Source organism: Cyclopterus lumpus, chromosome 25 (assembly GCF_009769545.1).
Source record: "Cyclopterus lumpus isolate fCycLum1 chromosome 25, fCycLum1.pri, whole genome shotgun sequence".
NCBI classification, from domain to species: domain Eukaryota; kingdom Metazoa; phylum Chordata; class Actinopteri; order Perciformes; family Cyclopteridae; genus Cyclopterus; species Cyclopterus lumpus.
This window is the reverse complement of record NC_046990.1, coordinates 10,833,069-10,977,247: the sequence shown is the minus strand read 5'-3', so window position 1 is coordinate 10,977,247 and position 144,179 is coordinate 10,833,069. Positions and strand designations below refer to the sequence as shown.

The 144,179-nt window shown below is 45.3% G+C and overlaps 3 protein-coding genes and 1 long non-coding RNA gene across 6 annotated transcripts; 2 read left to right on the top strand and 2 right to left on the bottom strand.

Moving 5' to 3' along the window:
- Nucleotides 1–20,520: 20,520 nt before the first annotated feature.
- On the top strand, nucleotides 20,521–24,823 carry LOC117728046. The gene is made up of 4 exons (XR_004609086.1): nucleotides 20,521–20,679; nucleotides 21,057–21,144; nucleotides 22,449–22,606; nucleotides 24,650–24,823. It is a non-coding gene; the product is annotated as an uncharacterized LOC117728046 (long non-coding RNA).
- On the bottom strand, nucleotides 24,370–28,284 carry efhb (EF-hand domain family, member B). The gene is made up of 13 exons (XM_034528730.1): nucleotides 28,176–28,284; nucleotides 28,051–28,107; nucleotides 27,801–27,944; nucleotides 27,265–27,424; nucleotides 27,001–27,111; nucleotides 26,779–26,908; nucleotides 26,628–26,708; nucleotides 26,483–26,550; nucleotides 26,229–26,383; nucleotides 25,774–25,981; nucleotides 25,348–25,545; nucleotides 24,913–25,094; nucleotides 24,370–24,772 (listed from the first exon to the last, which is right to left on the bottom strand). Exons 1-13 carry the CDS (start codon nucleotides 28,224–28,226, stop codon nucleotides 24,626–24,628), a joined length of 1,692 nt encoding a protein of 563 aa, XP_034384621.1. The 5' UTR covers nucleotides 28,227–28,284; the 3' UTR covers nucleotides 24,370–24,625.
- Nucleotides 28,285–28,671: 387 nt separating this feature from the next.
- On the top strand, nucleotides 28,672–35,230 carry LOC117728044 (ras-related protein Rab-5A). 3 transcript variants are annotated; one of them, XM_034528727.1, is made up of 6 exons: nucleotides 28,672–28,883; nucleotides 30,071–30,297; nucleotides 31,070–31,221; nucleotides 31,942–32,064; nucleotides 32,167–32,260; nucleotides 32,884–35,230. In XM_034528727.1, the coding sequence occupies exons 2-6, from the start codon at nucleotides 30,132–30,134 to the stop codon at nucleotides 32,997–32,999; spliced, it is 651 nt and encodes a 216-aa protein (XP_034384618.1). In that variant the 5' UTR covers nucleotides 28,672–28,883; nucleotides 30,071–30,131; the 3' UTR covers nucleotides 33,000–35,230. The 3 variants fall into 3 exon arrangements, with proteins under 3 accessions (XP_034384618.1, XP_034384619.1, XP_034384620.1); XM_034528728.1 differs by having other exon boundaries at nucleotides 28,672–28,887; XM_034528729.1 differs by lacking the exon at nucleotides 28,672–28,883 and adding an exon at nucleotides 28,887–28,975.
- A 9,607-nt stretch (nucleotides 35,231–44,837) lies between these two features.
- On the bottom strand, nucleotides 44,838–96,429 carry znf385d (zinc finger protein 385D). Its single transcript, XM_034528940.1, has 8 exons — nucleotides 96,374–96,429; nucleotides 89,687–89,829; nucleotides 70,844–70,951; nucleotides 63,053–63,221; nucleotides 52,161–52,475; nucleotides 51,222–51,403; nucleotides 48,698–48,799; nucleotides 44,838–45,699 (listed from the first exon to the last, which is right to left on the bottom strand). Exons 1-8 carry the CDS (start codon nucleotides 96,381–96,383, stop codon nucleotides 45,439–45,441), a joined length of 1,290 nt encoding a protein of 429 aa, XP_034384831.1. The 5' UTR covers nucleotides 96,384–96,429; the 3' UTR covers nucleotides 44,838–45,438.
- Between the last annotated feature and the right edge of the window lie 47,750 nt (nucleotides 96,430–144,179).

Genomic DNA, 144,179 nt, shown 5'->3' with positions numbered 1-144,179 from the left:
ATCTCCTGGAGAGTCTATTAGCTGTGCTTAATTAAACAAATGTGATTAGACTGATCCCAAGTCACACAACTGAATCCCCGGTAAGGAGTCAGCCGCGAGAGGGAAGTCGAGTCACGCATGGCTCGGGCTTTATTAATAGCGCCTATTACACACTAACGTACACCTCGGCGAGCCGCGGAGCTAACGCGTGAGTAATGTGTGCGGGCAGTTTCAGGTCCACTCCTGAAGTTTGTCAATCACAGTTAAGTGCCGACTGCCGGAGCCCAGAGGATCAAGATGAAGGCGATAACAAATAACAGATTGATTACTGGTGCGAGATGTGTGTGTGGGCGGGATTTAGCCGCGGCTGTCAGTTGTAACCAGGTGGAAAGCAACGGGGAAATTTCCACTAACTTGTAAAAGATGAATCACCGACAGAGATGAGAGAGAAACCAAAGTAACTAATATTTCAGGGGGATTTTGAACTCCTGAGTCATTTCAATTCACCGTCAAGTGTAAACCCTTCCTGTCAAAAAAATATACCTTGCTGCTCAGAAGGACTTAGTCGAGGGGAGAAGTTGCAGAAATGCGCAGAATCTCGGAAACTCGGTTAAAAGTTTGAACTTCCTGTGCCCTCTTGCGTCTCCTGAATTTGATTGTACGTCCAGGGCAGCGCCGCACGAAACCACGGCCCGTCAGTGTGAGGGAACCGAGGGGTCGTGATGAGCCACCGCAGGTAGTGTGACATTGGGTCCATGCCAAGTCAATCTAATGAGGCCTTCCATGGCTTCTTGAACGTTAGCATGCCCAGCTAACCAGCGTGCCGCATACAGTAGTAACCGAGCGCTACTTACTTTAAACCGAGGACACCTTTTGAGTCGCAGGCGGTAGGCTGTCGATAAGAAGTGGACGTTGTCATCGTGACGTCACCCGTTGGTTGGTGGACTGCAGCTTCGAAGCCTCGAGTCCGTCGCCGTGTTGTTGTTGTTGTTTTAGATGAACAGAAGTTACGGTATGTGGAACGCGGAGGAGTGACAGCGTGCTTTTGGAAATAAAAGACACGTTTCTTTTTTCTTTTAAATGGTAAATCTGCATCAGTTGTTATTCTAAACTCTACATGAAAGGAAACAGATCAATTAAAAGAGGCCTCAACGTTGTGATGGGACTACAGTCGGGGGTTAACAGGTCCAGGTTTGCAGGTTACCAACAGCTCACTGTGGAGAGTGCAAATGCTGTTTCAGAGGCTTTCGCACCCTGATGAAAATAAATCTGTCAAAAGGAAACACAGACATCTGGCAGCATTTCGGCAAAATATATTAATATCAGTCTTCTTGTCCCGGAGCCCGGAAAGGAGTCAGCATATGTGCACTTCCGGTTGCCTCATCTCAAAGTCGATGTTTTTGGTTAGATGCCTGAAACGACGTCTCGAGAGATTTTATTGTTTTGTTCTACGACATGAATTACGTCAGTAAAAATCTGACTTTTAAAGCTTTACTAGCCCGCCTCTAGTTGCAGGGTGGCGACGTGATGTCATTCATTCATGGCCTAACTTATGCTTAAAAAAAAATCATTAATTGATACAACCGTGTCACGGTATCCCACATAATTATACGGGGCAGGTGGGCATGACGTAACCATGGCAACATATGTAGACGCCAGGGAACACCTGGGTCGGAGTGAAAGGAATAGTGTGGGTTTTTGAGAGATAGTGTGTGTGTGTGTGTGTGTGTGTGTGTGTGTGTGTGTGTGTGGACTGAACGTTTAAGCTTCGTTGGAGACGTCAAAACACTGAAGCGTAGCATCAAGACTCTGATTCAATTCACTTTTTGTCCAAGAACGGTTTTAAGCAGCTAAATGTCATTTAAAGAAATACCAAGATTTTGATCAAATTGATGTTTTCTCATAACATATATTATTATATATAAACCTTGACTTTATAGAGCACCATTAACTCAATAGAAGAACATTTTAAAGGTTTACTTCAATGGAAAACGCCCACTCCCCCGTTAGCAAAAAGGAGACACGTGCACATTTTGACACAACGATAAATATACTGAGAGCAGAGCATGAATGTTTGGATTCAAATGCATAAAGAACACCACTGGGAAGCTGCAGAACAAGATAAAATAATGAACCCGCCCTTTTAAAAGAACACCGACTGCATCTCTTGATGAACAAATGCATTAAAAACTCTAGTTGTTTTCCTTTCCATGGATCTTTTAACAAGGCTATATCTGTACTGAACCATTTATCCAGGCCTGCAATGCCATTTTGTACTGGTGCACCCATCACATCACCATTAAGAATTGAAATGCCTTTAAGCCTCTTATGCACATTTCCCTTTTAGCCACCATGCCTTTTTTATACCTCTGCAACCAGAGGAATTTCTAATTCTGCATACATTCTTTAGCAAAGCCTGGCTAATTGTGTTCTTAATGTCTGTCGCTGTGCGAGTACAAGAAGCAGCAAGTAAGGTGAGTTTAATTCATTGTTCGACGACTGAGTTAAGGTGGCACCTGTGCATGAATTGGGAGTACAATTTAATGCACAACGAGATGTAGCATTCTGGACCAATTACCGGGTCAAAAACAACAACAATGCATGTCAATGCATCAGTGTCGGTTGCAACGGACCCGGAATCAATGACGGGCATTGAGTTTCAGGGTCAGTTCACCTGATTTAAAGAAACAATTTCTCTCTCAGATTCTAAGCCGTCACACCGATACAATGGAGGTGAATGGGATTTCATTTTGTGAGCGTGCACAGCATTGAAAAAAATGTAAATTAAAAACAAAATGTAACGGCATATATCTTTCCCGAAAGTGTGTCCTTTGTAGTCTGCAAAAGCCACATATCTCACTGAACAGTTTTCATTCAAACTACTGAAGAAAGAGTCCATTAACCTCCATTGCATTGATTGGTGGAGGCTGAAACCTCAAGACCTGCAAAATAAAAACCAAAGCTGTATGTTTGGGTACCACCAGAGTTGAAGGGATCCTCCAGCAATTTACTATTGCATTTCTATGAACATGGGGCATTTACAAGATTATAAAATCAATGCAGCAAAAGCGGTGACATCCAGTGATTTTTAGTCTGTAATTTTGGTTAAGCTACAGACACACTTGATCCCATATTTCCCATGATGCAACAGTGTAGAGGCTTTCAATAGACCCTTCCTTTCTGGTAAATGTCTACCTCTCAAACTCCGTGTCCCGTTTGTAACACAGGCTTTTTTTCTTAGACTTTAGAAAGCTCTTCTAGAGCCACAGAAGAGGGTGAGCGGTCGTACCACGTGATGTGTAAAATACTTCGTAGAAGCACCGTCGCACGAGTTCAACATTCGTTTCCATTCGAGGGCGTGAAAAAACATTCGTAATATTCGCATCTTCACATTCCCGTGGACGCGTGACCGTGCCTTAACCTCTTTCCAACGTTTTCCCGTGAGAGAATAAAAAATAAAAAATCTCCTTCAAGTCTTCCTTATTTTATTTTACCGCACACGGAAGCAACCGCTTCATTTTTAAAGTGTCACTGGATCATCCGTCAATCCGGAGACGTCTCCGCGGCGCTGCGACGCATCGCTTCATTCCTCATCGCTCACACTCGTGCAGTATTACTCAAACAGTGAAACCTCTAATCCAGCGCGTGCTCGAGTTGCCTTCGACAGCAGCTTAGCCGCCATCCAGCGCAACACAGCGGGTGAGGAGAAGTCCTCAGGGGTGAGATATCCTACCCCCCCCCTCTGTCACCTCCTCCCGATTGCCCCCGGTGACAGTGACAGAAGTCTGTAATTGCCACCTCGTCAGACGGCTTCATTAAGACGAGCATTGTCTTCGCAGCTGATCGGCGGCGGATGGGGAAGAGAGGAGCCGAGAGCCCGCAATGCAATTACTGCATGGCGGTGACAGGTGGGGCCTCCAATGCTCTGCGTCGGTGGGGCCCTGATCCATGTTGGGGAGCCGCTGTGGGCTCGCATCATTTTTCAACCCCCCCCCCCCCCTTCTGTCATTAGTTGGTAATGATTGGATTATTTTGCAGATGAATCGCAGTATATGTCTTGCTCACAAACATTTCCTGGCCGAATTAATCAAAACCATCAAACTGCAGAAGCAGTCAGAGCGAATTAAAAAAACACGTCTCGATTTTTAAATGACCGTAATCCTTCATCGTTGAGCCTTTAACCCTTTAAGTGGAGGGCGTCTTTAGAAACCTATTTGTTTTATGACAGCCTAAATGAAATAAATTTAAAGAAAATACAGATTATTGATCATATTTAAGGTTCACAACACTTATAATGAGCAGAGACATTGATACAGCAATTAAGACGCAAGCAAAAAATTTAATTTGTGTGCAGCATTTATACAAATTCTGTTTATTCTGCAGGCAAAATAATTTACATGGAATAATATAGCTGAGTGGCGTTTCGCTAGCCGAGGAGCTAGCGGCTAACCAGGTAGCACGATTTAAAAACCACCTCGGGCTGTTCGAGCTCTCACAGTAAAATGTGAGTTTGGTTTAAGAGTCTTCTTCTTTTTTTTATTATAATGTTACAATGAACACATTTCAATAGGAATTGATTGTTGAATATGAATTGTTGTCTTTTGTGTCCTCTTCATTGTCTGATGGAACCAAAGAATATTCACTTTGTCCTTCTTCATCCATGTGAAGTTAAACGCATTAGATGGGATGCACATTTTATATAAATTTAGCCGAAAAAGCTCATAGCAATGCCGATTAAAAACATATTCATATACTATAATGTTGTCAGTTCTTATCTTAGGAACCACATGAATGACCCGTAGTAAATAGGACAATGTTTGCTCAACATGAGCGATAAAAGGCTCCGCTGTCAGACATGGGAATGAACCTTCAATGGCGTCTATATTGCTAAATAAATTTCAGCCCTAAATGACTTTAGCTTAAAGACACACTCTTATTCCTGCCGTGAAATGTGTGAAAGCGGCCGCCTGCCTCAGTCCACCCCCAGCGGGACAAAAACCCCCACATTCTTTCATTCATCGAAAGAATTCCACGCGATTGAAATTGCCCTCGGTGGAAACGTATCATAGCCATCCACGGCTCTTGGATGGCTCCCGTTGGGCGGTTCGGCCCATGCCAAGCGTCTGGGTTGGCCGAGAGCCTCCAGGGAGGCCGGGGCTTATGTCTCCACGGGCCAGTAAGCCTAGGGGCCCCCGCAGCCCTGGGAAACGTGGCAAATCAGGGGAGCACCTTGGCAGTGGCGGCCCCCCTCCTCCCCTTAGCCTTAGGACTGCCATAGCTAAAAGAAGGCTAATGGCGGCCAACTGTGCAGCGAGAAGGGGTCTGGGGGTGTTGGGGGAGCGTGTCTGTAGGTTCATCTGGATTGGCGTCGATAAGGATGTGCGCTCTTCGTCCTCTGCCTATCACTGCCGTGCACAAGGGTGGGAGCTGAGTGTGACGCGTTTATGTGTGTGTGTGTGTGTGTGTGTGTGTGCAGCACAATGATGAGGGGGCTGGCAGGCCGTCTCCAGAATGCCAGCAGTGACTGATGCCACACCAGACATTCCTTTCAGAGGAAACGGCGGCGTGGTCAGCGCCATGCCAGCTTCCTCGGGCCCTCAGGACCCCCCCCCCCCCTCCCCCCCTCCCTTTAAGGGCGGCGATGGCACGAGCTTCCAACGGATGTGTGGAGCTGTGCAGACGGGGAAACTAACAAAGTGGGAAGATGTATGCTTGCTCTCAACTTTTCACATTTCTTTTCTTTTCTCTCTTTTAAAAAAAAAGAAAAAAGTGCTGCAGTTTTGTTTCTCATTTGACTTTTGATGAAGCAAATTATTTAACATGCAGACTACAGACGTCAGGCAATACTTGAAGGCTTGGAGGAAACCTCAATTATGAGATATTCATCAACTCCTGGCTAATTGTTTTTGAAAATATCTTCTCCCACTTGTGTCTGTGATCAGAGCCGACACTGATTTCACTCGGATCCATTCAGAAGTCCTATCGACACACCGATCCGAGACGTAGGCTGTATAATCACCTGGAGGGCGTCGTCCGTGTTTTTAGTGACCTGTCAATCACAAGGTAGCTCCGCCCTATGGTCTATTTGTCTCTAAATGACCATAATTTACTAAATGAGCATCATGCTGTTTTGAAGAAGACTTGAAACTAGAGATTGAGACCAAAAACTAATGTTTACTGAGGGAATAAATCAAGAGAAGTAGAGTCATTTATATAGACTTCTATACAACCAGAGGAGTCGCCCCCTGGTGGTCAGGAGAGAGAATGCAGCTTTAACACATGATTTGGACTTTGTGGGTGGTGAATACTCGTTTTCACCATCAATGAAAAATACAAATAAAAACAGTTTTTCCCATTTCATACATTTGCTGGAAAAGTCAAACACCTTAAAATCCACACAGCCGAAGATGATCTCCCGAGCCGCTGCGCTCCTCCTGTCAGCCGAGCCTCTCGTATCTCAAATTATTCCAGAGGTTAGGGGGGTATTCAATCGTCCACAGCCCCTCGTGCTCCACCAGGGCTTAAGTGATGACACAGAATGATTATAGCACAGTTAAATACCTGGTCTAATGAGCCAATTAGCCCTATTGACATCCATGGCTGTCTCAGAGGTGGAGCGGGTACCACGTACATGCTCCTTAATCAGAACCGATAACACCATTTAGCCTTCAAACGCTAATCCTGACTCCCGGTCTCTCTCTCTGGAATCCACTGTGATTTCTCTGTACTCGCGCTGAGAAACTTCACGCCTGATTCATTTTTACAATTCCACTCTTCCTGCACAGTCGTGTCTTCGCTGTGGTTTTACACCCATTATGACGGCAGAGTTTTGATATGATTCTTTATTTTTTTTCTAGGGGGGGGGGGGGGGGGGGGGGGGGGGGGGGGGGGGGGGGGGGGGGGGGGGGGGGTTGTTTGCGCGGGATGTTTCCCTCAATATCTTTTGAAACAATTTCTGAAGAAGATTCCCTTTTGCTCCACTTATATATATTTAATCCGCAATAAAACACCCTTTTTTGTTTCATTATTAGCCGTAAAAGCAGACAGTGCAAAGCCTTTATTCTCGGTTGATTTCCGTTCTATATAAAAACGAAACTGAAAAATTGGCTTCAGGTAAATTTGGGGCATTTCATTAAAACCTGAGCCACAACAAAGGGACTGAAAGACGACGTTTGATCCGCTTGTTGAGTCACAGTTAATATTATTCATTTAACTGTAAAACAAGTATGCATCCTCAGCCCTTCAGCAGCGTGAGAATATCTCAACGTGTGCTTATGAAACCGTTTTTTCTTCTTCTTTTTCTCGGTGTTGCCTTATTGCTCAAGTTTATCTGAAAAGAATCAGTTGGGACCAGAAGAAATAAAAATACAAAGAGTTTACCTGAAGAGATTTAAATGTCATATTCGAGGAAACGGGCTGTTTTTTTTTTTTACAGTGCGCAGGCAGGATGTAAACTTCCGTTTGATTTGATAGGGAATAAAGTGAACATCTTCTGTGTGGTTGAAGGGAAGCGAGAAAAGGAGAACAAGTGAGGTGAAAGTATGCTGCTCATCCTCACACACACACACACACACACACACACACACACACACACACACACCTGCTACTGTCCTATCACTCATGGGCCAGCAAGCACACACACATGTAATACACACATGCAAACACTTTGCATTCACCACGTGTGCACACAAGTGTGCACAAAGCTGACAGGTACACACACACACACTCACACACACACTGTTACGATTCCCACTTCCTATTAATGCAAAACACATCTAAATGAACAAAGTTCAGCTCACTTGCAAAACACACACACACACACACATAGTGAAACCACAACTGTAACTCCCTCATAATGAAACCTGTCACACACTACATGCACACACACACACACACACACACAACCTTTAAATCATCCCATATACTCCCACACTTTCTCACTGTATCGCTCTATCTCTATTCCTCTCTCTCTCTCTTTCACACACACACACACACTTGTTTTGTTGACTTGTGAGGACCTCCTCTGACGTGATACATTCTCTCGCCCCAAACTGTAACCGGAACTTTTACGTTTACTTTTTGAACATTTCTGCACTCACTTTCAGAAAATGTCTTTACTTTCCAAAAAAAATAAATCCTCACTTAAAAACAAAAACATCCTCCATTACCAAAATGGCATCATGTCTTCTCTCTTTTACAAAATGTCTTAACCTTAACTCAATATTCCCAAAAGATTGTCCTCAATAATCCAAGAATTGTCCTCAAAAACATCTTCACTTTCCAAACACGCCGTCACAAGAGTACCCTCGGTTTCCAGAAACCCTTCTCAAAGTCTTTAACACTGTAGCCGGTCCTCACAAGGATAGGAATACTATAACACACACACGCCCGTCGAGAGGTGTGACGTCCCCGTCGAGTCTCTCAGGTCTCCGCCGGTTCGTCAGTAAATCTGGTGTCCAGATGGTGAAGGAGGGCGACATCAGACTGCCGTCCCCGGGAATCTCTTATCCGCCGGCAGGAGTGTCTACCGGGCCCCGTCTGCCCGCCTCTCCAAGTGGCCACGGGGGACGGCCAATTAGCAGTTCCCATGGAGAGGCGGCGTGGCCCTTAATAAGAGACGGAGGGAGAAGGAGAATCAATTAAACCTGCGCTGACCCCCAGAAACAACATGGCGGGGTCCGCCTCCACCGGGGCCCCCGGAACGAGCCGCCAGCCGCCGTGCTGTCGTCTCATTGGCCCCCGGAACGAGCCGCCAGCCGCCGTCTCATTGGCCCCCGGAACGAGCCGCCAGCCGCCGTCTCATTGGCCCCCGGAACGAGCCGCCAGCCGCCGTGCTGTCGTCTCATTGGCCCCCAGGAACGAGCCGCCAGCCGCCGTGCTGTCGTCTCATTGGCCCCCGGAACTGGGTGGTCCTTTTCAAAATGTACTCACTTTTTTTTCATAAAAATGTAACTTTCAATAATATCTTAAAAGATTTTTTTATTTTGCCGTCACTTTCCAAAGATGTCCTCGCGTTTTAAAAATGTATCTTGCAAAAAAAATAAAAAAATCTCCTCCCTTTCCAATAATATCTCCAATATATATTTTTTTTAAATATCCTCACATTCCAACAATGTCCCTACTTTTTCCTAAAATGTCCTCGCTCCTGTTCTCATTTCCCCTTCATCTAAAGAAAAGAAAAGACTTTATTGCTTTCTACTTTAATTTCTGTGGAATCTGAAATATCACACTTTTCAGTTATCTGGTCCAGACGGAGCTAAAAGTAAAACGCTTTTCTTTGTCTAAAAACAACAACAAAAAAAGGTCCGACAGGAGGAAGTAGTACGCATGAGAGAAAGCGTGTAGATTTGCAGTGCATTGTGGGTAGCTTCCTCTCATTTGTGCCCTGGGAGCATGTCAACAAAGAGCCGGCGGAGGCGCCTCAGGAGGGAGGAGAGGATAATGAAAAGTTTGATTATCCGAGTTGCACTCTGTTTTCCGACAATAATTCAAACCAGAAATTAAATTCCGCAAACAGTTCTCTTAATTTGACTTTAATTAAACAATACTTTATAAATGGTACTTCCAATGACCAAATGTTCCCATGTAGCCAGGCGGTGGGTCCCCAGACATTTAGACTGACATGACGCTGGTTCCCATGGGGGGCCGGGTTGGAGTCTTGATTTGCAGGAATGACAGCTGATGACTTAAAAAAAAGTTAATTAACTTTTCAATTAGGGCCGAATCCGATAATGCAGGTTGTGTCTGCTGCCGAGCAACGAGACTGCCGTTCAGGGAGAAACCGACTTGACGGTTTGTAACGCGAGTGAGCTGCGTTGTTGTTTCCCGTTGTCAGATATTTATGAGGATTTTATTAAGTGCTGTTGCTGCATTGTTTTTTTTATTTTTGCACTATTCGTGCCTATTTATTTATTTGATTTGTTAATATTACTAAAAGTGCATCAAAGTAAATGAATCTCCATCATTATGAATCTTTTTTTTCACACAAAATTCAACACAAAAGTGTGTAAATCATTTAAAATATCGTACAAATGACCCAAAACTGACCAAAGACGTCTGTTCGTCGTCTCTCATTTTGTAATAACTTTTAACACATTATTTGAACTCAAACACTTTATTTTAACCTCCCTATTTAGCAGTTATAAGCACATTTATGAGAGCGAACATTCATTTTTTTCCCCCTGTAATCCGACTTTAACCTTTATTTCTCCATCAGGTATCCGGGTACCGCTCGCTCCACCTTACCTCAGAAACAACCCCTTTGTTCCTCCTCCCCGACGGTCACATCGAACGTCCTCGCCGTCCGTTCCTTGAATGCAATGTTTTCAATTAGCGCGCGAATTCCTACATTTTTGGGCTAATATTAAGGCGCGTGCCAGGCGCTAATTGAAGTGGCCGTGTGCACCGACGTGGGGACGACGTGCTAGCGCGGCGGCGCTCATTAGCCCCGACGGTGCCTTACACCTGGGGTTCGCTCAGAGCACGGGTCAGAGGGCACAGGAATTTGTGCGATAATTATTGACAAGCAGATGTTATAAAATCATTTATGGTAATGCAATCATAATAAATGGGCTTTGTGTCGCCGGGCAGATGAGCGGAGGAGGGGGAGAAAGTTTATGCGAGAATGGGAGAAAAGGAGGGGAAATTCACGCCATTGATTGCATTAAAGCTCACGATGGAGAAAAACAAATGTATGGAGTGAAGAGCACCTGCGTGCACGCCCATACACACACGTGCATATATTAAATGAAAAGAAGAACGCTGCTTTCATGTCGTCTTTGGTAAAAAGACTATTTAGATCTGTATTTATTGCGTTTAGGAATCTGGTGGGATGTTGTGTCGCAAAAACATTGAAAAAAAACATTTTTAAATCACATTTTTCTTACGTCTGCGGACCCAACTTTAAATGTGTGTTTCAGTATTTCGACGCACAGCTTTGGATCACGCCGCCGCCATTTAATTATAAAAATAACCTCTATCCCCTACGCAAAGGAGGCTCCTCACAAACAAAATATTAGGAAGTAAAAGGGCGAGGGTGGGGGGGGCTAGGTGTCTTTACATATATTGTCATTTGCTATAAGACACCCTATCTGTCTCTCGAAATGTGTCAGGAATTACCGGCAATTCCAAAAACATGCATTAGCCCCCACCTTGGGTGCGACGGTTCTTTTTACGGCGGGCAAATATCGCACGGAAACACGGCTGTGCGAGGCAGCTAACCTGGCAGCCGGCGGAGAATAACCCTGCGCGGGAAGAAAGCAACCATGTTATCATGCACACACATGTGGCCCGGGTAAAAGATTAAGCCGTATTCATCCCTGGCTGCTTTCGCTCTCTCCTGCCTCAGTCCATCACGAGATATGGCAGCGGTTCAGCCAGGAAGCCAGGAGAGGTGCCACGGATTTCACGGCGTTCCCAAATCAGGCCGTCTGGAGACTCGGGCGAGAGGTGCTCCGACGCTCCGCGACTCGCCTCGGCTTTCCCCGCAGATCATAAGCTCTGCGCTGATGCCGGGGGTTTGGAATTTTGTTGGATGGGAACGTGTCGGCGCTAACAAGAGGCCTCCCTTCCACCCACCCTAACACACACACACACACACACACACACACACACACGTAGCCTCAATACAATCCCCTGTTGTGTGCATGGAATTGGGAATCATCTGCTGATTCATGCTTTCTGAGCACTATTGTTCGGCAGCTTGTTAATATTTTCTGGGAGTTTTCTATTTTTTACAAAGGGGGGGGGGGGGGGAGTGGATTTACTTGAATGAAAAGACAGAAGTGTAAGAAAGAAAATGATCATTTAGCATGGAGAAGTGAGGGATCACTGCACGTCCCTGCTGACATGTACATTATCACTGAATGGGGCGGGGGGGGGGGGGGGGGGGGGCTCAGAGTGCGGCTGGCCTCCACTCGGGAGAGAGGCTTACACCCCGAGAGCTACTTAGGGGCCTCTCGGTGCTAAGCCGCTAATAATTCCTGCAGTTCCCTTAAAAAAAAAAAAAAAAAAAGGGGTAAACACAAAAGGGGAAACAAAGTGATGAATGTACAGGAGGGTGAGGTGAACACATCGGGAACTGGAGGCTTTTCACAGCCTTCATATTAATGACAACCAGGTTCAGAGGAAGGAATTAAAAACATTGTACCGTCGGTCAACCTGCTGATGATTGTGTCAGAAATTAATCTCAAAATAATCAGATCAATAAAAGACAAAGAAAAGCACTTGATAGGAATATTTTTAATTCTTTGTTGGAAAAAACGAGTGAAGTAATTATTCCGATTGGCAAAATAATTGCTGAGAAATTTTACAACTAGGTCAACGAACCAGAACGACAAGGTGTGTACGTTTTAGTTTTTTAATGCGTAGCAACGTGCACAAAATTAAAAAAGAAAGAACAAACCATCGGTCCAAATATCGTCAGGCGTGAACTTCGATGAAGAGTCCCGTCGTGCGGCCTCAACTTATATTATTATTTTTTTGAAACGGAAGCGAACGGGAAACAAAAGGCACTCAGCGATCGCCTTGAGGGAGCAGGTAATCACACCGGTGCATCCGGGCGGAAGCGACGCGCTTACCCATCGGAACATTCAAGGTGATGCCCGAGCCATTTGTGTTGCGCTTCCTACATCCTCGCTTCAGCACACACAGATGAGGTGGGGGGGGGGGGGGGGAATCCAAAGTGGTTTCCCTGTGTCAGTAATTTTTTATTTTCCAGTGTATTAGTCGTAATTTATGTTTATCATCGCTTGTACCCCGGCTGACTTCAACAAACCGTTTAACGCTCCGAGCATATGTGCATACGGCTGCTTTAATGGCTATTCTGCATGGAGGAGCACTTTAAAGACTCTAAATCATTTCTTTGGACAAACACTAATGAATTATGTCACCACAAGTGCAATTCAAAAGTGCAGGGGAACCAGTGGTAATTATTGGGAGGCTCGGAGACTTTAATTATGAGGAGTGGGCTCCTTTAAAGTGCGTAACGGGGCGACGACGTCATTAGATCCTCTGATGGGAAGAAAGGCGGCGGACGAGGCGACCGAGTTTCACTCCGAAGTGTGTGAAAAAAAAGGGGAATAAATCTAAATACACACAATATACGCTAGATTTCTTGATTCAAAATATTCAGAAATATCATTGAAATTTACTAAATGTCGTGCGACATTTTGTAAATTAACTCTTGAAATGGATTTTTGGATTTCTTTTCTCACCGAGGTCAAAAAACAAAACTAAACTACGAGAGTTGAGGGTACATTTTTATTCCTTCTCATGAATTAATCAAAAGTTTTGTTTGTTTCTTGCATGCGTCACGACCTCCTGTCACAGGGCAACCAATAGTTAAAGTATCCTCTTGTAGTCTTTTAATAAAACATTACCTCGTACCCTCTGTTGTACAAATAAACAATACACTTTTTGCATTTATCTCTAAAACGTGAGAAAAAAACATGTTAATATATTAATGAGAAGTGATTTTTTTTGTTTCATGTGGACACATTTATGATTTTAAGCGCCTTCTCTCGGATGTCTGGAAACAGCAACGTCTGAATCCTGCAACAATTTCATCCCCTCGTTTATTTTTGACTCATAATCCCAGACATTTTTTATAAAGTTTGTTTGTGGAGCCGGTTACAGCGCCGCGCGATCCGTATTTATGTCTTGAATACGGAGGCAGGACCCGTTATGAATGTCCTGAAATCTGATTTATTCCGGTAAAAATACCCTCATTCCAAATCATTAAAAAACAAGCTGTGTGTTTTTTTTTCTTTCTTCCACACAAAAAATAGCTGAAATATGGCGTGTGAGAAATGTGCAAGGTGGCCGTCTTACAGAAGGTGTAGAGGTGGGATAAATTTAATTACAGCTTCAAATATTCATTTGGCAAATATATCAAGGTTGGAAACACAGGCCCAGAAATGGCAAGCCAGCCTGGCAGGCGCTCACAATAACGGATGGCAAATGACAGTAATCCATGAAAGGAGACCAGACATTTATAGAATTTATAGAGAAGGACTCGCCATCCCAGATCTCTGATGTTTGTGGGATTTGCTCACTGGCATGTTATAAGAAGGGAAACGTATATATAATAATCCCAACCTGTTTTTCTTTACTTTAAATGCTAAATTCCCCCCCCCCCCCTTCCCAAAAAAAATGATTTAATTATTGAGCCACATGTGAGCAACAACTTACCTGATTTTATTTAAATTTCCTCCCCACGTTCACGGTGCTCTTGTGAGGCGTCGTGTAGCTTTAAGTGGGGAGGACTGCGAGTTAGCGGAATGAACACAGAATACATTTTCCGGTTAAAAAACTGAGATCTTCCCCGCGTCTCTTTCTCTCCGAGGCCTCGAGACGGTCACTCGACACCGCCGCACGGCAGGAAGCGCTCTGATCCGACGCGCTCGCTGCCTCGCTCGCCTCCAGCTGTGCGACGGGGTTGTAGCGGCGTGCACAGGTGAAGGTACACCAGGGCACTTCCTCTTCCTGCGACAGCGGGTGAAGGCGGCCTACTTTGCCTCCGTTATCGCGCTTTGCCCTGCATAGGGTTGATTTAATCAGCAGGCTGCGTGTGTGTGTGTGTGTGTGTGTGTGTGTGTGTGTGTGTGTGTGTGTGGGTGAGGGGGGCTGCCTCACCTTTCAGAGCTTGGAACTGGAGGAGAGCACGTGGGCGGTAAGTGGTTCTCCGAAGAACACACGGTCCCGGTGCCAAACAGGTCCCGGACGTGCCGCCTCCCACCGACAACCAGATCAGAGCAGATCCGATCTCACCCGCCTCGCCTCGCCTCCGCCTCCAGGGGGCTCCCTCTCCGACACGCCGCTCCGAGCAGGATTCAGTCTTGTCGGAGACCCGCTGGGCGTCAGCTGGTGCTCGGGGGGTGCTGGTTTGAACGAGGCGCCGTTGAGCAAACGGGAGCAAAAGGTCGAAAAAGGTGGAAACCGACGCTGACCTAGATTGCCAAAGCCACAAGCTGCCGTTCACTTGCCTGCATGCACAGTTGTACTTTCTTACTTCGGGGCACACAGCGAGTTTGTTTTGTTGATGGCGAGCGAGGTTTCAGGCCACGTCGTCCTCAAATGTGCTTCCTGGGCGACGCGTCACGCAGGAAGTGATGCGTTCGCGTTAAAAGCAACTTTAGTTTGAGACAAAACACACACGAAAAAACTGAAGAATTGGGTTTTCATGAGGCCGTCAGAACAACGACGTGCCCCCAAAGCAACTGGTGTTTACGTTCCAGTGCCCTCTAGTGGTCGCGGCAGCTATGACGGGAAACTCCATGTGGGGAGGAGTTTAACAACGTTAACAAAAAAGACGTCTGGGAGGTCATAGGTCATCCACAGTTTCCTAACCTCAGCCATTTGTTATTCTAATCCAAACCTCCACCATATTCATCGGCATCTACACATCGTTAAACTGATATTGTTCGACAGTCGGGGAACCCTCCTCACTTCAGAAACAGAAAAAATATTGGGTGATCTTCGCAAAAAAATTGACAATCACACAGACTTTAAAATTGCCGTCTTTGCTCGCCGAACATCTAGCGAGAACTGACACAACATATTTATATTTTTAAACGGGTCATCAAACGGCCTTCCACCCTCCTGCTGCTGCGAGCGAGTCCGTGTGGAGGTATGGGAGTCGCTGGCGGGGTAGAGGTGGTGGTGGTGGGGTGCTAATCGGGAAGGGAAGGAGGGATGGATTGATGTAGGAGGAGGAGGAGGAGGAGGAGGAGGAAGGGAGGGCTGATAAAGCCTGATCTGTGCCACGGGGCATTTGTGGCTGTTGGGGAGGGGAGGGGGGGGGGGGGGGGACGGGTGGGAGGAGGCATTGTCTGCTGTGTCCGCGCGTTTATAGGATTGAGCTCAAGTTTCCTTTGTGTTTCCATTTTGTTGAGGGATTATGTTCTTTGAGAGAGTTGTGCAAGCAGGCAGGCACACAGAGTGGAGGCGGAGAGAGAGAGAGAAGATGGGTGAGGGGGGGGGGGGGGGGGAGGATGTCTTTGTTCTGAGCGTTGATCATGAACAAGACAGATAGCAGAGGGTGTGTGTCTGCATGAGTATGTGTGTATCAGTGTGTGTGTGTGTGTGTGTGTGTGTGTGAGTCGGAGAGCAAAGCAAGATGTCAGGACATGTAACCAGCCATGTAACAATTTAAAATCAATTTGCCTCCCAAGAAGGAATTGCTCTGCGAGACATTTTTCTCTCTTTTTTTTCTCTTTCTTTCTTTCTTTCTTTCTTTCTTTCTTTCTTTCCCCCCCGCGAGCCGTTTACAGGACTTTCATCCTATCTAAATAGATATCAATTACATAATCGCTTCTCTTCTCTCTCTCCGCCCGGCCGCAGACTGGAAGGTTCGTCACGCCGAGCTGAAGCGTAATTGCCCCCCCCCCCACACACACACACACACACACACACACACACACACTGCCCCTGTGCATAATGTTGTGACATGTGCAGTGTCATTGATCAAACAGGGGCAGAGATGTAGTGAAGACGCCAAGTGCTGCGACTGGAGGCGAATGGGCCTGAGGTTGGAGGTTGGAGGCCTGAGGTTGGAGGTTGGAGGCCTGAGGTTGGAGGTTGGAGTCCTGCGGTTGGAGGCCTGAGGTTGGAGGCTGGAGTCCTGCGGTTGGAGGTTGGAGGTTGGAGGCCTGAGGTTGGAGGCTGGAGTCCTGCGGTTGGAGGTTGGAGGTTGGAGTCCTGCGGTTGGAGGCTGGAGTTTGGAGGCCTGAGGTTCGAGGTTGGAGTCCTGCGGTTGGAGGCCTGAGGTTGGAGGCTGGAGTTTGGTGGCCTGAGGGTGGAGGTTTGAGGCTGGCATCGTACTTCCTTGCGTAATCGAGCGGCGGCGGTCCAGAGTCGGTTCTCGCCTCCCCACGAACATTCGAAGAGAGAGAAAAGCTAAATAAAAGTAACTGGCAGTATTAACCGGTGGTAATCTGAGCGCTGAAAGTTTTCCAACTCCTCTCATTTAGAAAGAGAGAAATAAGAAAACACACCCTGGTGTCTTTACCTTGTTCCATCCCCGCTGGGGGGCCGGCGCCCATTGTGTTAAAGCGCCACATGGTGCATTTGCATAGGATAACCAACATATAGCGAATCATTTGCATGCCTGAAAGTGCACTTGAGTAACCGTAATTACACGTGACACCAATTACTCTGTTACTTTGTATTAAATTATAATGGAAAATTCCACTAGAGAATTGGAGCCTAATTGCATCTTAATTTGCATAATTTTGCATATTAATCACATCTCAGATGAATAATAAATTTCAGCAGATTTTTTAATTCATGCATGGGTTTCCAAAAACAAAGTTGAAAAATAATTTGTGAGTGTTAAAAAAAACAAAAAACAGGACCTATTACTTAGAGCATTTGTGCTAATTTCTCTCATTACCCCCCCCCCCCCCCCCCCACCCCCCCCCCCCCAAAGATATCTGTACTCTTGATCAACAAGCATCGCGCGTTTTGAAATGGAGAATTAGCAAAAAGCTTCAGCAGAAGAAAAGAAATGGAGGAACATACATTTTTGGAAATATCGATGCATCAATTTTACATAAAACTTTGTGGCTCTTTCCACGGCAGAGAAGCCAAAATGCATTCTGAGGATAATTCTAATCTCTCTTCTTTCTTTTATTTATTTATTTATTTCCTGGTCAACACCTGTGCCTGCTACTGTGTGTGACTCCCTGCCAGCAGACACAGAAATCCAATACCTGGAGCCCAAATTAAATTCAAATTTACATTTTTTTTTTTTTTTTTTTGTGGGGGGGATATTTTCCAGCAGTTAAGTTTATCAAGTTATTCTAATACGACTGATAATGAAGAAAGGAGGGACACGAAATCTGCTCTTTTGAGTTCATTGTCGCTTCACTGTGGAACGTTTTTAATAACATGTTCAGTTGGAATCAGAACAGAGAAGACGTAAAGTACACAAATCTGTTTCCTGTGATATTCGTATCAGGACGCGTCGCGTCACCGACACGTTTTTACTCAAAGAACCGTCTACTCGAGGCCTTCCGACACACTTTGTTGCATAATTAACGTCAATTATTGTGGACGTTTTCTCTTAATGTGGAAAGAAATTAAATAGAAACGGGGCGACACTCGATAATTTACTTAAACAGCGAGCAGTTCATTGATAGATTATCGCGGGTTATATAAGAAGGCAGTAAATTGATGTGCACCGCGGTAAATAAGGAGATATTTGACATCATTTTAGTTTCTCGAGACCCTCAGAATTAGTCTGCGGCCCCTTTCTAAAGGGTCCAAAGGTTTCCTCCGACATCTCCACACCAACAACCAAAAAGTTGCACCGTCATCAGCTGTATTTTCATTTCCACGCATTCCAAATGCTGTTTTCACATTTCTTGCTCAAGCTTTTCTTCTTTAACTTGTATCCAGAAAGCAGCAGCATGTCTTATTGATGGGGTTGCCTCATGATTATTGATGGGCCAGGCCTCGGGTTTAACCGCGTACGCTCCACCGGTGACCCGCCTCGGAGCCCTCTGGAGGATCGCTCCACACGACATCTCCACCGTGCTCCCGAGGAGCTCGGCCGTGGACAACAGTGCCTTTCGGTGGCGCGGCGGAGGAACGAGGCGGCGCTGGAGCGCGTCGACGTTCAGACGCCGGAAACCCGTCTCAGAAAGAGGAGAATCCAATGCAATTCATCCCATTGCAGCCCTCCTAAAGTCCTGTAAATGGCATTCATTCAATTACGTGTTCAGTTTTATTTGGAATCATTTCATCTTTAAATGATGGTCCAACTTATACTTCAAAATACTGAAGGCCTTCATTCAGTTTTTTTATTAAATCTATTTAATATATTATTATATATATCAACGCATAATAATAATAATAATAATAATAATAATAATAACAGAATCATCTCCACTGTCTATACGTGAATAACATTTCCAGAACCAGGACGTGACCTCTGTGCCCTTAAAGCTGCCGGGCGGTGATGATCCGGCACGCTGGCGATTTTATTTTGAAGTTTGATACCAGATTGAAAACCTAATTAACTAAAACCTGACAAAAATAAATAAATCAAACGCTCGTTTCTTTCTGGATTCCCGAAGACGAATGCAGACGCGTCTCCCATATTTTGACAGTTGACGATTTCATTTCACGAGACAGAGCCAGCGTTAATTATTCAAGGAGGAAAACAAACGTGTAAATGTGGTCCGACCACATTGAAGTGTGTTTCCTCTCCTCGTTGTCTTTTTCTTACTCCAACTTTTCCCCCCTTTCTCTTAATTGTGTTGTCTTCCCTCCTACCTTCACTCCTGTAATTAGTCCCCTTCCTCCTCCTCCTCCTCCTCCTCCTCACTCTATTCTGGTCTTGACTATTGTGCTATAAACAGCAGCCTGGACTCACGCTCTTCTTTATTATTTATCTTATTCCCCAACATTAATCTCCCTCCAGTGAGCACGTGGTTAATATTCTGATGCAGAAGGTTTCCGTGTCTGAGCGTAATTTCAAATAACCAAGTGAACGCGCTGCTAATTATTGATAAATACAATTAGTTTTTGGGAGAACTTCAGGTGGGCGGGGCCGCGCGCAGGTGCCTGCCCGCGTGCGTGAGAGGGGGATGAGAGAGAGAGAGAGAGAGAGAGAGAGAGAGAGCACGGAGGACACGGCGCTGACCTGTAATCACAGAGAACAGCGGGGACTTAATGATGTTTTGGTCTGATGATCAAATTTCACATTTTCGCTAAAAATCATTTTGGGGCACCTGCGCAGAAGAAAAATAAATAAAAATAACAAAAAGACTGGGCGGAAACTGTTGGCCCGGAAAAAAAAAAAAAGCGACTTGTTCTGTGTGTGCGTGCGCGTGCGCGTGCTGACATCACTGGGTTTTATTGTAGTGATAACACGTGCACGTACAGTCACACACAAAGTTTGTTTTCTAGCCGCCTCTATACTTTATTACACACACACACACACACACACACACACACACACACACACACACACACACGCACACACGACGCGAGGCGGATAAATGGATATTTGTCTCCCTCTACTGGGGAAAGTGTGTAAAGCAACGCTGCTGCCTTCAAGTGCTGCCTGTAAATGTTAAACCTACTCAGTCACAGAGAGAATATCAGCACACATGTTGTCCAACGAAACCTTTGTGTGGTTCAATTTTTAAATGTATGTAGCAGCAGAAATTATGGAAGAAAATGGGATTTAACTGCTAAAAAAAGCGCTATTGAAATGTAGTTATATTAAAATATATATATTCGTTGGTGAATTATATGTTGTGACAGCCCCCACATACTATACATAATCTGTTTGTACTTGATTACACATGTCACATGTACATTTGAACACATGTTAATTCAAGATATATAATAATAATATAGCATAATAAAAAACAATATAAAAAATATACATAATATTAATTTTTAAAAAGCCAAAGACAGAAACACCAGCCTACTACAACCCTGAGAAAGGCCCCTTTATGCGTTTGTTCCTGTATTTCCAACCGCCCCTGAAGGCAGCAGTCATGTGTGTTTACGTCGGGAGTCCCGATAAGGATTGTGGGTACAGCGTGGGGCGTAAAGGGGTTACCGGAGGGAACCGTGAGGGTGGAGGCTCCCGTCCCGGTTCGTGGGCGCAGACGTCTCCGTAGTTGGCATCCCGGACCCGGTCACGTGGTGGATCCGGTGCACAGTGAAAGGGAAGTGAAGCAGGTAACTACCGACAGAGGGGTCGCACATCCGGGTCACGTTCCTCCAGCTGTGGGTGACAAACCAAACGGGTTGAAAGAAACATATTATGAAACATATTATATATATATATAGTTTAATGAAAAGTAAATGTTTTTCCACCATTTATTTCACCTGCTAGTAATATTAAAACTTACATTTTTTTGTATTATTTTAGTATTAAAAATATTGTTTCATTCTTTTTTTTTTATAAATTAATCTTTAGAATGCAATAACTGACACAAATGTGGGTGCAAATTCATAGCCAGGACTCCTACCCATCCAAAGTAGTCAGTTAGTGGAGGTGATGATTCATCCTCGCCGTCGCCGTTGGTTATTGATGGCCTCTTTTGTCCCTGCAGACGATGGATTGCGTGGAGACGAGGCTCGGAGAGAAAGCAGCTCGCCGTCACAATGGACGCCATTGTGTTCACGTCTTTGATAAATATGGTGAGTTTGGGTGCGATCGGAAAAGGGGTTCCCGGAGACGCTGAGGAGACTTGGTTTTCCTTCTAGTGAGGTGACATTGGTCATAAAGTCATAAAAGAAGACATCATGGACTCGGTAACAGAGCTGAGGGTGGCTAGTTTAATGTTTTTCATATTTATTTAAAAGTGTAAAGCATCATTTTGGAGAATACACGTTCAGGCGGATGAGATTTCATCTCGTATTCAATACCTCGCTTGGGGCGAGAGTAACATTAACTGGAGGGCTGCCACTAATACAAAATACAGAAATATTTAGAATCGCAGATTGGAAACAAAAAGCAGAGCGAGAGACTCTCTTGTGATCCCATCTGTATTCACGTTAATACACTTTTACAAATATTAACAGACGCACTGTGTGAAGCTCAATTGGGGCAAATGAGAAGAAGAATAATCGGAGCAGCTTTCCCCATTATTTACATTTCAAAAAGTTGAATAAAAACTGAATATCCAGAAAAGTTCGTCTAGTCTTCCTCTCCGTGCACTCCGTCCCTGTCTGGCATGCATCTGGAAAATAAGCTCCCATCCTGTCGGAGGACCAGAGACGTCGTCTTCGTTCCATATTTCTAATAAACTCTCTGGAATGTGACGCCGTCGCCCCCCAAACATGCAACGTTTCCGTCTCAAAAGGGACCTTCTGAAGTCGCATTCGGCCACTGCGTCCCTTCAGCTGTTCTCTAAAAGAAACCAGGGCTGTGATTCCCCCGGCGTGGCATAATTCAACTCCCAGTGCATGTAACCGTCAAAGCCTCTTTCCAGTTCCCATCAGTAATCCGGTTAGTTGCCGGACCACACGGGCCGGCCGTGCTACCTAACGCCCACCTATCTAGTTAGCCAGATTCTCGTTCCTATTGTTTCCGCTCTCGGAAATCCCCCTTTTTCTGAGAGCGCCCCGTTTCACTTTAAATGTTATCCCGGAGGCTAAACGGTTTGGCAGGATGAGGAAGCTATTTCCAGAACGCGCCGCATTGTTTTCAAGGTGACACGAGAAGCAGAACTTTAGTTTGAGTGTTTCTTTTTTTTAACCAGACGGTTTGTTTTGCTCCGCTTCTGTTTCGGGGACTAATTGACTTACGATTGTCTCATTTGTACCTCGTTTTATTTTTATTTTTTATGTTGTTCCCACGACAACGTGCGGGGGCATGCCGTTCTCTCTTTGGTCAGAAATGCTCCCAGGAAGATTTGCCTCAAAACCTTCGTTGGGGTTCATGTTGTTTTCAAATGGTTCTGCTCCCGTTCAACACGTCGACCCCCTTCATTCCCCTCCAGGTTCCACCGAGAGCCGAAGAGCCTCGACGGAGGAGCGGCGTTCGGCTGGAATGAAGAAACGGGGCATCAGGATCACGTGAGACCTCCAGAGCTTTACAGATGAACCTATCCCACGACGTGAAGGTCGTCCTCAGACCCTCCGATGCTTTTTGTGAAAGGTAACGTAAAAGCTGACTCTGCGTTCGCAGGTGAAGGCCTTGTATTCCATAACTGTATTCTCGGCATGTGATGCATGAACGATGTATAAAAAGGGACCAAATATATTAGTGTAAATGCATATACGGTACTTGTAATAACAAGATAATCCATTCTCCATCGTCAGCAGGAGGAGGAGGGTATGTTCTGGTACATGTGTTTATGGCGATCCAAAAAAAAAATTAAATAAAAACACTTAATGGATCCACAGCACGCGTCTCATACCAAGTGGGGGGAAACAAAATAGTTTTATTCCGTCTCTGCGAGCCAAGAGCGACAAATTCTACCAGAAAGAAATTCCCCAGCCGCTGCGTCTGAGCCCGCGGTCACGGCCAGACACGTGTCACCTGTCAAAAAGCATCCCGCCTGACAGGCTCCTGAATGCTGCGTGTCATCCCATTCTGTAGAAAGCGTGCTGCAATATTATTAATGTTGACAACGTATCGGACAAACAGAGGATTCTGTCATTAGCGGCCTCTAATTCATGCATAATGAAATACGCGGAGGATTATTCTAATTTTCCTGCGCAGCAATATGTGGTTTGTGGAAGTTTGCGTGGGTTTTTTTTGTTCTTTTATTTTTTTTGGGGGGGTTCCAGTGCAGCATCTCGTAGAGTCTTAATGAGATTAAATGAGTGCGGTTAGCTTAGCACATGTCAATATGCTCGTGGATATGGGGAGAGCACATTAAACAATTTGCCACGCCTGTGCATCACCCAGTTTAATGGAAATTAACAAGGAGACAAAAAAAAACGAGTGGTGAATGTACAAAAAGCTAATGGTGTTTTTTTTTATTAGTTATTTCTCCATTTTGTAATCTTCAGACGCGTGCAACCCGTTCCATTAATCTGGTTAGCGAACAATTCCACGTGCGCCTCCTGTGTCTGTTTTCAATGTCTCGGCTCCAAGGAGACGTCAATTAATTTTTTGCCACCTCCGTCAGACTTCCCAATTTCACGGTCGATTAAATAGAATTATGAGATAAATGTGCTTGGAAATCAAACTCGGACCGAACATCGGACGGGGCAGCGGGGCCGAAGCTCCACCGGAGTCCAAAGACATCGATTACAGATTCAACACCGGCTTCGGTGGACCAACAGAAGACGACAGATGAGATGTTGCTGTGCATGAAATTATATTTTTCATTTTAATAGACATTGATGCTCTATAAACAGACATGGAATTGGAACTCTTTTGTTTGCCGACACGTTTCTCTGAATCTGTGGCGTTATTAATATTGAATATTTAGTTTATTGTGCGGGGGAGATTAAATAAAATCAAACACTCTTAAGAACTAGTTTTCATTTGGATTTTTCTCTCATCTTCAGCCTGTTTGGACATTTATTGTAAAACCAGGTACAGCAAATGGATGTTTATGATGATTAATCTGATGGCTAACATCAGATTAATTCATTTGAATCTGTTCCCCTTCTGCCTTTTATTGATTTATAACCACCATCATGATAAAGTAACAGTGTGAAATAAAAGTTGAATAGTACAACAAATGATGTGCAGAAGATGTTGTTCTTAGTTCGGTCACACAACAGCAGAAATAGACTCTACTGACGCACAAAGAAGATTTATATTAAACTTGTTTCTCGGGAGTTCTTTTATTAATGCGCCACTTCAAAAGAAAGCAAAATCTGTCTTTGCTTTCTTTGAAGCTGTAGTTCATATAAACAACGTAATGTTGCTCTAGATGTATACGCACGAGCGTCCCACAGGCAAAGGAAATGAAAAGGAGAGATTTGGGGTTTGCATAAACAAGAAGGATCTTTGAGGAGTTTAAAATACAGAGATGTTCACATTATGTTACAGCTCGACTACCGCGTTCTTCAGGTGAAGGTTTACTTGTCATTTTGACATTTTGAGTTGCAGAAATCCATTTTTCTTCCTCATATTTGTCATAAAAATGCGTCAAACTAAAACCTTTTGGAGCCACAAAGTTTTGGCCGATGTATAGTGGAGATATTGTTGATGTCATCATATTGCTTTTATTTCCTTCAGTGCATTACGGAAAACCTCGACACACACCTCGCCGGCCGGATGCTTCACGGACGCCAGATTCCAGGCTGCTTCGAACGTCTCTTCAGGAACATTGTCACACACATTACTGAAAATCTCTGCAATCTGTGAAGGGATAGATGACAACGTTAATAAAAGAAAAACTAAACTATTCAACTGTTTTACGTGACTTTCCAGCTCTCGAAAAAAGCCATTTCCATGATATTCAATAGTTTCTTTATGACTGTCCAACTCTGGATACGCACCTCCTCCTTGCTGCGAGGGCAGAAGAAGTGTTGCTCGTAAACACCCTGCAGGGCGTGAACTGACGGATGCAGAAGCTCTGCGGCCGTGGACGTATCCCCGTAGTTGTTGGTGTCGTCGACTCTCCTGATGCGCGGAGCTGAGAGGTCGGAGCGCACGGACGGGATCCCATAGGTGCGTCCGTCTACGTGAAGACAGACCACATGAGGCTTTTTAGAAGATGGGAGTGAATAGAATATGTATACGCTGAATTAGCGCCTCTAAAACTATATATATATATATATATATATATATATATATATATATATATATAAGTAGAAATGTCCAGAAGCAGAACTGAGCATGAGGTGCTCCAGAAGACATTCATGCAGGTTAGTTTATATGATGAAGACTTTTAGAGGAAGACAGCATCTAGCTATTCTCTATTTCTGACTTACTGGTTGTGGGCGGATCACTGACGGACCCGATGAGGGCGGAGGAGGTCATGAAGTGGTCTGGGTTTACTCTGGGTCGCCTCAGGGTCCTGGGGGTCTTCAGCGAGCTCCCTGGCTTTATGGGGTCCAGGTCCTCGGGCCTAATTAAGGCCGACTGAGGCTTCCCCTCTGTGTTGTCCGGAGCCGTGCTGGGTGCAACCTCTGCAGGAGACCGCATCAAAAGACAAATGTTCCAGAAAACGGGCCTCCGAGTGGAACCTCTGCATCACCCTCATGCAAAATGATAACCTCAACTGCAACGCTTCAACCACCATGACTTCAAAACTCATGTCTTTTATTGCCACAATCAGATGAGTGTTTTGTGTAGTTTGAAATACTATAACAATAAACCACCCGCATGTGTAATTCGGTACGTGAGGGAAAACTGACCGCTCGTCAGGATGCATTGCTCTCGACTGTTGACGGGCATCTTGTCCTTCCAGTTGAGGAAGTTGGCAAACTCCAGGAAGTTGATGAGTCCGTCCTCGTCCGTGTCGCAGTCGTCCATCAGGGCGTCCAGAGCCGGCCCGCTCACGTCCAGATGGAACTGGCGACACACGGCCTGCACGTCCTCTTTGTCGATCCTGCCCTTGCCCTCCTCGTGGTTGACAGAAGCAGATGCACTCGTGAAAACATATCCTTGAGCCTCGAGAACGATAGCAGCACGGTTACAAATCTCAAATCTCCCTCAGAGGGCGTTGCAATCTGCACGCGTACGACGCCCTCGGTCCCGGGGCCTCACGCCTCATCTCAAACCCCCTGTGGGTCAACAAGTGTCCGTGCATTCCTTCAGGTTACTTGTGACGAGTTGAGCAGCCAGCAGAGTGTTGGTCAACAACGTGTACCTTGTCATAGTTCCTGAACGCCTGCAGCAAGGAGGGGAAGAGGTGGAAGTTGAGCTTCTTCAGGCGGTGTCGCACTGCGTTGACCAGGCTGCGCCGGCGGTCTCGACCTCTCGCGTACTGGCCGGGCTCCGTGGAGTGGATTAAATCTCCAACACCTGTACAGGTAGGCGGACAAACTCAAATCTTATGATGAGCAACAACAACAACAACAAAAAAGCTCAAGTTATTATTATTTTTTAAAACATAAACTCTACCAAATTCATCCGGCGGCATGAGTTTTCCAAAAGTGTGATCTGGTGAAAGATTCAAGGAGTTTCCTCTCCTAGGCAGATGGGTGTTAGTGAGAAGGTGAAGTTAAACAAAGCAAAGCATCGTCGGAGTCAACATAAAAAAACCTACACTTTGGTCATTTGGCCAATTTGGGCCTCCATCTTTTCCTTGGTCCCAGATCTCTTCCAGACAGGGTTTGGATTGTGGAACCTACGGCACGGGGAATGGAGGGATGAACACACCGGGCTGTGGACATTGAAACCATAGATCCAGTCCTTACTTCTGCGTCTCCCCGAGCCACTGGAGGCTTCTGCCAACGGAACGGCCGTCGCTGAAATGAGGGGTGGCGATCCCGAAGCTGCCGTCTTTACTGAAGTGAGTCCCGGCGTACTTCCTATCGATCCTCTCACCTGGAGAAGAGCACGGGGAGTTTAAAGCTGCAGAAGTCATTTAGTGAAACTGAAAAGGCATTATGGGTAATATCTCGTTTCCATCGGCCGACCAACAAAGTAGGCGTTGTGGCTGCGGAGGTAAGCCTCGTGTCCCTCCTGAGCTTCCCTCTCCACCTCGTCGACGGTCTTTGAAGGGTTAACAAGCTCACGCACATCCAACCCTGAACAAAAGAGAACCTTCTCACTCTTAACTATTCATATTTATAGACCTAGAACATAACATTTCTGAAAATCTGAACGTCTTTTTTTGAATAAAAGTGTTTTTATTTAGTTTAAACTGTGTGAGCCACGCCCCGGCTGCACGGATCACATACCTTTAACTGTCTTCACACCATATGTTGCTTCATTGTTCGTGGGAAGTCCGACATGCTGATCATGTGACCTCCCCACCGCCTTTTGGCTGGAGGCTTCCCTGAGCTCTTGCAACTTCTCCTGGAACAAGGTCTTTTGGGGAGGATTCAGCAAACTTCTGACCTGTTGGAATCGTGTAAAAATCCATAAGTTATATCCATATTATGGGTTTGTTTGTATTGAACTGTGCAAACTGGGTAAAGTCAACTCGTGCCAGAACGAATACTGAACACATTACGGTGAAGCTGCCACAAATCTTCTTTTCTTAAATTGACACCTACAAATACAAGAGCATTTTAAAATGCCAACATGCATAGAGGTTTATGTCCTAAATATGGATACGGTATAAGTTTTGAGAGCCATAAACCTCATCACCTAGCAGAGTAATACATGATCCATTATCATCGACCTAAAACATACCAACCCAACAGGTTGGGGTTGTAAAAACCCACTTTTCTTTTGCCTCAATGAGACGCGTGTGCTCCCGCGTGGTACTCACAGTGACCCCGGGTTCGGTGCAGATGCCGTGAACAAGGGTGCCGGCAACATTTGGATCATTCGCCTTCCCTTGGTGCACTCTGATGGCTCCTGGCTGCGGCTGGATGCTGTTGCGGAATCTCCTGACCCCCGGCGGGGTGAGGGCCTGCAGAGGAAATGATCATGCATGCGCCTTCAAAGCTGCCTGACACTTTAAATGATACATCACTTAAATTGTCACACACACACACACACACAGATAAATGACTTACCCGTGCATCTTGGAAGCAGCATTTGGCCCGGTCTCCTGCAGGTACACGTTTCCCTGCCTGGTGTGAAGAACGTGTTAGTGCTCCGTGTAAAATGTTCATTTAAAGCAGAGCAGAATGAAGCTCACCGGCGGTGTGTCTGGACAGCTGTCCGTGTGTTTGAGTTGGTGGGAAGTCATATTCAACTTTAACCCTCTACGTTGGTTTTAACTGACTCGTCCTCTCGACCGCTTCAACAGACGGTGCGCCTGTTGTTTTTTCTCGTTGCCTAGCAACGTGTGACCGTTCAAACTCTAAACGTTGACTTATTTTTATGAATAACCTTTTTTTAAATATTTTTTTTTTTAAAGTTAATTCTAAAAATGAGAAGTTATTGATGTAAATGTAAATTGATAGTTAATCATATATGTGTTTAATATTAAGTAAATATTTTTTTTTCTCTCTTTTTTTTTATTACCCAAGAGTAATTCCTCTTTCCGGCCTATTATCTCACCGAAAGTCTTAATAGCATTTTAAATTTTTCTTTTCTTTTCTATTTTTAATGGAAAGGCGCATGACGTTACCAGTACGTGGAGAATAAACCCTGCCCTGTGATTGGTCCAGGGGGGAAATGACGTAGGGGGGGGGAGGAGGGATTGTCAATTGTAGCCATTCGATCTGTCATCATCCTTCGTACGATGCGAAAAGGGAAGTTGAGATAAGTGGGAGAGGGACATCGCGCAGCCTTATGAAATCTAACGTCACGGTAGCCGGCTGGGTCATCGACACTCCGAACGGACACTGAAGTGCCACAAAGACCCGGAAGACACCATTCACAGCAACTCCCTCTCTCTCTGGTAGGTGAGTAACTACTAGCAGCGTTAGCTTGTTGGCTAACGGCTCCTCCCGATGCGGCTAAACAGCGTTAGCTCTCCGAGGGCCAAGCTAGGTAACGTCGTACCGCTGGTGAATCCGGGACCGGTCGTTATGTTTACATTGCCCACGTTATTACCCACGTTTGGTGTCGGCAACATATCTGTAAACACAGATTAATGAGGAGGAGGAGGAATTTACAAAAATGAACGTCATACAGCTATTGTTAGCTAGCTGTCACTAGCTTGTACACACCCCAAAAAAACAAAAAAACTGCATCATCTGTGTGTTGGCATTCTCAAAACGTTACGTGGAGGTAGACGGCGGTGTGCGCGCGCGTCAACACCCCGATAAGCCCAGTGTGTGTTGTTATAGGTCACATTAGAGATCGGTTTGAACTTAACCAGGTGGCTAACGCTAGCGGTCGTTAGCTTAACAGTCAACAACAACATGACAGGTTATTAGTGGTTGACTCGGTGTCGTAATGCGACATGAAGTTGACAGTAATTATTTTTGGACTGATGCTGTGTTTTCTTAACCGGTGGCGATGCCAAATGTCTAAGTTAGAGAGCGATGCTGTTGTTATTCACCTTTAAATCTATAGACTGGTATGTGCATATATAAAGACATCTATAATTTCTCCATACCGTACTAATCCCCCTTTCTGAACGTGAAGCTACATGCAGGATTTGCCAGAGGTTGTTGTTGTTGTTACAGTTACACCAGTTGGGCAACTTCGACATTTCTAGATGTAGTGAAATCAGTACAGGTGAGACACTTTTGGGCAACTTTTGGAACCACAAAACGCTGGGTGATACCGTCAGGTGGAAAAAGAAAAAGTGACTCAGACTTAGATAGTTATTTTCCCATACCTGTTTGCTTGTTATGGCAAGTAACCAACTATTGTGTGGAGGGGGGAGGAGAGAGAAGTGTGGCTGGTAATGTGAAACTCTTGTTGACTTTGTATGTGTGTGTAGTTGCCTACAGTAAAACTCCCTTCATGGTCATTAGATCATCCGTGTGTTTGGACTGCTTGTTTTAAAATAAATATTGTTCGAACAACAGCGTAAAACTATGAGATTACAATTTCTGAATATTCCCTGACCTGATTTAAAAAAAAAAAAAAAAGGATTTGACACTGACACTTTGCTTTACTTTCTCTCCCACTCAGATATTTTCTACCGTTTCTCACAGTAAGTCAGCCTCCAGAAGAAGAGACCGGGCAGTGTGACATGGCAAGTAGAGGCGGAGCTACACGACCCAATGGGCCAAACGCAGGCAACAAGATCTGCCAGTTCAAACTTGTGCTTTTAGGAGAGTCGGCTGTGGGGAAGTCAAGTCTTGTACTTCGTTTCGTCAAAGGGCAGTTTCACGAATTCCAAGAGAGCACAATCGGAGGTACATGTCTTTGTTTTTCCCCTCTGTGAACGGGCCTGCAAAGTGTAATGCGGGGACTTGCATTCTTTTATTTACCTTCTTGTCACAGTGAATGAGCTTTTGAATATGTAGATCATCTTCTTAAGGGTAGGGTACGAACGGATAGCTGTCACAAGAGTCCTATTTCCCAGTCAGTAAATAGTTTACGAAACAAAATCAACATATGTGGTGTCAGAATCTAGGAAATAAGAGCAGTGCAAATTGGTAGAAAAGTTGCTTAACATCCCCAAAAAGAGCGTGGTGGAAAACAGTATAGAATACGTACGAGAAGAAGGGGAGTAACGGCCAATAGGAACGGAGAACTGCAGGAGTTATTAGGTAAATTCCTGGGCGTCCTTATCTAGTTGATGGTTTGTCCAGTGGATTACGTGATATTGAAGCAGTCAGTTATCATCTACTTACCCTTTCACCTTATTGGCCTTACATGCTGCTTACTGGACATCGTTATAAGTGGTTCTGGGTAGTTTTCAGTGGAAATGTGTGTAAGTGACTGATTGACAGTGTAACTCCCAGTTTACATTCAATCTAGCCAGAGTAAATAATAATAATAATAAATAAAAGAAAAGGTGTTTGAGTGGATCCCACCCATACAGATTATCAGTATAAAACATGTTTGACACCACCAGCGCCCCGGTTTTCCCAAGTGTGTGTGTGTGTGTGTGGCGCTGCTCTTAAATGATCACTTTGTGGAGCTCAGTAAACACATCGGTTCCTCCTCTTTGTGCACCTGCAGCTGCCTTCCTGACTCAGACGGTATGTTTGGACGACACAACGGTCAAGTTTGAGATCTGGGACACAGCTGGTCAGGAGCGCTACCACAGTCTGGCTCCCATGTACTACAGAGGCGCCCAGGCAGCCATCGTGGTGTACGATATCACAAATGAGGTGAGTTTGCGTTCCACGCGGTCGCAGTTCTCGGCGCTGCTCTCACTAACCGGCGCTGGAACAAAGTTGTTGTGACTGACGACGAGAGATGGAAGTCTTCATCTTGAAATGTTCATGGGCAGCGATCAAGCAAAAATATGAAATTCAAATACATTTGTTTTGGTATCTTGGAGTCATCACTCAACAACACTGTTTATTAAACAATGTGGAATTAATACGTAAGTCACCATTTGTATAATTACACTAAATGCTGATGGATTTTTGATTACAAAGAGAATATTTTGGACTTGGAATCGTTAACCTCAACGTAGTTAGTATATATATAAAAAATGTCAAGTGCACTGGAAAACAGCTGCCACTAAAAAAAAAAAGGCAGCAGGCGATTTTAGTTTTGTTCTATTTGAAATGTGTACTTGAAAGATGAAAGTGTTGCATGCAGACAAAGCGTTTTAGTTTTTTTTACTTCCTCGTTTGCGCTGCATAACTTCCTAATGGCAGCCTCACTGTGCCTCCCACACTGTACAAAACGCTGCTCCTACTGCAGTGCGTGTGTTTCATCTAAAGCATCATCTAATTGTTCCCCCTGTTGTGTTTTGATGAAAAAGATTAGCAAAAGCCCAGCCAGACATCCTGGGAAGCCACCTTTCCATCACATGGGTCTTATTGTTATGTTCACTAACTCTCACCCCGCTCCGTCCTCTCCCTGTTTTTGCTTGCCAGGAGTCATTTGTACGTGCGAAGAACTGGGTTAAAGAGCTCCAGAGACAAGCCAGCCCCAACATTGTAATAGCTCTGGCTGGGAACAAGGCTGACCTCGCAAACAAGAGAGCGCTGGACTTCCAGGTTCGAGTGCTTGTCCATCAGTTGTGCAAACGGAACCAGAACTATCATAATGCATACATGTCCGATTGGCCTTGATCCTCTACTACACCTTCTCTTTCGTAGGATGCACAGTCATACGCAGACGATAACAGCTTGCTCTTCATGGAGACGTCAGCAAAGACCTCTATGAACGTAAACGAGATATTCATGGCCATTGGTGAGTGTCTCATATCTTTTCTCATATTAAATAAGACGTAGTCTTGGCCTGCAGCTCGTCTAGAGGTCACCGTGGCCTTTTGAAGGGCGCAGCCCCTAAACTGTGACTCGGCATCTGAGAGCTGGAGCGCCGCTTGAATTTAAAGGACATCTGTTTTTCTGAACAAAGTCCCATCAGCCCCAGGTGTGACTCCCATGCCCCGCCCACACAGGTGTTTTCACTTATTGACAAATGGCACTGTCATTGTTGCTGCCGCGTAATTATCATGTGGTTGAACACGCTCGAGTGTGCAGGTCACTTTTTTTTAAAAGGGTTCTTTATCCTAAATGGTTGTTTGTTAAATATTAATTTATTGTTTTCGGTGGAAACTCTTTATTTTGGAATAGTCCCTTGAGGGATAATTAAACCCAGTAATCGGGCGGTGTCCCAGAGAATGTCGTCGAGTTGTAACAGTTGCTGGTTTTGTTTTCTGGAAGATATTTAAATAACTTCTCATGTAAACCCAGACAATGAAAAGTATAAAGAAGCGACTCCACTGGAGCTCTGAGGACTTGGCGTGAAGCTCCTCTTAGGAATAGCTTTCCGGCGACGTCATCGCTGACCTCGTTGTCGTGTCATTGCAGCAAAGAAGCTTCCCAAGAACGAGCCTCAAGCGTCCGCAGCCAGCAGCGGGCGGAACCGGGGGGTGGACCTGACGGAGACGGCTCAGCCCACCGGCCGCTCCTGCTGCAGTAACTAACTCTTCCTGCTCATCTGTCCCCGTCTCACACACACACACACACACACACACACACCCCTCCCTCCCAAGTGAACATCTGGACATCGGGCTTCTTGACATCAGCCCTGACCGTCAACCTCACTCCCCATGGAATAGCTAAAAGACTCTGTATAGCTGCATTTCTAATACCTTTTTTTTTTTTTTTTTGGATGTTCTCTTTCTTTAAACAACAACAACTTTTTTTTTTCAAGAAGTGTATATCAGTATAATGGATGCATGTATCACTACAACGCCTAAATAAACACACATTTTAATCTCTTATTCAGTTGGAAGACTAGCCCACGTTTAGAAAGACGAGCGAGCGTGTGACCTGTGTGACGAGCAGGCTCCGCCCCCTCGGTCGCTTCACGGGGTCGACTGGGGTCAAAGGGCGTCGCCTGGGACGCTCTTTGTGTTGTTTAAGTTATGAGGAAAACCAAACTGTTCCCCTCTTGAGATGCAGGAAAGGACCGATGAATCCCTCCTTCCCTCCCATTTGTTACACAGGAAGACGTCTTCATCCGAGGCGCCGAATGCGGAAAATAGATTTTTGGTACCGTCTAAAAAAAAAACGACAACAAAAAAACAGTCTGAAGGACCGTTGAGCGTCCTGCAAAGACGTTAAACGCTCGTCTTTGTTAATCCGCTCCGTTTCGGTCTCAATCAAACGTTCAGACACACAAACAGAATATTGGACTCCCAACCGCCCGTTGTCGGTGTAAAAAACACAATCTATATACTCAAATGTTGTTATAGGGTGCAATGTTGTCTTCTTCCTCCTTTAGCACAGCTTGCTGAGCCTCTGCGCTCGCAAGGAAATTGTCTAGAGATTCCGAACAATTGTACAGTTCAATATATATATATTTTTTTCTTTTTCTTTATCACAAACTGGTCAAATGTTAAACAGTGGTGGTCTCTCTTAGGTGTATGTAGTGTTATTAACAACATCCCTCTCTGGTGTCTTGTTACTTTTCTCATTAAATGGTCCATGGTCACGTTTGAAAGGGACTTTTATTGCATTGCACAGTGTTGATCATGTTTTAATTAATGACCTTCGATTTTATATGACGGACTGTTTTGGACTTGCTAACATACAGCGATGAGTGGGAGGCTTAATTAACCTGACTGGTGGTCTATCTTACGGCTTAATGAATTTTAATGATGTAAAACAGCATTACTAGTGATGGGCTGATCAGTTTTGAGTGTCTCAATACAAACTTAATAAATTCAATAAAGAGGTCTCCTGTACGCCTTTTTGCTCTGAATGTGGAGGGAAGTTAAGATTCTGCTTTTATTCAACCCAATGTCATGTTACTTGACAACGTAGATGTAAAAAAATGTAATTACCAAACTGCCGGCACAAAAGCTGCAATGATTAATAGATTGAAATACAGTTAATCACTATTTAATTTGAACTAGGAGTCTACAGCTGCATGCTTTCCTCTAAATGCTAACATGCGTTTTAGCATCTCTAACGTGCTACACCAGCTTATGAGCACAGATGTTTAATGGGAATGTCATATATGCGCTTTGAAGATATTTTGTAATAAACAAATGACAATTTTGACCTCGTGAGGGTGCGTGAATGAAAAGGTTAGGAGCGTGAGCGCGTCGTAAATGTCGTTGCCGCTCATCCTCTAGTCGAGAGAAGCGACGTTTCACGTGATTGTACATTTTAGAAAAACACTGGATCCTAAAATTCCCACAATGCAACAGATTTTAGGTGCGAGTAACCGATCTTAAAGTGCAGGTCGAGGCGGACTCTTCATGTGTTTCCACCATCTGCCTCCTTCCTACATCGCTAAGCCCCTCCCCCTTTTGGCACCGCCAGGGGATATTCTTTTTTTTTAATATGTATTTCAAATGTCAAACCTGTGAGCACCATGAAGAGTCATTTAGGAAATAATACTTCTTTAACTTTGCAGGTGACCCGTGGCTTATAAAAACAATTTAATACATCTATAATATTGTCACAAAGATAACAAATACATGTGATTTAATGACTTTTACAGGCATTTCCCCACATTTTGTTAGAAGTTACGTGGTTCACTGCTTTCCCACAATGTGCCCTTTTTTTAAATTATGTTGAGAAAACACATTTTCTCTTACAATCTGTCCCCGTGGGAGATTATGACTCCTGATCTTTCCCACCGTCCACGAGGGGCTCATTGTCCATTGTTATGTTCACGCCAATAAAGCATTTTTAATTCAAATTGAATGTGGTTCATCATATAGAAGGCGTAGCCTGTTTTATCGTATTTTTAAACTTCCTCACTGTTGGCAATAATAAAAACTGCTGTGCTGTATTTCCTGTTCACAGTATGATACTGTTTATTGGGTTTTACAGTGATGCAAAGTGCTTCAACATTCACAGGAGGGGTTTTTCACCAATACAAATAAAGCTTATTATTTAAAAAAAAAAAAGTCTTTCAACAGTTTCCCTGGCAATAAAAAAAAAAAAAAAAAAACTACATGTTGGATTTGTGCAGGAAGAGAAGAGAATAAAGTGGGAACAGGATGTTATTTTTGGTCCAAAAAAAGAAGTGTGAACGATTTCGACGCATCAGGTTTGTCAGAATTGACGGCGGTTGTTTCGGTTCCAAATCCGTCCGTCACGCTCGCTGACAGTCAACGTGGAAAATACGGCATTTTGGCAAAAATGTGACAGGCGCCTGAAAATAACACTCACTTTGTGTATGAACGTTTCCTTCAGCAGTTTATTAGAAGGTGACGACTCGGCGAATGTCTCGTTGGATTTGAGTGCTTTTCGGCATTCGGCCCCGTGAAGGGAAATAAATCCAGAGTGAAACGGCAAGAAGACGCGTTCCATCAAATGAATCCTCAGGGCGGATCTCTGTTGAACTGGATCGGCTCCAGTTCACGTCAAAGGCGTTAGCGTGTTGTAGTTATGTAGCTCGTGTAGAAGCACAAGTATTAAACTGGGACACCAGTTCAAAGTTCCTCATTGTGACTTTAAAGGAAGACATTTTGAAAAGCGCAGGTGTTCATAATACTGAGCCGCTTCGCTTTCAGGGTCCTGGTCTTGTGCAGCCCGGCTCACATCGTCATGGTTTACTGGGACGCTTGAATCAAACAGACCTCGTTAAAGTTATGGACTAGGACGAGTTGTGGTGTGAAAAACACACACACACACACACACACACGGACGGACGATACATACAATATATGACACAAGATAGCAGTTATGTTGATACAATTCTTTTTTTTTTTTTATAGATACTTTATTGATGATAATGCACAATATTAAATAATAATAGTTATCACAGACAGACAGACAGACACACAGACACAGAGAGACAGACAGACAGACACACAGACAGACAGACAGACACACAGACACACAGACAGACAGACAGACACACACACAGACAGACACCTGGGTCCATCAATTGAGACAGAGGATCTTGACGTCGGCCTCCCTAGACAGTTACATTTAGTACCATGAGGCCTTGAATCAGGCCTGACTCCTCCTCCTTAAGTAAAAGAAAACACATTGAAACTCAGGATTTAATAATGCCAATGCATTTCCCTCTGGTTGCCAGCAGGGGGCAGCAGTGCACCGTGCTAACACAATGTTCCCATCAGTCCAACCAATCTGGGGGGGAAAAAATAAAATGTTTGCAAAAAACAGCCCAGAAAACAACATCCATCATACAACAAAAAATTGATGCATTTGCACTTAAAATGTTGACGTGCTGGATTGATAACCACTTTTCACAGCACACGAGTTTCACTGTCAGCTACATCAAAATGTCAAAAATCTTGAGACGAGCGAGGTGCGAGAGGGATGATGCAGCATTATAAGTAGTCCAATTGAAGAAGATAAAAATATATTTGGTGATAAAGAAATCAAAGAACACCTCTGATGAAGCAACACTCATATGCACCGACAGGAAGAAGGAGAATGTGGAGTGAGTGAGTCCACTTGGTGCCTCGTCAGACATTTACATCAGCGGTGTTGTGTTTTCGGTTCTCTGCCCTCATCACATATCATTGTGTTCCAACTACAGGCTGTATAACAATATAAAATGCCTGAATCAGTAATACACTCATTTTAAAAAGGTCGAAAAACAACCTTTCCACTCAACAGAAATGATATCAGAAGTGCAGGTTGGCTGCCTGCATTTCACAAGGTGTAGTGCTCCTGAAAGTCATGTCCCCCCCCCTCTCCCCCCTCCTCAAAGTCAAGCTCCCACCTGTCCTGGCTGTCACGCGGTAAACCTGGGACGTCGCCGCGGCGACAGCCTCATTATAGTGATAACTTGTCCCGCTGTCCTGCCTCTGTTTTTTGTCCTCGTGATGTTATTGATGTGCAGTTTTCTGCCTCCAGAGTTTTTTTCAGATGCATTTTTTTTCGGTCCACGTCCGACCTGCAGGCCGATGACGGGGCGGTTGCCACGGCGACGCACCGCTGCATCCACCGGCTCATGAGCACCTGTGTGGTTTATATTGGCGTGATGCCGATCTCATGCAGCCAGCACCTCGATAGTAAATAAATATATATATGCGTTATATATATGCGCATATATGAGAATAACATCTTCAAAGCAAGGCTTTGATATTATATATTGTCCTTTTGATATTTGATTCCTTGATATTATTTATTTTATTATCCTAATCTCTGTACTTTGCACATATTCTTGATATGATACACTGTGAACTTCTGCATTCCTTCGGTCAATATTGCTTTGCACATCTCCATCACTGCAGCTCTTTTCATTTTAAATATACAGATATATGTTAACTTATATATATATATATATATATATATATATATATATATATATATATATGTATTTATTTATTTATTGTCATTTTTTTTTCTATTTGTAATTCTTGACTTTTACAATACTTGCATTTTGTTTTTATTTTCTCTTTCTGTGTTGTTTATTGTCACGCGCCAACATATCAAGGCACATTTGGAAGGCTTTTTCCACATTGTGCAGTTTTGTTTTTGAGTTTTATGTATTTGTGTGATTTTTATATGAAATGTTTATTTTGCCATCTTGGCCTGGACCCCCTTGGAAAAGAGGTTTTAAATCTCAATAGGACAGCTAACATTTGGTGTTTAACAACCAAGCGCTGAATTGTATATTATTATTTAATATCCAATGACAGATGCATGTAATGGCCTCTTTGCCTGCAGGTGGTGCCAGTGTTGTAGCTGCAGCAGGTGTAAATGCACTTGCCTGTAGGGGGCGACATCAGCGCCTCCACAGTTCTGAGAAAACAAGCCAGAACGACTTCAACTCATCCCATTTTATTCATCCAATGAGATTCTTTAGCATTCTCATTATATTTCAGCAATATGAAGATGATAAACTGTTTTTGAAGGGGAAACACTCAACATTTGTATTTAATTTGTAATTTTGTGAAATACTTAACCGTTCGGCGTAACTTGAAATGAAACCCGAATACAAAGGTTTTCTGAATCTGGGGAGGATTTCACAGGGCGAACATGTGATGAGTTCTTTAATTCGACTTCCTTTCCTTCTTTTCCTCGTATCTTATTATCACTGTAGGAATCCAGGCTGTAATAAGGACCGCCGTTCACACCCCGACGTGTGAATGAGGGGGAGAGCTGGCAATTATTCCAGCAGCAGTGAGTTGTGTATTTGTGAGGAACTATTTTTAGCCGTGGACCGATTTCACATTTGGCCTCTCGTGAACGTTCCTGGCAGCCCGGACGGCGCGCCTTGGATTTGACTCCAAAATAAACCGCAGTCACGGTAATGAACAAACATGTCACCCGGTGTGTGACGGCGTGGCTCGCTAATGGGTTCTAATAGCTTGTGTGCGTTCTCTCCGGCTTTTGGGATGCACAGACGATGCTCGTCCGTCCTTATTGTTTACATCTGCCTTTTTCCCTTTCACATCGGATTAGTCGACGGTAAGAAAGTAGAGAATATCACCTGACGTCACCGACATGTAACGTCCCTTCATTTAGCTACCTCACACGAGGTCGACGCCGTCATCCTCAGCGCCGCGTATCTAAATGAACATCGGCGCCAGAGGAAGTCAAAGCGTGATCTCTTGAGAGCTTCAGTGACTGAAATAAGCTCAATAAGTCTGTAGAGGAGATAGCATCCCTCTATAAGCTGAGCGTTCACTCTGAAGGGCTCCAGGAAGCTCCCATCAGGAGATTGTGATCTTCCAAGCCGCCGCCAGCTTGCTTCGCACCAGCGAACCTCCAAACTCTTTGCACAGACGCGGTGACTTTTTATATATCGGGATGCTTATTTGCTTCCTCAAAAATGAAAGTACGCGCACGCCATCGTGCATTGTTGTCGTGGAAGCCCCCGCCTTCCACCCGGTCCCCTGTCCTTGACATTTAAGGCGCCTCTCGGTCGCTGTTCAGGGTCAAGAGGTCCCGTCTCACTTGACTGGTGTCCGTCTGAGCCAATAATGAATGGTTCCATAATTGATGGGGGGGGGGGGATTACGGAGAGGTGAGGTCACCAAACAGCCGCCGTACACCGACACCATGGAGGTGTCTCACTCCTAATCCTTTTAGTTTCTGGTGCCTTCAGTCCCCTGTGCCTACACATATTTGTTTTGACAGCTAAACGTTTTTTTTTTCCCGTAAGACTGCAACTAACGATTGTCTAAGTTTCTTGGTGATATCTATACATGATAATCTATGTCCCCTTTTTTTCCCAGGTCCTTCAGCAGCATTTCCTTACACCAAACTTGTATTCCTGTCTCCATCCTGAACGTCTCTACAGAGGGGTTTGTTTGTATATCATTCATAGCCTGATTTGTATAATATTATTGTGGTGGCTGGGGTGTGGTTAGGCTCAGCTGCAGGGGGGGGGAGCGGCCTAATTAGCCTCAGCTGCAGTGGATCAGGGTTAATGGGCCTCGTCCCTATATCAGGTGTGTTGGAGGTGGAGCTCGAGACCGGCAGAGCAGAGATCCAAATAAAGTATCTGGCCAAACATTACACAAAGTGTGCGCATTCCTTGGTGCTGGGGGAACCCGGGGATTGTGACACCCGGGGAACCCGGGGATTGTGACAGGACTTGTTACAATTATATTTAGCCAAACTTTTTTTTAAGGCTGTTCAGAGTATTTTAAATTCTATTTAAAATTCCCTCTGTAAAGAAACTCCGACTCTAAAGTATCAACAAAATGAAAGAATAAAATCATGAAACTGGCGCTAGGCAGACTTTGTACCCTTTAGACAGAGTCAGGCTACTGTTTCCCCCCGCTTCCAGTCTTTGTGCTAAGCTAAGCTAACGTTTAATAATCATAATAACAATGTACACTTTGATGAGAGTTGTATATGTATCTGTATATCGCTGCCAGAAAGCCAAACAGTGTAATCCTTTAACCGTCTTGTTTTGGGACTTTACTCAAACGATTACTTTCCACTTGCAAAAGGAAAAACTGACTTTGGTGAATATAGTGGACGACAAGCGACATCAAAATCTTAAAAAGATGAACAGTTAAATAGCGAGAGTGATTTTGTTTTGAGTGAGCTGCTTAGGGGGAGTCACAATAACAGGAGAAGGCAATGTTGTCTATATTCATGAGCGCTGCGATAAAACAGCTGTCAGCCAAGTCCTTGAAATGTTTTGGATCGCTCTCATTGTTCATGGACCCCCCCCCCCCCACACACACCGTTCTTAACAGAGTCCAGAGTTCTCAAGAGCCAGATGCAAGTCTGACTGGGAGACACCTCACGAGTGGCGGGTTGCTGAACTCAATCGCATTGAGGTATGAATCAGTTTGTATGTCAGATTATGGAAAAACAAAAAAAAAAGGTTTTATACAAGAATACCGAAGCGTCGATTCACTTTGGATTGAAGGCCACTAACTCCACTTTCCTTACTTGAGTATTATTCATATTTATGTCATTGAACAAATTAAACCTGGAAGGAAATACAATTAAAAATGGCTTTATTTTGTCATTATTTCACCCTAATATTGGATATTTCATCATAAACACTCCCACAGCTCCATTCCAGGCAGTATGCACTTTATTGTTCCGCTGACAATAAAAACAGCTCCTCCAAATGAACCGACAGAATACGTGAAAGGCCCTCCAGAACTGGTTTCCTGTGACCAGAGTACATCCATGTAACAAGAGAACGTGCAAAAGTTGTTTTTTGCTATTTTTTTTTTTTTACTTCCTGTGCTTTCAAATTGAGCCTTTCAGGTTGTATTTGTGACATAACGTTGAATCACCAACCATTACATCTTAGGGTGAACACTTGGTTTAGTGTTGGGGTCAGGTTAAGGTAATAAAAGTCAATGTAATGTAAAGTCATGAAAATGTATGTGTGTGTGTGTGAGGGGGGGGTCACTTAAAAAAGTAGCCAACCTTTTCAGTGCCTTCCCTTCTCGTTAAATCTTCATCTTTTGTTACTGGAGCCTAAAAGCCCTCTGTAAACACACACAAACACACACACACACACACACACACACACACACACACACACAGGACTTTTAATGCAGGTGTTCTGTCAGGGACCATGTTTCAGGGAGACCGTTGGCTTCCAGAGGCTTTTTGTAAAAACGTCAAAGCCTTTGACGGACTGGAATGTTGATGGAGGCTTTTATCACGACGTCGAACCGACAGTTGGAGCGACCTGCACGGCCCCGCCGGGAGTCCCGAGGGCGCCGTCATCGCAGCTCGTGTCGAGTATCCGTTACAACATCTCGCCGGAGCGCCTGCGGCCTTCGGGGGGGGGGGGGGGGGGGGGGGGGTTCTCTCCTCGGGCGTCTGCGAAAAGGAAAGAATGAAAGACGACTTCTCTCTGGTTCCAGTATCGGAAGCACGAGGCGATGCATCTGCAGAATGAATCCACAGCAAGTCGTTAACTTCTGTTCGTCATTTCCAACGATCCACTCGCTTTCTGCCGAGTTTTCATGTGTGTTTCTAAAACAGATGTCGACCCGCTGGTTGTTGTTACCGTGGGCTCCAATAAGAGTCATTAATAACTTCGTCAGACTTTGTGTTGTGCACAAAGTCAAACAATGCTTGTTGTAATTCTGGGCAGGAAACAAGTTGACATGCTGCTTTCATCCCATTGTCCTTTTGTTTTCTCCGTACGCTGCATTCGGAAATGTCACATGTGTCGAAGGTCTTTTTGGATCACGGTAAATGTTACATAGTTAAGACCCAGGATCCCTGACCCGATGGAAAAATCCCCCTTTCATATTCCACGATCATAACAAGCTTCATCAGGCCTGATGATAATGATGCACAGATTTTACCCACTAAATATATTCTCTTTTTTTTCTCCTGTTTACTTACCAGCTCCTCCAAAATGATAATAAACTCCACTTTCTGCCATTGGTGCCTCTGAAAACTGATAATCAGTTCATTTCAGGCCGCCGTTCAGACCGTGTTGCATTCTGGGAGAGTTGTGTGTCGTTTTCAGACGTCGTGGACGCTGCAGCATCGAGGAACAGTTAACGTTCTTTTTAAGTTTAATCGAAGAAATGCGACGCGTTTAAGAGTCTTTATTCCCCTTTTAAGTCTTCCTCCCTGCAGCTGCGTCGACGTCATCTGCGCTCGTTCCCCCGTTTCTTGGCTTTTTAAAATTCATTTATTTATCTTGTGCCGTCGTTGTTTTGGCTCTGGCACAAGAACACAAGTCCACGTTCTTAATCCCACAAACATAAATCCACGATAGAACGGGAAAGCAGCCATCAATGAGAACAACAACCCACCTATAATTTGTGGGTTTTCAGCAACCTCGAGTGGCGTTTACATTCTTACATTTGTTGTTTGTTTTTTTTACTGATTTTAGCAACAGACGTTCTTTGTGGAGTCAGCGAATTTGTATTTTTACTGTTTTTAGAAGAAAAATAAATGATTCCGCATTTCTCCAACGCCAGGAACGCCAGGAAATAGAAATGACAAAATTATGATTTTTCCGTGTTAAATTATAGTTACATTTGTTCCTTTTTAATTTGTTTATTTGTAACCCCAGTCGCTAACACGCACGCTTCTGATTCTTCTTTTATTTGTTCAGCCTTCAAAGAATCTTTATCTTTATTGTCACTTAATCAGTTTTGAGTCATTTATAATGTATTACTTTTACATTGCTTGGCATGAATTATTATTATTAAAACACAACTGTTGCACCGTAGCCTGATTATCATGAATGTGTTAAATAGTATTTTTCTTTTTCTTTTGTTTCGTGATGCACTCACTATTTTCTATAGATTTTATTTTTTTATGCGTGTGTTTTCCATCATTATTGTATGCATTGTCTGGTCTACATTCCACCGCTCGGCCTGGACCTCCAGCTGTTCCCAGCACCGGTCCTCTATGGAGAGCGGCTCCGCGTCCCCCTTACAGATGTTTGCGATCATTGCTCCAGATTAACTGGATGCGAGATGAGGGCCAGAGACGCTGTATTGGTTTTGGAGAGCGAGCAGGAGAAAGAGGCGACCCCCCCCCCCCCCCCACCCCTCCACCCCCATCTGGCTGCACGGCCATCTTTCATGCCTCGTGGGGAGTTCGGGGGGGTACATGCGCTACAAGCGAAAGGATGGATGAACGAGCTTAAGGGTTCATGGAAAAGTGAACACCGAGTTTAATACGTGCCACATGAGTGATGGCGTTGTGGGGAACTGGGGTCCCTCCAGAAGACGTCCGTTAGCGCGCTCAGAGCCTTGTGGGCTTTAAGATGTAAGACATCAAGGATGTATTTATGCTTATATATGGGATGTTTGTCACGTGAATATCTTTTATTAAATCCCCTGCATGTAATTACCACGTTATACTGCATATTAGTCACATTCGTTTTTGATAGAAACAGTTTAACGGCTGCAAAATTATTATTATTTTTTTCCATTGTTGTTCCATCGATCAGCTTTTAATGCGCTATTTACACCGATGGTATCAATCTGTGTCACCAAAATATGGATATGACTTATTATGCTGTGCCACAGAACTATTAAAAACCCAAATGAGTCACCGTGTTGCAGTGGTTGATCCTTCACCCCCACAAACACATTGTGGTTCATTGTGAGTCAATCCCGCTGTCCAGATGTGTAATAATTCATGGCTGAAAATAGTCCCTCAACAATTTACACCTGTTTGAGTCTCGTTGACTAAAAAATATTATTTAGAATCTTCTTTTTTAAGCGCCTTTATATAATAAAAAGTACACCGTACTATTGCAATATTACCATGAATCCTTACGCATTGAGAGATGTACTAACACATTGATTCATTTGGTATGTTTTAAAGTAGTAAAGTGAAGCACTACAGTTGCTGGAGAACAATGTGCTGCGTTGTTATTCCAATAGGTCATCTGTCATTCAGTAACATGAAGGATATGAAGCTGTAAATAATTTAAAATTGTAGATTAGTTTGCGTACGACAAGCGCACGTTGTGACACGGAGAAGGAGAGCGCACGTATTCCGTCCTCTGAATGTGAAACACAGTGTTGTGGGAAGTGTTGCTATAAAAAACATCTCTTCAGTTCACAGCAAAAGATGGATATTTTGTGTTTTTTAAGTGCATTTTGGGATTTCCATGTCCATTTATATATGTATATATATATAATTTGAGCTGAAGTACTAAACATCACCAGCATTAACAAATTAGGACTTTTTATTTGAAATTGTTCACCTTTTACACACTTGACAGTTAATATACACAAGCCTTTGTGGTCCCTCTGGCCCGGGACATGGTCAGTGACGATGTGTGCTGGGTATCAACTAGAATGGCCTATGGTGGATGGGAAGCACACACACACACACACGCACACACACACACACACACACACACACTCAAGCACACATGCAGAAGCACACGCTTGCACACACACACAGATTTGCGAGGACGGATACAAAAAAAAAAAAATCACGTCACGACAACGTACTCTAATCTAACACAGCTAATGTCGACATCAACAGAGGAGGCGGGGCTTAAAGTGCATACGTGAACAGGGGAGGGCCTTGCTCGCTTTTAAGATCAGAACAGCCTTTTTAAATAACGAGCCACAGTAATCCTCCAAAAGCAATGATCTTAGTGCCACGCTGTATCTTTGCAAAACGCACATCTCTACTGTAGTTGAGCTCAAACTGTGAAATAAGGACACTGCATAGTTCACGGGGGTTAGTCTTCGATATTATTGCGGTACGATGTAGGTCCAGGTCCAGGTCCAGGTCCAGGTCCAGGTCCGGGGCTGCAGGATGGCACAGAAAGCATGTGTGTTGTAGTTTTCGCTGGGACCGGAGAAATAAATCCACCAAGAGAAGCTGCAGTTGCTTTAAATGTGGGATAATCCACGTGAGGAGAGGTGAGAAGGTGTTTCGCGCCCGATGCATAGAAGGAGTGCAGATGCTGACGCAACTCCTGGGCCCGGTCTTGGTGAAGCACCCGGTTTGGTCCCATGGCGGGGGGGACGTGGGTGGGTGGGGTCAAACAGGTCAATAAGGGGAAAATAGGAGTTGTGGGTGGGAGGTCCTGACAGGCCCGGGGGCTGGGCGGAGCAGTGCGGCAGGGAGGGACTGTGTCTGGAAGAGGCCGGGGGCGGGGCCGTGGTTGGCGATGTGGGCGTGGTTGGCGATGTGGTTGGTGCGGTGCCCGAATGCGTTGCCGAGGGCGGCGGCCACAGCCGCCAGGTGAGCGGGTAGGATCTGCGAGGTGAGAGGCGGACACAGGCGCTCCTTACCCAGGGACACGTTGACCTGGGGGGGGAGACACAAAGCAGTCAGTACACACTGCACCTCCAGGGAGGAGAAACACAACATAATGCGAGAAATTTACATACATACAAAAAGAAATGTGATTCCTTTTTTTCCATTTAAACAAAAGAACAATATTAAATGTCTTGTAAACATAAGCTGTCGCAGATAAAAAGCTAAATAATAACCGGGTAAGAAAAAAAAGATTGCAAATCTGACAGGAGATTCGATTCTAACCAATAATTTGTCAGTTAGTCAATTATATAGACAGAAAGTCACTTCCTGCTTCCTTAAATGTCAATTGAATATAAAAACATGCAATCTGAAGACGTCACATAAAGGTGGCGTCCCTCAACAACAAGGTGGCGTCCCCCAACAACAAGGTGGCGTCCCTCAACAACAAGGTGGCGTCCCTCAACAACACGGTGGCGTCCCCCAACAACAAGGTGGCGTCCCTCAACAACACGGTGGCGTCCCCCAACAACAAGGTGGCGTCCCTCAACAACAAGGTGGCGTCCCTCAACAACACGGTGGCGTCCCTCAACAACAAGGTGGCGTCCCTCAACAACACGGTGGCGTCCCTCAACAACACGGTGGCGTCCCTCAACAACACGGTGGCGTCCCTCAACAACACGGTGGCGTCCCTCAACAACAAGGTGGCGTCCCTCAACAACAAGGTGGCGTCCCCCTCAACAACACGGTGGCGTCCCCCCCAACAACACGGTGGCGTCCCTCAACAACACGGTGGCGTCCCTCAACAACACGGTGGCGTCCCTCAACAACAAGGTGGCGTCCCTCAACAACACGGTGGCGTCCCTCAACAACACGGTGGCGTCCCTCAACAACAAGGTGGCGTCCCTCAACAACAAGGTGGCGTCCCTCAACAACAAGGTGGCGTCCCTCAACAACACGGTGGCGTCCCCCTCAACAACACGGTGGCGTCCCTCAACAACACGGTGGCGTCCCTCAACAACACGGTGGCGTCCCTCAACAACACGGTGGCGTCCCTCAACAACACGGTGGCGTCCCTCAACAACAAGGTGGCGTCCCTCAACAACACGGTGGCGTCCCTCAACAACACGGTGGCGTCCCTCAACAACAAGGTGGCGTCCCTCAACAACAAGGTGGCGTCCCTCAACAACACGGTGGCGTCCCTCAACAACAAGGTGGCGTCCCTCAACAACAAGGTGGCGTCCCTCAACAACACGGTGGCGTCCCTCAACAACAAGGTGGCGTCCCTCAACAACACGGTGGCGTCCCCCTCAACAACACGGTGGCGTCCCCCCCAACAACAAGGTGGCGTCCCTCAACAACACGGTGGCGTCCCCCAACAACAAGGTGGCGTCCCTCAACAACACGGTGGCTTCCCTCAACAACACGGTGGCGTCCCCCAACAACAAGGTGGCGTCCCTCAACAACACGGTGGCGTCCCTCAACAACACGGTGGCGTCCCCCTCAACAACACGGTGGCGTCCCCCCCAACAACAAGGTGGCGTCCCTCAACAACACGGTGGCTTCCCTCAACAACACGGTGGCGTCCCTCAACAACACGGTGGCGTCCCTCAACAACAAGGTGGCGTCCCTCAACAACACGGTGGCGTCCCTCAACAACAAGGTGGCGTCCCTCAACAACACGGTGGCGTCCCTCAACAACACGGTGGCGTCCCTCAACAACACGGTGGCGTCCCTCAACAACACGGTGGCGTCCCTCAACAACAAGGTGGCGTCCCTCAACAACACGGTGGCGTCCCTCAACAACACGGTGGCGTCCCTCAACAACAAGGTAGCGTCCCTCAACAACAAGGTAGCGTCCCTCAACAACACGGTGGCGTCCCTCAACAACACGGTGGCGTCCCTCAACAACAAGGTGGCGTCCCTCAACAACACGGTGGCGTCCCCCTCAACAACACGGTGGCGTCCCCCTCAACAACACGGTGGCGTCCCTCAACAACAAGGTGGCGTCCCTCAACAACAAGGTAGCGTCCCTCAACAACAAGGTGGATTTAGAGTATGGAGGTATGTGTTTTTTTTATCGAGGGAGAACAAGAAAGAGCGACGGCCCCAACCTCCAAAAAAACAACCTAATAGGGTGAAAAGGTCGCCGAAGTTATCCGGCTTAATCTTCTGTATCAGTAATGGAAAATCTACGGTCTCAGAGCACCGGGACGGCGGCGGTTGTCATGGGTTATCAATCACTGACTCAGGCATCGTGACCCTGCGGGAGGCATTCTTTACTCAGAGAAGCTCCTCTCCGTTAACTCAGTCAATGATGGGTTTCATAAAAAGTCATTTCCCCCACACTGGCAACCCGCGCTTCGTCTCGGCAAACAGTGGCCGTGATTAATGCCGTCTTTCCGAGAGCTTCTGTAAGATGGAAAAGGGAGACGCTCCGTTATCTTCGGCTCCTTCATGCATCCTGCAGCATCTGCGTCATGTAGCACCCGTCTGGAGTGCCATGATGCCAGGTGGGGGGGTGAGGGGTGGGGGGGGAGCAGCGAGGACCAGAAAGTTAAATCAATCAGCGTCAGGAAAGTTATTTTCAGTCCACTTGTCGTATTCTGCGGTTCTGTAAACGGGTCTGACGCTATGGCAGAAAACCACACGCTGAGCCACTCTAAATAAGTCAAAACTGACATTTACAATTCCTCATAAATGGTGTTCGACTCCGGGCTGCGTTCCACCCTCCAGGAGCCTTGTTTTTGTCAATAAAGTATCAAATTAAATCCCGCTGTTCCCTGCCAGTGATCTTTAATAAAAAGCCAGGTAACATGTGATCCGCTTATATGAAAGTTGGCATTCCATTGAATTCGGTGCCGTCGGGCGGATTGAAGACACTTTGAAAGCCGTTTGTTTTTGGTGATTAAAAAAAGAACGAAAAGAAATAAATAAGCTGCTACATTTCAGAGTGATGCTTATTATTCTAATAACAGCTTCTCGCCGCTGTGACGGCTGTGATGGTTGTGATCGACACCCGAGATGTCGGAGACGTGCGGTGACTCACCGGCTGCTTGGTCGGGCCCTTCTGCGGTTTGCTGTAGGGGCTGTATTTAGGTTTGGCCGGTTTACCTGCTGCTCGGTCTTTATGGCGCCGGCTGCTGATATGCTGAAAAGGAGACAGGAAATACGTGTTTGTACAATATGGTCTCAGCATGTCATTCTACTGTGTTTTTTATAAGTATTCACGTTTTAACGAAAACATGTATAAACGGAGTAGATAGGATTAATCGTTTTTGTGATCGCCGACATAACACAGGTCAAAGGTCACAGCGGATAACCAGGAACGTGGGGGAAGGAGAAAGGCTTCCGATTGCTCAAATAAATAAATAAATAAAATACCCACAGCTCTCCGGTTTGTAATCACTGACGAGGAAGAAGAAAACCACTTGAACCGTGCACCTCTTCACAAATGGATGAATCGGCAAAAACGGCCTCGGAGAAACACAACAGTTGTTGTAATCATCAAAACATTTATTTTATATAACATTTCCTTTTTATTGCCCTCGATGGACTGGCGGCCTGTCCAGGGTGTCCCCTGCCTTCGCCCTATGTCAGCTGGGATAGGCTCCAGCGCCCCCGCGACCCTAATGAGGATAAGCGGTATTGAAAATGGATGGATGGATGGATTTCCTTTTTATGATTTACAACCCACTCGGCGACCTGTACACAGTTTGTTAGACGGGTTGCGTGTAGCCACGGCAACAGAGTTGAATGCCACACATTCAGGACAACAGCAGTGATGCAGGTGGCCCGCCTAACGTTCACTAAGTTGCAATGAATTGATTAAAAATGTGTTTCTTTGGTTGTAACTTTATGTAAATAAGGTGCCAGAGACGGAATAGAAATGAGACTCAAGATGCAAATGACATCCACGTCAGTCTGAAATGTCATCACGTCATCATTTTATCTGGTTCGACCTTTGTTGGGAAATTGTCACCTAAATACATCCATAAAAAAGCATCAGAATAGACTAATAGAACTTGTCTATGTGTGTGTGTGTGTGTGTGTGTGTGTGTGTATATATAATTAAAAAGTGCCAGACGACCCTTGAATGTCCTCAAATCCTAGAAACTAGTGTCCTTGTGCCAAGTTAATTTAGCTAAAAGGGTAAAGAACATTTGTTTTGTGCCTCAAGGTCATTCGGATCGACCGTTCATCCTGTGGAAAGCGTCTTTCGATATTTCCTTTGTGCAAGTGGCCTGACATTGGGGCTCCAAAGGAAAGATCAGGGGAGGTCACCAAAGCCATAAGATCCATCTCCAGGGGATCATGAACACCCACCCGTCTGATTTATGGATCGCTTGTCAGACAAATCAGCTGGTTGACAGGAAACTTTGACCAGTTTCGAGGCCATTTGCTGACAGTACTTTTTTTTTTTTTAAATACTGCAACTTTCTCTGGATATTCCATCGAAAAAAGTGTGAAAATTGTCATTATCTTTTATGATAGAGGTGCCTGTTACCTCGGCCTCGGTGCTGGAAGCCATTTCAGGGTAGATGGCTTATCGTGCGTTGAGGTGGGAACCGGACCAACACTAAAATACACCTCCTCTCTCAAGAAGAGGAAGTGGCTGCAGACACTCGTGGTGAAGTACAATGCAGAAAGCATTTGCCAAATCATTCAATAGAAGACCGCAGACCAGTGGCCGCGAATAAACAAAGAAAATACAGGAATCTGGAATGAAATCGACCGAAATCCTGTGCAACCTCACGCCGATGAACCACTCGGTGTGGGAACACGACGACAACGAAAGGCCCATTTCTTGCAGTGGGTTTAACAGTCACACTTTTCTTCCTCTCGTTTTAACTGATATTTTCCGCGCCGGATCCTTTTCACAGAGTACTCACTAAAAGCCGCCGCATGAAGAATTCATACAAAGCCCGTGTCTTCTCCGGGAGAGATCTCAAGGTTAGCTCAGGCGAAACCCAGGGGGTTTCAAGTATAGTGGATGAAGCCCCCCCCCCCCACACCCCCCCTACAGAGACAGAATCATCAGCAGCTACCAGAGAAGAGGATGTGTGGATGGCCTAAAGCAGCAGCTAAGATGCACATTCCTGCCAAGCCCGAGGAAAACATCCCAGACTGTTAGCGCTCAGCTTCATTTCCTAAACATCATGTCAACTACAAACCCGTTGCTTTATTTGAGGATTTGAGGGATTAGCAGAAACTTGGTTAGCGTCACTTCTGCAGCAGGAACCTAATTTCCTGTCCCGGTTTGCCGGTTACCAAGAAACGCTTTGACCTGGGGGTTTAAATATACATTTATTATTTATGTGAAAACCACTTCACAGTCTGTACTTGCTTAAATACTAGAACTTCTATAGAAAGCGGTGTCAATCTTCTCATCTAATTTGATGGCGATATTGCAAATAAGCATTTCTTCAAAGGCAAAACACACACAACAAAAGATTTGTCATGTCGGATAATCCGGTAAGAACCGGTGCAATGCCGTGACCTTGTAATACAGTCTGTTTCCAAGTCTTTCTGTTGAAGGTCGTTTGGTCAAAGTCGTCCTCCGGCCCGCTCACCTGTTTCAGCTGAGTCTCTGAGTTGACGTGCACATCACACGTCTCGCAGAAGAAGGTTTTGTTCTGCAGGCCCGTTGTCGATTTGACGGTCGTAGCCAGTTTGCTTTTGACTCCCGACCGGGGGAACGACTTGATGGAGCCCACGCCGGTCCGGGCCTCGAGCATCGTCTTGTGCTTTGTACCTGCAGGTCCAAACAGGAAGCAGCCGGTACATTAACCTCAACCAGTAGATGCTGCCTCAAGGGAAAGGTGAGATCAGACGTGCACGGCTGTTGTGAAGGTCAGTGTGGAAGGGTCAACTTGTAAATGACACGACAACGTGGAGGACCCTGTTAAACTCATTCATGGTTCCCACACATCTCTTTGTTTTGGGGGGTTATCCCTGCAGGGCAGCGTTAACATTGATGTTTAGGTCAACCTTTAAGTGAATTGCTGTGCTTAAAAGTGGAGATGTCAGTGTGTTTGTGTCTGCCACGCCCCTGTCGATGGGTTCTTTGACTTCCTCTCACGCCCCGGGGGTTCGATTCCGGTCTCGGGACTTCTGTTATCGGCCGATTGGACGGGTGCTATCAGAGGTTATCAGCCTCATGGATGTGGTTGGACGGGGGCCTGCGAACACCCACTTGATTCAAAAGGCCGTTATCATCTATCGTCTCGGTTAATTCACCAATACGAATGTAGGAAGACAACGGCGACCTTGAGTGGTCGAGGTCATTTGGACGTGAGCGGAGGAGGAAGTCAGGACACGTAGTTTAAAGGGCAACGCACCCTGTGGCCGACGCTGCAGACGGATTGGTCAAACAGAAACAGGACTTTCACCCAGGAAACCGCTGTTTCTGTGAAACTAAAAGTCTGATTTTACCGTACTTTTGTACGCCGTGTCTGTACAAATACCTTATAATTATTACAAATGGTCCACGGATAACATTTGTCTCTTACCGCTGTTGTGAGCCTCCAGCTGCGATGCAGAGTTGACCGCCACTTTGCACAGCGAGCAGTACATGAGACGTCGAGCTTTCTCCTCCTCTGATTCCGCGTCCGCCTTCCCCTCCGGTTCGGCCTCGGGGTCCAGGTCCGGTTCTGAGGGCGAGTTGACAGACGAGTCCCCCCCAGCTGCCGAGGTAGTCTCCGGGGCGCTCTGGACGATCGGCGAGGCCACGGGGGCCGGCGTTGGCGTCGGGAGGGTCGTCAAGGAGGCCAAGGGGAGCCGGAGCACGGGGGATAGCGGTGGGGGCACCGCTCCAAGAACGCCATCTGCAGCGAGGAAATAGATCATTTATTTTAAATGATATGACTTCTTTCATCATGTAGGATGCAAAAATGTTTTATTCATGTAATGTTTAGCCAACAAGTGTTCTTTAAAAACTGAGATGTGGACTTAAAAAGCAAGATTAATTCCTAGTTGAATCCAAGTGCTGTAACAAGATAGGTTTTGTTAGGATTACGTGAGAATATAAGTATTCGGTTAATTTGCACAACATGTTGGTGTTGTTTTTTTTAGTTTTAGTTTAGGACGCTGCCAAAACCACATTCAAAGGAGTGTTTGCCGGACGCAGGGCTGGGAATTGCAAATCCCCCCAAAAAATTCTTTCAAATGAAGAAAACAACATCTTCCACCTGTGCAGCATTTAGGAAATATGCGACAAAATATATACGACCAAATATAGAAACGCTGCAAGACGATACAGAAGTTTAAAAAACACAAACGGTTCCAGGGAACAGAGTTTAATTGCTGGCAGTCTCAAACACCAGAGATTAGACGTGTCCACAACAAGCGACTCTCAGAGAAAAGTACCCATAACTAAATATTGTGGATTTTGAATTTGAGGTTTATTTATCTAAATGCATCTTTCTTTCACACTTGTTGGTCGTTTTCCAGGTTCTGGATCTCATACAAGGAGATTTTAAGCTCAAGTGGATATTTACGCTCACCATAAAGTGACATAATTTACATTGTGATAAATTAATATGGAAAAACATCCCACGACTGTTGGACTGGGTTACCCAGAAAGTGTAACAAAGTAACGAAAACTGGTCCTTTTTGTACCCACATCTAGAACCTACAAATGGCAAAGTATATTAATGACGAGTTACTCATGTCGATAATTGATCACGTGCCCATACCCGACAAACACAATCGATATTATTGAAAGCGCTCTGCAAGAGACGCTGACCTTTTTAATTCACGGTTATTCCGTGAACAACACAAAGAAACGTCTGATATGTTTAGACGGCAGTCGATCGATATCTGTGACTCATAAAACAACGCCACGCGTCAGTGTATGGAATACAGAGCACTTGCTACCCCATATATATATATATATATATGAAATTTAATTTTGCCCCAGGAGCACCACCTGATCGATGCCAATGCCTCTTGAATTCGGTCACAAAATGAACATCAGCCAGCCGGGAGAGCAAATCAATAGTGAATTATGTCACGCTATTTTTTATATATATATATATATATATATATATATATATATATATATATATATATATATATATATGGCTCTTATTTATCCCAGCGGAGGAGCTCCAGGTTGCATCGTCACGGGGGTTCACTTCAGGAAAAGGTTTAACATTTCTTTTTTTTTTAAAAAGCATCAGTTTTGGAGCAGCAGGTATGTTTCTGTACTTCTTCACACAAGAAGGAGCAGATCGAGCTTCATGGATTCAAGCCGTGGCATTGAAGGACTGCAGCTCATTGACACACTGGATGAAAGCGTCAATGTGAATGTCTGTCTTTGTTTTCTTCTTCTTCTTCTTCTTTTCATCCATTAACCTTTTGAAATGGGCACATTTATGTAATACTCTCCTCTCACGAATTCCCCGTCTTGGTTTAATGAACTCTCTCGTCATTCACACCTGATCGTCCTTCATTCCCTTCACCTGGTTGTCATCTCACCTGCAGCCCATCCCCTCGTCAGTCCCTCTCTCCTTAGGTCCCCTCACTTGTCCTCGGCCAGATCGTCTTGTGTTTTCATGCCGAGCGCTCAGCGTTACGTTTGTCTCTATTCCTGATCTCCCGGTTCTGACCCCGCCTGTACCGAGTAAAGACGTTCGTCTTCGTTACCCCGAAACAATTGGCGAGCAACAAAGAGATTGAATGACGTCGATGATGGCGTTCGAGAGGGTACTTCCCTGAAGCAGGACTGGGGTGTTGGCTCTATTGACACAGCAGGCCGGTCTGCTCCGAATCAGCAACGCAAATACAACAAACAGCCAAAAACAGGACCGGCCTATAAATCTACTTCTCATCGGGGCTTGAAGTGGAAAAAAAAAAACCCCAGTGCCAACGCATCAGTCATTCACGTCCCTGTCGGCGCTATCAGCCATCTTTAGTACACTCTGAATATCTTCAGTGATTCAAGGAGATATTGGGTTCGTGTCCCATATTATTACCATAAATAGCATCGGATAATAATTGTATTATTTACACGGAGCACGATCTTGCATTGAACATTTAATTATTCTGGAAATGTCGATTTGAGGAGATTCAGAAAAAAAAGTGTATTAATATAAAAAACATTTAAATGAATTAAATTAGTTCGCTAAATAAAGAAGTTATGACTGCACATCATTTGTTACAGAGGACGTGAAGATTGTGTTTAGAAATAAGTCAAATGAGCACCGATTCTCACAACCGCACGGAACATTTGTTCAACGTTTTGCAGACGCTCCTCCTGCTCCTCCCTCCTCCTCCTCCCTCATGCTCCTCCCTCCTGCTCCTCCCTCCTGCTCCACCCTCCTGCTCCTCCCTCCTCCTCCTCCCTCATGCTCCACCCTCCTGCTCCTCCCTCCTGCTCCTCCCTCCTGCTCCACCCTCCTGCTCCTCCCTCCTGCTCCTCCCTCCTCCTCCTCCTCCCTCATGCTCCTCCCTCCTCCCCCACCCTCCTGCTCCTCCCTCCTCCTCCTCCCTCCTGCTCCACCCTCCTGCTCCTCCCTCATGCTCCTCCCTCCTCCCCCACCCTCCTGCTCCTCCCTCCTCCCCCACCCTCCTGCTCCACCCTCATGCTCCTCCAGGGAGCTCACAAGGCGTCCTCAGGCCAGATGGGAGCTACAATCCCTCTAGCGGCCATCGAGAGGCCTCCTCCTAATGTCTGGAGTACCTCCAAAGAGGCCCAGGAGGTGTCCTCACCAGATGCCTGAACCATCTCAGCTGACCTCAGCATTCCTCTCCAGCTCCTTCAGGATGTGTGAGCTCCCCAACGTATATCTGGAACGGGGATTTTTTTTTTGTTGCAAATGAAGTGCAAGAGGAAGGCAATTATTTGCGTAGCAGCATCCACTACACTGATAAAAGAGAAAGGTCAACTAAATACTCTCAACAAATTGTGTCCAGTGGGATTTTAGGCTCGTCGGGAGGAGAAAGTTATGATGGTGAGAATTCTACTAAAAGAAGAAGAATGGTGGAAAAGTTCCATTAGTTTAATGAAACCTACTGGGGAAAAAATGTGATGACAGCACACAATATGAGAGAGGAAGGGGACTCCCCAGATATAATCAATTCAATGTTTCTTCACTATATAAATTATGGATTGTGATTTTTATCAAGTTGTTGATGCATTAAAACAGTTTACAAGCAGTAATTCCTGCTCATTTACCAAATTGCTGCTGTACGTTTTATAGATTAATTATAATAATAAGAATTTAGTAACCTATGCAATGTGTTTTATATTTTGTTTTACTAAGTTAGGTAAGTCATGCAAAAAGTCAGATGTACAAAATCATTTATATGCATTTAAATTATAAACTTGATTGACATCAAGCGTTTCTTTCTTTTGGGTCGCTGCAGCAATTCTATTACACAATTTTAACAAGATCTTTCCATCACGTGACCTTCAGCAAGGTCGTGTAGATTCCTGTCGGCGATGCAATGCTGTGCAGCCACGACTAATTGACCTCTACCTGTAAATCTGTGTGTGTTCATCCTGTGGATGTAAAGAAGAACACCTGGCATTAAAAGGCCATTATTCCAGGCCGTTACACTCAATATCGTGACTGGAACATTTATTTAAAGCCTCTGTACGCTCAAATAGGGGCCCGGCGACTTCAGTTATTGTGTAATTTATGTTCCGTTTCATTTGAGTTCAGGCTGAATGCGCAAGAGACAGAAAATCCACCCATTTCTTCCAATTTACATTCATAAAAAACGGCTTAGATTTACGATCAGTTATCTAAATAACGCTTACATTTGAACTTCAGTCAAAGCGACACATGTTCATGTTATTGGGGGCACCTCAAGCCATTACCACAAGAACAATAATTAATCTGTGAACTATTTAGGATGCGTGTTGACCTTGTCACTCCCGATGAATAATGTTTACGCCACGAGCAGAGCGGCTGCGACCTCCCCCCCCCCCCTGTAATTAGCAACAACCCAGTCCCATCAAAACAACCTGAAATCACTCCGATTAGCTCGCGCTGCCGCCACACCTGCTTCTCTGGGCAGCTTTTCAATGGCACGGTCACCGGGACCGAGCTTCGGTTCCAGAGAAGAGCGAGTGGGGGTCTGGTGCTCGTGTGCGTGGGGGGGGGGGGGGGGGGGGGGGGTGGTGGGGTGGTGGGGGGGTCGTCATCGAACTGCTTTCGGCCGATGTTCCCACCGACAGAATTATCTTAAAGTAGCTTTCAGAAATCCTTTCGGCACTTTTCTGTGCCGACCTTTTTAGAGACGGCTCCTCTGGGAAGAGTCATCTGCATTCTTTTCTCACGAGGAGAATGTTTCTTCTGGCAAAGGCCGACTTCACACTGACGCAGTGTGATGAACAGAAAACACCGGTTGGGGGGGGGGGGGGGGGGGGGGGGGGGGGGGGGGGGGGGGGGGGGGGGGGGGCTGTTATTAAGGAACACTCCAACATCTTTGGCATCCTGCTTGTTTTCTCTGATATGTGGAGTGTGAAAATCAATATCAATTTCATTTTTATCAATTCAGTAGAGAGGTGGCTCCATGGTTTTGTTTAGCTTAACAAACGCTGGAGGGAGGGGGTTAAAAGTACGTGTCGTATTAAGCGTGAACGCTCAATTCTTGGACCTGGAAACGATAGTTTGACATCTTATCTCAACTTCCTACGGAGCTACTTTTTAACGGCATCTCTTCATCAGGGGCCGAAATCTTCTCAGTTTGGTTGGCGTGAGTTTGCTTCGCCAGGGATTTATTATTAGCTTAGCTTAGCATAACGACTGCAAGAACCTTGTAAAACTACAACTTGTAATTTTTTGGGGGGATTTATGATTGTATCAAAGAAACAAGATATTAATTAATTATAACTAGCCAGCTATATAGATGTTGTAGGGATCTATTTTATCTTTTGACCGAGTCAGGCCAGCTATTTCCCCCGGTCTTTATGCTAAGCTAGGCTAATTGCACGGACATGAGAGTGGAATAAATCTCAGCGATAAAGTGGATCATTGTATTTCCCACAATGCAACTTTAAACGCAGCTTTGGAGTTGTTAAAGGAAACCTTCGACACGGCGAAGATGTTCTCGTTGCTAAACTTGGCTGAACGTGTCAATGACCTGCCCCTGTAATACTAATAATAATAAAACATAAAGCGAGCGCATTTATACACAGCTTGTTGAATAAAAGTGCCTTTGTGTGCAGGCATGTTAAATCTGCTGACAGTAAGGACCAAGTCAGAGCTAATGGCTGTTTAATCTATTTGGAAAATAAGTATTAATCCACATCTTCCTACTTATTATATTGCCGCGTGGTTGGTGAGGTCGTGCCGTGTTAAGACACGCATGTCTCTGCCCTTGTGTTGGGGTGAACCCATCTTCCACGGTGTGATTAAAGAGCCATTTGCTGATGGAAGGGCAGGTGATTAAAGTGGGCCGCGGCCGGCCTAGGACGCCGGGCACTCTGGGAAGCCTCCAGTAATCCATATCCCCAGTCAGTGTGACCTAACTGGCTCTGCGAGGCCCAGTTAAGAACTCAATCCCCTCTCATTAATGGAGGTAATGACTGCGATCAATCTAAAGTTGGTATGGCCCGACAGCAAGGTGGGAGGAGAAAGAAAGAGACGGAGAGGTCAGGTAGAAGAGAGGAGAGGATGAGAAACAAGAACAAAGGAGGGCAGATGGAAAGGGGAAAAAGCAAAACTGGAAAAGTAAGCAAACAGTGGAAAATCCAGTGGGTGAAGGTGAGAGGAGAGAGATAACATTGAAGGAGAGTAATCGAGTGTGGGACACAAAGGGAGAGGAATTGAGAGGGTGGGAGTGCTGAAGGCGACAAAGACGGAGAATCAAGAGGTGCTGCGACCCGCCGAGACACGACGGACTCGTTTTATTTTTTCTCCTCCTCCATTTGTACCGCGGCCTCTCTTCACGCTCCCCCGAGATCTGCTTGGGCGATAGACAAAGAAGCGGCGCTCTGAAATCCTTCCACTCCACTTAAGCTTTCAGGCAATCACAGGACCCCCCCCCCCCCCCCCCCCCCCAGAGGTGTGATTACCTTTCTCAATGAAGCCGGATTAAGCCCTTTAATTCAAAACGATCGGGCCTTATTATACGCTGTCACAACTTGAAGGACAGAAAGCCCTCATGGCTCTTGAGTTCTGTCAAATTTCATTCGACGTTCTTCTTCTTTCTCTCTCGTCAGTATTCAGTAAATGAGAAAAGGGTCACGGTTGAATATTCCTCCACTAAAAGATTGATAAGGTGAACAATTTGCATTCTCAAATAAGCGCGCATCGACGCTCGCAATCATCTTTTTGGTTGGGGGGGGGGATTCTAAAGCGGCATTATCTCCAATATTTAACAGCGACAGGAATCACTGAATTGAATTCACACTGATTTATCTCCTTCCAATTTCATCCCAAAGCAAATGATCCGCGCCTAATTTCTGTTGGGAATTTTCTTTTGCGGTTGCACATCGTCCCCCCCCCCAAATGAGAACATTTACAGCGCCGCGCAGGTACGTAGCCAATCTATTCACACACTCGTCAGGTCTGACGTCTGTTTCCAACACGGCGCATCTACGGAGACCTTTAAAAAAAAAAAAAATTCTTCTTTTTTTCCTGGGTGGAGGTCGGGGAGGGCAGCCGATGGGGAGGTGAGGAAGAAGGGTGTGGAGGGGAGGGTTGGGGGGGGTCGTGGGGGTCCTGAGCCAGCTTCCTGCCAGCCTGCAGCCGGCTCCGCTGTACAGCTGCTGTCAGGGCTGGCGTGGCTCCCCTGACAATCTGCTCTTTAATAGCTAATATCAGGGTACATTTCCTCAGGCGCTGGACTGGAACTGAGAGATGGCGGGCTGTGCTGTGGGCTTTTCTCTCTCTCGCAAGGACACACACACACACACACACACACACACACACACACACACACACACACACACACACACACACACACACAGATTACTTGACAGGCGTGCCCTGAGTCTACCGTCCGTCCTTCTCGGAGCCGACGCGGGTTCAAAGACACAAAGTGTGCTTTATGACATTGAACGCGCTTTCACGCTGTGCAAAAAAATTAGAATTTTTTAGAGCAAATTTCTCGTTTTGTAAGTGAATTAATTAGTTAGTTAGTTTTGATTATGAAACTTGAATTTGTTGCTGCAAATCAAAACACTTTTTCTTTCAGAATAGACCTATAATATTTTTTTGGGGGCGGGTTTTCAAGTGGTGCGGATTCTGCATATTTGCTAAAATCTTGATTAAGGATGTCATCAATCCTCTTAAATCACACAATCAGGAAAATGTTATGTTGTGCTTTTGGAATAAAATTGTTCTAAAGATATGTTTTTTTGTGGTTAATTGTAGAGCCAAACGACCCCATTGAAAGCCCACTCTGCTAACGCCCACAGAGCTCGGCCTCCCTGTTGTTTTCAGCCATTATTCTTCCCAGAACTGCTTTTCATTAGCGCGATCTCGGCGCCGCTGATAAACCGTCAAATACTTCGGCCTCACAGACAACGCAGCGTTTACCCACATCCACAATTCGTTCTTCTGACATCCGAGCGCATTAATATTCATTACCCAGAGCCACTTGTGACAAACCGCCGCCCCCGCACACTGGATACACGATAGCCAGATGATGCAGCGCTTTTTGGGGGGGTTTCGTAAAGGCACTGAAATGATTAATAGCCATTTGTCTCTGTGGTTATGAAGGCAAGTTCTCCGCCCCGCGGATAATGCATGTAAAATGTATTTGGTATGTTCTGTAAGTGCCTGTTTGTAGAGTCCATAACAGATGGTGCAGTGAGAGGAGGTCTGAGAGCCAGTGTTCACCCGATATGGATGCAAGGAGTCTACTTTTAAAGTAGCTTTAGGATATGAGCAAATCTCATCCCCCCGCCTGACAGTAGCACATATAATATTCTTTATCAGCATCTTCCGTTGAGGCAATATGACGTTCATCTCTCGATAATAAAAAAACGAATCCCCTTTGAGATCTTCTCTAGAATTTACATTTTTAAACAATCTGCGAGTCTGTATTGAATGAGCTGGAGTCAAGATGCTACACAACCAGTATGCGTCACCACTAAACTACGTTTTGGCTGCACCCTGAAGAAAAAACACTAAACCTCTAAAATCAATTCCTGCAGATGATCGCCAGCAAAAACTACAAAAAGAAAGACTGATGACCAAATAATAATCAATACAAACAGCCTTCGTGGAGAATTGTGTCGCAATATAAAAACATCTCCATACTTTAGGTTCAGCATTAGTCCAAGAGACAAAAGTTTTCTAAGATTTACATCAGATTTGATTTTAAACTTGCATTCTCTCTCCTGACCAGCAGGGGGCGACTCCCCCGGATGCAAAAAGAAGGCCAATTGCATGAAGGTCTGTGCGAAAATGACCTTAACTCTCACTTGATTTATCACATTGTAAACATGAGTTTATGGTCCCAAAATAGACCATAAAACAGAGTGGGCTTTAGGGCGGGCTTACTTTGATTGACAGGTCGCTGCCGACCACCAGAGCCCGAGCCGTTCATTGAAGATCTGCACGAAATGTGATCTTTTTGAAAGTCGTACATTTACCGGAGTTGTACTTTCTCGGATCCACTGTTGCTCGAGACATCCAAGTTGGCAGCCAAAGGGTGCATTACGTCACCTGAGCGCTCATTTGCGGTAAAAGCGTGGATTAGCTCAAAGGGTTTCTTGAGTGCAAATTGCTCCACTTAACGGTCTGACGTTTGCATAGCAGCTTAGTGACTCTGCTGCCAGGTGTGACGCTCTTAAAATCACATAAAGATCAGCGTGCGACCCGTGTGAGGTTAAAAATGGAGAATTAACTACTTGGCAATACTGTTTTCTCACCTACTTTGAAACTCAACAGAGAAACATTATTAATATTTGTAGCGGAGTCCAAATCACCTGAACATCCCGATCTCTGAGGCGCGTGATAAGAATACCTTCCATTTAATAGTTCAATTTTCACCTGCTGCAACCTTTTAAGCTGCGGGCATGAATAGGTCAGACTTGACAAATGGGTCACGGTGCACCATGAGCTCCAGAAATGTGCTCCTAATTTAAATACTTGTGGAACATTGGAAGAAGTGCACGGGCGGAGGTAGAAAATAATCCCAGAGCGTGACGGCTCAATGTGTTTCCATTTTCTTCTATTGTTACAGAGGGGGAAGACTTTCATTGGGCCAGTTTCATGACATAATAACAGGCCGCTTAAGGAATATGACATCGGAGGAGACCGGCGGAGCAGATCTCCTTAGCAGACGAGGACGTCATCCTCCACAGAACCAACGCAGCAGATAAAAAGCATTTATAATAATCTGCGTCTGGTTCCCTTCAGGTGCTGCAAGTTGCCGGTTCCTGTTTGTTTACTTTTTCCAACACGTTTTAAAGCGGGGAGGTTCCACCGAGAATAAGAATGTTTTGTTTTTTGGCAGACGCCGGGCGGAGATAACCGGCTTTACACAGCCACCTGGCTGCGACGTGATGAATATTAATACAGCACCAAACAATGTGCACCGGCAACACATTTAATTAAAAAAAACAAACGGGATAACAGGCAAACGAAAAGGTACAAATCCAATATGGGAGGTTGCAACGTTTTCTTAAAAAACGGGCAGCATATTGAAGAATTCAGAACAACTGCAGCTTCAGGTTTACCTGAATGGACAGTTTACCCCATTATTACAAAAAGATGTTGTGTGCTATTTATCAATCTCGATTGTTTTAGATCATAGCGATGCCTCTCCAATATAATGGGGACAATATGGAACTCTGCTTGTGGTGCTCAAAGCATCAAAAAAAGAAGAAGCAATCATGACCCGGCTATTCGAGAACATCTACAGCAGTTTCATGTCGGAACTATGGTTGAAAGAAAATAGCACGGGCATATTATATTTGGGAGAAGGCAACTATGGCTAACAATCTAGATTGATAAACAGCAGTAATGCTCTCAAAAGCATTCGTGGTGTTGCACCAAAAAGTGTCAAAAGTAGTAGAAAAAACTGTTTCAGCGCCTTGTTTGTGCCCTTTTGTATTGATTTATATCACCTAAATGCCATACTTGCATCACAACACTTCCATAGTCATTTAAACCTAAACCACAGCACCTTTTGTAGTTTTGTTGCCTAAACCTGTGAAGACGTCATTTTATTTTGAAAAGACCGTATGCATGAAACTAGCAGAAATTGACACGTATTGCTGCACCTTCGTAGGGAAGAATGCCCTTTTAGGGATAGCGTTCAACCCATCATACAAGTGGTGCTGGAGTTCTGAAGGTTAATTCTGTCGTCAGAGATCTTGTTGTTTTATTTTTTTTGGGGGGGGGGGTCCAACATTCATTCATTCACAGAAAGGCCGGCAGCTACAAAAAGGAAGCTGGGGGGGGGAGCGTGCAGCGAGCAGGAAGACACAAACCTTCCCCGTCGGTGCCGTTGGGGACCTGCGAGGTGTTGATGCCCTTGGCGGTCTCCTGGTTGGCGGTCTCCTTGGTGACCGCTGAGCCTTTCAGCTTGCTCTTCGGAGAGTCCAGGGCTTTTAGCTTCTTGGCGTGTTTGGTCCCCTTGTAGTGGGCCAAGGCCTGGTTCTGTGAGGGGAACAAATGGAGGGCTCAATATACTAGAGGAATGCAGTCAATTAAGCACACTAAACAATAATTATCAGTCCTGCAAAAACATTTTACACAAATTATTAACACAGCCATGTAATTGGTCATTTAAGTGCTAATTTCATTGTTTTTTTCTTTGCGTACCGGAAAGGCTATATAGTATTAGTACATGCAGAATTTTTTTTAAATCACAAATAAAGAATTATTCTACAACAATAAGCTTCTTTAGAATGCCTTGATGTCTTTGTTTGCAAAATATGTCCCCGGCATCCGTAATCCAACGTGACTACGGTGCAAATTCTTTATTAACACCTGCATGCCGATGATTGAGAAATGTGTGTGTGACCCATGTATAATTTTTTGGGGGCATTGGCTGTTTGCTTCAAAGTCCGAACACGTAGCTCCACCGAGATTCACCTTCAACAGAGGTGGGACACATGCAAAGACTTTGAGCTGTCCTTGTTTACTTCTGCATACTTTTCCTGGGGCAGGAAGGACGGGAGAGAAGCCTTTTGGAATAAATATGTGCCAACCACGTGTTCCCAAAAGGCATCTGTAAGCGTCTTTATTGATGGGCCACAGTGGGGATATTCACTAAAGATGTCTGGGACAAAGAGCCCATTCCAGGTAGTCCTCTATTATATTATATATATTAGTCCTGTTTCCTTTTGTTCTTCTTTATTAGTGTCAATTTAGAAGTCCTGAGATCCAAGGGGCTGCCTCCACACGGCTCTCAACATGGCGACGGCAGCTTGCAGCTAACGATGCTAACAGAGTTCACCTGAGGGGAACCTGGAGGCTGGGTCGGCGTTATCAGCTGTAACCGACGTTATGAGGGAATAATATAATATTCGGTTGTATCGCTAACAAATTATTTTAATGTTGGAGCATTGGAGAGTCATTGCATACTCCTTTGTAGATTAATACTGCATCATATCATATAAGGATATATGTTTTTTATATAAAAAAAACAAACTATAAGTATCAGATAAATGTAGTGGAGTAATATAAAATGGAAATATTCAAGTAAAGTGCAAGTATGCCAACGTTGAGCTGAAGTACAATACTTGAGTAAATGAACCAGTTACATCCCACCACCGGTTCTAGCCAGTTAATATCATTTAATATTGATTCTGAAGTGTATCTGATGGGTTAAAAGAACGAGACCAGTAAAAAGGTTTCCGTGTGCGAGGGGAATAAAGTTGTCGGTAAAGGTTGTGAACGTTTCCCCTTCATCCTCCAAACCATCTTTGGATGGGGTGTCATTTTTTTTTTTCAAACTGAGTGCGCATCTTGTTCTTGTTCTGGCATGAAACTATTCATTTTGACCCACATTCATCACTTTTCATACCAAAGACATAACCTATTCTTTTTTTTTTGTCAGGAGACTCCGGAGATGCGGATGGGTGCTTAATGCGACTACGCCAATAATTCATCTTTCATTAGAGCAATGAAGTGGAGGAATTCCAAGTTTGACACGCGCATGATTAATAATGGGAGGGACACCGTTTATTTTCCTCGCAGGTGCTCCGCGAGGTGGAAAAAGACATTAAACGAATCGTAGTCGGCTTTTTCTAGGATTTAGAAAAGCAGCCTGGAAACCAAAAGGTCACAGTTTAAATCCCCGTGCATCCATCAACCCATGAGCAAGATTACCCGTTCTGACATGTATATAAACCAGAATGTGAGCTCCGTCCTTCCATGAAGGCTCTTGATGAGCGATGAGGTCCCACCTGGACCGACCCAATGCAGCCGCTTCCCAACCAAAAATACATCTCATGAATAAGTTCCATGAATTTGTTTGCAGAAACAAACAATGCCACGTTCTTAACGATTGGGCTCGATTGAGGCAACCCAACTACTTGGTTTACGGTTAGAAAAAAGAGGATGGTTTGAGTTAAAATAAGAACGTAACAATGTAGCGCAACGACATGTGGCAACGACATGTGGCAACAACGTGACAACACGACAACAATGTTGCACTACAATCGCAACGTCAGCGTTTACTTGAAAGAATATCCGTGCTTTGCAGAAACGTACAACGCCATCGTTATTTTTGACGGAACGCAACATTTTTTAGTCATTTTACGCAACAGATTCATGCAGATATATTTGTTTGCTCCTTGAGCTTTTGAGTGATAATGAATAGGTCAATAAGGAACTTTAGCTTGGATTGTTTTTGTTTCATTCTCACCGACTTCTTTTGTCCTGGTTTCTAATGAGAACGCTCTAAAAGCCCCTTTTACAGCTGACGTCGTCACAAATGTGCTTCCATATAATCCTCCTTTTTGTATTGAAGTGATCATGTTGTCGAGTGAAGCTCACAGACCATAACTAGTCTGTGACTCACAGACTATAACTAGTCTGTGAGTCACTGCAATCATCCGATCTGACGAAGCAACTTCAAACGTTCAGCGCAAATGAAGGAAAGCTTTGTGCAGAAGTCTGAGGAAAAAAAAGGGGATCTTTTAGTTATCGAGGCAGGAGGGGGGTTTCCAGAACATGTTCTGGTTTCATAATCGAATTAACTCAACATGATTTAAACAACATTGTGATCAATACCTTCCATAAACAACAGGTTTCTGGGGACGCTCACCAATGTTACAGCTGTGTGTGTTTTCATTGCATCGACTGCTTCTCATGAGGCACCCGTCAAAAACTCACCAACGTAATGTCACCAAATGTCCAACGCATTGATGCAATGGAAGGTAACCCATCTTAAGTCATTACACATGTGGAACAGTTTACTCCGTTTCTCATTCATTTATGAAGTTGGAGTCGTCTCCCACTTTTATTCGTGGAGTTCATGCACGTTTTGTTTCAGTCCGTCGTAAATCTTCACGACCTAGATTCACACGCCTGCAGCCTGCAGCCTGCAGCCTGCAGCCTGCAGCCAGTCGCATTGTAGAAGGACATTGTTTTTAAGGCCAGCGGAAAATGTAAATGGAAGATCATGTATCATGGAGGACTGATTCATTGTGTGGTTCAAACGTAGTTCGAAGGACGCCTCAACCAAATGGAAATAAGCACATCCTCGAACACCGGAATTTATATTTCACCCTTAATAAAGTTCAAGACCGGCCTCCATTACCGGGTACAGATGTTGGGACATGAGTCAGCCGTCACCGCGACTTCAGGAATCGTGTCCAAAGAATAAGTAAAAAGAAAAGAAAATCGTTGCGTACAATATTACGTATTACAATTGTTACGTTAAGTGAAGGTCGGTGTGTGAGCAGCGTTTGAACTACTTCACATGCAGTTAAGATGGTTGAGTGCAGTGGTTTGCAAGCTTGGGGATCAGGCACCTCCAAAAGGGTCACGTGATGATGAAGAGGAGGGGTCACGTGATGATGAAGAGGAGGGGTCACGTGATGATGAAGGCCCCGGATCAGACGGAACATTCTCGCGCTGGAGGAACTGTACCTGAAGGGGTCTGTTGAGGGGCCAACAAAGGTATACGTCCCATAAAATTATCTTCATACGTTGGACTTCTGGTTATCGGCTTCTATTATACGACAGATTGCACCGTTGGACTGTTGCAATCTTCAACAACTCAACGTAAAAACATTAATTTACCACCAGTAAAGATGCATTAAACACTAACATGGTGGATTATCCTTTTTAATTTAAGACCTGTGGACCATTTTCACGACCATCGAGAGGCCCAGAATCATCACGATTGTCCGAGAACAATAAGAACCGAACTGAAGAAAAGCTTTCAAGCCACCGGATCGCACTAAATTAATTGGAATATAACAAAATCATTCCTCTTTTTGACCAAATAATCCACAAACTAAGGCGCCACGAGAGGTGAATCAGACACTAAAAGTCACGTTTGCATTTTTTTTCCAAAGCTCTTAAAGGGGAAAACATGAGTCTTTGTGTTCTTTGTGTTTATTTCTGCTCCAATGACAAAAAAAAACAGTCTTATCAGTTTTTTTTGTGTTTTTTTTTGTGTGCGCATTTATTTAAAAAAACAATTCAATTCTAAATTATCATTAAGTTGCTTTTTAAATGATCCTTTTTGTTGATGTCTCATTTAAGTGATTTTAATTACGTTTTCGTCCCATTTCGATTTCTTTTCGTTTCACTTTCTTTGGATTTCTATTGAAGTCGAACTCCAAATAACTTTGTTCGTCCTCGTCCAGTTCACTGGTGACAGTGGCTCCCAGTGGCTCCCAGTGGCTCCCAGTGGCTCCCAGTGCTCGTTAAAAGTGCCACGGTGGGTCTTCAGAGCTCCGTGTCTGAGGGTTGATTAGCTCCCCCTTCCCTCAGCTCATGTTTCTCCAGTCTTGAAACAATAGTGTCAGTTTCTCCGCGCACATAAGAGCACATTGTGTCATTATTCACTCTTTTTTTATTTTTTACTTGCCCGTCCTGAGGTTTCTTCCTTTGTGTCCCTATTAAAGTTTGTTTTTGTTTAGAAGCTTTTTCTTTTCCTTTGCGGGACACATTGTAAAGCCGCCTGTGGCTAATTTGTTTGGCTAAATAAATGAAATTTGAATTTAATATTAAAACGCCAATCGTCTGCGTTGGACCGCTGAGCCCTGACAGTTTCCTGGACAGCAGAAAGCACCGTCTTCGTGTTTCCACTGCAGGGCTCGGCTCGGCTCGGCTCGACACGACGTTTTGGTATTTTAAGTGTCGGCCCGGGATCCCTGCTCATCGCCATGGCAACGTCTCGTAAAAAAAACCCCACAACGTGACATTTGTTGAATCCGTTCATCGGCAACCAAAACATCTGCACTGCGTCATTTGTACTGCGTAGCTTTTTTTTTTTTTGTTGCTAGGGTTGACATTTTAAAATAAAAAAAATAATCTGGGTCAAGTAAATAAAATAATAGCGGACTCCAGTCGCACAAAGTGACGCTATTCTCTGTGGAGTAATAACGTGTAACAAACTGAAGGGTTGAACTCCGGTTCCTCCCGTGGAGATGGGGGATGTTCTCGAGCGCCTTAAATGCTCCGGCCTCCTGGAAGAATTCCTCCAGAGGACATTAGACTAAAGATAGAGGTGATATGTACATTTCTTCATGTCTTTTCCAACAACATGTCCAAAAGGGAAAATCCCCTTTGGAGTATCAGCTTGTAAAAGCTGCAGGCATGCGTGTTAAACAAGTTAAACTCTGCGGTAAAGAGATAGCGGAAGTGCTTTTAAAAGGCGCTCGGTGTAAACGGATGACTCACAAATCACAGGCTCGATTCCAGTTTACGATCCCGTCTCGTAAACACGACTGCGTCTAGTAAAGCAGAAACTTACTTTAAATCTTTTGAAAGCCAGCAGCTCTTTTCTCTTTATGGTCTTCAGGTCATAAACAGACTCACCCCCCAAACCCCCCAAACCCAAACAGATCCACTTCAGCAGAACAGCAACAGGCATCAAACTGGAGAACATTGAGATGGAGACCCCGAGGGTATTGGAGACCTCCCAGCTCAACACAGCACCACCTGTTGATTGACAGGTAAAACTCGGGGTCTATCTCTCTAATGAAGCCCTAAAACAAACAGTAAACATACACCCAGATAAATGTCCATGTGTAAAACATACTAACCTCATCCTGAGTAATCACCGACGCAGTCAGCGTGCGAAATAGACGATTCAACAACATGCGGCAGCGGCAGCGATTTCCCTTTTCCAAATATTTTGATTGCTTTCAAAATGGTATGGAAATTGAGCGATCTAAAGGATCAAAACCCATCTGCTGGTCCGTCGGATTCAGGCGAGCTCGTGTCAGTGCGATGCATTTCATTATTGTGACGGATGAGACTTCGGGCTGAGCTCAGACGTGGCAGCGAGATCTATTTTGTATTGAAATGAGACCAGCGATTCAGTCATAAACATGCTACCATGAGCTAATCATGAGCTAATCGTGAGCTAATCGTGAGCTTAGGTTGGGAGGAACGCAAACGGAGCGAGAAGAGGAAGACGCTTTCACAATAAGAGCTCAGAACGAAGCGTTTCTAAATACCTCCAGTGACGTTATGAAATGTTTTGTTTGGTGTGCAGTTGATTCATTTAACACATCGGTGCAACCACAGTTGGGTGTAACCGCTTAGAAAAACACCAGTTTTATGTCCAGTTCTGCAGCGATGGTGTATTCCTGCACCGGAGACCTCGTTAAATGACATTCCAATGAGATTATTCCGTAGGATTTGGGATTAATGCAGAAAAAGAGATCTGACCCTCTCACTTTTTTGGCTGAAGTAAAAAAGCTCACGGTCACGTGACCCATCCCGGCCAATGGGTGGCAACGAACAAAGCTTCAAAATTCACAAATGGGACTATTTACTGGCGTATTTTATATATTTATATCTGAAGCTGGTGTAAACCAGACTCATTGCCTTCAAGACAACGGAAACAGAAGAGCAATAATGTTTTAGGACTCATTCCTGCAGCACGCTGCATATCTGTTATTTACCATATTGGAGATATAACAAAAAATTGCAAAACAGAAATAACCTGGTTCAATGGTTAGTTATCTCCAAAACGCAGAGTAGCCCACTTACATGATCGTGTTTGAATCAAGAGAAGGGGTGAAGGAGAGGCCAAACGTGAGAAATTAATCAGAATACAGATTTTTTGAAATAAAACATTCCCACGTCTGCAGCTCGGGGCTCAAATGTGTCCGCCTCCCTATCGTCGTGGCTCCTTACCCGTCATAAGGTTTAAGAGACGTATCTTATGCAACCGAATGTCGTGAGAGATGTTCGGAGTGAATACGGCTGCTCTTCCTTCACCTTCTGCACGCGACACAAAGGACACATCAGAGGCGCTCTGATTTATTTTCCCCTCACATCTCTCGGCGCATCGGACAAAGAAAAACCTCGAAACAGAAGTTTACAGCTTCACCTACAGGAGACTGAATACAAGGACCGTATTTCAGCTCTTATTTTTCAGTTAAATCTTCCAGTAACTTTTTTCTGTCCCCTTTTAGCTGCAAAATCGCCATGAACGACGTTTATTTCCTTATTATTCATATGCAATATGACGCAGCGTGTTCTTTTGCGTAACTCTGCACAGAAGCTTATTTTATCGTATCATTTGTGCATTGGAGCTGGCCGATGCTGCGAGATGATTGGCCGGTCTGCATTAGATGGGGGCGGGACTTAGCAAAGGGATAATTTGGTTTCATGTTTTAGTCATTCGCTGCTCGGTAAGATGGCTGCTGCTGCCTACAAATCAGTTTCAATACTCTAATAACAAGGTATAGGTCAGACTAAAAGGTTATTTAAATGCTCTTCAATGCCGTTTAAATGCTAATGCTCCACCGCTGGATGACTGCGGTTCACAGACACGACCGAAGACGAGCTGAAACCCACGAAGACCGGACGCCGACGACTTGAGCTCTCAAATACCACGAAACACAGAGGAGAGCTGAGGCCGGTGGGAATGTCGTTGTCTTCGTACCGAATTCCATATCAATCCATGGAATGAGATATTTTCGTCTGGACCAAAGCGACAAAAAGACCCAAAATAAAAAGAAGACGCCCCCGCCGTGATGATAACCACGCGAAGGACGACGCGGCCGAGCAGCTGACGCCGAATCCTTTAGCGTCCGTAATGAGCGTCGGGCGGTCGTCTCCGGTTCGTCTTTGCTCACCTGCGAGTTGAACCGCAGCCGACAAACGCTGCAGGAGACGTGCCTCCTCTTCGCGGTGGGGGGGAGGCCGAGGGTGTGATGGAGGACGGCCTTCTGCACGGGGTCCATCTGGAGACCGGAGGGAGACACACGGGGAGAGGGCTAATTAAAACAGTCGCTCAAGCTGACCTGTGAATCACCTTCAGTCCTCCATCACTCGCTGGGCTGGAGCTTTATTTTGTAGGTCTTAGATATTTACACTCGAGACACACTATCGATGTTTGAGTGCGAGGACTTTAACTGTAATGACCATCGGCCAAATCCCTCCAATGAGCACTTGGGGGACACTCCTGGCATCAGTGCGTCTCTTTATCATCACCAACAGTAAATTGAATCTACTAACAACTGAGTCTTCTGTGTAGTCACAGTCGGCGTTAACGTCACAGTGTTTGATTGCTGTTTCCCAAAAAGAAAAACGCATTAAACAGCCATACTTTTGTATTTCTTCACTGTTTTCAGTGCGTTTTATTGCTCACAGCTCATTAAATGATCAAAGCCGTGTAAAATAACAAGAACCACACGCGCCGAAGCCGACGTCTTCGTGTCAGAAAGAAGCTTTTCTCAGAGGCGGCGAACAAATGAGGTGCACGTAGATATCCGAGGAGAGCGAGAGCTGCAGCGCTCCGCTCTTCCACCTGGCCCGAGGTCACGAGGTCACGAGGTCACGAGGTCGCGGACGAGTGCCGAGCATTAAAGAGCTCTGGAGACGCGCTGCAGTCGCTGAGTTGCTTTGTGACTAAATGAACCCGTTGTTTGGATTGCGGTGAAGAAGCTCTACGTCGACTAATGCTGCTTCTGGAAGCCAGCCAAGTTCCACGGAGGCACGAGCAGCATCCGGCTGTGGCTTCACGGATCAAACCCGTTGGCAGGAGAACATTCATTGAGGCTCATGCGAGCAACAACTCGCACCTTTATTTATATATATATATTTTTTTAAGTGATTCAGATCAACGTTTTTCTTGTATCGTCTCATAGGCCTGTGGGAGTCTGCAAGGGAAACCAATCTGAATCTTAAAGTGAGTAAAGATGGAGATTGAATGTTACATAAATTCATGAAAGTGAAAAATAACAAATGAAATGTCGGCAAAATTTATATTCTGTTCATAATAGCGTATTTATCACAGCTTGTCAATTTTTATTTAGAGGTTTTATATATATATATATATATATATATATATATATACATGCATATATTTTGCACATATAAATATATATTGCACTTGATTTTATCGGCATATTTTGGCAATTTATAAAGTGTATGACTTGCATGGTGTAACATCCATCATCTGCTAGACCAGTCCTCCCCAAAGACTGGGTCTAGACCTCCAGGTGGGTCAGGAGATTTTATTAGGGTTGCTAAATAAATATGCATTGTCTTTTATTTACCATTTCAATGTGAAGTACACCCTGGAGTGTAAAAAACTGGTCAGGAACGTTCCCAAGTTATATATGAGGCCGATCTACGTTTCTGGAAGTGCATGTGACGATGCAGCGCTCACTATTAAGACGACTGACAACACTAACTTTATGTTTTGCTCCTCTGATTTGCGACAGCATCACGCCGCAGTGTGAAACTCGTGTTTTTAATAGTAGGTAACAACTTTAAAATGTTTCCACAAATGATAAAATGATCAATTTACCATCCGAACACTTGGCAAGCAATCCAAACGAGGCACATGTCTTCTCTGAAAAAACATGTGCGCATAAACGTGAGGAAAAAAAAAGAACCGGCACGTACATTTTCATCTTTTAGAATATTGCAGGGGGCTGCCGGTCGGCGCCCGTTCCCCGTGTGTGGCGACGGGGCTTTGAGGAATGAACCAACCCATCTGCCTCACAGTCAAAGTGTCTCACTCGGCTACAGCGGGAGGAGAAGGTGCCGGCAGTGTGTGGGAGGATTAATCCACCTTGACAAGCCACGCTACGCTGTCGCTTTCTGCGGAAGATGTTTTTTTTTTTTTTTGGGGGGGGGCTGAACCGAGGCCGTTTACATTTTATTTTTTTCTATTATTCTTTCAAAAGGTTTTTTTTGTGTGCAGGAGGAGGAAGAAAAAAAAAAAGAAGCAGTTTTCTGAGATATTGACCTCTAGAACAAAAGTGGGGAAAACTGCTAGCAGAAATAATCACCGTCACCCACTTTGGCAGGACAAGCGGCCAAGCGGTCCCTAGAGGAGCGAGGCAGGATGGCGAATAATCAGGTGCAGGTGACAGCAACTGCTGGAACGCCACAGTAGCTTGGAAACGCACGCGATCGGCCAAAAGAATGCCTGAAAACGGGTCTCTGTGTATACACAGTGTGACGGGTTGAATGAGGAGCAGCTGGTTTGGCGGGTGATGGGGGTCAGGTGATCTCTGGAGGAGGTAAAAACTCGCTGAGGGCAACTGGTGACGCAAATGCAAGGAATGCAAATTTCCAGAAACACAGGGTTGGAGAAGGAGAAGAAGGAAGGGGAAGAGGGGAGGCACACAGGGCAGATATCCTTTTTTGACAGAACAGAAGCTGTGCGTGCCCTCCGAGGACGTGGCTCAGAGGGACCGGATGGCGGGTTCCTGGGAGAGTAAAGAATAACCGACGTGGGCCGAGAGCCCGAGACGAACTGGAGCTGGAGATGTACTTGAAATGCCGAGACGCACCGAACCGACGTCAAAGGACGAGCGTCGCGGTGTCACGGACAAAAAAAGGTCGCGTTTCGAACGCCACGGAGACGTCAACAGCCAACGAGCGCGTGCGTCCCGCGATAGGAAATAACGTCATGCAAAGAGGGGAATGACAGTAAAGCTTTGACTTCCACCTCAGATGTTTGCTAGCGTCCCTCACTTCTCTTCTCGTGCACTGAGGCTCAAGTAGCCCGTCAGAAGGACTTCTGTCATCGGCGAGCTCGGTTGACGATTCGGCATTTCGCTCAACTGGCTGAAAACGATATTTCTTGCACTGTGTTTATTTGTCTTATCCTCCAATGTTATGCACCACAACATACTTGGCAATAAATGCCAACATAAAAAGGAGCGAGGTCATGAGATGGGTACGAATCGGACTCGGCTAGACGGACAGATACCGGCTCAGACTGATAACTGGCACGTACGCGGGATGAGAGGCAGCCATCGGCTCCGACCGAGGAGGAGAAAGAAAGCAACAGCTGGTTCTAACCGAGGCGACACATTCAAGCTCAGACAAACAGTCTGTCAGAGACCGATTGAGAAGCAGGAATCGACGTTTGCTTTTAGTTTCCCACGGGACATGAACAGCGGTCTGCTGAGTTTGTTTGTGCCGAGCTCAGAAAGGTCTCCTTAGCTGTTCAGCCATCCAACAAGCAGCTCTGAGGAAGCATTCAGAGACAGGTGCAGCATGGGAACGAGGGACGGCGGGGATGTATAGAGGATTTATTGCAGGGTTGTAATGGGTTGTTGGAGTTATGAGCTCTCCATTTTGTTCTGACTGACTTCAAATGTCATGCCAAAAAACGACTTGAAAGTAGGCTCCCCTACTGCACACTAAAGTACATAACTCCTCCCGTGTTGAATCGTCTTTCTCTTGTGTTCTGACGAGTTGCATTGAGGGTTTCTGAGAGAATTTTGTATTTCTGATTGAAAAAAAAAACGTCTCCACAGAACGTCTCGACTCCCCGGTCGGTAACGGTAACTGTTAACAAATGAAAAGGGTTAAAGGATAAAAAAAAGAGGGTTTGAACGTCTGAGGGAAAGTCCTGTGTTTGCTGGTCCCATCGGTGCTCCGCCTTTGTGGGGTTTGTGTCATTTTTCTGAGTGCACTTTGTCGTCACTTGAAAGCCTGATGGTGCCTTGTGTGTCGGTACAAAAACGTAGTAATTTGGCGCCCTGGTCGTGAGGCTGGACTGGAATAACAAGGTCCTGGTCGATAAGGAGACTATTTGTGGTTTTAAGGGTCGATTGGGAGAATGACCCAGGATCAAACTCACCAATTGCTTTCAGCTGATTCATTCTTGAAGTAGCAAAACACACAGTTCACAGCCAATAAAGTGTCATTTCATTGTCGGTGGAGACCAAAACCGAACTAAAAGTTGAACACATTTTGGGGCTTCACATTCAAATGATCATGTCTGCTGAATGTGTAATCTATCGTTCATCAGATCAGCGCTATAAAGGTGATAAGTCAGCATGTTCCACTCGGCAGAAACAGGTCCTCGAGATGCATTTAGATGTTTTGAAAAAGTAAAATTCAGAGACGGCAGGAATTAATGCAAGCAAACGGTGGCAAGGTCAAAGCCCTGTTATGTTCAAAATGGTTACACTTAAGTGAAAAATGGCAGCTATTCTGAATTGTATAGCTCATAAATGTCCAGAGACAATAAAAGCTTTTTCAGCTTCAGCAGCACTCAAAGGCCGAATCACATAACACACACACCTACTTAACAGTTGGGAAAAAACAGAAACTGGAATACATTATCGTCTTTTAATGGAGAATAAATTGACTGAAAATGAAACATTTATATTACGCCGCCGAGCATTTAGCTCATGTCACGAAACCAGGTGACCCGCTGCCATTAGACAGCCGAGTTTACATCGCTCGTCGCTACGCTATGACACGCTGCACTAAATGTGGAGGCAACAAGGTGGCAGAAAATAACTCCCACGTTCTCAGTTGAAGTGCACGTGGTGAAACGCAGCGCACTGTGCAGCCTTTCACCCCGTAGACCCCGTAGAGTCTGCGTCACATTACCAGAGCGAAGGGACTCGCCTCTGCCTGAGTTACACAACACTCTACCTTTGTACTGTAATGCACACCCAAGTCTCGGAGAAGGGGGGGTGGGGGGGTGACACATTGAGTTGGCGAGGCTCGCTGGCAGAGGGGGGGAAAAAACAAAAAAAAACGTGCTACAGCAGAGAACCAGACGCACTGCAGCCGGCTGGGAAACTGGGGCCTGAGCTCTGGGAGAGCTTACGCCAGTTAAAAACATCTGGGCCACGAGAGAGCGGATGACCTCTTGCTAGAAACACGTACCGAGCTAGAAACATGTTATCCCTCCGTCACTCTTGGGGGCAGATGCTGGGAAATGAATCTGTGGCGATGAGGCCACAAGGACACGGCGCGATCCCGCGAGATCATCAAGAGAGATTTAAGTACGAGGCAACACCGTTAATCACCAGGGTATTATAAAGAGGATTGGGAGCTCTTGGCTTGCGTTCATCTCGCTGTGCTATTCTTGGCGGCGGATTTACCCACAATTCCGCACTGAAATTCCACCTCCTATGCGTCTTTTCCGTGTATCCTTTTTAAGAAATCCCCCCCCCCCCTCCCTGCACTGGAACGCGATGAGTTCGAGCCTCGTCTGCAGAGAGCAGCTGGAGCAACGGGGACATGCATTTATATTCTTGTTGATCTCTTTAACCTGTTCTTCTTTCCTAAATTTCCCTTTTTAACCAATCGGCAACCTCCGGTTCTGCCGAGTGAAGCCAAAGCGCGTCTGGTGACCTGCATTCTCTCTACTGACCAGCAGGGGGCGACTCCTCCGGTCGCAAAAAGAAGTCAGATTGTATAAAAGTCTATGAGAAAATAACTCTACTTTTCTCTTGATGTATTCCCTCAATCAACATTATGGTCTCAATCTCTAGTTTCAAGTCTTCTTCAATACAGCGTGATGTTCATTTAGTAAATTATGGTCATTTACAGTCAAACAGACCATAAAGCAGGGGGTGCTTTAGGGCGGGCTTACTGTGATTGACAGGTTGCTGCCAAATACAGCATCTCTACGTCAGTCAAATATGGTAACTTTAGTTTATAGATTGTACAAAAATGGTTACAACTGTATTCTGAGATGGAAACGTCAAAATCAGCTCTCGAGGGTTCAGCAGTCCACAAGTCTATTTGTGTTCCACCTCCTTTAATGTTTTCTCTTTCCTTGGTTTGATGGCTTACTAAAAGTGGATTTTAAAGCTTGCCCACAAATAAAAAACGGACATTTTAATGGCTAATTTTAATTGCTGGCGTTTATCAAGAGTCAGGAAAATGGAACAACATAAGCAAACCCTTCACTTTGATCTCTCTATCTGTCGCCCTCCACTCGTCTGTCTGTCTCTGATTCCCAATGAGCAGGTTGTTTGCCGGATACCATCCGACAGCCCACAGAAGGCCTGTCCATCTCAAAGTTCAGCCCCCCCCCCCCTCCCCCCCGTTCGCCGCTGCCGGATAATGTGACAGGACAAGACAGTGATGAGCCCAGACGGCGGTCGACACGACTTGTACGACTGACGCCTGATAAAAAGGGACAGAAACGCACACACACCGGGCTTCGTCCCTGATGTCGTGACAGAAGGAGTTAGTGCGAATCAAAGACCCTCAATCTGGCATTAAAATACACGACAAAAGGATCGAATAATCAATCACGTGGCATTTTGGTTTAAGTCGGCTGCCTGAACGCTTTCTGAGGAGATTAAATCGTCTTTGAGGGAGCAGTAAGTCACATTTATGGCTCTTTTATGACGTGACGCGAGTTTGCAAAAGCAGGATTTTTGCTTGTGACACAACCTGCTTTTCACGAAGGAATAACAATCTCTAAATTATTAATTATTGATGCTATCATCAGTTAAGCAGTCAAACCGGTGTGTATTTGGTTAATCACACAATGTTGGTTTACAGTGGCCTGTAATTCTAACTTTTTTCATTATGCATGTGAATGTATATACATCATTTATGTGGTCAAACAAATTACACATCAGACTATCATGGAGGCGTACATCTCCTCTCCAGGAACAAGACTGAAACTCATCTTTTTGGATTGGACACGCGCACACTTAAAAAGGTTCATATTATTAAAAAATAACTTCGAACACTTAAAATGTACCCTGAACAGAACAATATCAATATTCACATTTAATTTCCACCGTGCGCGATCGAACACGTGGGCTGTCCCTTTTAGAAAAGGCCGACTTCCTCTTCATCATGACAGCTAACCTTAGCGTAGCGACAGAAAGAGCCCCGAGCGTCATGGCAACAGCTTTGACAAACACACATTGATTGATTGACAGGCACACGGACAAGTTTCCGGATCCCCAAGCTTGAAGCTGTCTGATCCTATGGAATTTATTCCCTCAGTAAACATTGTAAACATTGAGTTTATGGTCTCAATCTCTAGTCTCAAGACTCCTCCATGGATGCCAAATTTGAGGTTTCCACAAACCAATGTGGTGAAGTCACGTCGACGCCCACCTGTTGTACCTGTATGGTGCGACTTCACGCAGCCTAAGATGAAGGAAAGATGGCCGTCGTGGTTAAAAGACGCCGTCTGGTGTCACGCTCTCACACTCCACTGCTCCGCTATCCACGCTGACCTCGTCTCAAACGACTCTGAGAACATTGAGCTTTACAATGAGGTCTTTCAAAAGGTGCAGAGCCGCTGGAGAGCACACACCTGTCCAACAGGCGCCTGTGTTTTGATCCATTATATACACAATGTGGGTGTATGTGATGTATGTATATGACTGAGGCGTGTCGTGTTTATACTGGGGGTTCTCTTCACATGCTCCCGAGGTACCGAGGAATCTACAACATGTACATTCATATCTACTCCAATACGTGTAGAAGGAGAGAATGACCAGTCACTGAGGTCTAAATGCTCTACTCACAGCCGCCAGCCTCGCTTACTATTAACCAAAGTGGGATGAATGACCTGCCAGATGTAATCCTCCCTTCTATGTGTCTCCCAATTACCTCTGCCGCCTGGCCCGGTCCGTTAGTTCATCATCAGCCGATGTCGTAGATTGTTGCCACACGGGAAGGACTTCGGGAATTAGCAAGTCAAATCCGAGGGTGTGTGTGTGTGTGTGTGTGTGTGGGGGGGGGGGGGTCATTGGCTTATAATGAGCGAGATCAGGCTTTCAGGTGTTCGTACGAAAATAGAGGACTTTATGAGATGGGAGGGGGAGTGACCACCAAAATATTGAGCCAGCTGTGAGGTTTTGAAAGTGAAAACATCTGCGTTAAATCAGTAAAGTCAGGTCGTAATGTTCTCAGTTATTAGACTACCGATAATGAAGGTAATTACATTGGATTAGATCAACCAGCTCAGTGGATGTTTGTCTTTGTACATACAAGCAGTGCTGTGCAGTACTAGTATAGTAGTAGTTACTGTACTTAAGTAGTTTCTTTGGATATCAAATGAGACTATTAGTGTAGTAGTTAGTGAGCTGAGGATGATTTTTTTTTATACTTAAGTACAGTAAATATCAGATATTTTAAGACTTTTACTCCAGTAAAAGTCACTTTTGAGAATACTACTTGAGTTATTATTACTCAGGTATGGTTTTTGGGTGCTTTATACACCACTGCATACAAGACTCCACCTCCAGTCACTGCAAACTTCTCATTATATATGCAAAACTGTAAATGTGGTAAGGAAAGTCAATATTGCAAGAGGAAAGCATATGAATGAATAAAAATTGTGTGCAAAATTTTTTTTTAAAAGTGTGCAGTTCTGTGCAGCTTGAGGTGTTGTGAGTCCAACAGACACCCGAACACACCAGGAAGTTTCCACTTGATAATATTACACTCAGGTCAGCGGGTTCAGCAGACTGTTGCTCAAATGCAGAGCGTCTGCTCATTATTTAAGTCCAATTAGTGATGAGCAGCCAGAACACGTCGCATTGTTTTTAAGGAGCGAGGTTGCTTAGTGAAGGAATACAATGAAATGAAGGCGAAGAGACACATGAATGAAAAGAGGTGCCGCGTGGGCCAAATGGATGTTGTTGTGGTGGAAGGTCGAACGTTACACTTTATTTTCTTTCAAAGTCTTTTCTTTATATTGTCTCTTACCATGTCTCTTATAAAAATATGTTCCCATACAACTAATCCCAGATAACGGGTTTTAAACACGTCGTTTATGTTGAGAAAAATGCAACAAGTGTGCAGAAAACAGAACTACTGAGCTGGAAAATGTGTATGTTCGTTACATTATTTGAGTCACGAACAGACATTACAATAAGAGATTGACTTTTGGTCACACCTTCAATAGAAAGTTATTATGGAACGAACTTAATCCGGGGGAAATGTTTCCCTCGAAACATAATTGACAATGCAGGGTTGTTGTTTTGGAACGTAATTTCAAGAGAAACCATAGATCTTATTTCCAGGGCCAAGGAAAGACAACACACACACACACACACACACACACACACACACACACACTTTCTCCCCTTTTGCGATTCCTTCCCCATTTCTTCCCTTCCTTTGCACTTGTCTAACACGGATGTTCTTTTTGAGTGTTTTCCCATTGCTCTTCACCGCCGCACTGACCCCTCTCACGCCACTGGGCCCCATCAGGATGAAATATGGAACTGGGAGAGCTCCCTCAAGGCATTTGGCAGCCACACCGTCTGTCCCCAGTCCAGCTGAGAGGAAAGATAATAATGTGACGGCGTAGCATCAGTTCCTCCCGTAACCTTAAAGCGTCCCACTCCTCTCAGCAGAGTGGTCCAACTGGCTGCGATGCTTCCACGCAGACCGTAAACCAATCATCCATTATTATTATATTTTGGTCTATTCTCTTCGGCCTGTCGAGCAAATCACAGCTAAATCACCAAGGATACAAAAAAAGTTCTTCACAAGTATTTGATAAAGTACACATGCGTCAAATAATAATGTTTTGTCTCGAGCTGGGGCCAAATCGTTGTGGCCCACAAGAGGCGGGTCTTAAGTAGCAGTTCAGCCAATCACTGATTAAAGATATAAATGAGTGATTTACAGCCGATCCTAAAATAGGTTCAGCTTTGGCCCAAAAGCTGCACGTTCTCGCCAGGCGCCTTCTTTTCTGACAACATGACAGTATTTATATATCATATTATACTGAATATATAAATTATATGAATAAAATGTCCTTATGTCAGTGTTGGAATAAATGTTAAATATTTAACTACAAAGTAGAAATGTGTGCATTGAATCATTCTGGGATGTTTGCTGAAATTGATTGGATGTCCCTACCAAAAAAAATAATAATTCCCACCAGCCGCCACTGCTTATATGTTCTTGAATAGTGCAAAGTCAGGAGATTGAAAGTCTTTTTGCATATAAATCAGCGTCCATGCAGTGAAACTGGAGAAGATGGAGTTCGATCGTGTTTTTTTGCTAAATTCCCTCACAGGCTAATTCCTAATCCATCATTCTATCAGAGTGCTTCAGCTACACCCACAGGATGGAGGAGAGCGTCTCACTCATGACAGGGTTCAATAAAAACCAAGATTAAATGATTTATCTTCTCATAATATTCCACCATGAATATCAAACAAGGCTGATGCCGCGTTAATGAGAGAGGAGCCCGAGGAGTGTGACCATCTATTGGATTTACAAAATCGATGCCCTTGGGTAGAAAAATGCACGAGCCACCTGCACAGCCTTGATCCTAACAATGCAACAATGCAACAATGTAACAATGCAACAATGCAACGTGAATTCAACTTTCCTCGCGGGGACATCAAGTTTCTAATCCCGCTTACATTGATGTCGGTAATCTTTAGCAACACTCCTCGGCTGGATTTTGAGGGAGTTTCCTTTCTGGGTTTTTGATGGCAGTTACTTCTTCTTCACTACCAATGCAGCCGCCTCCTTCTTGTGGGAAATGATCTACAGTTGACCCTCGTTTGAGTTCTCTGTGCACATTTCTGGAACGACGCTGCTCGCGAGAGACACGCGAGGACGCTTTCCAGAGGGGAAGTGTCACCGAAGGCCTCGTAGCACTGTGTCCGCGATCAGAACACTGATTCATCCCGCAGAGTCTGTCTCTCTCGTAAATCCCCCGGATAAAAATAAGTAAAATAAAGACACCGTTGTATTCTCCCTCCGGGACCGGTGTGCTTTTCATTGTGGGGGAAAGAAAACCTGGCGTTGCAGGTGCGAAACAGGCTCGCACTCGCTCTCCAACTGGTTCCGTTTTGACAGCGGCGTGAGGTCAACGCTAACACACAGTGGAGGAGGTATGGGGGACGGATGTCAGAGCACGGAGCATGCTGGGACACTCACACACAGCTGTCTTTAAGGGTGATAACACTCTGATTTTTGCAGTGTGTGTAGACACTGTAGTTTCATTCCTGGAGGCAGAAACAACGCTTGAGTTAAACCTTTAATGGGAAAATACAAACCGCAGCTTTTCTGGCAAAGTACAGGATCAGACTCGTGCCTCCGGTGAGGCAGAAGAAGATGATTATAACATAAACTTGTGAAATGTATTTTCCAGATTCGTGCCAGCCATCCTATCTCATTGTCACCTACCTTATTAACTTGGGACCCGAGACAACTTTTTATCTCAGGTTCTATCAGAAAGGGATCTTCCTCAGTTTGTTTCCGTTGAATTCATTTCAGAACCCTGGAGACCTAAAACTATCCATACAGAAAAATAGGAGAAAGTGGGGAGGGACATATCCAGGATTTTTGCAACCGAGACAGGAGACGATGACATTGAGACGTTGTCGGGTAGGTCTGTATTTACAGTACACCTTCAGTAGCTAACGCTAGTCAAAGGGCTAACGTACTTGGCTAATGTCAGCTCCACAGAGTTAACGTAGAAACGTCTCTTTCCAACGAGTATTACGATTACACAATATTTAATATGACTCGCTCCAAATGCACAAAACCAGACTAAAAATAAACACAATCTCAGAGGATTGAATGAGAGTCTATGGAGCAGAGGATAGTCGTCGGACCCTGGTTGGAGCAGGCCAGTGCTAAACTATGATTGGCCAGTCTGTTCAAGGGGCGGGACTTAGCAAAGGGTCAATAGTTTCACTTGTGGAGCTGTTTCGGATGGTCCTCCCTTCTTTTCTTCATCCGTAACTCTCAAGTTTGGAATGAAATTCCAGATAGTTTTGTCATAAACTGTTGTTTTCCAGACTTCAACAAAACATGCCACATCTGATGTCACCAGGTTGGCATTTAAAGATGACATATTCTGTCTCATCGCTTTCAAAGAACCCCTCGAGCACGTAGCGACGCCATCAAATAAGCGAAAACAGATCTCTTCAGACCTCCAGTTGCTCTCCGACATCCAAACCCTCTGACGTGCCCTGAAACACAAACATACATCGCCGCAGTGTCCATCGGTTATCACACAGGCTGACATTTGACAGGAACACCCAGAGGAGCTTTGAGGGTTGTTAGCCTGACTGCGGCGCACAGTGCCAGTAGGTCACTCGGACGAGGAGACACCGGACTGCGACACCGGCTCAGCTTCGCCTGGGAAGTTGGCGCTAAGCACCTCCATAAAAAATCATCTTGAGCTCCACTATTATCTCTGCATTCCGCCGGAGAGAGAAGAAGAGAGAGAGAGAGCGAAAGAGAGAGAGAGAGTGGTGAGCTGGCAGCTATCCAGAGAGAGTGAAATATTATCGTGGGAGAGCACATCGAGACGAGCTCCGCCAACATGAAGCTTCCACTCAGTTCGGGGGGTTGAAAAGCCCCGGAGCGCGAGCTAAATGATAAGGACCGCGGCGCATTAGCCAGATATGCACTCCACCGCAGCAGGTGTGCGTCGCTGGAGGGGAGGCGGCTGGTGGTCCCGCTCGCTCCCCCAGCTTTCATCGTTTATTCCCCACGTGGGCTTGCACGCTTCCCCCGGGAATACAATTTATTGAGTCCATTAGATGTTTATGGGACACGTGTAAATCAAAAGAGAGTCTGCGAAAAGCGCCCGGCTCGCCGCATTTGTTCTTTTCATTTTTTATCTCCGTACAGATGATGATGTCGTTCGTCATTTGAAAGTCAACTTTGAAGAAGCGGAGAGGATAAAGGTCAAGGAGTGTGTGTGTGTGTGTGTGTCTGTGTGTGTGTGGGGGGGGGGCAGGAAGTAGTTTTACCATCCTGAATCCCTTTAGGTGTTAAAACTAACGTGTTACATGGATAACAGCTTATTTACACATCCAGCACAACAATCATTCGGAGAGGCAATATCTTGCTCTTTATATGCTATTAAAATAAAAAGTTAAGTTGAGGGCCATAAAAACAAAACAATGAGCTTAAAGGTGCTAAAATGCTTCATCGAGCTGAGCGGTACAAATACATCACGACGAGCAACAGGTGTCAAATGCACAAAGCCATCTGATCTCCATTGTTAATTTAAATATATTGATGAGTGAATCTTTAAATGTCAGTTTAGTACCGTGTCACTTCTAAACAAAAGCCATTTTCACAGCAGCGATATCAGGATCAAATGTTCCATTAGTGAGCCGGCATGCACAGCAATACCGTGGTAGATATTAATGATGACATCTGTGTTTACCCTTCAATGACATGTCACAATGGCTGCTGTGTAAAGGGCCTCTTCTGTTGCTATGCAGAGCTTCCAGGCTGAAAGCCTCTTTTTTGGGGGGTGGGGGGTTCTTTTTCTTGCCTTTTAGCTCACCAACAGGTTATTGCCTCGTCATTCACGCCAGAAAACTGTCTCTCGCACTCACTGTTCATATTTGTGATTGAATGTTTTGCAGCTTGGATAATGAAAACTGACGGCCGCTAATAAGCTTTTAAAAGACAGGAGTAATTGCCTCATGATTTGAGGGGAAGGGGGGGGGAGTCTACCTCAGTGACTCTCAAATGGGGGTACGTGAAGGCACTCCAGGGGGTACGTGAGAATTATTTTCTATTCAAAATTAGCATAAAAATCCTTTACAAATTGTTATTGAATAAATATGAATAAATTACAAGTGTGTATTGCATCTTTTTCTCTGTTTGTGGGGCACTTTATTCCAACTTCTCCAAACATCGATGAGCACGACATGAAAGCCTGCAGAATATAAATCAGAAACAAATGGGACGTGTTTTGCTAACCCATAACATTAAGAACAAATGCTTTGTCAAAGTCCACATTTCCATTACAGCCATTGATGCTAACGTTGATGCAACGCACACACACACACACACACACACACACACACACACACATTGAAATGGACTGTGACGCCCGCGTGACACCGTTGTTGCTGCTGCGGGACCACAAAGCAATTTCCCAGCGTGCAGATCTGCGCGCAGAATCGATAAATCACGATCCTGATTACTCCACGGGGGGAAATGGAGTTTGTATTGTTTCTCCAAGACAAATGTCGGCCCCGGGCGAGATAGATCTTATAAAGACAACCCAAACACACACACACGTACACACACACTTTTCCCTTTTCTCTTCCATTACACACCAAAACTGGCCCGTTGCTGTAGTTCGCGTCCACAGCTGTGTGGAAGGGATTCGGGTTCAAGGGTCAGTCAAAGGAGGTAATTGCTCCTGAAACGGTCGAGAGGATTCTTGACTTCCTTCCCCCGACGTGAAGAAATGTGACGCGCTGCTCATCCAAATGTTGTTCCCCAAAGTGAAACTTTGTAATGTTGGACAAAGCTATTTGACTATCCTGATACATTCTGAATAGTTTAAGATCAGTGATATGTTCATCTATGCAGACAATTGGAACACGGCCCCTGACTCTGAGGAGTCTAATTAGATTTGTCAGTTTTGTCGTTTTTTGGCCCGCTTCCCTGCACACAGAGCAAAAATGGGATTTTAGAAATATTAGCAAATTAATTAAGAAGGGGAGGAAAAATAAATAAATACCACATCTAAATGCCGGAAATGTGCAATGTTTCTCTTTGTCGATATGGAATATTTACGCGGGAAAAATGTTTAATTTGAACGATTCACTTTAGGCTACAACATAACGTGCAGGGGTCTGAAAGCACTGTAGATTTATTCCTGTTTTTAAAAAGTAGAAGCATTAAAAAAATTATGAAAAACACAGAATAGAGAATAATACTAACACAGCTATGAAAACAGATTGTATCAAATCAGTCAGCAACCCTTGTGATGTTAAAGGTACAGGTGGCAACCTCTGGGTAAATAACCTTAAACCTGCATTATCTCTAATGTCCACCAGGGGGCGACTCCTCTGGAAAATGGTTCATGAAAAGTTAAATGTAACATTTCCATCGTTTTAAAAATATCTCGGCGGTGCTTCTTGGTTTTATAAAAAAAAAGAAAAAAAGGAGCTGCAGCGTCGGAGGGAGATGGTGAAGCTCGGCCGGACGTGTTTTTGGACGCCATTTCCATTAACGCTGACTTCAGGGCGGCGGTCCACGAACCAATGGGTGGGGGGGGGGGGACGTCGCTTTCAGGGGTGAAGGAACAGAAGAGGATATAAAGCAGCTCAAACGGCTCCACACCTGCTAATAAAAAAACAAGACCTTCTTCTTTTCCACTCCAAACGACAACATGTTTGCAGCCTCCTTCTTCTCAAGACCACGTTACACAATGAGGTCGTTCTTTTCTATGCCTTGAAGCCACAAACATCTTTTACATTTCTGTGAATTAAGAGGCCCACAGACGGAGGACGAACATCCTTTCTCCCCCCCCCCACCCCCGGCTATAGACTCCCTCATCGCCTCACTCACTCAGCCCAGAACAAGATTGCTCAACAAGACACTTTGGAATGAGTCCCATTTCATGCAGGTGTCGACATGCACACACATTTTTTTGTTCCACTATATTTTCTTCTTGTACCACAGATGAAACGTGTGTGTGTGTGTGTGTGTGTGTGTGTGTGTGTGTGTGTTTTCCCAGTTTGAAACGTGTTCTTGTTGTGTCAACGAGAGAGCTGTCATCATCTATAGGATCATTTGGCCTTTTTAATAAAGGGAGGGCGTTGATGTTTATTGAGCCCCCGGGGGCCACATGAGCAGATCTGACCTCATCCCGAGCAGATCTGACCTCATCCCGAGCAGATCTGACCTCATCCCGAGCAGATCTGACCTCATCCCGCCGTCAGTGGGAGTTCAGACAGAAACAAACTCCGGCTCCTTCTGCAGATCACAAAAGTCTGCTGCACTCGATGGAAACAGCTGCTCGGTTTCTGTGCACGGTTCATAATCGGAGATGCACATCTTCTAATAAACTGCTTGGCTGAAGCCATATTGCCCGTATGGGGGCGGCTGATAGCGACATTTGAGTTATTTAAGAACACATATTAGTATTTACACTGGGACATCTCAAGCTGTGCTCCACATTTTACATTCAATCTCTATTTTTCTGTCTTTTTATCTTTTCTTTTTCCCATTTTCTTCTGTTCTCGTTTATGTCTTTTCCTAATTCCTTCAACCTGTCATTTTATCCCTATCGCCTTCCTCTCATATTTCTTATTTCCAACCTGCAATCCCCAGTATTCACATATATATATATATATATATATATATATATATTTACTCTGAAAATTAGCTCTCTAGCTAACTGAAATGAGCTAAATCTTCTGCATCGTCTAATCAACCTTTCCTTCCCAATGACGAATCAAAACAAAACACTATTTTACGCTCAATTTTGCTGCAATTTCTTCTTTATTTTTCCTCTAATTTTCCTCAACAACGGGGTGGCGGTGCGCCGATGTGACTTTTCATCGCTTCCGGCACCGTTTTCTGAGACGAGTAAACGATCCGTCCTCGCCCTGGAAGCCGCCCGCCGCCTGTGTGCGACACGAGAAAGAGAGGAAAAAAAAAAGCTCCTTTTTTGTTGCACCCTCGAGAACCAAAACACGCACTCGGAGAACAGAAGAGCAGGAACTTGTGTCGTGAACTCCTTCTCGTGAGAAAGAGGAACACGGTTTTTGAGGTGATTATTTTGTGTTAATCTCGTATCCGCTTTCCAACGCTTGGAGGCTTCCCGGTGGATGACTCACGACCTGCAGACGAGTCATTTAAATGGGATTCCTGAAGGTCCTCACGAGGCCATCTGTCTCCCTCTGTGTCATCTGGGCTTTTCTCCACGATGTCCCCCTCTTCTTCTTCTTCTTCTTCTTCTCCTTCTTCTTCTTCTTCTTCTTCTTCTTCTTCTTCTTCTTCTTCTCCTTCTTCTTCTTCTTCTTCTTCTTCTTCTTCTTCCTCGGTCCTTCACATGTCTCTCTTTCCCACTCGTGTATGCAGATGCGTGCCATATTTTAACGCCTCTCTTTGCAGACGAAAAAAAGAAAAAGAAGAAGGAGAAAAGAAAAGCTGTAGACTTTTTATCTCTCTGGGGTTTTTTCTTTCTTCCATTCTTTACTCGTCATATCTTTTTGATGACCTTGCTGATTTCGAGCTGCGCGAGGCCCGCACACTTCCTGATTACCTTCTGCTTTAAAAAACTGAAGATCAATAGCTCCATAGCGGCGCTACGGTAAGTGCACGTCGGGTGAGTGCTTCATTTAAAAGGCAGCGCCTCACCGACTGCAAATCCAATAAGGACTGTAGCCACCTGCTTATGGAAGATAGTTGCATTAGAGAAAGCTGTTAACAAATGGTCGATTAAAGAGCCGCTCTCTGAAACGTGACGCGCCTGTTTATAAAAAAAAAAACACACAAAGAGCTCGGAGAGAGTTATTTTACATTTCCACATCATACAGATAAATAGTAAAGCTGTGCAGTAATAATATATTTAGTAAGCCGACACCAATCGCAGCAAAGAACAGGAAGCTGTATCATGTGACCAAATGTTTATGAATAAAAGCCTGTGAGTGGACCTTTTTGTCCAATAAGTAGTATTACCACATTAGTAATATGCTTAATTAACACTTTAGAGACACACAGAAATAACGTTGGTGTTTCTTTCCAACGACAAACCAGAGAAAGAACTCTGAGGTTTGTTTCCGAATAACATCTACGGACGTTTCTGTCAAATAACTATGTGACGTGCCACTAATTGTAAAGAAAATAAGAATATCAGAGAATTTTCCGTCGTGCGCTTTTCTGTGAACAATTCCAAATGTTGTGCACATTCAGCTCACCTGCTGTTTAAGTGTTTTATTCATCAAAGTGTAACATTGTCTCTATTTTCCACAAGATGTAATCGTTCTCCCAGAGACAAATCCTGAAAATTAGTAATAAATCATGTCAGAAAAGGAAGAGCGGTCGACTAAAGCGTCGCCAAAGGCTTCGAGCTTCTTTTCAACATTTCTGCTGTGGAACATTTTTTTTTTTGCTGCTTTTCTCCAGAATGTGCACGACACATTGCACATATATATATATATATATATATCTCAGGAGGGAGGTGACACCCGTCAAGACCATCGTAGAGCAACGTGCAGCACGATTTTGCCAAACTTCTCACAGGAGATGCACTAAAAGGCATCCTCGTCCTTGCCTTGTGTGGGAAATAGAGGTTCGCAAAGAGACATTTAAAGCATCGGCACATTTCAAATACACGTCTGTAATGTTTTGGACGAGTAGAAGAGGCCAACTGGCTCTCAGCCCTTTCCACGGTAAAATATGTCTTATATCTTTATTTCTGTGTCGGAGTAAAACTAAAACAGATGTGAACGTTAGCAAGGAGTGAGGTTGTACTCGAGAGCCAAATTCCTCAAAGAGAAATAACCTGCTTTCAGTTAATGAGTTTTGATGCGAGAGCCTAAAGACACAGCTGTCAATAAATCTCTGCGATAGAGTTGAAAATGCAAACTTGTCTGTGGAGGAGAATAATAACAGTTTCCACGTATGATCTCCTGCGTCACATTTCAATCGCAGTGTACCGAATAGAGATGAGACGAGGGGGATTCACACAATGAATTAAGGTTTCTCCCACAGAAAAGATGTTCTCCTCTTAAAGATGTTCTCCTTCAAAGGCTTCAAAAGCATCGTTTCAATGGGATGTTTCAAGGGCAACTATAAGAAAGATCGTTGGCAGACGGATGTGCTCGAAGCTCACAGCCTGAAAGAAGAGTCTCGAACTGTCCGTATTTTATGGACGGATACTAGAAGACGTGGAACCCTGAACAACAGAATCCGTCTCGTCTCCCGTGAGCTAAACACCCGACCGGCATCTGAAGGAACCGAGGACGGACGAGACTCACCGCGTTGAACCGAGGGAAGAGGCGGACCGCCGCGGTGGCGTCCAATGGGAACGGGAGGAACTGCTTCATGCCCAGCGAGGTCTGGACGGCAGGCAGGGTGGGGCGCATCAAGGTGGGCATGAGGCCATTTTGACATGTGTTACCTGCGGGAGGGAGAGCAAAGGCAGCATGTTGAACAGCAGACGGCCACGGGGACCGGGGCCTCCGCCCAAAACCTCTCAGACCACGTCAAGGGAACCATATTCAATATTAACACATATATAAGTGTTAAATCAATATTTAACACAGTGAGACCTTCTTAACATTGGATCCAGAGCTGATTTAAATAATGCCATTTGGCTGTAACTCATCAAATAGCATGAAAATCCACACAATTTGAATGTTTTTTTAATTAACAATGTTGTTGTTTTTGTTTTTTATTATTTATTTGTATTCAAAAACTCCTCAAAAGTAGATTTCCTATCTCAAATGTTGAGGATATCCATGCTTTTAACATCCAATATAAAATATTTATGACAAAAAATTCTAAATGTAAGGTCCACTACATTTTATAAGTGGAGATTGAATTGAGACTAGTTTTAGGTCCCATTGTCAAGAATGTATTTTTATGCTCAAATTAATACGGGTTTTTAATCGGACTATTTTTGCAATGAGGCTCATTGCATAGAAATGGGTACGCGTATTAATATCCAATTTAAATACATTCAAAACCAAGATGTTTCCAAAAGCTTTCCGATCTCATCTCGGCTGACGGAGGCACGGACCCCGAGGTCGAAGAGATATTACAAATAACTCCATGAAAAACCTTGAGTCGTTTTTCAGAGATTCAGATTCTTTCTTTACAAAAACTATTTAATTACATGCTGGTCACGGGGCCCGTTTCTTCAAGAACTCTTACTTCTAACATTTAAGAGCATTTAAGTTCTTCCAAGACTTCAACCACCACGAGGAGGAGGGTCTCCTTTGGCTCAAAGGCGCGTCGGTGATGAATTGGCTGCAGGCTCATGAATTCTCTTCGCGCAATCACAATCAGACCCAAACGGCGCCAAGTGTGGGGGGCCAAACGCTTCCAAACCCCCCTACCTCAGGGGCCCCTGTGGGGGGGGGAGCCAAACCCATTCCCCAAACTCAGCTTTCATTTTGATCCTAACCACACACCTGCAAAGTTCCACGCCTCGCTTCTTGCACGGTTTTTTTGATGCTAATCACGATGACATAAGATCCGTCTGCAGAAATATATAAACGCCCGGCCAGGACCGCGTATTGGCACGACGACTCGCACGCAGACCCTCGAGTTGGAAACGATACTCGGCGAGAACAAGCGGCACACTCGGCCGACGGCGGCGTGACGGCGGCGGCGGCGAAGCGTCTCCGGAACAGATGTTGTGGTTCTGAAATCGTCCCCTCGATCTGACGCGGAGGGACGACGGCAGCCGGCCATTGAGACGACGGTCGAGAGGGGGCCCGGCCCTCACATGTCAAAAACAAACACAAAGTGAATACTTCACTTTTATTGTCATGTGAGACGACGCCAGCCGGCCGCTATATAAACCACCAGCTGCAAACAGCACACGGCTGATTTCAACAATACGTCCCAGGCCTCCAAAAACACTGGGAATTAAAGAAGCCATTTCTTAAAGCTGTAATGAGAACCAGAGGGATGATTTTTTTATCGCTGCACATTGAACAATGCATGGCTCTAAAGTGCTGGCAGCTACAGTCCCGAGACAAATAAAAACACGTTTTTGCCACGTTTCGGTCCCCAGGCAGCGGTGGGGGGTAACTGAAGACCAGAGGAGAACAGGGGGAAAACACAGACTGTCCCCCCCCCCCTTCTCCTCCCTCCCCCACCCCCTTCTCCTCCCTCCAGTCACCGGAGCGCTGCCATCTGTTGGAAAGGGAACACACGGCGTCCTCATGTGGAGGCACGTCTCCGACCCAACGTTAGCAAAGCGTGTCCTTCTGCGGGGATCATCCGACCGCGCCATCGCTCCACATGCCGGCCTGACGTCAGCCCGCAGGCACGCCGAGCGGGCCGCTCTCAAACGCCCGGCCCGACGTGTGGGATCAGTCCAAGAGCGACAACGCGGGAATGTGAATTTGTTTTGAGAGGGTCGTGTTTGCTGAGTGACGGCAGATGAAATGTGACAGCTGAGGTCTGAGAGCTTTTTTTAAAATTTATTTTATTTTTGTGTTTAGCTTCACAATAAGTATTTTTTCTTTTGACGTGGTGGTGTATTCAGGTCCTTAAGTAGATCTAAACACGCTCCGTTTACAAGTGTAAATCCTGCATGTACTTCTGGACACGGACGTTACGGTTTAATGGTAGAAAAATAAAAAATAAGAAGCAAGCGCTACGTCTGACTGCTCCGTTTAAACGACAACGATGCATGAAATCTGATCGTCTGCTTTTCATAAAGCATGCTGTGTTTTTGATACCTCTCAGTTGTCAGCTTCCATTTCACGTGTGTAACTACATTTTGTAATGTCGTATTTTTTTGGGCCGTGATGAAGAAGCTGGGATTCGCAGTTAGGAGCCCTTCGCTCGTTACGTTGCGGTTCGTCCTCGGGGGAGCATCGATGTCTGGACCAAGTTTCATCATAACTCAGAAATCATAACCCTCAAAAACTCTTGAATGAAATATGCAAGAGTTTTTCAGGGTTGAAAAACTACACTTATAAAAATAATAATAGTAATCTTTTGATTTTCACGTAACAGGGAGCTGGAATAAACATGGAAGGATGAATGTAGCCGGTTTCTTTGTGCACACGAGGAAGCGAACATTAAGATAGGAGAGCACCATCAAGTGTCTGATGGCATCAAAGGAATAAAAAGTAGCTCCGATTACAATGATTTTTTTTAAGCACCAGGCTCTTCCTCAGACCTCTCATCAGAACAGAGAGACGCCATCTTAAAATACCCATGATGCACATGTGTGGCTCAGTACAGTGGAGCACAAAGCAGCCGTCCCTCACCGGACTCGCTGTTTATGGGATTGAACCTCTCGTAACCTCGCATACCTTCCTGCAGCCCGTCTGAGGTCAGACGAGGCACCTTGAATTTCTTTTGTCTCCTGTTGTGAAAGGGCAACAATTACAATCCGGCAAACATGCCCGAACATACGGGCGCATTCCAGCCTGCAGCCGCGGAGAGAGCGTTTGTACTCGTTTTAGCCTAATCATCAGCCACCAGAAGACAAAATATATATAATTATATAAAGGCAGAGCTGGAAAAACAGAAGACCTGGCTGCTAATGTGACCTTTAACCCCGACCTCTGAGCGCCACACACACACACACCTCAAGATGCTCCAGCAGGAAAAACTCCAAAAGAAGCCAGTTGCAGCCGGCTCTGGCAGAGACGCACAGATGGCAGTCAGAATTATCACTTTTTTAGAGGTGTCAATATTTGACTTGATTTAAAAAATTCAAAAATAGCAAAAGTTAATATTTGAGTTCTATATTTCGACTGCAGAGTGCAGGGCCCAGGTGGGCTGAGTCTCTCCAGCGGTCATCTACTCTGCATGGAGAGTCGAAAAGGTCATCTCATCTCAATTAAAATAACTAGCAGAAGAATTCACACTTCCAGGAGCATTTATTGAGACTAATGGATGGATGTGCTGGTTGAACTTGAGGTGGTGAAAAAGTGGAATATTTGCATTTAAATGCCTCACAGAACGCTGCAGAGCAACAAACCTGAAGGCAACAAATCACCGGATATTCAAATGAAATACAAATGACCTATAATTGGGCCTCAGAGGGAACCAGCTGCTGTGTAACCCCCCCTCCACCAACCCCCCCCCACCCACACACACACACACACACACACACACACACATTTCTCTGTGCATTTTGTCCGGTATTCCAATGAATACTCGATTTGCATGCACGATCAATTAAAATCAGAACGAGCAGCATATGAGCGAATTACTAAAATAATTAAAATCAGATTCCCCCCCACCCCCCCTCTAAAAAACCTGACTTCTGGGCCACCTGCCCACCGACTCACGTCAGAGTCATCCAGCGGCCAAAGAGACGGATATTTAGTGGACGCCGAGCCGGAGAAGGAGAGCAAACATGAAACATGACTCCAAATGAGCGTCGTCTGCATGCGTCTGCAAACGCATTTATCCGTGTCACAGTTTAATATTTAAATGTTTTCTTCCAGAGTGGCTGAAACTAAACTAATGAACGCAGCTGCGAAGCCCTTATCGCGTCAGTAGATATTGTGCTTCGGGGGCTCGTATCCTTAAACACCGTTCTAATTAAATTACCACAAACCAGTCGACACTCACTGAACCTGCGGCTTTGCGGATGTTTTTGGTGTTTTTTTTTTTTTTTGGGGTGTTGAGTTGTCTGCTTTGCCCAGAAGTGTAATGATCTGGAACCGAGACGCGATCCGACTTCTTGAGATCTTTGAACCGGAGAGAGATCAGAATTGATGAAGAGTTTACACCCACTGGCCTTTGTTTACCCATTCCCCCGTGAGGCCGTGTTTAATGACGCGGGAACGGCGCACACGGCGTGAGACATTAAGGAGGCCGCTCATTGGACGAGACATGTTGGGTTTTTTTCACGACCGTCCTCCGCGTCGCCCTTCCTGAAAGATTCCCTCGTCTCTGCTGAAGCGTCGCTACTCCTGCGGCAGTGTGTCGAGAGAGGGAGAGAGTTAAAATGATGTCTGGAGGACGCTCGACCGGCATTAATAATTAATCAGCCTGTGCTGCTCTCCGCCGCCGCCTGCTAGCGTCCTGGACCCGGCTGCTCCTCCGATAACATCGGTCCGGAGAGGCCGAGAGAGAGAGAGCCCCCAAAGTAAAACGCCCAACCTTCCTTCCTTCTCTCGGCAAACATAAATCCAATTATAAGATAAATCTGAATATCACTGGAAGTCGTTTGTATCCGGACGTGATTAACGTGTTTTTCTTGGAGCGTGCCGATTGTATTCTTTGGTCCTCAACACGCTCTGAGATCGGTACTTTCCCTTCGAGCGAGGGGGATAAAATCATTTCACCCCTATTAAATCCAACAAAGTGAGCACAAAGGGTTGATTTCAAGCATTCTCTCTCGCTCTTAAACAAACAAACAAACAAAAAAGCCACACTTTTCACAGATTCTCTGCATTATTCTGAGACGCCAATAAATCTCCGCGTTTTGGCTTGCGGGTTTGCGCGACATGCAGATTAGCACAGCGTGGTAGCGCCGGCTAATAAACACAGCTGCCTCTGACTGAGATCCAACAACCGCTGCCCCGCTCTGTAATCTGAGGTTAACCAAAAGGACGTTTAACACGCCGCCGCACCGGATAGATTTCCTGTGCGAGGCCCAACGACACTAATAGCTCGTGTGATTGCAGCGCACACTCAGAAACCTATTAGCCTGCTGGGTTACGGTCGCTGCTCTGCCGGCTTTTGATGCATGTGCACAGCTTTTAATGCACTCTACTGCTTTGTTTATCCTTTTTTTTTTTCACCATATATATCTGTCGCCTGATATTAACCACTTCAACATTAAACGTGTTCCGGTTAACTAGCGGCAATGCAGAGCGAGAGGAGTTGTTTTTTTACGAGATACCATCTATTTACTCTGAGCAGCGCAGTCGTGCACTCAGGATTCATAAATGTTAAAACATCCTGTACGCCGACGCTGACCTTTACTCCTCTCGTTGTGTTGTTGTTCACTGAGTGCTGATGTTTCATGGTAAAAACACCAACCACAGAAACTGACCCTTTTTTTCTTTGGGGGGGTTCAAAAGGGGGATTCCAAAACCCATCGACTCAACCGGACCCGCATTCACCTCTCTGCTCTCCAGAACCTGACCGGTGGATCTCAAAGAGCAGAAGCTCGTCTCTGCACCTGACATCTTATTCATGTATCTTATAACCCCCCCCCCCCCTCCTCCTGCTCTATGTGTGGCATAACAAGAGAAAATCCTTCTTGCTCTGTAACTTCAGATCGCTTTAATCCCCGGGATGAAAAAAAAAGAGTCTTTCATTTAACAAATCACCCCCTTTGCACTCCGGATCCCTGTGTAATTATTCCTCCTATGTGACTGTAAGCCGGCCGTGAGAAGAGCACTTGACGAGGCGTTAAGTCTTCTTAAGCCTCCTCCGTAAAACAACTAATGGAAGGGGCCTTCCTCTAAAATATCCTCGACACAGAATATCAAGTGGCTCTCCACGCCGGCTCCTCCGATCGTCACCGGGCAGTCGGCTGCTCAGACGGTGGAGTCCGAAGCTCCGACAGCTGGGATTTAGTCCAATAAAGCAGGTTACCTGGTGAGCAGGTTCATTCAACAGTTCTAGGAGTTCCGCTTCACGCTTCCCTTCCTCTCTTTTACTTTGTTTTCTTTTTTAGTATTTTGTGCTCTCCTCTCCATCTTTTTTTAGTTTGCAGAACAACTAAGAGGCAACCCTGAAAACCCCGATTCAGGAGACGGAGAGTGTGTGCACTCGTACTCATTTTGACAGTGATAAAGCACATTTAGTGAACACACACACACACACACACACACACACAACCCAGGTGTGTAACTTCACACTCTTTTTTTTTTTTTTTTTCTCTAATGGAAACCAGCGCTTCTTGTCAAGCGAGAACACACACATTTGGATGAAGGAATCTGCACACACACACACACACACACACACACACGAGGATGAAATTACAACACATATGAATGCAAACTCACCAAAAAACATGCTGCTCTCCAAAGGTCCTCAGGTTCGGGGGTCTGCTGTATTTCCTGTCTGGTGCCCTGCCAGTGTGTGTGTGTCCATGGACGGCAGTCTGGGCATGTCTCATACACTCCTCAGGGGTGTGTGTGTGTGTGTGTTCAAATCCAACTGCAGCGTCAACGGCCAGCCTGCATGCTGCACTCTGCACGCCGCTGCTGTCTGTGGACCTCCGTATCTGCCTCCCTCTCTCTCTCCCTCCCTCTCTCTCTCCCTCTCTCTCCTCGTACCGGTCCTCCCTCGCCCATCCCGTCCCCTCCCCTCCTCTCTAGCTCCCCCTCCTCCTCCGTCTTCCTCCTCCTCTCCGGCCCCTGCGCACACTGGATCCCGCTTCTGTCTTTTCTCTTTTTCCGAGGTGTCTATCTACACTTGTTTGGGGTTGTTTTTTCTCCCCAGCCTCCTCACGCGTGTGCGTCTCTCTCTTTGTGTCTCATCTTTGTTTTATGTGTCAACTCTGCTTCTCTCTCACTCTCACTGCCTCACTCTCCCACCGCTGTCTCTCATTCATTTGATCCTATTCCCCTTTCCCTGCTTCCATCTCCGGCTCGCTCCTTTTTCTTTATTCTGACTGTTCCCTCGCTCTCCTCTTCCTCATCTCTCGCTCTCTCTCTCTCGGTGTGTGTTTCCACCTCGACAGGATAAATATCTTTGCAGTGTGTGTGTGTTTTCTTTTGGTCTCTTGTTGTTTTCTCCCTTTCACAAAAAACAATGTTTCTGTGAGTAAATCAGGTCATGTTGGAAAATTGGAAGAGAACCATCACCCGACTTCCCTCGGCTCATCGGGAGCGTTTTACCTTCTTTCAGCTCGTTGGTTGTTTTTTTTGTTTTTTTGTTGTTTTTTTTACGCTGTCCACATCTTTACTGCTTCGGTTCTCTCTCGCCGCTCTGCGAGCCGACTGCACGCTGCCCGGCAGACAGAGCGGCTTCAGAACTGCAGCTGCACGCTGCACAAAGTGAAGCGTGAAGCGTCTGAGAGCCGAGTTCACGCGACGAGGCGTTCAAAGTCCTCAGGTCGCTCGACCGTTCACGACCTGCGACTGAGCGGCCGCAGGAGGTCCCAGATGAGCTTGTTTAGTCTCTAAACTAAACTAAACTACGCTTTGTCGCAAAAACAAACGCGCAAGAGGAGATTTTGGTCAATTTATTTCATGCAGAACTTTCCTCGAGCTCGTGGGTGTCATCGTCATCACACATCTTTATCGTCTTTGTTCCTGCAGGTGCAACTCTCTGGTCCAAACATGCATTCCTCTGGTCACAAGCCAGGTTTCCCCTCAACCTCGTGTCTGGCGCTCTCATTGGCTGTCGCTCCCCGCCAGGTTCAGATATTCACATTGTAGATGTGACGTTTTGAAAGGAAAGGTATTGTCGTCAGGAGGAAGTCACCTGGGTGGTGGATGGAACCAAAACATTAGTTATATCACGTATTCAAAATATTTATTTAAAATGCAACAGTAAGCCGGGAGAAGTTCATGGGAACGTAACTCGTCCGCCTCCGATCCGATCCGGCTTTAGTCTCCAAAGATTGTCACACAAAGAGCTATTATACATTAGATATGTCCCCCGGGAGCTGGTGGAGACCAAAACCGAGCTAAAAGAAGACTTACATTTACCATGAATGAATGCTAATGTTGTAACCAAATGGCCAAAAAGGGTATTGCGTCAAGGATGAAGAAGTATTATTTATTCAGACGGACAGAAGTATCTCCTATTAACATCGACACAAATCTTGTTAATGTTGGTTTTGACATCATGTTTATGGAGGGTTTTTTTTGGCACGTTTTTATTTATCACCAACCTTATTTTGGGAGAGTTTTGTTTTCTGATGTTTTATTCATTCATGGTGGTGAGAAAGCAAACTCTTTGTTGATGACTCTCTCTCTTTTGTTTCCACTGTGACACACACTCGCTTCCTTCTCTCTTGTTTTCTCTCTCTCTCTCTCTCTCTCTCTCTCTCTCTCTCTCTCTCTCTCTCTCTCTCTCTCTCTTCCTGATTTTTTATTTTCTCTCTGGGTGGTTGTAATCAGACTCAACAGGAGCTGATATCAGGCTGCTGCTTCTCTGCTCCTGCAGCCATGAAACCGGGCTGCTGCTCCCCTCTATCGCTGCTGGACACGCACATGCACACACACACATGCACATGCACACGCGCATGCACACACATGCACACGCACACACGTGCACACGCACACAGGATTTTTAGAAAGCTAACACAGGAACAAAACATGTCTCAACTGTGCATCTACTACACACAATCACAGGCGCAGACGCACACATGAAGACAAGCTCAGCAAGAGATTAGCAGCATGTACAGGCTACACACACACACACACACACACACACACACACTCACAACAGTCTTGCATACTAAATTAAGACCCAAAAACATTGATAACATCCAAAAACGCACACACACACATAAACAACTGTATGTACAGTACACAGACTTTGCTAAACATTAACACCCAAATGCACATATTCTAGAATCATGTCACTCATATTTTCTGAATGTAACCGTTTTGGAGGATTACACATACTTTATAAATAAATGACGAACAAGGAAATCGATTGTCCACTTCCAGGAGCAATCTTTGTTTGTTTTATGGAATAAAAGTCTCACTTTGTGAACACACAAACCTCCTTTCAGTGGGATTTCTTTTCTCCTCCCGTCGGCGGCGCTTTGAGGAGTCTTTAAGATGAGAAATGGCTCGTCGAATGACAAGCCAGGTTGTTTCTTGGGCTTTTTTTTTTTTGGCCTTGTGTTTATCTTGCGGCTTATGTTGTGACTCAAATGTAATCCTCAATGCAAAACGATGATTACATAACAGCCGCAAACCGAGAGCCGACACGTCCGCCACTGCTTCCCACCCGACACCATGTTTACCGCATGTAATTGAAAGGAATTGTTTTGTCCGCGAGGGCGTTTTTATGTTTGTCAGCAGCCGCATTATTAATTTCCTCCTCTGGTCTTTTTTTTTGCTGGCGCAGTCGAGACACGCGGATATCTGGACCTCAATAAGCACATCGCCTCCAGCTCAAACGGCATTTTATTTTTTTAAATGACTTTTTGTGCAAAGTTAGGAGGCCTTTCAACCTTCTCTAGAATGTGGTCGGGTCGCATGGGACACCTGGCTGAGGTCACGTCCCATTCCCATATCGCACCATTGGATTGTCGTGTGCAGCGTCGACAACAGTGACCCAAATCCTCCCCAAGAGATGCTCATGGGGCACGTAGCACGACATAATATAACTTGTTCAGTGGCATCTGGAGAGCCCACCAACCGGGCTCTAAATAGAATATAACTCACACACCCCCCTCCACCCCCACCTTCACATCTGTATCTCCAGTGACGGTGGCACATCTATCGAGCGAGCCAATGAGAGCCGACTGAGCTTCTTCCAGAGGGGGTCTTAAAGAGACAGGCGCTAAAACTGAGCGTGTGAGACAGAAGGTGAATACAGGTGTATTTCAGAAAGACATAACGTGCTCCTGTAGAGACGGCAGGTTGTTATTTCAAGGTTAAATTCAGATGAATGTCATCACCTCCTGAGACCGAGTTCATAGATGTGAACCGGGGGGGGGGGGAGGGAGAAGCAGGTCCTACAACATCATTATATATATATGCGTCTCCCCACAGGTGTGTTGCGTTTGTACAGCAAACCATCCCGAAGGTCTCGGCAGGAATGTGTGTGTGTCGCTGGGGCCAATCAGACAGAGTGGGTCTGATTGGCCCCAGCGACACACACACACACACACACACACACACACACACTCTGTCTGATTGGCCCACTGTAAAGCTGCCGCTGAAGGTCAGACAGAATTGACCGCTCTCGAGCTCAGGCCGCCGGTATCGACTGCGAATGAGGTGCTTTTCTTGATCAAAGCGATGTCCACACACACACACACACAAACACACACACACACACACAAATAAATAAATAACCTACAGAATGAAATATAATAAATGTTCTCGAGTGCTGGCTGCTATCGTCCCCTTCAGGCTCCTCGGCTGCAGCCATTTTGCAGCACAGATGTTTTCAATTAATCCTGAATTCCCATTCTCCCTGTCCGCCCCTCTCCCCTCAACCCCCCCACCCCCACCACCCCCACCACCGACTCCCCCACTGCGTCCAGCTCCAGTAAATAAGTTTATTCTCTGAGATGGCAGCTCTCAGCTCTCCCTTTTCTCTTCTCCTCCCTCATTGTCCTCCCTCTGCCTTTCTTCCATCTCTAGCTCCTTTATCCCCCCCCCCACCCCCCACCCCCCACCCCCGTCCAGCCGTCCTCCGGCGGTGGCGAATATGTTTTTTAACCTTGACTCGCAGGTGTCAGTGGCAGAATGGGGCATTATTTGTCACCATAAATAGCTGTTAAGGAGCGGCGGCCCGGCAGGGAAAAAAAGCTCCAGTGCGCCGCATGCGAGTGCAGGCCGGGATACTTCATTAATCTTGCTGTCACTTCCGTGACACTTTTCATTAGTTACAGGGCTATCTGATCAACAGGCAGACTGCCGACTCTTCAAAAGCCATCAGCCGGAGAGAGGAGAGAGGAGGGAGGAGGGAGGAGGGAGGAGGGAGGAGAGAGGAGGGAGGAGAGAGGAGAGAGGAGAGAGGAGGGAGGAGGGAGGAGAGAGGAGAGAGGAGGGAGGAGAGAGGAGGGAGGAGGGAGGAGAGAGGAGAGAGGAGAGAGGAGGGAGGAGAGAGGAGGGAGGAGAGAGGAGAGAGGAGAGAGGAGGGAGGAGGGAGGAGGGAGGAGAGAGGAGAGAGGAGAGAGGAGGGAGGAGAGACGAGAGAGGAAAGAGGAGAGAGGAGAGAGGAGAGAGGAGGGAGGAGAGAGGAGGGAGGAGGGAGGAGAGAGGAGACAGGAGGGAGGAGAGAGGAGAGAGGAGAGAGGAGGGAGGAGAGAGGAGGGAGGAGAGAGGAGGGAGGAGGGAGGAGAGAGGAGAGAGGAGGGAGGAGGGAGGAGAGAGGAGAGAGGAGGGAGGAGGGAGGAGAGAGGAGAGAGGAGAGAAGAGGGAGGAGAGACGAGAGAGGAAAGAGGAGAGAGGAGAGAGGAGAGAGGAGGGAGGAGAGAGGAGGGAGGAGGGAGGAGAGAGGAGACAGGAGGGAGGAGAGAGGAGAGAGGAGAGAGGAGGGAGGAGAGAGGAGGGAGGAGGGAGGAGAGAGGAGAGAGGAGGGAGGAGGGAGGAGAGAGGAGAGAGGAGGGAGGAGGGAGGAGAGAGGAGAGAGGAGAGAAGAGGGAGGAGGGAGGAGAGAGGAGGGAGGAGGAAGGAGGGAGGAGGGAGGAGGGAGGAGACAGGAGAGACGAGAGACGAGAGGAGGAGAGAGGAGAGAGGAGGAGGAGAGACGAGAGGAGAGACGAGAGGAGGGAGGAGACAGGAGACAGGAGACAGGAGAGGAGGAGAGAGGAGACAGGAGAGACGAGAGGAGGAGAGAGGAGACAGGAGAGAGGAGAGGAGGAGAGAGGAGAGAGGCGAGAGGAGACAGGAGACAGGAAAGGAGGAGAGAGGAGACAGGCGAGAGGAGAGAGGAGAGACGAGGAGACAGGAGACAGGAGAGAGGAGACAGGAGACAGGCGAGAGGAGAGAGGAGAGACGAGGAGACAGGAGACAGGAGAGAGGAGACAGGAGACAGGAGACAGGCGAGAGGAGAGAGGAGAGAATCAAAAGAAGGGCTCCCGCTTGAGGGGAGCCACGTGAGAGGTCGGCTGACCCTTTGAGAGCAACATCATGTGATACGCTAATTTAATAAATGTGTGTTATCTGTTATAATTCCTTTTGGGTGGAACGTTTGATCCAAATCTCTCCAATTGTGTTTTAACGAGACAAAAACGATCCGTCATTGGGTTGAAACGTAAAAAAAAAAAACTACTTTAATTGAAAGCCTGCACATAAAGTTAGAATCCTTCAGGTGTTCAGATCTCTCCTCTTTTGGGTGTGTTCATGTTGGGATCACCATGTAGTCCTGAATCCTGAATCTGAATCCTGGGTCAGGACACAGGAAGCAACACGTGTTTGCAATCCGCCGTCGCTGTTTGTACTTTCCTCTCGCCGACTTCCGCCTCGCTGCTGTCGGGTTTCTGCAACAACAACAACAAAAATAACGAGTGCTCGCGGGACTTGAAATCTTTGCAACTTCACGCTCATCATCATCATCATCATCATCATCATCATCATCTTCTACCTCACGATTACCGGCCTCGTTTAGTTCATTTTCACCCTCAGGAGGCAGAAGTGCGCTGAGGACTATAGAGACCGTTGCATCACGACTACATCAGATGAGAGAGCAATCTGGCCCGCGTGGACTATAGAGCGTTGCCCCCGACGACCGCGACGGCGGCCACATTAAACTGCACCGTGTCAAATGCGGCTCGTGTGTAACCCGCCCACATGTGGTGGCCTGACGCCGCTGCGGCTTGCCTCCCTCCCACTAAGCCTTCTGGGATCGAACCTGGTCTCCCACCATTTCCTCCCCACGTGTTTCGCATCAGCGGGCGAGCGGCCGGGAGATGACCGCTCATGCCTGTATTGTCTTCGGGAGCTTTTATTTTGAAATTCAAGTGGCAGCGTCTCAAAACCAACGGTGGCATGCGAGTAATGCTCGTAACAGTTTCCAGTTACGGCGGTGAGTCATCCAGAATAGTTAACATCTTGGAGTGTTGACTGGATCTTTCAGTCGGGTTAGAAATAAAAAGGAATAGAAATGGGGTTTTCAGGTTATCTCGACCGCTCACCAAACTGTTGATCCGTCTCTCATCCCCCTCTTCTTTTCTTTTCTTTTATATTTTTTGCCTCCGACTTTCTCAGCAGAGAGGATCAAAGTGTCTTCGTAGCACTTTTCAACATCCACCACCACCGCAGTCCCCTCGCTCCCCCCAACCCCTGATGGGGTAATTGGAAACAGATAGCGCGCGGCACCCTGGATGGCGCTGTGATCGTTAGCGGGGAAGGTTTTCGGGAGCTGGAACAAGGAACCGAAAGAGAACAATGATTGCAAAGCAGTTTAAAAAGAGTTTGGCTGCTGAATAAGTGCGTCTGTGATACTTGAATTTAACAGCCTGAACATCCTGGAAGAGAAAAGTAATAAGTATGTTATACTCAAAGTATGACGCAACTGGTACTTTAGCTTATTAGCTAGATTTTCAATTTTTTTTACAACAGCGGTAACCTAGTTTAACATTATAACTTCAAATATGAGTTCAATATCATTGTCTGATGAAAAAACCCAAAGTCCAAGCCTTGGACGTCTATGCTTCATATGTTGAAGCTGCATTCTCTCTCCTGACCACCAGGGGGCGACTCCTCTGGTTGTATAGAAGTCTATGCTTTATGTGTTAAAGCTGCATTCTCTCTCCTGACCACCAGGGGGCGACTCCTCTGGTTGTATAGAAGTCTATGCTTCATGTGTTAAAGCTGCATTCTCTCTCCTGACCACCAGGGGGCGACTCCTCCGGTTGTATAGAAGTCTATGCTTCATGTGTTAAAGCTGCATTCTCTCTCCTGACCAGCAGGGGGCGACTCCTCTGGTTGTATAGAAGTCTATGCTTCATGTGTTAAAGCTGCATTCTCTCTCCTGACCACCAGGGGGCGACTCCTCTGGTTGTATAGAAGTCTATGCTTCATGTGTTAAAGCTGCATTCTCTCTCCTGACCACCAGGGGGCGACTCCTCTGGTTGTATAGAAGTCTATGCTTCATGTGTTAAAGCTGCATTCTCTCTCCTGACCACCAGGGGGCGACTCCTCTGGTTGTATAGAAGTCTATGCTTCATGTGTTAAAGCTGCATTCTCTCTCCTGACCACCAGGGTCGACTCCTCTGGTTGTATAGAAGTCTATGCTTCATGTGTTATAGCTGCATTCTCTCTCCTGACCACCAGGGGGCGACTCCTCTGGTTGTATAGAAGTCTATATAAATGCATTCCCTCAGTAAACATCAGCCTTTCATCGGCCTGTGATGTCATCCCCCTTTTGACGTGATGGAGGTTCCACTTTGTAACTCTAATCTCAGAAATCTCACTTTCTGCACACGTTTCACCCGTTCGTTTGAATCCTTCCGTTTATTTATCGGGAAGAACGTCGCAATGAGACAACGCATCGAGGAGATGCTCTGAATGCACGAACGCAGGAGGTTTCAGTCCTTCATCAGACTGTTTGAGACTTCAATCATAGTGAATCCTTAGTTTAAAGGCCTGATCTGTTCCAGAGACTCTTTACCACACAATATGTGGGTCGCCGTGCCCTGACAAGCTGCTAATCTTTAAAGAAATTCAATTAGTCAGACTTTCAAAGAAGAGCGGTCGGGTCTCTTGTTTTTTTTGTTTTTTTGGAACCCAAAACGCTGAATAGTTCCAGTGTTTTAGTATGAAAGTGGTTAACTTCAAAGATAAAGCAAGTCGGCTCCAGAAACTAGTCTGAAACATTTATTTCATTGAATTAAAATAGTGCAAAAAGGACGATCTGAAAACATCCCACTGGCCAAGCAGAAAACGGGGAAGTCACGCTCGAGCAATAAAAACCCAATTCCAGATTTACTCGGCGGCTCGGCCGTTGCGATTCCCTCCTCGACTTCCCTCTCTCTTTTCAATCTCCTCCTTTCTTTCCACTTTATCTGTCTTTACAGCTTGTAAAAAGCCGAGACGGGCAGGAAGAGACGAGCCAGAGTTATTGATCTCGGGGGGGTGGAGGGTGGAGGGGGGGGGGGGGGGGGGGGGGGGGGACCGCTGTAGTCTAACGAAAGCAAATTGGTGTCAAAAGCTCGTCACTGGACTAAAAGACGAGTCCGCCTCAGATAAATGTTTACCGGCGCTCAAAGAGATCTGAAGAAGGGGACGAGATTACCCAAAGTGCTCAGACAAAAGAGGCATCAGAGTTTAAGGATTATTAAAAGGGAAAGGCTTTGTAACAATCTAATCTTGGACCGTTTTACTCCTTCCCAAAGTGTTTAGACATAAGGTCTTGGGATGTCTGTAGCGAGCTGTGATGATCGGAGACAACGGGCGTCACAAATTAATTTGGTTCGTCTGCCCTTTGGAACCGCCAGCGCCTGTCACTCTAAACTACACCCCGGATTATTCCCTCTACCTTTGTGACACCAGAGCAAACCTTTAAACCTCGTCCTCCACACGCAGGCTTCTAATTGGATACTGATGTGTTCCCCCGCCGACCTCCTCCTCCCCGCTCCATGCCGTCATCTATTTTTAAAAACATTTTTTAGAAGCCGTCGCCGGCACTGTAACGTGTGCGAGAAGATGGCGACTGTCGAAACAGCTGTTTTTACAAGGAACAGAAAACAGTAAACTGTTGTTGTTGTTGCGGCCGGCTGCCGCCCGTAACCCCTGGAGACGCAGACAGGTAACGACGGCAAACAAAGGACGCATTCCAGGCACATTAATTAAGACGAAGTGCGGCCCGTGAAGACTGGGGGCCTGAACACGATGAAATATTACTGGCCGGCTGCCCGGCCAATCGTCTGACTCTTGTTATCTTGAACGTATTAGCTGTGGAATGTCATTAGCCGGCTTTACGAGCGCTCCAGACCGACTGTTCTACGTTGCGTGACGTTGTCGAGTCGAGCCCGATGACTAAAACTTCAAAGTGTTGTCCGAGAGGCTGCACTTCCTCCGGCTTCGTCTCTGGCTGGGACTCTTTTTGTCGTCCCCCCCCCCCCCCGGTTGTTGTTGGCCGTCTCGGAGCCTAATTGAACCTGCCAGGAACGAGGCGTTTCTCTGGGTATACGAACCGGAGAGCTCTCTGGGTAACGCACAGGAACCCCCGCAGCCCTAAAGCCGATCTGCTGCGGCCGAATCGATTGCTCAACCGAGCTTTCCGGGTGTTCTGGTCGATGCAGATCTGATTTGCATCACCGTCTTAGAAAACTGAGTTGGAAGTCCCCTTTGAAACGGCTGCTGAGTGTGTATTGAGGTCATTACGGAGGCAAGAGGAGATGACGGCTGAGATAAAGCAAGACTTATCTGTGCTGCGCCGACTGTTTGATTGCTTTTGCATCTGGATCAGCGCCTCGAAACAAATCTGTGAATTCTGCTTCTTTGTGTGGCCGGTTGTGTTGTCAGTCGGCGTCTCGTCACAAGTTTGTCCCTTTTTTGTATTTCATAACGGCCAACACCCAATTAACTCAACATAATCTCATGCACTCCTATAAACGTCATTACTATGTAAATATTTCATTCTAATTTGTCATCGTTTTTTTCCGTTTTTTTTCATTAGCTTTATCATTTATTTCATATCATGTCCTTTTCCAGCTGTTTAAATATGGAAATAATCACTTTTACTTACCGGAGAGACATTGCTGCTCATAATTAGCAGCAAAGGTATTAGAAACTAATTATACAAAACATAACGAGAACATCATCCACCCTATATATAAAATAAATGAGTAAATTAAGTTAAAATAGGTTGCCTATACATTAATGTTACACACCGGGGGTGCGACAAACAAACAGCACAAAAATGCAAATTATTCGCCTATAAAAATCTCTCATTAAAACTATTCATACCGTCAACGATGTTCATTTTTCGACAGTTGCAATACTTTTTCAATTAAAGGTTAATTCTTTCTAAAGTCCACCAGGGGGCGACTCCTCTGGTTGTATAGAAGTCTATGCTTCATGTTAAAGCTGCATTCTCTCTCCTGACCACCAGGGGACGACTCCTCTGGTTGTATAGAAGTCTATGCTTCATGTTAAAGCTGCATTCTCTCTCCTGACCACCAGGGGGCGACTCCTCTGGTTGTATAGAAGTATATGCTTCATGTTAAAGCTGCATTATCTCTCCTGACCACCAGGGGGCGACTCCTCTGGTTGTATAGAAGTCTATGCTTCATGTGTTAAAGCTGCATTCTCTCTCCTGACCACCAGGGGGTGACTCCTCTGGTTGTATAGAAGTCTACGCTTCATGTGTTAAAGCTGCATTCTCTCTTCTGACCACCAGGGGACGACTCCTCTGGTTGTATAGAAGTCTATGCTTCATGTGTTAAAGCTGCATTCTCTCTCCTGACCACCAGGGGGCGAATAAGTGAGAATACTACATTACTAGACTACATTTGACTAACTTGGGCTACTAGTAGCTACAGCTAAAGCGGATTAGCTCTTAGCTGTCACAGCAAGCTAGGAGCTCAGTTAGCTTTCTGCCCAACCAGCGACTTATACAACCCTGAGGAATTCATCAGTTGTGAATATAAATTATAGTGCGTTACTCTTTATATACCTGTATTCTTCGTACAGTTATACGATAGACACCGACAGTCTGCCGTCATACATGCGTGAAGAGAAAAGGGATAGCTCTCAAAATGGTTGTCAAATGTCCATCATCTCGTGTTGGCCAGACTGATTGTTTGTTATTCATATTTATTTTTAAATTCTAATCGATGTGCCTTCTTTCCATCAGTGGACGATTTAGCTTTCTTGGGCTCAGAACACAAAACGCGGTTTGTTGACTCTGCCTGTTGAGGTTTAACCAACCAATATGATTATTTCTGCTCCCCAAATGCAGCTGTGTTTGTACAACCAAAAACTGCAATCTGTGTCTGAGATATTGTGCGTGACGAGGGAATGAAAAACAAATGAAACGAAAAGAAAGACGCCCAGGGAAGTTCGGTCACATCGCGGCGCAGAGCGTGGGCTTGACTGCAGAGCGAGGTGGGAGACGTGCAAAAAAATCGGCATGGTTTTCAACCCCCCCTTTGGCGCGATATTAATTAAACTCGAACGTGAATAAATAAATGCTTTTTTTCTCCTTCGTCTGTGGTTCCCGGAGGGCAGCAGAGTCGCTCAGCTGTCACTCAATGTCACGCGTTGATCCCGCCCCCCCCCCCACACACACACACATGTACAGGCTTTGATCCTCCCCAGAGTGCATTGCTCTGGGTGACCTTGACTGCTGGTGGACGGTGGGGGTTCAGGTAGTTCAGGTGGAGGAGGTTTTACATTCGTCTTGTGGTGCCGTGGCAGCGCCGGGATTTATTGGGCTTTGGGTGTCATCCTGTGACAAGGTGCACATTCTTTCCATGCATTATGGGCCCAGATGATAGCCGTTTGAAGCTCCCTGTAAATAACCTCGAGGTTATGTCTTTTATTGAGTTACACATTGTGTTAAATTTATGATTGAAGCCCTATGGAAGAGAATATGAAAGAATATATGAGCAGAATTCCCAGCGGAGAGTGAACAGAGGTGGAGGAAATGCATTCGGTCTGCTTAACATGTGAAAACAATGATGTCGCAGCAAATGTTCGCCACCGACATCGGCAAAATAAATAAAAGTACAGAGACGGGTACGAAAGAAACAAAAGAAAACTCAAAGGAGACATATTGTGCCTATTTTCAGGTTCACGCGTATTCTGGGTCGCTATTAGAACATGTTTACATGCTTTAATGTTAAAGAAAGTCACATTATTATCTATTATCTCACCTGTATTATCCTCGGTTTGTCTCTCCAGTCGGCTCTGATTTGTTGAGGTTTTCGGGGTTTCGTTCTGCCGGTGAATATAAAGTTGCGACATCACCGCGTTACAAAGTCGCCGACAGCTCGTTTTACGGGCTCAGCTTCTGGACGCGGGTTGGGTGCATTTTTTTCTACACAGTATTTATATAGCAACTAGACGTGCTTTATTATTGAAATGTTTTAGGAATATATGTCCTAAAAAATAAGCAAGAGGTAAATGCAGTAAATGCAAATGAACTCACTGAACAATGAGATCTGGGTCCAATGCACTGGACCTGCTGCACGGGTCCTTTGGTTGTGAAGGACTCGTTAAGCTCGTTGATGCGTCGGCTGCATTCATTTCCTGCAGCTCCTCTTCTCTCCTCTCAGCTCGCTGATCCTGGCGATGCTGGAAAATACAGCAAACATTTTCTCTAGATGGTCCACAAAGGCAGCCCTTGTTGACCAGCCAAGAAAACTTTGGATGGGATCACAAATGCATTTTAAGCACCGCGAGTGGATGTATGACAAGCTTGTATAGGCGCTGAAACTCAGGGCATTCCTGATGTTGGGGAAACTTTTATGTTCCGAAAAAGAAGAAAAAAAACCACAGAAAGAAGACGGATTTGATCTTTTAACGCCCGGGATCTGCACCGGGTTTTGTTCTGCAACGTATAGTTTGAGAAATGGGACCCTTAAAAATGTGTGGGTATTAAACTTGCATTCTTTCTCACGGCCAGCAGGGGGGCGACTCGTTATGATGTTAATACAAGGTAATAATTTGTAGTGTACATGGATTTGGGCTATTTTGCTGCTCGTAACATTGAAAAGAAGAATCAGTGCTGCCATGAAACGAGTTAAAAAGACTTCCATAAATTGCTGTGCATCGCTTTCCGTTTGATCCTGAAACTGGACTGCCAGGTATGCTTTTCATCTTCTCCCCTTTTAGCCTGTAGCTCTGCAACCACACGGATGCAAGCTGCTCGTGTTTTGCGGCTTTCAAAACATGTTTATGTATTTGTTGCCGCGTGTTCGTGAGGCCGGCTGCCTCGCACGTGGCGGAGAGTGTGTTTCCAGCTATTCTATTTCAAGAGTTTTAATTGAAAACATTAAAGCAAAGTTAGTGAGGACGCGAGGTCGCCGCGACGATGTCATCCATGCGTTTGATGTCTCATGTCGGGCTGAACATTAGAGCAAAAAGAGAAGCTTAAGTGAGATATTAGGGAGAAATTGGTGCCATATGGATGTTGTTAAGCGAACAGAATCGACCTTGTGTGTCCAGCAGAGATTTTAAGCTGTCAATGATGAGTCTGATGGGAGGCTAAAGAGAGATTAGAATAATAACGTAATGACGATGATTACATATTTCATTATCGGTAACGAGAGAGGAACATTGCAACGCTCTGACCACAGACGCTGGCTCCGTGGTCGCCGCGGCGTGCCAATGCCGACTCGGCGCGACGCAGAAAACCACACCGGCCTCCGCGTGCATGAAAACAACGACCTAATGAAGGCGAGGAACCAATTAGCGGCGAGTTCATTCAAATGTTCAATAAAACCAAGGCCCACGAAACAGCCAGTGTACTAAAGAACAGAACAGATGTGAAGTGTTTCACCTCCAAACTCGGCTGAAGTACTTCTGTATGTTTATTTACGTGTTGTGTCCTTCGACCGTTGCAGTTTCATTTCAACCAATTTTTTTTTAGGACATAGCTAATGGAAAGTATAATACGCGTTTGTTATTTGTGTAATTTGTCCACTGAGTGACAGTTTGCAGCTGGAGGGGAAATACAGTCTTTGTGCAAATGAATCCACAGAAGAAAACAATTAAAATAAACTCAGATAACTGATTAGACCCAGAAATACACGGCGCCTCTCGACCAGCAGCTGTTAAAAGAAGCTCCTTCCATGAATCTCTCCAAAGAGCGCTTACGCAGTTCAACCAAAGATATTTCAACAAGATGGAGAACGCCATCAAATGACTCAGGAAACAATACGATGCGCCCAGTGGCGGCTGGTGGAATTTCTCTTTTGGGACATCCAATCAATTTCAGCAAACATCCCAGAATGATTCAATGCAAGAAAAAAGTATCAAACACGCATTTCTAATTTGTAGGTAAATATTTAACATTTATTCCAACACTGAACTTGATAAGGACATCTTATTCATACAATTCAGTATATTATATATATATCATATAATAATATTCAGTATAATATGATATATAAATACCATCTAATGTAAATATACAATATTGTATAATATAAATCACATTTATATATAAAATCTAATAGAAGATGTTTATATATTAAGATGCCCTATGAACCTTATTAGGGTTTTAAAGTGTGTTTCTTCACCTTAATCCTGTGTCCGTCGTCCAGCTGGTCCGCTTTGCCATTTATAAATATAATTAATATTATTATTTTTTTTTTTTTTTGTGGCTCAAGGTGGGCCCTCTATTGGCCAGCCGTCACCGTGGTGGAGACGAAGGCTTTAAGGAAGCTGCAGCCGTGTCCGACTGAAAGTCTGTGGAGCTTCATTAGTGCAGAACACCCGAATGAAGAGGAGCTCATCACAGTGGGGGGGGGGGGGGGGGGATCCTCTTTCCAGAAGGCCCCTGAGGCCTGCACATCGCCGTGGTGAACGCAGCATTTCCCTGAAGCCTAATCTGCAGCAACACTTCCACATCTGCCGACGTGTAAGCAGGGAGACGTGAAGGCGGCGCTCGTCTCGATGTGTTCAAACTTTCTTCTTCCTGTTGAATCTCCTCCTGCTCCATCAGAACGCCAACAGATGAGTTAAAGTCTCGTATGAATCACGCAACGGCACAAATGTGCTCCCCTTTTTTTTTTTCTTTTTTTTTCCAGTAGGCCTGGTAACCCCTCACCTGACAAATAGGAGCTGACAACACGGAGGCTTGTTCATTTATCAACCGAGGGGGGAACGAAGGGGGGAGAAGAAGGAGAAGAAAAAAAAATCCGTTTGCATACAGATTGCAAAGCCTTCTGGGAAAGTCACTCACCAAAGAGGCACATCTGCGATAATCTAAATCAAAACGTAGTGGTGCTGTCAACAAGTTTGATTTTATTTTTTTATTTTTTACATCACAGCAAGCAGATGTAGAACTTTCCAGCTCTGAGCAGATTTTAAATTATTTATATCTTTAAAAGACAATCTGACAAACCGAGAGGAGAGCGGATCTCGGTCCGTTTCACATCAGCACGATAGATATGTATTTCGGGGAAACCGTGTTATATCTTTCCCCCGATAGGTGCAACGTAATCTGAGAGAGCGTCTCTCCGAGTCGGTTTTTATCCCAGCGTTCATTTATCCGGGGGGACGTCGCCCCTCTTTCCTCATTCAAACCCACTTCCACTGTTTCCCAGCACAGCTGCAATCTGATGGAGCTCCTTATGAGCACGCTGCTCATTGAGGGAGCAGGAAGCATTATTAATGTATCCCCCCCCCTTTAAACAAATCCCCCAGTCAGTCCGGGAACTGGTGACCCTTCAATCACCAGCCGGATCTCCAACCTCTGCAGACGCTCTCATGAGTGCACTGAACGGCAAAGCTCCCTCTACGAATTCACTATTCCTTATGCGGGTTATATAACTGTCATAAAATGTTCTCGTTAATAAATTAAACGTTGAATTAATTAATTTGTGATTATTACTATGTGATGACGACGCCTCCGTTATAAAGGACGTGGTTCGTCATCGTCGGCCGTGCGGAGATAATGTGTTGAGAGCTGCTTCGGAGGCCGGCTTCGGAGTCCGGCTTCGGAGATCGGCTTCGGAGGCCGGCTTCGGAGGCCGGCTTCGGAGTCCGGCTTCGGAGATCGGCTTCGGAGGCCGGCTTCGGAGTCCGGCTTCGGAGATCGGCTTCGGAGGCCGGCTTCTGAGGCCAGCTTCGGAGGCCGGCTTCGGAGGCCGGCTTCGGAGGCCGGCTTCGGAGTCTGGCTTCGGAGGCCGGCTTCGGATTCCGGCTTCGGAGTCCGGCTTCTGAGGCCAGCTTCGGAGGCCGGCATCGGAGATCGGCTTCGGAGATCGGCTTCGGAGGCCGGCTTCGGAGATCGGCTTCGGAGATCGGCTTCGGAGGCCGGCTTCGGAGATCGCCTTCGGAGATCGCCTTCGGAGGCCGGCTTCGGAGGACGGCTTCGGAGATCGGCTTCGGAGATCGGCTTCGGAGATCGGCTTCGGAGATCGCCTTCGGAGGCCGGCTTCGGAGGACGGCTTCGGAGATCGGCTTCGGAGTCCGGCTTCGGAGTCCGGCTTCGGGAGCCGTGTGCCCCCCAACACACCTGAGACACCTGGATGGATGGTGAGTGAGCTTTAACCTCAGGCTTTCTTCACAAGCTGACCGTGCTGCCATTTGTATGTCCGCAGCAACGAGAGCAACCAAAGCAACGAGAGCAACTAGAGCACGAGAGCAACTAGAGCAACTAAAGCAGAGAGCAATTAGAGAAACTAAAGCAGAGAGCAACTAGAGTGACGAGAGCACCTAGAGCAACTAGAGCAACTAAAGCGACGAGAGCAACTAGAGCAACTAGAGCAACTAAAGCGACGAGAGCAACTAGAGCAACTAAAGCAGAGAGCAACTAGAGTGACGAGAGCACCTAGAGCAACTAAAGCAACTAAAGTGACGAGAGCAACTAGAGCACCTAGAGCAACGAGAGCAACTAGAGCAACTAAAGCAACGAGAGCAACTAGACCACCTAGAGCAACTAAAGCGACGAGAGCAACTAGAGCAACTATAAAGCAACTATAGAGCAACCAGAGCTGCACGGCTTTTGTTCACAGAGAAACCCGAGGAGGGAGAGAAAATAAATTAATTTGCAAACAGACGGCTCCCCTTGAGAATGGCCGGAGGGTGGGATTCAAATTAAAAGAAAATTAATTATGTGAGGGTTTTTTTTTGTTTTATTTATTTTTTATCGAACTGTGCCCTTGCGACTTATCACCAAGAGACAGAAGTGAAAGGAAAATATATTTGGGTAAATGAAAAGCTGTGTCTTCCACACACGCCGTGGGATTCGGGGTCTCGTCCTCGGTGAGAGGGGAAGGGAAGCATATTGGGGTCGTCGAAGCAGCCGTCTGGGTTTGATGAATTGGACATGAAGAAGTCTCGAGGTCCCGAGCACGAAATGGCAACGCGCTCAGCTTCGCCTCTGATCTGATGTTTCTTACCCGAACCAATCTCCATCCTCACGCCTGCTTGGCGAGCGGCGAGCGGCCCGGAAGGCTTTACGGTCGACGTGCCGTCAATGCACAAACAAAATGAGCTGCGAAGAATCAAAAAGACGAGTGTAACCCGGAGATTATTCCCATAGACTGAAGGTGTGACCAACCTCCAACAGAGCAGAGGAGGAATTGTAATTACCTGTGAACTCATATCTCATATTCACTGTATTGCCTTTGTACAAACCATGTTAAGAAATAAGTCAAATATTGAATTCACTGTAAAGAAACTAAGGTTAAATGTCCTGTAAAGACCTCCTCTAAAGCATCTAAAACGAGGTGAACTATCTGAACTCACTTCGGCAGGTTGATGCAGGCGTTGAGTTGAACCATCTTCGTGTTAGCACGTTAGCATATTTTCAACAATAAGGTAGCGTTGAGGCAGCTGCCCAGTCCGGGGATCTAACCTGCGAGGCACTGGTGTTAACCGCTGCACCACCGTGCCGCGCTTCATAAGCGTTGGATAGCATGAAACTTTGACCTGCCGCTTGACAAAAGGTGGGGTTACAGTTCCTCCTCTGGGGACAAATACATCGAATGTCATCCCATCGTTGTTGAGGTATTTAATTAAAAAAATCTATTAACTTCACGTAGAGGAAAAGGTCATCAAATTATTAGAAAGCGTTGCTGGGAACCATGAATGTCTGTGCAATCCAACGCAGATGATGGAGCTTCATAACTAAATGTTTGTTGTTACATTTGACAAAAAAAAAGAAGATCCGTCATCTGGGAACCATGAACGTCAGCATCTAAGACGTGTTGTTGGTGCGAGATGACCAACAAACTCAGCAGGGTTCATCCTCTGGAGAACATGAATGCTTGTTGACATATTACAGTCTGGACCTTCTGGCAAACTAACGTTCTTTTATGAAGACGATCGCCATTTCTTTTCCTTTTTTACATTGTTTTTTATTTACAAACTAAAATCTCACTTTCAGTCCAAAATTAAATACATTTAAAGGGCTCACTGAGCTTTTTACGGGACTTTTAAGACCAAACACGCACCGTCCCATTAATTCACTCAGAAACCCTCAGTTTGTTGGTGTTTTTTTTTGTTTTAATTGGTCACTGCTGTGTCTGGTTTCCTAAATGTTTTTTGGGGGGTAATAGAACCGCAGGTGCCTCCCAATTGTCATGGAATGTTTAACGGTCAAACCACAAGACGCAGCGGCAGGTATTTACAGATTCGGAGCATAACAAATGAACACAACGCCTAATAATATACACACAACACAGCGGAGGAGGAGTGTGTGGGAGGATTTCCCATTCCTATAAAAATGCTGGCAGCCTTCAGTGTTTCTCTGGTTCCATATTTGGTTCCGTATTGATTTTTTTTGTCCCCGAGAGGAACAGAAAGTCACTTTGAAAAACAAATGCATTGAGTTTTTGTGACCATATAATTTCACACTTTGACAACGAGCACACAGAACTATGGAATTGCGAAGACGCTCACTCGTTTGCTGGCTTCGAGGCTCTCCGTTGAGAACTGGTTCTTTCCACAATGTTCACTGGTGTCCGTGGTTTGGTTTCCAGCGCTCATCATATCACACTGGAAACACTTTAACACCAAATCAGTGAGCTGGAAGTTGTACTAAGCTGTAGACTGTTGATTTTTATTATTAATTCATTATTATCATCAAGAGTTGCTCCCGTTTCTTTTCTTTTTCAGTAGCTTCAGTCGACTAAAATAAACTCGAGGACACCGCAGGTCCATTTCATATAATTATCATATCCCGTTACGTTCACGGAAGGAATGCAATATTTGTATTATCCCATCTGTGTTGAGATTTTCTATTAATTCCCCATTAATTTGATCAGAATGTTTTCCAGATATGTAAACAACAGAGCCTGCACACGCTAATTCTTTTCATACTAATAATAGAGCGTCTTCAATCACTTCTGTGATATCTTAGGGAGAAAAACACAAAGTGACAGACAAATGCAATTTCCTGTCAGCCTCGTGAAAAGCAGCGTGACTCCAGTTCCTCCTTAAAAATTGGAGATTCCCACCACTTAACCCCCGGTGAGACGAACAAACACGCCGCTTGAGCCCAACAATTTGAGAATCTCGTGCTCTCATTGCAGAGAACGTGGAAATGGAGCTGGAATTAAACTTTTTAGCGGGATGAAAAGATTTCCATCGCTTACAGTTTGCTTTGATTTGGCTCGGATGTGGAAGGGGGGGGGGGCGGTGGTGGTGTGGGGGGGTCTGAACAGTCTGCACATCAAGAGCTTTATTCCACATTTTTAGATATCTGAGATATCAGTGTCACAAAGGCTAACATAACCCATTACAGCCCTCGTCAACGGATATTCGCTTACTATTTATTTCCAAAAAAACGATTTTTAAATAAAACTCTGAAAAGACAAGTAATAATGGCCCCACTGTGCTTGTGGTTAAAAGTGTGTAAATGGTGGTCTGGACATCATGCTGTGTTTGGAGCTGGGAAGCTTCTCAAAGCCAGCAGAGATAGATCACATGTGAAATGAAGGGTGGGACACACACACACACACACACACACACACACACACACACACACACACACACACCATTTCCTGTGTTTCTAAGCAGCGCTGTGCTCCCCCGAGCCCGTCAAAGTGAAAGCTCCATTGACGGCACACATGCTGACACATTGAACCGGGCCGAATATTAACAGAGACTCAAAACTGAAGAATAGGCCGCCCCCGTCGTCCGTTGTCGGCGATGCCGTTTTTTTTATTTTTTTTAATCTGTCTGAGAGACTCGTGAGCGATCACTTCTGCGGCTGCTGCAACACGAATGTTAACGCGGTCTAAATCGACGCAGTTCAACATTTCCATTCATTTATTGTCATATTTTAAATGGAAAGTTGATGCGTCTTTAATGTCGGGGGGCGCAAGATGATGAATACAACCAATATGAATGTGGCTCAGATCTCCTCCCCATAAATCTCTCCCTACATTTGTCTCTCCGGTGGACATTTGTCTTCTCCCCTCTCGGCCGTCGGATCATCTCACCACCACGACTCGGGCCGCGGGTCATTTGTCATCCCTCATTTCTTCTTTGATCCTGCATGCTTTTACCGAGGCTCAGGCGTCGCCCCATAATTAATAACAGGCTTCTTTTCAGGGGGGGATTCTTCTCGTTGTTTTCCCCCAAGAGCCTTCCAGCTGCGTGGGTTCGAGTCCCACAGCGACGGCTTCTCTGGCCGTCGTTGGTGCAGATTATAAGGAAACCCTTCATTTCTGTTTGAGTGGCTGCTGCGTGTGCGTGCCAGTGGGCCGGCGTGGGTTTTTATGTTTTACTGGCCCACCTTGGACCTCGGGTGATGTCATTTCCTATTAAAATAATTGTTCTTGATAGGAAACAGGAGGGCTTTGATACCCGCTTCATCCAAAAATATGAAACTAATTACCATTTGGGATCAAGTGGTTGCTTATTGGAAAAGGCAAGAGAGTATATTTCTCTCTGTTGTTCACTCACCTCCTCTGCGTATTAATCATAAACAAGGTTTTTAATAAGGAAATAAATAGAGCTCAAAGACCGCAGGGAGCAAGAAAACATTAAAAAAGAAATGTCTGTGTTTTTGCCTGGGAAGCGTGCCAGAGTGTGTAAATCAGGACTTACATTCTCATGTTGAGATAAACTTTAGTACTTGAGTTAACGACTGATCAGCTGATGAAGATCACAGGTGATGATTGATGAGGTGAATGAGGTAATGCCACGTCGAGGTGATCACGACGGGGTTCAAATGAAAATGCCACGCTCATATTTTGGATTTTTAATCCGGAGCCTACTGCTTGTCCCGGTACTCCAAACTAGTGTTTGAGCTCACACGTTTTAATGCATGATTCATAATTGATATTCTTAATGAGGTTTTAATTACTACCCATCTTTAAAGCCGGTAACGATGCAAATGTGCGACCGCCGCAACACTTTTTCAATAAAAGGTTAAAGTATATTCACACGGGCTTAACGGGATCCTGTTGACCCAGAGCAGCGTCTGGCAGTCGTTCTGAGGTCAAAAAAATGAGTAACTGGCAGATATTTTATTGACTTTTCTTTTAGCAAATTGCTCTGGGTGAATCTGAGGGCCCTCTGGTAAGTCGTTATGCAGTTAGGGCTTTTATTGTGAAAGGTAAGAACAGAAGCCCCGCCCTAAAGCATACCCTGGTAATAATATATTAAATGAACATCACGCTGTATTTAAGAAGGCTTGAAACTAAAGATTGAGACCATAAACTCATGTTTACAATGTTTACAGAGGGAATACATCAAGAGAAGTAGAGTAATTTATATAGACTTCTATACAACCAGAGGAGTCGCCCCCTGGTGGTCAGGAGAGAGAATGCAGCTTTAACACATGAAGCATAGACTTCTATACAACCAGAGGAGTCGCCCCCTGGTGGTCAGGAGAGAGAATGCAGCTTTAACACATGAAGCATAGACTTCTATACAACCAGAGGAGTCGCCCCCTGGTGGTAAGGAGAGAGAATGCAGCTTTAACACATGAAGCATAGACTTCTATACAACCAGAGGAGTCGCCCCCTGGTGGTCAGTAGAGAGAATGTAGCTTTAACACATGAAGCATATACTTCTATACAACCAGAGGAGTCGCCCCCTGGTGGTCAGGAGAGAGAATGCAGCTTTAACACATGAAGCATAGACTTCTATACAACCAGAGGAGTCGCCCCCTGGTGGTCAGGAGAGAGAATGCAGCTTTAACACATGAAGCATAGACTTCTATACAACCGGAGGAGTCGCCCCCTGGTGGTCAGGAGAGAGAATGCAGCTTTAACACATGAAGCATAGACTTCTATACAACCAGAGGAGTCGCCCCCTGGTGGTAAGGAGAGAGAATGCAGCTTTAACACATGAAGCGTAGACTTCTATACAACCAGAGGAGTCGCCCCCTGGTGGTCAGGAGAGAGAATGCAGCTTTAACACATGAAGCGTAGACTTCTATACAACCAGAGGAGTCGCCCCCTGGTGGTCAGGAGAGAGAATGCAGCTTTAACACATGAAGCATAGACTTCTATACAACCAGAGGAGTCGCCCCCTGGTGGTCAGGAGAGAGAATGCAGCTTTAACACATGAAGCATAGACTTCTATACAACCAGAGGAGTCGCCCCCTGGTGGTAAGGAGAGAGAATGCAGCTTTAACACATGAAGCATAGACTTCTATACAACCAGAGGAGTCGCCCCCTGGTGGTCAGTAGAGAGAATGTAGCTTTAACACATGAAGCATATACTTCTATACAACCAGAGGAGTCGCCCCCTGGTGGTCAGGAGAGAGAATGCAGCTTTAACACATGAAGCATAGACTTCTATACAACCAGAGGAGTCGCCCCCTGGTGGTCAGGAGAGAGAATGCAGCTTTAACACATGAAGCATAGACTTCTATACAACCGGAGGAGTCGCCCCCTGGTGGTCAGGAGAGAGAATGCAGCTTTAACACATGAAGCATAGACTTCTATACAACCAGAGGAGTCGCCCCCTGGTGGTAAGGAGAGAGAATGCAGCTTTAACACATGAAGCATAGACTTCTATACAACCAGAGGAGTAGGCCCCTGGTGGTCAGGAGAGAGAATGCAGCTTTAACACATGAAGCATAGACTTCTATACAACCAGAGGAGTCGCCCCCTGGTGGTAAGGAGAGAGAATGCAGCTTTAACACATGAAGCATAGACTTCTATACAACCAGAGCAGTCGGCCCCTGGTGGCCATTAGAAGAATGAAAGTTTAAGGCACTTCTGCATTGGCTTCACTTCTCAGAACCAGAGGTTGCCTCCTGGTTGGACAACTCTGTGTAGTTGTCCAATATAATGAGAAAAACAGGTCAAAACAATTTACTGACATGGAAATTAAATGTTTTTAGTGTGGTGTTCAAGGGACTCGTCGGGAGTTGTACGTCAGGAAACCCATTCAGGCGGCGTGGTATGATGCTGTGTCTTCTCAGTCAAGGAGAAAGGCAAACCTATATATTTAATATAAGAATGAAAAGTTTATGTCAGGAAACCTCAAAATAAATGATCAAAGAAATCACAACTGGGAACTTTGCTGAAGAAAACAAAATATTTCAAAGGCAAAAAAAAAAAAAGAGGGATCGTGACTCACCGATCTACTTTTCCATGGATATTTGTTGCTCCTCTTTACTGATTCCAGCAGTGCTTTGGCAGAACCAGAGAGAAGTCCTCACATGATCTTCAAGTGACTCAATATCCACCGACAGCTGGTCGCAGGTGTGCCGACCCACCTGAGGAGAGCGACTATTGACTATTTCTATTGCTATTATTACTATAAGCTATATAACTCCTCAAAAGTCCAAACTTATTCACATATTTGCTTTGTCCAAACATGATATTTCCCTGGAAATGTTTAAGAACAGTTTTATATAATGTTTCATTCAGTTCACTATTTATTCTACGTGAACATTATATCAAGACATTACAGCACCCTCGTTCTTTTGTTTGTTTTTTTAATCCAACATCAAACCTGAGACCACAACAAATACAACTGTTTTCTTCCCCTCAAGCCTGCAGGGAATTCATGTTTAATATTCAAAAGATGGGTTTGGGTCGAGTGTCAGTTTACAAGCTTTGATATCCAATCAAGCCCAAAAGCCAAACAATAACCAAACAACAAGAAAAGACGTGCTTCAATTCAGTTCCAATAAAAAAAGGCTGCTGATCGTCAGTGTCACGAGGTCGGAGGTTCCCACAGCTCTGAACGCACCACAGCACAAAAACAAATGTCAGCCTCGATATGCACTCACAGAGCCGCCTGCAGCAGACTTTTCAAATCAAATAACGAGTGAAAGCATGGGGAAAAGCCCTCTGAGGGTTCTTGAACATCATTATAAAAGATGCATAAATGAAGGAGGGGGGAAACAGTGAGTTCTTCAGTAGAACAATAAGACAAATGTGATGTGGCAAACACTCACTCCGGCTTATCCAAGTGGTTCTCCAACTGCAGTAATGGCTTGTAATATTTAGACTGCGGTAATTTTATCTGCACATATCGAAGTGGCTCAGCACTGAGCACATGAGGAGGACCGATTCACACCTCTTCATGGCTATTAGTGGATATTTAGCAGACGGCAACCTCTGGTTGTATAAAAGTCCATGCTTCATGTGTTAAAGCTGCATTCTCTCTCCTGACCACCAGGGGGCGACTCCTCTGGTTGTATAGAAGTCCATGCTTCATGTGTTAAAGCTGCATTCTCTCTCCTGACCACCAGGGGGCGACTCCTCTGGTTGTATAGAAGTCCATGCTTCATGTGTTAAAGCTGCATTCTCTCTCCTGACCACCAGGGGGTGACTCCTCTGGTTGTATAGAAGTCCATGCTTCATGTGTTAAAGCTGCATTCTCTCTCCTGACCACCAGGGGGCGACTCCTCTGGTTGTATAGAAGTCTACGCTTCATGTGTTAAAGCTGCATTCTCTCTCCTGACCACCAGGGGGCGACTCCTCTGGTTGTATAGAAGTCTACGCTTCATGTGTTAAAGCTGCATTCTCTCTTCTGACCACCAGGGGGCGACTCCTCTGGTTGTATAGAAGTCTACGCTTCATGTGTTAAAGCTGCATTCTCTCTTCTGACCACCAGGGGGCGACTCCTCTGGTTGTATAGAAGTCTACGCTTCATGTGTTAAAGCTGCATTCTCTCTCCTGACGACCAGGGGGCGACTCCTCTGGTTGTATAGAAGTCTACGCTTCATGTGTTAAAGCTGCATTCTCTCTCCTGACGACCAGGGGGCGACTCCTCTGGTTGTATAGAAGTCTACGCTTCATGTGTTAAAGCTGCATTCTCTCTTCTGACCACCAGGGGGCGACTCCTCTGGTTGTATAGAAGTCTACGCTTCATGTGTTAAAGCTGCATTCTCTCTCCTGACCACCAGGGGGTGACCAGGGGCGGACCCAGATGTTGACAACATTCAGGGCTCAGGCCAGACCTAGGGAGGCGTCAGAGCATTCATATGATAATAAAAAAAAAAAATATATATATATATATATATATATATATATATATATATATGTCAACCTTCCTCCTCCTGTTTCCTCCCAAACTGTCTTTCTTAAGACTCCATTATTTTCCTTATTTTAATGTTTTTAACAACCCTCATCACACAGGGCTTTATGAGGATATTATTATGAGGAGCATTTTCCCTATTTTCTTACATTTTATAAACAGTCAATTAAAAAAAAAATAACGGTGAGATTAATCTACGATGAAAATGATCTTTAGTTGCAGTCCACGGTGAAGATGGTTTTTAAATGGCACCGCGGTCGGAACACGCCACAAGCATGCGTTCAAATGTAGCGAAATTACCCATAAATGTGTTTTTTTTCCCCTCTTCCGCCCCTCAAGCGTCGCCTTTTAACACCGCGGTTGTGGCATGTTGTGGTTGGACAACCCAGAATGACGATGCACCTATCTGGTGCACAGAGGAACCAACAGGAAAATATTGTGAAGCGGTGTAAACTCGACTGGAAACACGACCGGTTTGACGTAGAAGCAGCGCGGTGGAAACTAAATCAGCGTGTGGAGGATTTCTTTTGGGGGGGGGGGGGGGGGGCGGTTCACATCAACTCTGACGTCTCCCCGTACGACTCACGCTTCTGAGTTCCCGTTCAACCGCCACGACCATTTTTTTAGGTTGGTTTCCGATGCCAGATGTGAACAGTGTGACCTTGTCTTGAGCAGAAGTGGAGGATGAAGGGAATCAGAACCTCTCCTGGTGTCACGCCCAATTCATTCCCACCTTACCACTGACCTTCACTGGACAAAGGATCCTGCTGACTTGAAGGTTCCCGTGTCCTTTGTGCATGGATGATGGACGCAGGATGACTGAAGCGAGGCAGATGGCGTAGAGTCGTCTTCTTCATGCCGGTTCTTAAATTATTCACACTGTTGAATAATGTCGTTTTCCTCCTTTTTATCTGCGCTCGCCGTGACCGCTGATCCCCAACCGATGTTCGAGCGGAGTGACGGCGCAATTTAGGGCGAGAGCGACGACGAGAAGTTCATATTTCGTGTAATGAGCTGCTCTTTGACATCGAACGGCAGCATACGGTGATGGAAGTGGTCGATGTTAACAATGTTGACTTGTTCTTAGTGCATGTGTAACCTAAGAATTAGGAATAGTAAATCGACTTCTATTCAAACTCAATTACAGATATCTTTAACTACTTTTGATGTTGTGATTCAAAGTCAACATATCCATTATAGTAAATACAAATTACCAATATTTGTAGTTTGTTTATTGTTGTTATCTCATACTTTGTTGTCATGTAGTTTACAGACAAAGTTATCACCGTTAATTGTCTTCTTGTGAACGGCATGAATCAAAGAGTTGTGACTGTTTTAGTCGTTAAAACCTCGTATTTCTTCTCCTTGAAAGACTACCGAGGGCATTAGATGAGTTTCGGCTGCACCATTCAGCAAAACGGAGACTGCTTCAAAAACAAAACCGGCTGCGGGAGAATCAAAGGCCTCGTCTAGAGATACGGAGAATGGTCCACCAGCGTCGTGTCCATCACGCCGACTTCACGGACGTCGACAGATTCGGTGTCACGGGTGAGAGCGGGTCCCCCCGGTAGGTTGGCGGTTGCTCCACGGGCGCTTTACAGCTCATGTAGGATGGGTTGGATGCAGAGGTGACATGCATTGCGTGTACCTGTCTGCATAACACCATTGTGATGAAGGTTCGAGAGCAGACGGCAACAGCTGGTGTTAATTAATCCTCATTGACGGCTGTTTGTGTGCTGGATCAAAACCCTGGATGAGTCTCTATCGGATAAAAGAAACTACTTTCCACTTCACCCTGATTGTTGCCCTTGTTGTCAATTAGCTCAATACATGGTCACGGAACATGACTAATGAAGGCACGTTATGTAATCCTCATAGAGAACAGATCATTTTCGGGGATTAGTCACGAGGATTGTGATGGAATCGCCTCCGTCTCTCTCTCTCTCTCTCTCTCTCTCTCTCTCCATCTCGGGGCACTGCCAGTATCAAAGTGCACAATCCACTGAATATAATGGATACTTGCTTCAGCTTCTGGGAAGTCTCAAGAGTCTTTGCATTGTTTTTCGTCCTCGCGAAATGCCCGTTCAAAATCAAATTATTTAGCCATGAGTCATGTCACCCATTCGGGCGAGTTAGCGGCGCCTGATTGCTATCCTCCCTCTGCGTAACAGAGCTTATTCATCGTCGTTAAATTAAATGCCTTTTCATTTGATTTTTATCTGCGATTTTAATTCTCTCAGACTGAGAAATAAAAATGTTTCCCTGAAAAAATACCGATGTGTGCAGGGTTAATATATTCGATGTCGCACCCGTGCATCCGTCCCACGGGGCCCCGTAACATAATGATGTGTTAATGTGTCTGTCAGTGCTCAGCTCGGGAATGTTCTGGTACGAGACGCAGGCATTGCTCTCTCTTGTCAACATACTTTCATAAAAAAAAAAGAAAAGGAGAGCGTGCACTTTCTTGTCTTGTCACATTGAAGAATGGCTCTCATTTTAAGTTGTTAATGCACCTTCAGAATCTTTATAAATCACTGAGATTTCACCTTTTCGGCGGAGTCAAGTAGGTCTGCTTTATGTGAAACGGAGTTCCACGCTGTCGAGCCGAGACGCTCGTAAAAATGATTTCCAGCAGTTTCTTTTTTGTACGATAGAAATATTGCGAGCCCGATTTACATTTTCTAACCTCCAAGACAATCGCGGCCTTTCCCGATTAATTAAATGATAATTGAACTCACTCCAATGTTGTATTTAAAAAGCATCTTAAGGGGATCATAGAATTGGATCTGTAGAATAATAATGAAAGCAGATTGCATTCGACAATAAATAAAGTGAGTAAACATTCACACCTGCGTCTCTGAAATAGACATCAATGTCTTGTAATTTCATGCAATATTTTATTGAGGATAATATTTCAAAAGGATCATGAAGTGGAAACATTACACAACATCGTTGAAAGTGTAGAATCTGAAAGTGAATCGTTTTGAGCCGCGGCTCGTCAGTTTAATTAGAAAGGATGGAGAAAATTAAACTACAAGTTTTGATATTTCTTACTGGGAAAGTTTTTCCCGATCAGCATTAAAAGTCAAAACAAGAAGTGTTTTGTGCCCCCCCTCCCCCTCCCCCCCCCCTCCCCCTCCCCGCCATGCAGGAAAATACACATCAACATTGTTTGTGGAGCATATCTCCGATCTGAGCTCTGAACACGGAGCTTGAAAGCGAAGGAATTTGAATGATGGAGGTAAAAACTGATCGAGGCATATGTCCCTTCCCAGGATAAAAAAAATGCCTCCCCGTCAACAGACGGATGTTTCCAAGGCTGCTGCCGGGAAAGCATCTGTTTTGATCATCAGATTTCTGACAGCGGCGCTGATTGTTCATCACATGGCATGTTTTCAGCTCGAGTACCTCCCTCCTCCATCCTCCCCTCTTGATTCGCCTTGCTTGCAGATTTTTTTTTTTTCCTCCGCATGCAGCACTTTGTTGGATGGCATGCATCTCCTGATCCCCCCCCCCCCCCCCCCGTTACTCGGCTTGAAAACAAGTCGAGTTGAGCCCGCAGGCTGAAACGTGTGATAATTCACCGCTGACGTCTCATACGCTCCAGAAAGAAAGAGAAACAAAATCGCCTCCAGTAAAAAGTGATAAAAGTGATCATTATTAGCGTTTTTACAACATCGGCAAAAAAAAAGTCACAAACTCAAAATCAAAGATCTAAACATATAACAATTTAGGGCATTTTAGTTTTGCATTGGGAGGGGCTTAATGCTGCTGCGCACATTGACCGAGAACATGGAGAAAGGTACTTTTTAAATGGAGATTTTCATTTAAAATCTCTACCAGACGGCGTGGTTAATAAAAGCAAAGTTATTTGTAACCACTCAAACTGCATACATGCAGTCACTCAGGTTTTTGGCCTCGAGGCTAAACAAATCCATCTTGGGCCATTTTCTCTCTGTATCGTTCCAAGTTAGAAAACACATACGCCAGGTTTGCTCAACCTGAACAATTAGAGCCGACCCACAGCCGAAGCATTCCTGGAGGTTTGGCCTGGCTTTGTCACAGAGGGAGACACAATACAGGCCGGTGACTACGATCACTACGCCGAGAGAACGACCCGCCTGGACACCGCATGCAGGGCCAGTGGGACCCTGAACCGGTTAATGTTCAGGGGCCTTTGATTGACCGCCTCCTTGGTTTGACGCCGGTGAATCCGTCCGTCGAAAGCGTCGTGTTCTTAGCTTCAAGATCAAATCTCTACTTACACTAATTACCGAACTGAGGAGACGACAGCCAAAAGCGCTCTGAGGAAAAAAAACATCCAGATTCATGCTGACGTCACGCTCCTCCATGCGACCGCTGGCTTGGCTCGGAGATCACTGTTTGCTTTCCACCTCGCGCCCTCGCCGCGCTATAACTCTTCAAAAGAGCTCATGCGCAGCAGAATGGGCTAATTGGGTGGAAATGTTGCACCGAGGCATCTCCCTGGAAGTAGCATGAGATGTATCCAATCAAATATTCAGACGGACTAAGCATGAATAAGAGGAGCTGGACACACACACACACACACACTAATGGTGCATTTGGAGAACGTCTGTCTGGGAGAAAAGACCCTTACTGTCGGCCATTTAATCAAAAGTGTTTACTGTTTCATTCGTAAAGATCAACAAAAAGGTGACTCGACACGTTGCCGTGGAGCCCACGCTGTCACAAACTGCACCACCTGGAAAGATCTCACCTGTGGAAAAAGGAGGAAGTTAAAAGATGAAGACAGAAGCCAACGAGTTGTTCCTGTGAAGCCGGGAAGGTCTTAAATTCACAAGGAGCGTGTGTTTACATTCAGTATACTTCCACAAGCTAACGTAGCACAGAAGTGCTAACGCTAGTTAATGATGACGTACTCTACTAATGTTAGATCAGCGGGTTTTTAGGTAGAAAAATCACATTTTAGAAACGTACATCTCTTTCCAACCTTACAACGTTTAACGATGACCATAATCCACTAAACCCGATGAGGCCACTCATATTCACCAAATGATCAGTATAGTACGACATGAAAGCAGCAACAAAGAAAAGAACAACAAAGACATAAAACAATGTCATCCACTGATTTCACTGATGGGTGGTGGACTCCGGCTCCTCTCAAAGCGTCTCAGATTTCAAAGCCACACGTTGAGTCACACGTTTCTCTTTCAGCATCTGTTCCTGTCCTTCGCTCGTTTTACGGCACACCGTCCTGGAATATTCTGATAGGGCCTTAAAATCCAATTCATCATTATAATGTGTTTTTACACGAACAGCCTCCGGACATTATTCAAATGGGATTGGGTTAAAACCGGAGAAACTGGAACTGATCGTGATCAGGAGCAAATACTATATACAGCTGCTGTGTGTGTATGTGTGTAAGTGTGTGTGTGTGTGTCTTAGTGTGTGTGTGTGTGTGTGTGTGTGTGTGTGTGTGTGTGTTCGGGGGGGGGGGAGGGGAGTAGCGATGAGTCGAGCTGACGGTGGCGTTAATTACACGCACCGGCGCACACGCGTAACCCGGTCTCAGACACACGGCCATCACTCACACACACACACACACACACACACACACACACACACACACTTCTCCTACTGGCAGAGACAACCCGCCTGTGATTCACCTTTCTGACTGTCACACACCTTTTTATTTTTTTTAAATGTTGTGTCTGACCCTTCACATGTGAAGTATCTTTAAAATCACACGCTTAAAACATGCAAATGAGGCCGAGTACAAGCCTTTCATTGCAATAAAAAATACTAATTGTTGCAAAATGTTATGAATTATTTGTAACAAATGATTAATAAAGAACAGGGGTTATCAAAAATACTCACCATCGCTCCCATTATGATTCCAAATGTCTGGAGCTGATGGTGTTATGCATTTTAATTGGATGGGTAAATTCTCCAGCACATTAAGATATACAGATCTATAGATTTGTATAACACCGAAACAGTGAAAGCATGTCAGGATCTGGTGTTTGTGTCTTGTTTCCTGTTTTATTTTGAAATCTCCTCTGTTTCCCTGCACTTCCTGTCCCTGTGATTGTCTTCCTGTCCCTGATTGTTTCCTCCTGTGTCCAATCACCTTCCCTGTGTATTTAAACCGTGTGTGTCTCAGATCATTAGAGATCGTGTATGTTAGTCCCGTCGTATTTTTTGTGATTCCTCAATTAAAGTCCCGTTGCAGCAGGAAACCTAAAAAAAACAAAAAATGGACTCCAAAGATCATTAAGGAGAATCTATCCCGTAAAGGCCCCTAGAAACCAATCGCCGGGGGGGTTTTGTTTGTTTCCATCGCTGCTCGCCTCCATCCCATTACAGCGGATTCAGGTCAGACGACTTGACAAATGATTTGCTGCGTCTCGGCGACCCACCGCACTGGTTGAAATTGCGGGGCAGATAATGTTGCTGGCAGACTCGTCATTAATTACTGCCCTTCTATCAATATCTAATTATACCGGCTGTCTGACTGAGCGCGGAGGAAGATGGACCTCGCAGTGGAAGTCTTTATATCGGCGACGGGGCCACCGAGCTGCGACGCCGTCCCTCTTTGAGCGGACGTTTTCCTGCCCGGGTCGTCGCTGCTCGGAGCTCTGCCCAATTTAATTTTTTTAGCCGTTTAATCAGAAGCTATTTTACTCTCTGGATGCAAACTGAATGCAATTAATTTCCATTAACCACCTGGATGGAAAACAGTCTGAGAACCACGGCCTTTAAAATAAAGCCTCTTTATTTTACTTTTGATTTCTACAGATTTGAAACTGAAAACAAAAAGCAGATCTTTTTTGCTATAGCAGAATTTATACCGTATAAACTGTTCCAAACTGTTTTTTCTGTAAACATGATTTTCCTACGTTACAGTCTGGTGCTATGTATGAAATTATGGAGGAACATACTGATTTATTCATATTTGTTTAGGTTTCTGTTTCTTGAATCAAAATAGTTGACTAACTAAATATTGAGCTTTCAGAAGCCCGACATGCCGAATATGTGTGTACGCCTCATAAACCGTCCAAATTTAGGGAAATATGAAATGCTGCAATGTCTGTTCTACCTTTTTAACATCAAGCGACCTAATTTATCTCCTCCTAGGCTCCGCCTTCTTTTTCCCCCATTGAGGATTGTACACTTGGGGCTCGTAAACTTTAAAGCGAGTGTTTTCCTGTTTTCTAAATCGTCGTCACTTGGAAAACGAAAACCAAACCGGCGCCATGAAGTCTAAAAAAATGAAATAAATACAAGTTGTAGCAATGATGTGAACGTCAGGTACTTACAGAGTAGATAATGGTCAAGAAAAACCTCTTTACACACACGTCAATAAAACAGCTGAGAAGAAAAAGATAAAAAGTTTGGACCCGCAACAAAAACCCCATTACGGTTTTAATCAGCGTGCAGGAGGAAGAGACTCGCCGCATTAGCCGAGGTACGTAGCGGCGAGCAGGCTGGTTTATTTTGGCAGTCTCACTGTTGCATTAATGTGTTTCCCTCAAGAGGACGACGCAGCTGTCCTTGAGCGAAGCACTTTGAATGCTACTGCCTCGGTAAACAGATGAAGACACTCGAGTGAGAGGAGGGCTGCGGATGGGCCGGCCCGCCGTCGAGTGGAGGTGATTTTAATAAAAAGGAATTAGCAGCGAAAAAACTCAAATGTGACTTTCTCAGGAGAAAAGAAGAAGAAGAAGAAGAAGAAGACGAGTAAGCTTTAAATCGACCACAACCACAAGATTTATTGTCGGCACAAACAGATGTTGTGGCGCGGTCTGAAATCATGTCGATTATCACGGCTTTGAAAACCGTATCGAGCAGTTTTCAATGCAGAATGGAGGAAACTTGAGCTAATAACAAATGGACCGACAGGTGGACGTCACACCGCAGGTCGTTGACCTCACCGATAACAACCGCGTGATGTTTTTGTGCTGAGATCAGATTAATTAAATCATATTTGTGTCTTTCGAGATGGACACCGTGTCCAATGAGAAGTTCAAATAGACTACTGCTGTCTTACCTTCCTGCTGTCTTACCTTCCTTCTGTCTTACCTTCCTTCTGTCTTACCTTCCTTCTGTCTTACCTTCCTGTCTTACCTTCCTTCTGTCTTACCTTCCTTCTGTCTTACCTTCCTGTCTTACCTTCCTTCTGTCTTACCTTCCTTCTGTCTTACTTTCCTTCTGTCTTACCTTCCTGTCTTACCTTCCTTCTGTCTTACCTTCCTTCTGTCTTACCTTCCTTCTGTCTTACCTTCCTGTCTTACCTTCCTTCTGTCTTACCTTCCTTCTGTCTTACTTTCCTTCTGTCTTACCTTTCTGTCTTACCTTTCTGTCTTACCTTCCTTCTGTCTTACTTTCCTTCTGTCTTACCTTTCTGTCTTACCTTTCTGTCTTACCTTCCTGCTGTCGTATTCTCCTGTCTTACCCTCCTGTCTTACCTTCCTTCTGTCTTACCTTCCTGTCTTACCTTCCTGCTGTCTTACCTTCCTTCTGTCTTACCTTCCTTCTGTCTTACCTTCCTGCTGTCGTATTCTCCTGTCTTACCTTCCTGTCTTACCTTCCTTCCTGTCTTACCTTCCTGTCTTACACTCCTGTCTTACCCTTCTGTCTTACCTTCCTGTCTTACCTACCTTCCTGTCTTACCTTCCTTCTGTCTTACCCTCCTGTCTTACCTTCCTGTCTTACACTCCTGTCTTACCTTCCTGTCTTACCTTCCTGTCTTACCTACCTTCCTGTCTTACCTTCCTGCCTTACCTTCCTGCCTTACCTTCCTGTCTTACCTTCCTGCCTTACCTTCCTGTCTTACCTTCCTGCCTTACCTTCCTGCCTTACCTTCCTGTCTTACCTTTCTGTCTTACCCTCCTGTCTTACCTTCCTGCCTTACCTTCCTGTCTTACCTACCTTCCTGTCTTACCTTCCTGTCTTACCTTCCTGTCTTACCCTCCTGTCTTACCTTCCTGCCTTACCTTCCTGTCTTACCTACCTTCCTGTCTTACCTTCCTGTCTTACCTTCCTGTCTTACCTTCCTGTCTTACCTACCTTCCTGTCTTACCTTCCTGTCTTACCTTCCTGTCTTACCTTCCTGCCTTACCTTCCTGTCTTACCTACCTTCCTGTCTTACCTTCCTGTCTTACCTACCTTCCTGTCTTACCTTCCTGCCTTACCTTCCTGCCTTACCTTCCTGTCTTACCTTCCTGCCTTACCTTCCTGCCTTACCTTCCTGCCTTACCTTCCTGCCTTACCTTCCTGCCTTACCTTCCTGTCTTACCTTCCTGTCTTACCCTCCTGTCTTACCCTCCTGTCTTACCTTCCTGTCTTACCCTCCTGTCTTACCTTCCTGTCTTACCTTCCTGTCTTACCTTCCTGAGGCACCTGCAGGTCAATCATCAACCGTAAGCAGATTAGTTCACAGTCGACTTCACAGAAACGATAATCAAGCCTTCCGGCTGGAACCACCTCGAATTATTAAAAAGACCAGAATAACTTGGAAGGAGAAATTACTCCTTTTTTTTTTTCTTCTTTTCTTTTCTTCATTTCTAGCGTTGTTCAAAGGCTTCCTGCTCCGCCAGGTGAGCCTCCCTCCTGCAGGTTTACAGGGAGGAACACCATATTCCTGTGAGCGGGGAGACGTCTGCTTTTATTTTATGTATCGACAGACACGTTCATGTGGCGCTCTTGCAAGGACGCATTTGCACAGACCTGTGCAAACAATGTAAAGATAAAACATTGTAATAAGACTCACTTAATTGACTCCCTCGGGGGGGGGGGGGGGGGGGGGGGGGGGGAACTGGGTCACTGTGGCAACAAAGAACGAAGAGCTAAAGAAAATGAATGAAAAAGCCAATTTGCGGGTATATAAATATTTATAAGCCTCCGTGGTGCATATATAAAAGTTTCCCCGTTCGAATATGAAACCTTGGCTGCAAAGGAAAAGACGCGGGAAACATTGTGAGGACGTCGTTATGAGGAAGGAAATCCATAAAGCTCCATCACATCTTATATGACCCGCTTCACTGTGTAGGTCTCTGCAGGTCTACGAGAGACGTCCACTGATGTTAATTAGAGGGTTATTTTAGATTTTTTTATTAATGTTCTCACGGGCACAGCGGTGAAGAGAAAGCCAACATTTCTCTTTTATTTTATGGTTAATGTTAGGGGAGAGCTTGTGGATATGGCAAACAACCGTCCGGTTGGCCACTAAGTACACGGGGCTCTGTTGTCATGGTGCAACAAGTCTGTTTGTGTGGTATTTATTGGTGTTCGGGGTTTTTTTATTTATGAAGCTGCCACACAAAATAGCGCTCACAAATGCACATGAACAATTTGAATTAAAGTTACAACAAGGAAACCTTAATTGCGTGTTGATTTTTGCCCATCTGGATGAAAGAGGTAGTGTCCCCTTTAGAAAAACCTACTGCATCAGGGGTCTGCAGTCCTGGTCCTGGTCCTCCCGTGTCCCCCTTCCCTCAGCGAGGCGAGAACCAGCACATCTTCTCTCTAAATATATAAACTAAATCAATCATGAACACTTTCTATTGATTGACCGTTCTCATCCATACTTATTAAGCTGCTCTTTTCTTTGGTACAACCCACCGATGAGCTGAAGACTTTGGTCTGACGACGATTGGCTGAATAAACTAAATTAAGTTATTGGATTTTAAATTGGTGCTGGCGATGCCGAGTGGCGAGAGAGGAAAGAAAGGGTGGTCGGAGAAGCCGTGACGACGCACGGCAACACTTACCGGTAATCGATGCTTTTCTTTCCCCACATGTGATAATGTGAAGGAGGAAAATCGAGAGCTGTAGCCGCCGGCGACCGAGCGCTCATTGTATTCGTGTCGCACTCAGACATGGTGTTCCTCATGATCCTGCAGACACTTGACCTTTTGGGGTGGAGGGGGGGGGGCTCGACACACCTGAAAATCCACGTCTTTGAATGTGAAAGGAGTTCCACGTGCACAGCGCGTCTCTGCTTACGCAGTCGGGCGGGTTGTGGCTCCGGGGAGCTCAGTGTAAGTTCATCGCTGTAATTAGTGCTCGATAGACAGAAATACAATAAGGACTTAGAGGGCTTAGCGGCTTGGCTCAACTGGATGTGCAATGTTGCTTAATAAATAAAGATGCATTGTAAAGAAGGAAATGGTTTCACAGGGGGTAAAAACAAATGTGCCAAAGGGTTTATGAGTTTGTGTTAAGATTATGACCGGGTCTATATATTTGCATTTTTCGGTCATTACTCAAAAACAACGCTTCACACTTTCAGGAGACGGTAACCATAGCTACGTGAAAAAAAGCCATTCATTTTTAAGGTTTTTTTACGACATGATGAGTTGATGGCGTTCTATTGCACTTCCTCTGGTAGGAGGTCGGAGATTTTAATCATAAACTGTGTGTTATGGAAATGTTTCCACAAGCAAAACAAAAGGGAAACAAGTTAAAAATCAGTTTTGTTGTGCAGCGGATAGAATACTTCTTTATTTAGATGCTGAAGAGTCTCGGAAAGACCTTCAGAACAGTGGGAAGTGTTTCTAAACGACCTTCTGGGTCGGTTAGAAACACTTCCCACTGTTCTGAAGGTATTATTAATGAAGTTATTTAATTTTATTTAAGTCAAACCCATCAGACCAAGTTTAGTCTACAAAAGCAAAGCATTTTTTATTTGACCAAAACATAAATAATTCCTTAATCTTGTCAAAGGTCTTTTGAGTTTAACAATTAATTAAATTAGATGCTTAAATAAACGTGTGCCCCCCTGAGATGTAACCTGTGACTCCTCGGAGGGGTTGCAACCCCTATGTTGGGCACCACATGGTTCACACAGTACTTCTGAACACTATTTTTCTGTGAAAGTTAAACCAGGAAAGTATTCATGTTAAACTCAAAATGACGCATTTGCATATCAATTACTCACCTCGTGTGACTGAATTATTATCCAGTATAATCAAAGTCTCCTTTATCCAGTTGTATGATCATCATTTCCCAAACAGCTCCATCAAACACCGCCTTTGATTGACGTGTGTGGGTGAAGTGTTCCTTTATCACAGAGATATGATGACTTATTTACTGTCACCTTCACGCACTCATCGCTTTCCTCTCTGCGTCGCCTCCCCTTGTTACTTACAGGCGTCTTTTAATACGGTTCATTATGTCTCCACTCGACGTGCTCTGCATGCACAGCCGCTCCGGAGGCGTGACGCACGGCGACGTGGATCACCGGGCCGGCGCGGAGGCGTCCCGGACCCGCGATGCCCCGACTCAACAAGCCCCAAGGACGAACCAGCAAGACGCACGGAGCCCGCAGCATTAATTATTCAGAGTGGAGGATGATGTCTGAGACAGATACATGTGTTTTACAATTCTCCTCTTGCACGGCCATTTAAACTGGGTGGGGGGGGGGGGGGGGGGGGAGGCGGGGGGCATTATCGTGCACTTTATCCCTTCAAATGAATAACCCCCCGAAACAAATGCAATCCGGTAAATTGAATGGCAACAGAGAGAGAGAGAGAGAGAGTGAGAGAGAGAGAGTGAGAGAGAGGGAGTGAGAGAGACCAAATTACTCATATTTACATATAAAAATGTTGTTTGCTGCAGAACGGTGTTTATTGCACCTTCCAACACCTGCAGTGCACCTTTGAGCCACATTCAGGTGTTCGTATTGTTCTGATAATTGAAGCCTACTTATGACTATTAGCTGCATGTTTATGTTTTCCTGATGAAAGTGTATATGCGTAGAGCCCCAAAAAGGTTTGTGCACTTAAACAAACTCCTCATCTTTGTGCCTGAGGAACAGAACATCGCCCCCCCCCCCCCCCCCCCCCCCCCCCCCCCCTCCAGCCAGGAGGACAGAGGATGCCCTTCCTGAAGGTCGTCATGGCCGGTCCTCGGTGACAAACCTCCGCTCTGATCCTCAGCAGCAGGGAACGTGTCTGGAGGTTTGCACATGAGGTTCAACCTCATGCTGAGGGGATGATCTGCAGAGCGGAGGTTTCTAACCAAATCCTAAACCTCCTGTCTTTGTCCTGACTACTTTCACGTCATATAAAATTACTTTATGAGGTGGCTTCTACTTCCAAGACAGCCCAATAAAAAGCCAACTGGAGCGGGTGATGTATGCGGCCCTTTTGGGCTTTTCTTTTTTTCTCAGCAAAAAAATTGAACTGCTTGAAGAAATCTCTTCTTTCTTTTTTTTGTGTCCTTATGGGGCCGCGGAGAGAGGCAAACAGCAGCCAGCTGTTCCAGAGGTGGAGCACGGGCCCGCTTCCAGCTGAGGATTCGTGTGCAGTCGCGTGAGTGCGAAGCAGGCCGTCGTGGGAAGAAAGAAAAACCAGCGTGCACGCACTCAACAAAAGGTTAATAAAACCTCTCAGCCTCATGAAGGAAACCTTGTTCTGTCTTCCAATCATATCAGATTATCCGCCCCAGTTGCCATATGGCATTCTAGTTAACTCGATGCAAACCTTCGATGTGATTGTCTTTTCATCCTTTTTTTTCATATGTGTGCTGTTGTGCAAATGAACCTGTTAAAAACAGAGTACAAAGAGAACCTGATTGTATTTGTCACCGAGGGGGGGAGTCAGCCACTGTGGTGTGTGGTGAACACACAGCTGGAGTCTGATGTGGGTTTGACTTGCTCCCCCCGCAGCACTTCAATTCTCAAAAGACTTTATTGGAATTGTGCACAACTGTGCTTTGATTGAAATTGTTTTGTCGCGTTTTGTTTGTTTTTTTGCCCAAATATGTTTTCTCTCGTGGTGACGCTGGTTCGAGCAAAAAGGGCCAGAGAGAGAGAGACATGAGCTGAGTGACACAAGCCGAGTGTTGGTTTCTGGGAAAGAATTCATCTCCAAAAGAGCCAAAAATATCACTTCATGTGGATGGGAAACTGAAGCTGCAATATTTAATGTTCTCGTTTGTTCTGTGGACTTGTGCTTACATATATAAATATATATACACGTGTGTGTGCAGAGCACATGTTTTCGTTTTCGATATGCTACTGCTGCCCCCTGCAGGGCAAACGCCAGGTTCCTGGTCTGTTTTCTTCCTTCGCCAGAAAAGTCAACATCATTTAAAAATAGATGCGGCTGAAATAGAGCGAGCGGCTTCTCCTCTGTCATGAATTATGTTTGCATGGATTTCCTCCCGTGGGCTTGTTAACTCAGCGAAAGGCTGCTTTTTGGGCCTTCCAGGGAACCAACTGATTGCAGAGAGCAGTTAGGATACCAAAAAAAATGTGTTTCTTACCGCAGAGATTCTGATCTAAATCGATCAATTTGATGGGAAACCGATAATATGGAACGTGTTATATTTGACGTGTGTTTCTGTATACAGACGTGTGTTTCTGCATGCATACAGACGTGTGTTTCTGCATACAGACGTGTGTTTATGCATACAGACGTGTGTTTCTGCATACAGACGTGTGTTTCTGCATACATCCGTGTGTTTATGCATACATCGGTGTGTTTCTGCATACAGACGTGTGTTTATGCATACAGACGTGTGTTTCTGCATACAGACGTGTGTTTCTGCATACATCCGTGTGTTTATGCATACATCGGTGTGTTTCTGTATACAGACGTGTGTTTCTGTATACATCCATGTTTTCTGCATGCATACAGACGTGTGTTTCTGCATACATCCGTGTGTTTATGCATACATCGGTGTGTTTATGCATGCATACAGACGTGTGCTTCTGTATACATCCGTGTGTTTCTGCATACAGACGTGTGTTTCTGCATACAGACGTGTGTTTCTGCATACAGACGTGTGCTTCTGCATACATCCGTGTGTTTATGCATGCATACAGACGTGTGTTTCTGTATACAGACGTGTGTTTCTGTATACATCCGTGTGTTTATGCATACATCGGTGTGTTTATGCATACAGACGTGTGCTTCTGTATACAGACGTGTGCTTCTGCATGCATACATCTGTGTGTTTCTGCATGCATACATCCATGTTTTCTGCATGCATACAGACGTGTGTTTCTGTATACATCCGTGTGTTTCTGCATGCATACAGACGCGTGCTTTTTCATACATCCGTGTGTTTATGCATACATCCGTGTGTTTATGCATGCATACAGACGTGTGCGTCTGCATACATCCGTGTGTTTCTGCATGCATACAGCCGTGTGTTTCTGCATGCATACAGCCGTGTGTTTCTCGGTGACGAACAAGGGGAATCCAAACACACCATTAATCTCCGCCATAAAAACAACCCACACTGCAAGCGTCTCCAAAATACTCTCTCCCGCTTGTTTAGACGGCGTCGTTGAGGCTGTGAGGGAGATGCGAACGATGAGGCCGCGGCGTGTATTTGCATCCAGAAGGAAAAAAGAAAAACAGAACAGTTTATTAACACACGGAGAGGACGTCTGGAGTCAGTGTGTGGATATTAACAGCGGCCCAGTGTGTGTGTGTGTGTGTGTGTATGAATAAATAACCTGAAATAGCAGCTCTCGCTCTCAATTACAGTCACAGTTGCAGCTTTTATGATTGGCCTGTAAAAGCACCTGCACTGCCAAAGTGTGAAGAATAATAAATAAACGAAGGATAACGAGAAACATATGTTAGTAGCAGTTTTCTTTTTTTTATGGAGATTGTGCTAAAAGGAAAGTACACAACTATAATGCATCACAAAGTTTATGTGTTCTAATTCAATACATGAGATCTCTGTCTGAGTCACAAACGTAGAAATCAACCTTCTGGAAACTGACCAACGCACACACGAGGAGCAATCAGATGTGATTGTGTTGGTAATTGGAGAGGAGTTGTGTGTGGCACAACACGGTTGATTGTGTTTGAATAGCCGCTGATTGATTGCAGCCTCGCAGCCGCCAAGCTGTTTAAAGAGAAATTAAAATACTGCGTTCCAGCTTCTGGACCTGACACACGAAGCTCCTTCAGGCCCCGAAGTTCAGCCCCGACCGCAGGCGCTGAAACGACTCCCTAGAAATACATTTCCAGTGTGTTTTGTAATGGAAAATGAGCGATGGGTCAGAAAAAACACTCACAGTGTTCACCTCCAATAGTTATTGCAGTAAGTAAAAGGCATAAAGTGAGATTTCACGAATCAACTTGTTTCTCTCGTGTCGTTTTCCTTGATTCAGATTCTTTAAATCAACAAACTCTGCAGTTCCCGTAGTTCGATTATGTTTAATAATCTCACTAATCCGAAGAATTCAGGATGGAAGTTGCTGACGTGTTTGATTGTTTTCCTGAGATGGTTTAACGTGTATGGATGTATATGTTTATGTATATATGCTCAGTAAAGCAATAAGCCATGAAAGCCTCTGATTCACGGGGGTTTTACAACAGCTAAGGGGCGTTGTTAAACCCTTAGCTCACAGAATCACCGCCTCAAGTGGCTTACTGCTTTTATAAAACCGTTACTACATAAACCCGTTTCAGAAAATAAACCCAGCGGGACAAAAACATGCATTCTTTTTTTTTATTGTTTAAAAATCGTCCGCCCTCGATGTAGTTCTTTCGGCAAACGTTTAGCGCGATGGTTGCGACATTAGCAGAGTACGTTAGCGCATCAGTAGCTAGCATTAGCACTTCTACTGACGGTATATTGATTGTGTTGCTTTTGCTTTTTAATGCTTTTCATAGAGGATGAAAAAGACCTGGCCCGGCTTCACAGGATCAGTGTTGTTTCTTAATGCCTTTTAGCACACTATCACTTTTTTCCTCTTTTCTTTGACTTTTCTTTTTCTATTCTCCAATCGAACCAGCATGCGGATGAGATCCAGACTCCCGCTGCCCGTTTTTACGTCTCCTTTTCTGTAACACACAGTTGGCGGCTGCAACGCGGAGAACAAGTGTGGCAATGCACCAACAAAAGGAGGCATGATGTAGAAAGAATAACAACCCTGAAGCTGAAATGTGTTCCCGGTGCCTGTCAGGGCTGCCAACGCATTTAAAATGTTTTCAAGTGTACGTTTAACGCAGTAAAACACTATCAGAGGGCTTACCCCCCATTAGAGACACTGGGGAGGACGCTTATTGGTGGAGAATGAGGAGGCGAGTGCAGATATGTGCAGGATTCCTGAGGAGCTGACTGGACAGGACTTTGAGCTGAGTCACAGTGTGTCAAGGAAGCAGAGAATTGACAGCTGAAAGGAGGAAAGAGACATTTTAAAGTCTGACGGCACATGAAATATGCATGACTACGTTAATTAAGAGCATGCACGTGAACTGTATCTGAGTTTGAAGCGAAATCCCTTTTGACGGTTCAATGTGAGCCTGAACTGCGGTGACGTAGCACAACAGATGTTTTTCTCTGGACTGGGACACCGGAGGACAGGGTCACTGGTTCGAATCCAACCCCCAGCTGCGGCAGCAGGGATCTCCTAGTTGTGGCACATGAATAAAGAAAATACAAATAAACATGCATGCTCCATAAACCTGAAGTGAAGAAACATAATTTATTCTGCGAACGCAGCCTCGGGGGCAACGAGCAGGTGAAGTTAAAACGCTGCGTGTCTCAGTTGCGATGAAGGCAACGCGAACCCCTTAATGCCAATAAAAAGGAAGAATCTTCTCACTTTGGAGCTGGAAAAGTGAGTTTTCACAGATTGACCCTGAAATAGAACAAGACAGAAAGTGAACCAGTCACACGAGATCTGTTGGCCTTGGTCGTTATACCTGAAAAGTGTAACCTTTAAAAATCAATTTTCATACCGACGTATGGCTGATTTTAAAGGACTCAATATTTTCAAAGAAAAGCTATGAAAGTCCCCTCCGTGCAAATGCCTTCCTGTGACATTTCAGGAGGGCGATTACACCTGGTAAAACAATTTAAAGCCTCGAGGGATCATTGAGCATCAAATGACTCTGGACCGGGAGTTCATTCTTCCACGCTTAAGGCACTTTGAGGGAAGCTTTCACTCTGAATAGAGCGACGATGGGTCTGAGTGACCTTGACGTGCTGCGGTTTGTCTCGTCGCAGAGCGCTAGTCCGAATCGATGTCTCCCAGACTCCAGTGGTGCCATCCCAGAGGAAAACAAGACCCCCTAGGAATCCTTTCTCACACACACACACACACACACACACTCTATCTCCCAGGTCCCGGTCACGCCTTCACCGCTGTGACATTAGGATGACAGCAGCTTCCGCCATCATCACCGCACGGGAGGAAGAGGCCTCCAGAGAGATGAGAGGCATGAGAACGGAGAGGAGGGTGATTAGCACAGGTCTCACAGCCCCACCTTGTGTTCGAAGGCAGGAAGTGATACGCACACACACACACACACATTATTATTATTTAAAACCAAATAACTCAGCTGTAGTTGCTGTGCTTGGTGCTGATTACCAAACGTTGGCGTGTTAACACACTCAATCAAAATTGTGAACATGGTAAATATGACCTGCTAAACACCTCCAATTTAGCAATTCACTGATATAACTATATACTGTTAGACAGCTGGTTTAGAAAATGATCAAAATCAATGCAGCAGAACCAGAGATATCAAACTTTACATTACACACATTGTTCTTCCTTGTCAAAATCTCCCAGAATGCAACTTGACCACCAAATCCAGGTGTTTTATGCCAGTGCAATGTGCTAATGTGGCCCTGCTGGCCTCAAGCAGAGAAGGGGAGGAGCCTACGGAGGTCTGGGATAGCTCCCTTCTTTTTAACTCCACAAGCCCCCAGATTTCTCTCCTTTTTTCTTCTTTTTCTACAACACCTGACGCCGCCTCGAGTGACATCACTTGAGGCGATTTATCAGACCTCACACAGCTCCCCCCGGAGCCACAAACGGCTTTACACAGCGCAGTGATGTTTCCCCCGAGGCCTGTAAAAGGCCGACGTGTAAAATCCCCCTTTTTAAGATGGTCGGCGTGTTCTGCTCACCGTGCGTCCTGCAGACCCCGTTGTCTTGTTTCCTTCTGCCTGCTCCTAAAGCTGATCATATCATCGCTTCATATTTAAACAGCTTTGCACAACGCGGCCCCGGAGATGTGATTGCTGCGGTGTCAGACCAGAGGGTGAATCAGCAGCACGGTGCATGAATCGTGCTCTTCGCATGAACATTACAGTCCGCAAACTGACGTGGAACAGATTCATTTGTATATGAATGGCGAGTATGTTTTTTGAACGTGTGCAGATATTTGATGTGTACGCTGGTTATACTCTTCCTGCAATCATAAACCGAGCTGCAGGGCGTATTTAACTTTCCCCTCCCGGGGGAACTTAAGGCCGGGTGGTCCCCAGACTTTTTGAAACGCTCTTCACGTGCGCCACTGTGGGACTGAGAGCCTTACTTTAGCCTGTTTCCAATTTGTGCTCCTAAGTGAGTCGTCCTGGCAACATCATATCTTGAATTTCATGCGTGTTTCTTATTATTGTTGGCTTAAAGTCAACAGCACATGAATCGATCATTCATGCACATTATTACCAATGGATTTCATTTGCCCCCTCGCCTCCTTCCCCGCAACATCTGTGTCAAATTTAAATAATACAATGTCACCCCACTCAAGCATGCTTAACACTTATCCACCCAACCTGCAGGCAGGTCCCATAACAAGGATCTGCCACGGGACTCAAAGCCTATTTCTTCTGGATTGGAGCAGGGGTGACCGGGGGGTGGGGGGGGGGGGGGCAGTGCAACACGGAGGACCAGGTTTTGGATTGTTCTAGGGGTTAAACTCTATCCACAGGATTTCCATCACAAAAGCCTCCTCAGCAGCGAGCAGACGTGACCTTGGGGCCTGCCAGGGACAAACAGAGGAAGTGAATTCACTGAAGCGTCCCCCCCATTCACGTGTAGGCCGTATAGGTCGCTGTCTATCACGCCGAGTGCCCGACCCCCCGACCCACCTCCTCCTCCTCCTACAGTCCCCTTTATTATGCTGATCTAATGACTGTGGAGGGTAATCCAAAAGACCTTCGTTAGAATGAGGGTGGCGCGTTACACACTCAGCCAGATCTGAACTGACACTGGGCGCCATACCTGCCAACTGGGGTGAGCTTCAAAAGGCAGCAGGAGTAGCAGAGGCTTTTTCTTCTTTATATAATTCATCGATTCCCTTATTTCGATCTCGCGGTTGGCAAAATACCTTTTTTATCGCTGAAACACCTCCGGAGATGCAGAGAGCGATCAATACGACGCGGACAGGAAGCAGCAGCGCGACTCGGAGATAACGCGCTTTGCAGAAGGTGTCTTTTCCTGATGAGCCGGTTAATAACACGGAGGAGATGAACATCTCAGTGGGAACAGGTGTGAGGGTTGCACAAATATTTGATTATGAATCGGATAGCGCTTGAACGTCAGTCAACGACATTGTATTTATATTCCCGGATGCTCAGTATGGTTCCGAGTAGAGTTTCAGGAAAGGAAACAGATGGAAGATACTTTTAATAAGTGTGGTTTTCTTGAGCGTGTATAATCCCCCTTGTGTTTTCGTTCCCTTAGAATGAGACATTAATATCTGTTCTTCGCAGAGTCGGCCATGTTTCTACGTCGTCCTCCCAACAGTCGGTTGCAAAAACGCACCGTTTCCGATTGCACGCCGGCCCTTTAAGACCGAGCTTCTTATCCAGCCGCGTCTGAAGGCGATGATGTCGTAATAGGAATCCAACAAGCACTGATCCCCTTACGCAATGTTCGTACAACCAACTGTAACGCCGAGGGGAGGCCGTCTGGAACGGTTACATCTGCAAAGGTCACGGGGGTCGTTGAAGAGACGGCGGGGACGCAGTGGGGTGCAGATGGCTTCAAGGAATTAGATTTTGGTGGCACTGAAATATGAGCAAACGACAACGAGCTATTCTACATTTCACACGGGCGTTTATGCTCCCCAGAGGATGAACTCTAATGTCTTATTGGTGATCCTCTGACTTTTCCTCTCGCGTTTTCAATTCAACTCAACACATCTACTTGATGGATGGCCGCAACATTTTTCCACAGACGTTCATGTTCTCCAGAGGCCGTACCCTAATTACTTTGGCAATCCCCCCTGGTCAAACTTTCAATTTGCCCAATTTTAAAACTAACGACATTCCCATCAGCCTCAGCTGTACTTTGTATTTACTGCTAATTTGAGCCTGTTTAGTAAGATTACTTCTTAACTTAGTGTTCTCTTAGTGTCGCAGCTAAACCTCCAGCCCAACAGACCATTTGGTGGGTCCGTTATTACGAGCTCACGCTGTGCAGGCGAGGTTTGCTCAAACCCACGAGCACAAGTGTGCATTCTGGTCTGGAGCCCGACGTTTTCCCAGAATACCAAGTGTGTGATTGTGAATTACAGGGAAATGTCCTCATAATGCTGCAGGAGACATTTAAATAGATTTCATGCTGCAGGCATTAAAATGAACAATGAGTGTAATACGGCGTCATTAAAAGGGGTAAGAATCCAAATACAGACTTTGCACACATCCTATGGGTTTTGAGGATAAAAATGTTATATATGAGTTTTAATCTTTTGACATTTGTAGGAAGTATTAGGTAATAATGTCTTTGTCATGTCCAACCAGACAAGAGCGGGGGAAAAGGGGCAATATAAAGCTTTAAGGACCGAGCTGCACTATTAGCAAAGTGAGTAACTGCCCCCCGGCTCCGGACCCCAAAGGCCTCATACTCACTGTGTGTCAGTTGTTTTTTGATGAATGGCCAATTAGTTTTTTGGAATGTGCACCACTGGATCACGACATCGACTCAAAACAATGAAGGGTCTCCAAGCGGGGCCGTGCATGAACACACGTCCCGTTCACCTGTGTCAATACGGCCATGTTGCATATTTTCAAAGCAAACTTGCGTCCACCTGAACTCAAGAATGAACCGATTCCATTTTGGAGGTCAAAGGTCAAGAACCTCACGTCTCTCTCTACCTCGGGAACGCGTTGAGTGAATTCTTTTTCAAATTTGGCCCAATCGTCCACTCAATTGTCAAAGTTTCCACGATCACGTGTCTCTCTCCCTCGGTCACAGGTGTATTGATGCAGCTCAATAAAAGCATGTATATCAAACAGGGATACTTTGACCCAGTGAGCATTGACTTTGGATCATTTCCCCATCCAGCTCCTATTATTTTTCTTGTCTAAAAATATGCCTGGCTTTTATTTAGTA

Coding starts and splice junctions, on each gene's coding strand:
- LOC117728044 (XM_034528727.1), top strand. CDS start 30,132: ATGGCAAGTAGAGGCGGAGCTACACGACCCAATGGGCCAAACGCAGGC. Junction 30,298..31,069: donor CCAAGAGAGCACAATCGGAG/GTACATGTCTTT, acceptor GTGCACCTGCAG/CTGCCTTCCTGACTCAGACG. Junction 32,065..32,166: donor AGAGAGCGCTGGACTTCCAG/GTTCGAGTGCTT, acceptor TCTCTTTCGTAG/GATGCACAGTCATACGCAGA.
- znf385d (XM_034528940.1), bottom strand. Junction 63,222..70,843: donor GGCTGCGGTTCAACTCGCAG/GTGAGCAAAGAC, acceptor TTCCCCTCACAG/AACCAGGCCTTGGCCCACTA. Junction 45,700..48,697: donor AGGGCCCGACCAAGCAGCCG/GTGAGTCACCGC, acceptor CTCCCCCCCCAG/GTCAACGTGTCCCTGGGTAA.
- efhb (XM_034528730.1), bottom strand. CDS start 28,226: ATGACTTCCCACCAACTCAAACACACGGACAGCTGTCCAGACACACCG. Junction 27,112..27,264: donor TGGTGTGAAGACAGTTAAAG/GTATGTGATCCG, acceptor TCTTTTGTTCAG/GGTTGGATGTGCGTGAGCTT. Junction 25,546..25,773: donor GCAATGCATCCTGACGAGCG/GTCAGTTTTCCC, acceptor GGTCTCCTGCAG/AGGTTGCACCCAGCACGGCT.